Source organism: Leiobunum rupestre, chromosome 7, assembly GCF_980474605.1.
Source record: "Leiobunum rupestre chromosome 7, qqLeiRupe1.1.hap1, whole genome shotgun sequence".
In the NCBI taxonomy this organism is placed as follows: Eukaryota; Metazoa; Arthropoda; class Arachnida; order Opiliones; family Sclerosomatidae; genus Leiobunum; species Leiobunum rupestre.
In genome coordinates, this window is record NC_143390.1 from 23,102,876 (window position 1) to 23,224,771 (window position 121,896).

The 121,896-nt window shown below is 37.1% G+C and overlaps 5 protein-coding genes across 6 annotated transcripts in view; 3 read left to right on the forward strand and 2 right to left on the reverse strand.

The window, feature by feature from the left end:
• Nucleotides 1-1,011, forward strand: part of LOC149935214 (UV-stimulated scaffold protein A-like) — a 3,898-nt gene extending 2,887 nt beyond the window's left edge. The window contains exons 12-13 of the mRNA XM_090154122.1: nt 621-819; nt 883-1,011. Of these exons, the coding sequence (XP_090010248.1) occupies nt 621-819; nt 883-982 (299 nt within the window). The 3' untranslated portion in view covers nt 983-1,011. The remainder of the gene's footprint in view (nt 1-620; nt 820-882) is intronic.
• Nucleotides 1,012-6,910: 5,899 nt separating this feature from the next.
• On the forward strand, nt 6,911-8,597 carry LOC149935215 (protein FRA10AC1 homolog). The gene is made up of 12 exons (XM_090180849.1): nt 6,911-6,950; nt 6,999-7,032; nt 7,104-7,165; nt 7,227-7,316; nt 7,380-7,425; nt 7,500-7,576; nt 7,641-7,721; nt 7,780-7,864; nt 7,922-7,967; nt 8,024-8,137; nt 8,203-8,310; nt 8,363-8,597. The coding sequence occupies exons 2-12, from the start codon at nt 7,003-7,005 to the stop codon at nt 8,515-8,517; spliced, it is 894 nt and encodes a 297-aa protein (XP_090036975.1). The 5' UTR covers nt 6,911-6,950; nt 6,999-7,002; the 3' UTR covers nt 8,518-8,597.
• Nucleotides 8,598-8,609: 12 nt separating this feature from the next.
• On the reverse strand, nt 8,610-100,702 carry LOC149935216 (cGMP-specific 3',5'-cyclic phosphodiesterase-like). Of its 2 annotated transcripts, none has more exons than XM_090180851.1 (22): nt 100,215-100,700; nt 58,436-58,794; nt 56,314-56,996; nt 39,303-39,461; nt 39,150-39,239; nt 36,303-36,449; nt 36,048-36,131; nt 35,463-35,524; nt 18,459-18,528; nt 16,163-16,210; nt 15,163-15,300; nt 14,952-15,095; nt 14,725-14,871; nt 14,446-14,553; nt 14,273-14,382; nt 14,110-14,197; nt 13,936-14,036; nt 13,130-13,346; nt 12,986-13,069; nt 12,825-12,915; nt 12,654-12,739; nt 8,610-9,157 (listed from the first exon to the last, which is right to left on the reverse strand). In XM_090180851.1, exons 2-22 carry the CDS (start codon nt 58,734-58,736, stop codon nt 9,023-9,025), a joined length of 3,093 nt encoding a protein of 1,030 aa, XP_090036977.1. In that variant the 5' UTR covers nt 58,737-58,794; nt 100,215-100,700; the 3' UTR covers nt 8,610-9,022. The 2 variants fall into 2 exon arrangements, with proteins under 2 accessions (XP_090036977.1, XP_090036978.1); XM_090180852.1 differs by having other exon boundaries at nt 9,021-9,157; nt 12,637-12,739; nt 100,215-100,702.
• Atox1 (Antioxidant 1 copper chaperone) lies at nt 100,567-101,515 on the forward strand. Its single transcript, XM_090180854.1, has one exon. The coding sequence runs from the start codon at nt 100,968-100,970 to the stop codon at nt 101,184-101,186; it is 219 nt and encodes a 72-aa protein (XP_090036980.1). The 5' UTR covers nt 100,567-100,967; the 3' UTR covers nt 101,187-101,515.
• Nucleotides 101,516-101,628: 113 nt separating this feature from the next.
• On the reverse strand, nt 101,629-119,257 carry LOC149935218 (uncharacterized). Its single transcript, XM_090180850.1, has 13 exons — nt 118,920-119,257; nt 112,259-112,532; nt 111,941-112,190; nt 110,150-111,588; nt 109,845-110,077; nt 109,532-109,773; nt 108,296-108,382; nt 105,264-105,389; nt 104,771-104,915; nt 103,603-103,723; nt 102,918-103,042; nt 101,999-102,118; nt 101,629-101,925 (listed from the first exon to the last, which is right to left on the reverse strand). Exons 1-13 carry the CDS (start codon nt 118,999-119,001, stop codon nt 101,822-101,824), a joined length of 3,348 nt encoding a protein of 1,115 aa, XP_090036976.1. The 5' UTR covers nt 119,002-119,257; the 3' UTR covers nt 101,629-101,821.
• Between the last annotated feature and the right edge of the window lie 2,639 nt (nt 119,258-121,896).

Genomic DNA, 121,896 nt, shown 5'->3' on the forward strand with positions numbered 1-121,896 from the left:
ATATTTGTAATAATTTGTTATATTGCTAAATTATCAAAATCTGTATCAGTTAAATTACGATATCAGCCAACGCTAGTAAAAATATATAACCAGAAGTATAACACATGTGTAACGATAGAACTATCCATCTCATTATCCTGCTAATGTTATTCTCTTAGAACATGTACCCTCACAGGATACAACCGAATCTATCAAGGCCCCCTAAATTTGAAAGGAACGGGATTTTGAAAATACGTCATTGAAAAAAATAGCGCAAGTCAAAATACATCATATTCTGACTTTATAAAACTATTAAATCGAAAAAATATTGTTTATAAATAAATTATATAGTGTAGTGTAATATACTTGGTTCATTTTTAGATGTGGTGCTTTAGCCACTTGGTTGGGAATGTTTATCCCATTGCAAATGCTTCAATCCTACAAAGATGCGTGTTTCTTTTTTATGAACTAGAGGGATACTTCTTTCGCTTGAGGTGCATTATAAACTTGTGTTGTTCATTTTCCGGAAAAATAAAATGCGGAAAAATTTCCGACTTACAACACCATTAACTTCTGATATTACTGACAATAATGTGATTAGAATGCCAATTGCCTTGTTATATAAAATTAATGTTTTGAAGGTGAACTTGAAGTACCAGATTGGCAAGATCCGGAACTTTTGAGAGATTTAGAGGCTGCAACCGGAATTAATCTTAAGATGCCTGATAAAAGAAAAAAAGGACGAAAAAAATTATCAAACAAGGGAAAGGACAAACTAACCAATATCAAAGTTAGTGAAACATCTTCCAGAAAGCGGCTTGAAAAGAAAGTCTTAAACAAGTAAGCTAAAGGTATTTTCAACAAATAACAGTTTTCAGTAATTTTGATATTTTGAAACATTAGAACTACTTTGAAAAGAGTATCAGAGAAATTGGATTCTCTTGATGAGAAACGTCATAAAGACAAGTTTGGAAATCAATGGAATTATAGTTTCAATACGTAATTTTAATGCCACAAAAAAGCATTTATAATTTATAATAAGAAATGTAAATATGAATAACTAAATAAATAAATAAATTGTTGATTGAAATTATATATATATATACACTTAGTATGTCTAAGGCAGGGTTGGAAAAAAGCCAGACCAGAGGTTTTAATCAGTTATAACCGTTTATTTCAGCTAGGAGCAACAAACACAACACTCCACACAAGGAGAACGCAACCCGTCATAAGTCGTGCATTTTCTTGTGTACGTTTTTCATTGGCTAGACGCTTTAGCGCCTGCTGCCGTCGGAAGGGGAAAATTGGGAAATTGTCTTCCCCCCGCCCGTAAAACGTTCAGCGTAAAGGCTCGTGACGCTCGTCCAATGAAATTCGTACACAACCCTTCGTTAGCGTGTTTAAAGGCTAGCTGCGTTCTCCTTGTGTTTGTTGCTCCTAGATTTCAGGCAGGGCCGCTCTTAGGGCAAGGCGAGCGAGGCGACTGCCTAGGGCCCGCTTTCAGTGTAAAACTATTTTTGGCCCCTATTTCATATCTTGCTGACTAGGGCCCCGCACAGCGAAACGGCGGTCCCTGAAAATCTGGCTTAAATATAAACAGCGTCACTCACTTTCTAAGTCGGAAATTGTCTGCTTTTATTGTTGTTAATGTTGTAATTGATAAACTAAACAAAGTAAGCAAAATAACTATTAAAAAATTAAATTATTTTGATTTCCTCCTAGAAGCGAGGAAGCGAACCTGTCAACATTTAACCTCCTCAATGAGAGGATAATTTGAACTACCCCAATTTGTTTAAATATGAAACAAAAGCTAAACTAAATAAAAGCTATTATTTTAGTAAAATATTGTAAAAGGATTATTTAAAAAACAAAAAAACTCGATTTTTTTAAGTGGATATAAACTGATTTAACCAGGTGGTTATAACCGGTATGGCTGGTAAAATATTAGTTTAACATCGACGCAAAGTATCAAAGGTTAAATAGTTAAGCTACCTTCGATGTCTTACGACGTGCGATAATAATCCAATATAATTAATTTACAACGTCGAAAAATATTCCTATTATAACATTAAGAAATAATTTATCTAATTCAAACATCCCACCAATTATAATCCTATTCTAGCATATCGAAAGAAATTGTCTAATTCAAACTTCCCGCCACCCGCCAATTATAATCCTATTCTAGCATATCGAAAGAAATTGCTTAATACAAACTTCCCGCCACCCGCCAATTATAATCCTATTCTAGTATATATCCTATTCTAGCATATCGAAAGAAATTGTCTAATTCAAACTTAGGAGGAGGCCAGAGGGGCAACCCTTCATGCTGGCCAACGAAGGCTCTGCTTCTTCCTTATAGGGATCCCTCACTCACAACAGGGGAAGGCATAGGCGTCACAAAAAAAAAAGGTTTTGAAGCACACTGCAAGTCTGGATTTTATGATACCCTAGTATGCCTCCCCCTGTTGTGAGTGATGGATCCGCCAAGATGCTAACGATCCCCTTGGGGAACCAGGTGAAACCTCGTTGTAACTAGCCGTCCACCAGGGAGGATGACCGGTTAGGGCTGTGCAAGGTATTTGTCACTATTCGATTCAACCACAGTCAAATCCCATACAGAGAGAGACCCACCGCCACACAGATGAAAACCAAATCCGTGGACCCTCTCCGTTCGCCTAAGCCGTGATATAAGCAGGCAGCTCCCCTAAAATTGTCTGACAGCTAAATAAACCTGGACTTTCAGACGTTTCGATTTAAGCTTATAACAGACGATTTTAGGGGAGTCATCTGCCTATAGCCCTTGTTTCGCGAATCGCCACCTTTTATACAGAAACTTTCCAAATGCTTATTCCGCCCGATTTCCATCTCGATGTTGGGGACCACTGTTTTATGTCAATCTGACCGTGTGATACAACAGAAATTTCATATTGGCCACTTTAAAAATAGCCGTATCAGTCGTTAAAATGAAATGAAATCGATAAATCATCCGCTAACACGCGTTACGACTTATTTTTAAAATCAGTTCTTGCTCCTGAGGAGACAGAAATGTGAAATACGATGATCCAACATAAATGTGACAGTTCATTATCCCTTTAAGATAATATCTTGGCTGTTTTTAAGGCAAGTAAAACTTTCCTCTACGTGTAAGTTCATCCACGGCCGTGTCGGGCTCATAGCGGCCCAGGCGATCGTACGAAAATCGCGTATGGGAAATTAGTTCAAAAACGTCTCATATCATTTTTTGGCGTTAGTGTAGCCCCCCCCTTCAGAAAATTCGTAGCCATGTTATCGAATGGGAGGAACTGCGCGGAACTTTGGAATTTCAATTATTATCGCGTAATGTGTAATTTTTTGTAAAATATTTTTTAGTAATATTTAAGTTAATTAATAATAAAAAAGTTAAACACCTCTTGAGATTTTTTAACGCAAAGTAAAGTTTTCTGTATAAAAATGTAAACATAAACACTTGGTTCTCCTTACAGCTGTATTTTTGTTATGTAGTAACTTCCTTTGTTTTGTATAAATGTTTAAAAATTTAATTAAATTAAATTAGTAAAATAAATTAATTTTAAAAGAAAACAAATGTGACTTCTCTTGAAGAATATGTAAAAGTTTATTATTAAGGTATTGACTTGTTTTTTTAAGAGCCAAAATAAGTTTAATAATACATAATAGTAGGAATATGGGATAATGTATTATAATGATAATTTATACAGGACTAGTTGGAATATTGTTTAACATAGTATGATTATTTATTCAAATATTGACTAGTTGAAATATGGGTTAACGTGTAATAATTTATACAGGTACGTCCATGTACATGTGTTGACTAGGTGGAATATGAGTTAACATATAATGATAATTTATACTGGCATGGATTAATTAACTAACTGTCACTTGGAAGATCACTATGAATGAAAATAGTGATGGAAACTTGGAAGTTATTTAAATCTGATAAATATAATAAACCAAGGTGGATTTCCTACTGAATGATACACAACTAAACAATAGATAGGAAAAAATTTAGAAAACTAGAATTTACAACTTGAGTACTTTTCGAGAAAGAGGCTTATACACAAGTTCTTTCATTTTCTGGAAACCAGATTTAAGGAGGTATGACACGCAAGATATTGTAGACAATGAAGTTATTCTAATAGATTCATGTGTTTCCTTTTCAATATTTTCTTCTCGCAGTCGGTTTGAACTTTTTCTAGATATTGAGGAAAATCATTTTCTAGCCAAGCCAGTCTCTCGTCATTAACAGAGAAGAATGGACACTTTTTCTGATTTCTGGACCTGTATCCAAGACTCATAGTGGCTACATTGTGAATGTCATACCACTTTTGAATAATTTTCATATAAGTGATAGTTGAACCCGCTGTTTTAAACTGTGCGCTTGTGGATGACTTCCTTGGTAGTTCATTAGGTATTCCAAAGCCGCTATGACAGGAGTTGAAAATATATCTATTGCTCGACTTACACTCAACTTTTCTAGATATGTTCTTAGTTCATAATTTGCATAAATTTTCATCAACTGGAAACTGATGAAATGATACATTTTTACATCTTAAAAATTGGCAATATTTTAAAACTAAAGTTTGAGAAATGTGAACTTAATTTAAAGGATAATAAAGCTATTTTTTAAATAATATTGTGCTTGTTTATTTAAAATTCTGATAAAATAAATGCAAATACTGGTTTGAAAACTTAAAAACTTGAATCCTGTGAAAAACTTTGGTTAGGCTTAGCAATGAACTAATAAAACTCAATATAAGCATATTACTTTAATTAAATAAATGTATTAAATGAAAACTTATTAGATAAAGATCAAATCATAAGTTGTACATCCCAAACTTTCCAGAAGTTTTTGAAAAACAATGCAAAAAGGATTAACTAGTTGAATTTACCGCCATAGAAAACTATTAAATATCCCGCTGATTTTTTACATTTAAGGGGGGGGCTCGGACAGCGCTCCTAGTGTTAAAAAAAGGTATTCGCGAAAATACATAGGAGAGGAAATCTTTGCCTGGGCCGCTATGAGCGCGAAGCAGGGACCCTATTCTGTAAGCACTTCTCGATCGAGATCTCTCTCGATCTCGAATCGCTCTCACGAGATGTCGAAAAATGCTACTCGAATTCGATGGACTTCTCGAAGTCGATCTCGTCGTGTCCGAAGCTTACGAGATCGCTTTCGACAGAGGTTTCAACCAATCATCGAGCTAGTAGTTCTTTTTAACTGCCTCCTCCCCCCTTCTCCAGTGTTGCCAAAAAGTGACCACTACCCAAACCCATTAGGGAAAAAAGCAATGGCGCTTACTATAGCTCGGCTTGTATTGTTAAATATAGCATTAGAAATCGATAATAGGCGTAATTTTCAAAGATAAAGAGTTATAAGAGACCAAACAATAAATCCTTTGGACTTAGAGCTCGGCGTTTGGATAAGAAATAATAACTTTATTCATTTTTATCCACAAACAAAAATTATCCAAAAAAAAAACCCGATTATTTGACATGTTAAATTGCTATATAGCCGTGGATAATATCATATGTAACATAATTACTCATAAGTATGCCTCTGTATAACATTTCCATTGAAAAAAATTCAATGAGACCTTGTTTTACGCGGAACATACATTAAGCGGACCCAAAAATGCAAAAATGCTTATAATCCTTGCGCTATTGAAAAGGTTACCATGGATGAAATCATGTGATCGCGAGGCACGAACTAAACTTGACATGGGCAAAGCCAGAAACGCGCGAGGAATTCTCACTAACTTCCGTTTCCCATCAGTAAAGTTGATGACGCGTATTTCGTCACGGAATTGTAAGTGACGTAATTTTCGTCATATTCCGTGAACAAGGTTTCATTAACGAAAATGATTTTATGGCATACTTATGAGTGATTATGTTACATATGATAATATCCATGGATAAACAGTTAATCGTAATTTTTATGGTTAATCAAAACTTTAGCGGTTAATTTAGCTGTTTTGCCGAGCTCTATTTGGACTTTAAATATATACTGCAGTATTACAATGAAAATAAATATCCTTTCTCTAAACATGGGCGTTTGTAATCAGCTGTTTTTGTGATGGTGTATTCTTATTGGTCGGAAAATAGAGAGCCTATGCGCGATTACAACCGGAAATATGTAGAACCCACGTGGTCTACTCGCTTGTCGAGAGTCGAGATGTATCACCATGGAAGAAAGATATCACTTCGAAGTCGATTTCGATGAAGTATAGAATAGCGTTTATCGAGAAATGACTTCTCGATCGAAGTGATCGCCTTCGAGATCGACATCGAGAGTGAGATGGAGATAAATTAGAGAATAGCCTCCCAGGCGAAAAAAAAACCACGTAAGTTAAAATAAACCAGTTACCTTGAACCAAAGATAATTTAAACTCGTACCCTAGATTCGAATACTGAGAGCTTTCCAATTGAAGGTTTTGTTACGAAGCGTTTACCCTTTTCCCGGCACTTGACCTCAGAAAAATCGGGCTCCATCGGTTGCGGTAAGGCGCAAACCATGGAGCGAATTTTTTCTGAGTTCCGGCGGGAAGTGGGTAAACGCTATCGGCAACGCGCGAGAGAATGATTTCGAATCTAGGGTACGAGTTTAAATTACCTTTGCTTGAACTTAGACGACCATCAGCGTATTTGTAGTAACCACTGCTAACCTAACTATTAATTAATGTTAAGCATTTCCTAGTTAAAATTTTGTACAAACATGTGCTGTGATATTACCCACTCTATTCACTTGTTTAATATTTTTAAAATCAAATATATTAACTGATAAAGTACTTTGTTATCTTTTCATAATTACATTGATATTTTAAGGCTTAGGGTGAAACAAAATTTTAACTTTGAAAATTCCCGCTTCTTATTTTCCCCATATTACCGCCATCTGTTGGATTTCAAAAACCACTAATTTATTTCTACCAAATTGATTGGAAATTCCTTGATAGTGGGTACATTTTTTAAATTGTAAGGTTTATAATATAATTTTTGTTATCCAGCGTTATGGAAGATCGTGCGCCTAATTTGAAAGATGTAATACCCACAGAATCTAATTGAAATTTGACTTTCGTTAATAATTTTTTAAAAACTATTCAATTTGGCAGGTTCACTTAGGGGGAGATTACGAATCGGCTTTTGATTCGGAAAGTGAAGCAGAACAAAGCAGGTAAATGAATCCAATATTAACATAATAGAGAAAATAAATTATTCCATTCGTTAATTGACAGAGCAATTGAATCACTTAATGCCAAGCCTAGCAAAATTCCCAATGCTGTATCTAAAGTTAGCAAAGATGTGTTCCATCAAGAATGGAGCAGGTTGATATACCAAAATTAAATTTTTCTTTGAAGAAATGAAAATACTTAACGTAAATTTTTCAGGGAAGAAGGAAGAAATCAAAGATTTCACTTACTTTCATTAGATGCAGTTAGTTTCAGTTTATTGTACTTTGATCCTTTTTTAAGATTTGTTTCAAAATTAAATTTAAAAAATATTTTCAGTACACGAGGCATAAGAAACTCATAAACGAATACATATTATGTTATGCCGGAGCAACATCATTGATGAAAAGAGACACGTCCGTTTACTTATATATACCAGTTAATTTAGTTAATTACTACTTACAAATCTTTAAATTTTAGACAGAATGATAAAAATGAAAATGACATTCTAAAAGCGAATCACAAATTTTTATGGTCTGATGATGACCAAACGGATACTTGGTAAATCCCTGAAATTTCATTTCATTTTACGTTAAAATTAAATGTATTTGTATTAAAGGGAACAAAGATTAGCCAAAAAATACTACGATAAACTATTTAAGGAATATTGCATCGCAGATTTATCTCGCTTTAAGGAAAACAAGGTAATAATTTCTTATTTATAGCTAAAAAATGTAATTTATTGTTAAATGACCAATTAGATAGCGATGAGATGGAGAATTGAAAAGGAAGTTGTTAGTGGAAAAGGTATGTAGAAATATCTCTAAAGAAATTAAGTGTGAAAATAAATGATTATATAATAGGTCAGTTTATGTGTGGAAACAAACATTGTGACGAAGAAGAAGGTTTGAAAAGTTGGGAAGTTAATTTTGCCTACATTGAAAGTGATGAAAAGAAGAACGCTTTGGTTAAGCTTCGTTAGTAGAATTTTACTTGGTTAATTTTGAATAATATTTTCAATTAAATCATGCTCCATATTCAGGACTGTGCCCCGAATGCTCGTACAAATTAAACTATAAAAGGCAAAGGAAAGAAATCAAGAGGAAGAGAACTGAAAATGAATCTGCGCCGGAGAAAAAGAGAAAATCAGGTAATTCTTTACGGTTTCACAATTATAGCAGGGTATTAATTGTTTTTCTCAGTGGAGCCTAGTACGAGTCAAAGTACAGAAAATCCAAATGAAGGTGAAGAACCTTCCAATGGTTCTGAAGAGATTTGGAAAGAACCTCTTAAAAATAATGAAGAAAAATCGAAAGATGAAGAATTTGAAGATTATCTTGCTGATATGTTGTTATAGAGGTTTATTTTGTTGCGGACGAAATGATTTTGTACATATTGTATATATTTTTTATAATTGTTAGTCTGAATAAAAATTGACAAACCTAAAAATGTATTTTGTAACAATTTATTGTAACATTTATACCTGGGCGTACATATATACATTTGTAAGGTAATAATATACAAAGTGCCTTATTATTAGCTTACGATATAATACTGAAATATTGAATAATATTTACACGAAGGAGGGTTAGAGAGACGACGTACTCCCTATTTTGAATACGCATGGTCAACCATTTTTATATACAAGTACAAATATAGATAGAAATTACAGATTTGTTGTGATTTTGGGGAAAGTAAGTATTACTTCTCATTTTTCTACGTCGTCCAACGCTCCTGAATGGAAATGAATATCCTGTCTTTTTTTTTGGTTTACAAATTATTGGAGTCTGTGGGGGGAAAATTCACTTGCAAAAACCACTGCAATATTTCCCACTCTTTGTTAAGGAAGCGAGTCTCGGGGATCAAATTAACTCGCAAAAACGACTGCGATATTTCCCACCCTTATTTCGTTTAGGAAGCGAAGCCTTCCGACCTTCTCTTCCACCGCTGCAGCAGGTGCTCTTTCGGAAAGGGGTGCAATCCACGTTCATTCCGGACTTTTTACAAGATAAAACAATGGAAAATTAATATTTACCACCGTATTTGCAACATTATAAAGATATAATTTTCCCATTCCCTGCCAAAAAAAGATAAAGTACAAGGCAACATAATCATATTCACGTAACTTAAGCCAGGTTAGGTTTACTCGCTTTACATTAAGTTTTAAATGACTTGAAAGGAGACTACCCGAGGTGCTTCTCACTCAAGGGTATAATAGACCTTTTAATGGCCATTAATTTTGTCATGGCAACCTAATATGGGTTTGTCAACTAACATAAAATGAAACAAAAATTAAAACTGTTATTTGAATTTATTATAAACTGATCGAATTTATTTGAATCCGCCAAAAAACAAATTAATTAGTGTTTTTATAAATTAACGTGGCGTTGTTTGAATGTCACAACTTTAACTTTGGTAATATTAGGGCGCGAGAAATCTCGGATGCAAACCGCGTGTGGGATTCCGAAAATGATCGGTGGTCACATGATTTGGTTACTTTCTGTAGTATGGTTAAAGTATTTGAGCGGGCGCTTCTTTTACAATTTTCAACGCGCGTTAAAAATCGAGCGAGCCAAAATCTACTATATTACCAAGACAGCCCCAAAAAATAACTCTTTTGTACATGTATTTGTCGTAATTATATTTCAGAATCACCTATTTTAATAAAACTATGACATCGTGACGTAAGAGCAAGTTTGGCAAGCGTAGCAGATTTTAAAAGAGCTTTTTGAATCCGCCATCATGAAATTTATAAAGAAGACAGACCAAGACATTTTTATATTATGTATAAGTGGTGTATTGATGGGAAGATATAGATAGCTTTATGCAATCTATTTCAAAATAAACAAAATTTATGATAAACTAATCTTCACCATCAGGTAACAACCACAACCCGCCTGATAGGATTGATTATGTTCCATCTAGGAGCAACAAACACAAGGAGAACGCAGCTAGCCTTTAAACACGCTAAAGCTTTGTTGTGTACAAATTTCATTGGACGAGCCTTTACGCTGAACGTTTTACGGGCGTGGGGGAGGAATTTCGGAATTTTCCCCTTCCGACGGCAGCAGGCGCTAAAGCCTCTAACCAATGAAAAATGTACACCAGAAAATGCAAGACTTTTGACGGGTTGCGTTCTCCGTGTTGCGTTCTCCGTGTTGCTCCTAGGTTCCATCACTCCACGATGAGAGAATGGTTTAGTAGTTATAAAACACAACGCTTCACTGTGATATCTCGTAGAAGAATGGGGGCTGAAATAAAGGGGGTAAGCACCGGGTCTCTTTTGGCACGTGAGGATGACAACTGTGTAGATAGGGGCTTTGACGTCATCACAGTAGGCCCCTTTTAATATGTCAGCCCCCATTTTCCCTCTGGCGATAATTATAATCTTACGTTTCATTATCAGTTTCATTAACTTTTTGACGCAATAAATAGGCTAGATTTATACGAATTTCTGTTTATCAAATAGTTGCTTAAAACATTTTGTTTAAAACTTTCCAACCCTTTGATATTTAGCTTACATGTTACTAGAATTTAGTCAAACAATTTGACTCTAACTCATTTAGATAAATTTGCGATTTTAGTTGTCACAAGCATTTTTATGGAAAAACTTAAGGCCATTGTACCTTAGATATTTTAAAAGTTATACTTAGCTTGTGAATTTTTACAAATCAACTAGGGTAGTCTCCATCCGCGTGGACTATATAATATTTCGAAAATTTACCGCTTTCACGACATGAAGCATGCAAAACATTGAAATGCAAACTCTTGGGAAGCTCTAAAAGGTGTTCCGAACAAAATGTAACCATGGCCAACTTTGATCACGCGCGGTATGGTTTGAGCGCCCCTAGCGGAATATCATTTTTAGAATAGTTTTTGCATTGAGTCCATTGACGCCAATAAAACAAGTCGGCCAAGGCCGTAATATTAGTTCCACATGGATGAATTAATTAATTATTCTCTAAGCCTTGGCGCGTGTCAAAAGGTTAAGCATTACGTCAGACGTAAGCTTCTTTATCTGTATTGTAAGTTTGAGCTCCGTATCTCAAATCCCATAGGAACTACGAAGAAAATTCGCATACGCTCACTAACCCTTGGCGCGGGTTAAAAGAGTTAAACATAGGGTCAGACTTCAGCTTCTTAAATGTATTAAAAGTTTGAGCCCCGTATCTCAAATCCAGTCAAGACTGCGTAAAAATGCTAAGCCTTCGTTAATTTAAAATTAAGTCTGGTAAAATATCCGCAATACCTACATCAAGTTTCAAATCGCACGCGAATAGCGTTAAAATTAGGCCAAAACAAGCTAAGCCTTGGTTAAATTAAAATTAAGTCTGGTAAAATATCAGCAATGACCATATCCTAATAACTACATCCAGTTTCAAAGTTATACCTCAAATCGCACGCGAATAGCGTTGGCAATACACGGCTTCGATAAGTGAGTGTCACACTTATTTGTTACTTCTGGTCATACACGGCTTCGATAAGTAAGTGCCAAACTTATTTGTTACTTGAGGCCATACACGGCTTCGATAAGTAAGTGTCACACTTATTTGTTACTTCTGGCCATACGCGGCTTCGATACGTAAAACACGCACTCTAAGTGTCACACTTATTTATTTCTTCTGGCCATACGCGGCTTCGATACGTAAATCACGCACTCTGCGTAAGACAAAAACGAACGTCAGCGGTAATGTGGTTTATGCGGCGCCCAAGGGCCACTAATTTTTCTAGGGCACCGAAACCTGGCAACCCATCAGAGCTAAAGTAAATACGTAATTTAAAAAAGAAATAAAATTTTTAAGTCACTCAGTTGGGTAATAATCAGCGTGCGTAAATCAACGGCTATAATCGGAATTTAAAAGTCAATCGTATCCAAAATTATAAGACTGCGTATTTTTAAAATAAGACTGCGTATTTTTAAAATAAGACTGCGTATTTTTAAAATAAGACTGCGTATTTTTAAAATAAGACTGCGTATTTTTAAAATAAGACTGCGTATTTTTTTTAAAAGTGCCTAAGGGGGGTCGGATAGAAGGGGCTGGCAGAGCGCCGCTAACTAAATTTAACCCGTGAAACTTGGTTGTGCAGATAGTGGCAACCATATTAAGCATTCTTAGAAAAAACGGTGGGGTTATGTCACCCCGTTCAAAAGATATGGAAGATGTTGCAAATGTGGACGACGACGACGACGACGACGCCGACACTTCACAACATTCTAACGAAAACAATAGTCCCACTCTATATATACATATAGATGTGGAACTAAAAAACGAGCGTGGCGCTGAACTCCTACAGTTTATAGCGGGAAAATCCTTGTTCACGGAATTTCGGCGAATGGGTTGGCCGCTATAGCGCGAGAGATCAAAGTTGGCCGTGATGAAACAAGCTTTTCTACTCGAACTCAATCACAACAAATAAAATAAAACGGACGAAGAAGGTAATGTAATCGAAAGACGAGACAAAAAGCTACACGTACTCAAGGTGAGGTGGTACCTGGGACAAGGAAAGCGACTGGCAATCCGAATCGTCCTCCTCACGGTTGTTCTCTCGGCACCCGTTGGATGTACGGCAGCGAGTCTCTGCGAAGGCAAAGATGGTGGGATTAATCATTGTTGGTACACCTCCTTCGACTAGACATAATATTCAATCGGGAAGGGCCGTTACCAGATTCCTCTTGCAACTTCAACCAGTGTTCTCGGTTTGACAGACAACCTTCGTACAATGGTTTGATGGCGGGCCACATTTCGGACAAGATCTGATAAAATGACCAAATAAAACATCGTAACCGAGACTCTAGTTTTCACGTTTATGAATAAATCAAGTACCTTGTATACTGGTAAACAAATACAGTCGATAAACTCGACCTGCATTTTAGGAAGCTCTGATTTTTTCTCGCGGTCCATCATTGCCTAAAATAAAGACATTAAATCTTATCGCGTGCCAGGAAGTTCAAATATACGCTCTCTTACAATCGGTTTTTCATTGAGTTGAACCTTTTCCAAGTCCCCCTGTTCGAAGAATTCACTCGCTACTAATTCGGCTACGTGTTTCTGTACATCCCACGGTTTGCTGATGGCGGAAATGTCGCAAGCGGTCATCATCATGCCGCGCAACAATTCCTTGGACTCAGAGTCTTTCCAATCCGGTTCGCCTTTGGCCACTATGTGCAGGAAATTGTCCTTCTTCCTGAAGAAGTAAATAATAGTAATCAGATAAGCTAATACCCTAAGTAATCTAGCGATTCATGTCGCGCGAACCAACAGCTCCCTAAACTTACTAATTACTATTGCCGTTAACCTCAACAATTTTTTATGGAAGGTCAAAGCGAAGAACTCTGGGGATAGAGTACTCGCAAACTTAACGCGGAAGGAGTTATTTCGAGTTTTCACCCAATGCCACAAGCTGGGATCTAGGAGCAACAAACACAAGGAGAACGCAGCTAGCCTTTAAACACGCTAACGCGGTGTTGTGTACAAATTTCATTGGACGATCCTTTACGCTGAACGTTTTACGGGCGGGGGGAAGACAATTTCCAAATTTCCCCCTTCCGACGGCAGCAGGCGCTAAAGCGTCTAACCAATAAAAAATGTACGCGAGAAAATGCACGACTTTTGACGGGTTGCGTTCTCCTTGTGTGGAGTGCTGTGTTTGTTGCTCTTAGCTGGGATCGAACCCGGCTCTTCTCACTGAGAGGCGAAGGTGCTAACCACAGTGCCACCCAACAACGACCTTTCGTTAGTTACTCTAATTTCGAATCGAGAAAGAAGTTCTTTACTTGAAATAGAGTGCCAAATCGGTGGACAGAATGGCCGCTTCTATGATCTTGACGCAAGATTTGTACTCTTCCAACGAAAGTGACTGCAGTATGTTATTGCCCTAGATTAAATGCGTAAGAATTAGTTTTGAGCAAAATCTTCGAAAAGCTCAAAAATTCAAAGTGATGACGAACTTGGCTGTTGAGAATCATAATACACTGGTCAAAGTGATGGTGCTCCATCGTGGAAGAGCTATACAACGTTGAAAGTGGAGATTCTATTCTGTTCAGTTAAAAAATAAACACTATTTATAGGTTTCCAAGGAATTTGGCCATCTTAATCTATAAGCAACCATACTTGGTTTGAAAAGAGTTATTGGTCCCTCGATGATCGAGGTCGTGACATAAGCAGGCCACCAGGATGGCTAGAATCTCCATGTCGGAAAATAATTGGCCCATTTTACCCGTCTGCCAAAATGACAACTCTTTACAACGCGAATTTCAAATCAAAGAGGAGGGTATTATATTTACAGTAAGCATGGAGAACATGGTTTGCGTCACGTTGAATGCGTGCCTCCAATTGTGATATATGACAGGCCGGTAATTCTTTTTGACGCTCAGAGCCCAACGACAGATGACCTTTAACCCCAAATGACAAAGAAAAGAAAATTACGGGTTCCGTGGAGAAACGTGGGCAGTGGGCGTTCGGTAAAAATACTGTTGAAAACCCAGTACCCCGTCGCGATAAGAGTGACCTTCTTAATCGCGCGCAGATTTCTAGCCAAAAAGGTAAAAAAACGACGCGTTTACCTGGTACTGTATTCGAAACTTGGAGATGAGATCTAGTTCCTTGAACATCCGGATGGTGGCTTGACACGTCTCCTCGTCCGACAAATCCAAATCGGAAAACTGGAAACTATACAATTTGAATTTCTCCGCCGATGGAATGTGAGAATGCTGCATTGTTTCAAAATATCAGATGTCAGCCATTCGCCGATAGAGAGAGAGAGAGAGAGGGAACACTCGAAGTATCTCACCGCCAGCCTCTGCATTTCCTCGAAGGAGGAGGACGCGTGGTAGGACAGGACTTCGAGGGCGACTCGCTGCTTGGCCATCAGTTTGATGGCGCCTTCGTACATCTGCGTGTTATGAATTCCCAGGCCGCAGAAAATGGAGAATGCCTGAAAGCAAATCAGCGAAATTGGTAAATCGAAACTAAGTAAATTGAGTTAGCGTCGGTTTACGTACTTCAAACGTACTGATGTCCACTTCGCTGAAGGCTTCGCCGTTGATTTTATCCACTAATTGCGAGACGCCGATCACTTTACCCTCGCTGTTGAAAATGGGCAAAGATAAAACGTTGCTGCCCGTACTCTGGACGTTGTTCTATTCGTCAATTGAAAAAGATAATTCACTTTTTAGACTACCGTCGGCGGTTAGTTTTTTCTCCCACTACAAACGAGTAGGGACAGTGATAGGGGCTCGCGCTCGAGAAATTTTCGCTATAGACGCTCCAATAAAACATCTTCTATGAAATCACCATTAAGTAATATTTCCGAGAGCCATAGTGCTTGTTGAAATAATGGAAACTTCTCACCTGTAAGGTATTGTTGTGTTTCCATTAAACCAGGTGGCGTTTTTAAACATATTAAGGCTTAGCAAAAACTCGACGTCCTGTTGTAAAGTTTCCATTATTTCCACCATTGAGTTGAGCGGATTTTCTCCATAGGCTTTAAGCTTACCATTAGTGGGAACGCGACTGAAAATCAAGGAACTTGATCAAAGTACGCCTGGCGCCTTCTGTTGACAATATTAAACAGCCTTTGACAGAGCATTAATGTCTCGTGGACTTGCATGCGCGCGCAGTCTGGCGCCAGACGAGAATGCATTGTAGAAGGTGAATGATAAAGTTCCTTGATTTTCAGTCCCGTTGTCACTAATGCTAAGCTGAAAGCCTATGGAGGAAATCCGCTCTGGGGCTCTATATTATTCTCAACTCAATGATTTCAACCAGCACTAAACAGTAACTTGCAGGTCCTGGCTCTCGGAAATATTACTTCTTGGCGATTTCCTTGAAGATGTTTTATTTAAGCGTCTATTATCTCGTCTTTTTTCGCTCATTTTTGAGTGTTAATATTTTCGCTCCTCTCTTTTAAAAATATATTTTACCGCTCAATTTCGCTCAAATTGAGAGGAGCGCGCCCATCACTGGTAGGGAGACGCAAAAAATAATAACGCGTATACTAACCGGCGTGTCGTCTCCGGAAGGATCGGGCTGTCCCAGCCAGTTATAAGTCTGAAAATGGCAGCCCTTAGCTCGCATAAATTGAGAAACAAAACAAAAAGAAAAAGAAGAGAGAGAAGAGAGAGAGAGAGAGAGAAGAGGGGGGGGGGAGAAAAGAAGAAATAACATTTTTTGGGCGACCGACTTTGTATTTTTCATACATAATGTTTTAGTTCATTTCGAAAGAAATGGAAAAAAATTTACAATAAAAATACACAATAATTTTAGAATGGAAAAAAGATTTTCTAGCTACGAATACCATCAAATATTAATAATAACGCAAGCTAAAAATATTATACTTTACTTTTCGCATCAGCGGCATTTTGGTTTATTAAAAATAAGTATGCCTCGACAAAAAAAACTAATGAAAAATATTTAGGGGCAAGCTACGAAAATTGCTAAACCTAAACCCTTGTAGCTCAACTTCGCGTTTTTTCTAAAATTGGCATACTTATTTTAAACGACTATTCGCTACCGAAACGAGTCTAGGTGGCGTAACGGGGCTAGCTTCTCCGAAGAAGCGCCTATGATCTAGCGTCTGCTACTGGAAAATTAAAAAGTCATAAGAACGGTTTTTCTTAAATTAACGATGTAAATATTATATTAAAATGCAAGTCTCATTATTTATAAAGTAAAATTTACCAATATCGACGAGGAAAAACTAATAGCGTCTGATTTAGACCATGGACCAAGAATTTAAGGATATTTTGACACGGTAGGAGTGGCCTAAATCGGAAGGCGTACTGAGGTACATTAGCCGCTTTGAAGCGCCTCAAGAACTCTGTTAAACCACGGTTTATATATTTACACAGGTTAGACTACTTCGGCTCAGAGATAGACGCTTATGAGCTACTCCCGCGTTTAGAGAATTTGAAAAAATTTACTTCGCGCCTACAGCGCCGGCTTGTGTAAAGTTTCTGAACTATAATCAACTATTATTAAAATAATATTTATATTTATAAATTGCGCGCCACCTATATTTTAAATTTAAATGTATCGTAGATAATTAATAAATTTTAAAATACATATTATCAAATTATAAATACGGTAGCTCATTAGTGTATTTATAATTAAAATTTATAAAAAATTAATTTATAATAAATTAATTAGTACTGTTTATATACATTAGAGGGCGTACCAGTAGCATAGTAGAAAACAGGGTTTCCTGTCAGAAGAACGTAAGAGGCTCAAAACGCTAGCACGTATGAAGGTACAAGTAGTCTAACCTGTTTACAGGGGCGTAGGAACCAGGGGGGGCCAGGGGGGCAATGCCCCTCCCTAGATTTTTACTGGGAGGGGCAACTAATGTTATTGCCCCCTCCAACTTTTTGGTCAGTTGAAATCTTCGCAAGGCTCCAATTATCATTTGGAAAGCATATAAAGCTTATAGAACCTCAACTGTGTTTAAATTTCAGTCTTTTCCCGCCAATGTATATAGTAGAAAAATGTAAAAATGCATTCGGGGAAGCTACAGACCATTAAAAATTCAAAACCATTCTCCAGACTTCTTTTGGTTTCACTTTGCCCCCTCCAACTTCTAGAACGTTCCTACGCCCCTGCCTGTGTAAATATATAAACGGTGGTTAAACTATCACTGCGAGTTGGGGCTTAAGAGACAGTACGTGCGAGAAAGTTAGGTTAGGCTTAGTTCATGAAATATTTTAAGTTTAGAAATGAAATGGATTCCAGTAAATTTGATTAAAACTCAGCCATACGCTGCTTACCTATTATTTTTACTTAACACAATGGTTAATTACCTTTTAAAGGCCCAATTTCCAAAATAAAAGGTCTAAAACTTACTAAACCTAATCATTTAACCGACAAAAACGCCGCCATTTTGTCAAAATTGAACGTGAACGCTCCAGCTTCTCTACGAAACTACGCCGGAAATCGACTTCAGCGACGCCAAGTTTGTCCACATTGAACTAAAATTAGCCGTGATTTTCCTATTCCCAGTATTAACGCGTGCTTTTTAGATTCTGGGTCCATACGTTTTGTTAGTCCATGCTTGGTCCATGTTTAGACGCTACCTATCAAGGTTTCAATGGCGAACCAAATGGGGCGTTGCGATAGTTTTCGGTCGCGAATAGAAATCGGATTATTAGGGAAGTTTTGGGAAACTGATTTTGAGTGAGGCGTTTGGCGTCTCCCGCTACCCCTCCCCGCTTTCTGACCAAGGGTTAAAAAAGATGGAGAATAGTAGAAAGTGGAAAGAAAGAGAAAAGAAAATTGTATAGAAAATTGCAGATCATTTTCTGACCTGCCCAGTGACGGCCACGTGTCGAGCGTAGCAGAGATGGGAGGCGCTGAGAGCCGTCAAATCGCTCTTGCTGACAGAGTTCCACCCCGAAGAGAGAATGTTCCGTGGTCGAACCCGAAAGAAGGACGCGGAAAATGAAAAAAGGAAATGTTATAAATATATAATATTACAAATATATATAGAAGAAAAACAAGATCATTTCAAGGATTTTTCGTGGAAAATGGATCCTCTAGAGGTTATCGATCATAAAAACGTCAAACCCATACACCACCCCCCACCCTCCCCTGCCCTCGGTTTATAGGTTACGAGCTTTCCAAAACTTTCGTCTACCAAAAATAGGCTGGCTAGCTCTCCATCCGTGAATTTTTAAAGAAGTGAAGTAGGTCGTCTGCGATTCACAATCATCTCCAAATCGGAAATTCTGACGTATGAAATATTAAATGATAGTGTTGTAAGTCGGAAAATTTTCCGTATTTTTACGAAAAAAATAAAAAAAGTTTTCGTTCCATGATTAGTCTAATATATAATTTGCAAATTTAAATAATGCGTCATTTTCGCCTCAAATTTTCTAATCTAAAACTAAACCTCTAGACTAGTTTAAACTGATTAAAATCATTAAACAATGTAACACTATTAATGTTTTGTAGTATGTTTACTTATATTAGACATTTTATATCGATAAAAAGTTAAAAACATTAAAAACCCTTATGAAGTAATTTATGTTTCAATTTTTTATTTTTCCAATTTGCGGAAAATTTTCTGTAGAATTTTAACGAATTTAAAAGTTAACCCCGAAATGTTATCGCTTATTTTAATTTTTTTGGACTCCCTTGCTAGGATTTGAAATTCAAGGTGGCCATAGCGTATCTTAACTACCCCCTGAAGGCGCCACTGGCATATTAGTCTAAATATAGTTATTGATAGCAGTGTGTGGAGTGATGTAGAATTTACGTCATACCTAAAAGGATAAAGACCTCTAGCGACAAAAGTACGCCACTTAAATACCAATTATTATTATTTCTGAAGTTCACCATAAATGTGTGGTAAATCTAGAAAAGACACTTAAATAAAACCTGTTCAGCGATTTACCAAGAAGTAGTAATACAGAAAGCCAGGACATACTTATAAATTTAAAGCGTTATATTTTCAAGCGCGCGCTTCTTAAAGGCGAACGGTCAAGCTTTAACCAGTTATATAGACCTGTAGCCCATTAAAAACTAAAATTTATGGCGAAAACCGCATCAAAAAATATTGAGTGGTTATTTTTTAGTAAAATAACACCTGGTGAGAAGTCGGTGAGACAGAAAAGCCAAGGAGGATAGGAAGAGAGACGAAGTAGGAGGGATGAACACGCCAGTATCCTTGTAAGAAGTTTAGCTCGCGCTCGGCGGGAAAATTTCGGAAAAATTGCGGCAAGATTGCGGCCACTACGCTACGTGTTGCCGCCATTTTTCCGAAATTTTCCCGCCGAGTTCGCGCTAAACTTCTTACAAGGATACTAGCGCGTTCATCCCTCCTACTTCGCCTCCCTTCCTATCCTCCTTGGAAAAACAACGTAAAAGCGCGTGCTGCTGAAGACGCGAAAAATTAGTTTTGCACGCGCGGCGCTTTCCATTTATAAGAGACCTAAGCCTAAATTGCGCGAATTTAAAAGTTAGGATAGTTCGCAAATCGCTCATACGGGGTTAGGGGCGCTGGCGATACACCTTAAGATGGCGGCGAAAATTCAAACCCAAATACTTGGCGTTATTTTTCGTTTCAACTTTTTGGGCCAAAAGCTATTTTTTCAAGACAAAAAAAGGTACGTGTTAGTATATTGAACGTCTTGTTAATCTTTTGATACGGAAATAAGGCCATATTTGGAAAAGCTTGGCCGTTCCCCTTTAATATTTCAATATCGAATGCGCTATCAACTTTAGCTTTACAAATAACACTAACATAAACACGCCACTATTTTTATTCAGTGACTCGCGCATGCGCGTAGAGGGATGAAAGAAAAAGAGAGCGGCATTTATTGAAGCGTCTATTTTCAAGATTCGTGACGCCTAATTATTTCGAATTTTGAGGGCGAACTAACACATTTATATGTAAAATTATAATAATATTACGTTTTTGGCGCTCTGTCCGTTAAGTATAATTATTTAAAAATTAAAACTAGTGTATTTTGTCAAACCATCGTGTCGGGTCGTTGGAAAGAGCCTCGGAGATTCAATTTAAAATATAAATAGCAATTCTCTCCTTTTAAAATTGCTCCGCTACCGGGAGGGGAAAAACACGAAGAAAATTGATTTTCGGAGGCTGCTGCATCTGCTCGGGGATTCACCACTCACGCGTTCGCAGCACCGAAACGTGTCGCGTCCTCAACAACGCCGTAACGTTAACAAATTCTAGACGTTGCAGAATCGCTCTGACACGGAAAAATATGTTTACTTTAAAGTAGGGAATAAAACGGGTTTCCGAATCTTCCAAAAAACGAAGATGGACGCGGTGTTGGATCTTTCAAATCGAATTCCTCATTTTCTCCTCAAAGGAACACGAATATTGCCTAGACCAGAAATCTCCTACTTTTACCAAATTTCCAGGAATACCAGCCCCTTTCTCAAATCTTCCCCCGCGTACAAATAAAAGTAGGAAAAAAAAAATATCAGGTTGAGATTGAAATTTAGTCCGAAATGTTATTTGAAGATACGGCAACGGAAAGCGATTTCCTACGTTCAATCTATCTTAAATTTATAAAGTTACGTGGACGTAATTTTTTGCGTCAATTCGATCACGTGATATTTCCGGTGGTCCTGAGGGTAGAAAAATCGTTGTTCGCTACAGTGCATGAATTCTACGTCCAATACTTTGACAGAAAAAGAGCCCAACTTTGACACAACAAAATCTATTTCGAAATACCCAACCGTAGAAGAGTGGTTGTTAAACTTTAAATGAGGTTGGACAACGCGAGAATTCGGCCTCCATCGGTTAGTCAAATCTTTCAAAAGGTGGTTTTTTTCGCTAGAACGTCATTTTACTCCAATTCTATCTGGACGAAAAAAACATAGTGAAAGGTTATTTATTTGCCGTATCAGTCGTAGTTTTGTTTTAAGATGGCGACCGGTGGTGAGGTCATCAATATAATAGCGTTTTCCATTTGATTGCTCAAGATTCACTCTGAGTCTGTCTCTGACGTCATAGATCTCGCCCCAATCGACTAGAGAGGTCTAGAGTAAAAAGGCAAATGGAACATTCCACAAACATATTCCCGCGCTTTGTTGTTTTTCGTCTGCTTGTAATTTGAATTTTCGCGTCTCGGTCTGCCATTTTGCCAAAAAAATCTAAAAGGAACACGCGAAAATTTGCTCCGATCTCGATCTCGATCCGTTGATCTGTCGAAATCGGCCGATCGGTTTTGGGCGATCTCGGAGCACCCGAAAGCGCGAAATGGAACACGCGAAAATTGATCGGAGCAGATCCGAGCACGCTAATGGAACATAAAATGTTGATCAGAGCGATCTAGAGTGCTCGAGAGCAGACAAAAGGAAAACGCTATATGACTCATTTTTCTCATTTATTTAATAATAATAATAATCAGCTAGGCTAATACCTTAGGCCTAAGTCATCAAGCGACTTTTAAAGTCATCAAATAGCCTTTAACAATAGGTATTTCTATAAAATAAAAAAAACAAAAATAAAATGTTTTTATATGCGTCACGAGCACCAGTTATTTAAGTGCTTTACTTGCACGCGGACTTCAGATTCCGTAGGGTCTGGCGACTTAAGCGCGTGCTCTCTACCTTCAAGATCTACAGATAAGTGACGTAGACAAAACATTGTCACATGACCTCCCGTATTTTATAGAAACCCCTATTGGATTTTCGTTATTAAAAGCTTGCCACATGTAAAGATGTTCAAAACTCGTCATGTTTTCGTGAATCGAAATTTAAGCAGACGAATTTTCAAGATAAGCTATAGCGTTTTCCATTTGACTGATCTCGAGCGCTCTAGATCGCTCTGATCATTGCCCCCTGGATTAATCTTAATCCAGGGGGACAATGCTCTGATCAACATTTTATGTTCCATTTGCGTGCTTGGATATGCTCCGATCAAGTTTCGCGTGTTCCATTTCCCGCTCTCGGGTGCTCCGAGATCGCCCGAAACCGACCTGCCGATTTCGACAGATCAACGGTTCGAGATCGAGATCGAGATCGGAGAAAGTTTTAGCGTGTTCTTTTTAGATTTTTGGCCAAATGGCAGACTAAGACGCGAAAATTCAAATTACTAGCGGACGAAAAACAACAAAGCACGGGACGGGAATATATTTATGGAATGTTCCATTTGCGGTTTTACTCTAGTCGATTGGGGCGAGATCTATGACGTCAGAGACAGATTCAAATGGAAAACGCTACTAGATTACTCCCACTACACTTCCTTTTGAGGAGGAGTAAAAAGTGTAACCTTTGAGCTTTGGAACAAGCGAACAAAATTCGGGACAGGGTAAATCTTACCCCAAGAACAGGCGAATAAAACGTTTTAGGGAAAAAAGTTTACACTTTTTGTCCTCGGACAGGCGAAAAAAAACCACCTATTGTTATTTCCGAATTCAAGTAGATCAGGCCTACTCTCTTCCGGTTAAAGTTTGTGGCGTAACACGGTAATTTTTTCTGTTGTCTGCTACAACTTCGCATAGATCTAGAGCCCAACAATTTCATTTTTATTGGAAATTATCGATTAATATTATACTTTTAATTTGTTCCAATCGACGATAAATAATTTATCGTTGATTGGAACAAATTAAATGTATAAATATGATGCAATTCAGACAAGAAAATTTAAATAATTTTTTTGCGTCAAACGCTAAGGCCCGAGCTTTAAGATTTAATTAACGTGTTTTCTGTTTAGATTCCTACAACACCATAATAAACAGAACTCTGGAATGTTTGATTAAAGAATCTATTACTTATAAATAATAATAAATATCCAATAAAATTAATGTCAATAATTTCATCAACGTCCCGCGAAATCCTGATTCCCGGCTCAATGATTAAGAAATAATAATTTTAATCAGCCAATAATGAGAGTGCTGAAAGTGAAATTATTTTCGTTTCTCGATCAGCCAATAGAAAGCCGGAACGCAACCGGAAGTAAATGGGCCTACCGCGTAGCTTTGAGGCGTGAAATGCCATGTCGAGGCTACACTTTCCGTTCCTCTCTCTAATTTCTATGGTTATTTGACGCAAGCGCCATCTAGGTAACCCAATCTAGATCAGGAAATAAATAAGAGTAATTGTTGCCGTAATTAATATTTACCTAGAAATTGCTAGTATAATTTATATTTTTATTTAAAAAAGTACATAACTTGATAATTTTATTAATTTTATTTCACGATTAATACGCACCACAAGATTGGAGAGCCTCTTAAGCTCGGGAATATTTTCGCCTCTCGCCATCTCTACGCGGTCAAGGGCTAGTTTTCACTAGGCCTAAAACGCCACGACGGCATGAATGTATTCATTTCAACCATGAATATTGAACTGCATTAGGTAGTCTGACCTCAGTCACTAGGATGGGAGGGTCTTGGCTATCATGACGTCGGTCAACAGCAGGCCGCTCAAAAATTGTATTGAAGGAAATCGTTTTGAAACTTGACTAACTTTCAGTGCCAAGGCTTAGTGCTAAATTTTGGTTCTAAAATTTTAATACACATCTTTTTGATTGAACGAAAATAGGTAAGAATATGAATAACAAATTAATTTATTTATGATTATCAATTGATTTTGTAGTAGTAGAGGTATTTTTCTAAGAATCACTAGTCATTTACCATTGAATTGGGAATAGTAAACGAAAATTTCAATCTGCCTTCCCCGAAACAAATTTTTCAAAATTGAGAACTTTATCATTTGTCGGTGGCGCCATCCGCTGTTAGCGGCGGGAACTATATACTATACAATTGAATTAATAGTACTAATATACTTTGAAATTGATAGATGGCGCCACCCGTATAATGATAGAGTTGACGGCTGAGTGTGCCGACCATAGATATAAGAAATGTATATAAAGGTCTAGATAAATTTCGGGGCGTCTAAGCCTAACATAAAATACGGAATTGACACCTAGCAGACACCGAGGAAGGCACGTGACCAAGAGCGCGAGCTCTCTTAGCATTTTAGTACTAAGTGCTTGACCTTTCCGCAGGCCGTAGTCTTTAGAAACCATCTGTTGGTGACTTTTAGTATAGTTTTTAAGCAGGAGACAATGGCTCTCGCGACGATAGCACGAGCTTTCTTACCGATAGCCCAATTGACGGCTTTTAAAATTCATTTTGCGCGTGAAAATACCTCTACATGTTATGGTCAAAAAAGTACACAAAGAAGGCTATGTGCCCAAGACATGTACCTGTAGTGTCGCGCGCTAAAACGTCATTTCAAAATCCGTCAATTCAATGTAATTTACTTCGCCGGTTAAATCGCGCAATCCCGGAAACTTTGCGGATCGAGTCAATGACAAATGTCTGTCTCCTGATTGGCTCAAGTGATTACGTAAAACGCAGAAAGGAACCGCCCATCTTAGCCCCAGATGGTAGAAAGGGTTATGATATAGTTCGATATTCATGGTTGAAATGAATACTTTCATGATGACGGTTAGCTTCGACGCAAAAAATCCCCGTTAGGCCTAATACAATATTTTTGCGTCTGCCCTCGCCGTCGTTGCGTTTCTGTCCTAGTGAAACCGTTAGGCCTAATACAATATTTTTGCGTCTGCCCTCGCCGTCGTTGCGTTTCGGTCTTAGTGAAACCGTTAGGCCTAATACAATATTTTTGCGTCGTTGCGTTTCTATCCTACTGAAAACCAGCCTATAGGCTACTATATTATTATTTTGCCATAGTTGCCTTCGCATCGCTGTGAGATATCGCGAGGCGAAAATAACTCCAACTTCGACAACTGAGTTTCAGCGGCCCTCCAAGGTAAGATAGGAGTGACTTATGGTCAGACAGGAGCTCTAAAAGTAGAAAAGCCATGTCGTAATTTGCAACAGGTCGATTGCGGCGCGTCTCCAATCGACCCGTATCCCGGAAGAAGCCAAATCATCATTTGATACGATAAATATGGAAAATGCCAAGCCATCGAAATAACAGTCCCCGCCGTTGATGCGCTCCGAACATTCCCTCGGGGATTGGCGAGCCAGAACCGCCCGAAATATTTACCATTAGCGAATAGTTTCGGTAGCGGTTTCCCTTAGTTCAAATGGCCCTTCGCACTGCCGCCGCCGATAGAAGGTAAAAATTAATAAGGGGCAAACCCAGTGAGAACACGATCGCCTAGAGAGACTGGCCGAAGAAGAGTCGCAGGGGGTGCGAAAGCCGGTCTGTGAAATGAAAGATTAACCACGCGGCGTGTTTAATTTAATTCGAAAAGAGAGAGGGGGGAGATGGCTGGAGGGGAAAGCCCAACTCCAGGCGCCTACCAGAAATCTTACGTAGTAAGGCAGAGGTTTAACCTCACGTATACGAAAGATTATATGTTTTTGACAGTTGGAAACGCTTTTCCTCGCCTCCCACTACCTCACCACCCTGACCAGTTTATGGGTTCTGGGAGGTGGTTCCTACCGGGAAAGAGTAGCCCAAAAGATTATCGAAGTGGAAAACTAATTTTCCGCCGGTTTTGCGGGAGAGGTTTTCAAATTCATACCTGACAAAACTCATCCCCCCACGCGAATTTTTATCCGCTAGGCGAACCCATTACGCCAACTTGAACTTTTCCCAGGAAAGGTCTCGAAACTTGGAGCGGTATTCTATTTCGTTATTTCTCGCGGGAATTTCATCGTGGGAGGCTTACATCACTGAAATATTCTCGAGGGCGTTTGAGCTTTACTAGGAAGTCCATTACTATTCGTATATTGAGATGAATTTAGATTAAAAATAAATCCAATTTGCAGAGATTTACAAAATCTGGAAAGTTTCACCCTGGATCCATATGGACTTGGCGCTTTCACCTCATGCTTTTTTTCGTATAGATAATAAATTGTATCAACATGTTAGACATGGCTAAAGCTACGACGTACCATTATCCTATTGATGTGCACTTGGCTGTACATATTTTTCGATTTTAATTCGAACAAGTTGGCAAGCCAAAATTTGAAGCGTAACTGTATCCGTTGTTCTGCGGTAGAACGCTAACCTGTCGCTCGAGAGGGCTCGGGTTCGAATCCCGGCCGATTATAAAATTATACTACACCCAATGACAAAAAGAGGGCGTTTTTGGAAAAATCTTTTCCCTGATTCTAAGAAACTGCGTACGCAGTGATTACCCTTTACCTCGAATATGCGAACGCGTTCGCAGGCCACGGTGGTTGTATAACCCCTCCTATACGCGCTTTCTATATAGTCTTATTATATACTAAACGCGCTTTCTAGTCTTATTATACTAAACGCGTTTTCTAGTCCTATTATACTAAACGCGCTTTCTAGTCCTATTATACTAAACGCGCTTTCTAGTCTTATCATTCGAAACGCGGGTTTCTAGTCTTCTTATTCTATACGCGGTTTCTAGTCTTGTTATTCTATACGCGGTTTCTAGTCTTATCATTCGAAACGCAGGTTTTTAGTCTTATCATTCGAAACGCGGTTTATAACCATTGATATAAATCACCTATTATTGAGGGGTCGAACATTGGCTAAAATCCCGTACACTCTAGAGAAAAATGATTTTAGAAATCTTGAAATAAATCGCGAAATCTGTGCGAAAAACAGGACCCAAAATCTCAAAATCTTTAAGATTCAAAATCCCGTCCGCAAAATTTGCAAGTGTCGGACCCCTGGTTTATTATAATTTAATTTATTTTAGTGTTGTTAATTTACCGGAAAAATAAAAAATTGAAACATAAATTACTTTTTAAGGGTTTTTAATGTTTTTAACTTTTAATTTATATAAAATGTCTAATATCAGTAAACATTCTACAAAACATTAATAGTGTTACATTTTTAATCAGTTTAAACTAGTTTTACTTTTAGATTCGAAAAAATTAGACAAAAATGCCACTTTATTGAAATTTGCAAACAATATATTAGACTAATCATGGAATTAAAACTTTTTTTTCCGGAAAAATACGGAAAAGTTTCCGGAAAAAAGGTCTCGGTCATTTTCCGCGGAAAATTTTCTGACTTACAACACTAATTTATTTATGAAAATGTAAAAAAATAAGCTGAAAATTAAATTTAGTTTTTAAATATTTAAATTTAATTAAGATTAATATTTTAAATTAAGTTTACATTAAAGCGAAACTCGCATTACCAATTAAAACATTAAAAAATACTTCTTAATTATGAAAACTATAATAAAATAAAAAGTCGATTATAATCAATAAAAATACGATTTACATAAAAAAAACCTGATTTTAGCACGATAATTTACTATGGAAGCTGGTACCAATTACCAGGGCCCGTGCAGCTCAGGGGCCCGTGCAGCTCAGGGTAAACGAGGTATACTGAAAAAGTAGAAACGAAACTCTTGAGGCCCAGAACTAATATTTTATCGAGGCCCGGGCACGCGCTCGGTGGCCCTGGCTTTATCATTATTGGGACGATAATTTTATCACAGTCAACTAAATCCAAGTACATTAATGGCTTTAAAAGTCGCTTGATGATTTAAGCTTATATTTTTCTTCCGGAATTTTTAGTTTTTCGTAACAAAAATATTTCGTTTTCGGTTTCGTGACGATTTGGCATTTTCACTGAAATATTTCACGGCCGATATTTTTGGATGTAGTACGGCCGATAATTTGTTTGTAGAAAGGAAAATGGCTCCCAGAGAAATGATTCGATTCGAGCTAATCTCATAATTTGTAATTTAGCTACTATTTTGTTAGCGACCAATATTTTGAAGAAGAAACTAAAATATAAGAAAAGATTATATAATAATAATAATTTAGTCCTCGAAATGCGGTTTGGTGACACATAATATCGGTCTTTTTCTAACAATTTCTATTAGTTTTTCATTATTTACATTTTTCCATCTGTTCGGCTTTGCCGGCCTGGCTGCCTTGGCCGCCATACTGCAGAACGGTAGAGGAAACCGTCTAGAAGTCACGTGAATTTTTTGAGAGCCCTTATTGGCTACGTAAAATTTTACGGGCGAAAAAAAAATAGAAATTGTGTTTCGTCCGCAGAAACTCCGTTTTCGTTGACGGCTGCCGTAAAAATTTCCGCCACGACAGGTTTTCGTCCGTATTTCGGAGGATTTATGCCCAGTGGAAACTAAGCTTAAGGCCTAAGGTGCTGCCTTGGGTATTAGCCTAGCTGATGATGATCATGATTATTATTATTATTCCATTTTATCGTGAATATTAACTGCATATTTAATCAGGTTAAAGAAAACAGAAGTCGGCTTATTTGATAAAACTATCTTTTTTCTACCATTCTATTGTTCTAACTTCACTAAAGTATAAAATATTCAGCAAGACAAAAACGCCCTCGGAATAAAATTAATTTTTAGCTTTGAAGCCTGACCAACCAAGCGTAAAACTTGAAGGTAATACTTTATAATAACGCGAATTAATTAATGAACTCATAAATATTGAACTCTACCAATACATTCTTTAAAGGGGAACGGCGTAGACTATATTCGCGCTAGACGACTGACATATTTTCATAGTTTACCACAACAGACGGTTGTCCATAATAATAAGAACTATACGTGTCTATGAATGTCTAAAGATCCATTGGCGAATGCGCCTGGGGCTTAAACTACGTCGGAAATAAAGCTAGATTTCCAAAGCCGCTTGAGCCGCTTGATGCAAAAATCTCAGCTGTAAAACACGCCCATTTTTATAAAAATCGGCAAAAGCATCATAGTCTTCTTTCGACATTCCGAGTGTATAAATATATAAGTGTTGATAATACTTTTAAAGCCTCGTCCCTTTTATAATATATAATTTAAGCCTTGTCTCAAATGAAGAGACCTTTTTTTCGTGAATTAATGGGTACGTTCAGTAACAGTCAACGAAAAAAAACCCGATGGATTTGATATTTTCCACCGATGAGCTTTATCGTCATAATGACGTCGTAAGTTGCTGAACGCTTTTATTCGGTCGTCGGTGTTTTTTTAAAATGGCGTAGCTTTTATAGTAGTTTTACGTCAGTCATCGGAAAAACCGACTATATCTTTCGGTGACTTCGGTGAGTAACTAGAGGTCGGTAACGGTTAATCATTATCCATGTTTAAATTGATTTTTTTCGGGAAAAAAATGTAAACAAAGAAATTTACCAGTTAATATTTCGGAAAATGATTAAAAAACATGTATTATTCGGAAAATTTTAACTTTTTATCGAAAAAAAACGTCGTTTTTCCGATTAATTTTACAAATTTATCAAAAAAATTAATCGGATAATACAGAAATATAAATGACTTGATCAAAACGTTTTACGAATAATTTTGAGAGCTTTATCTATTGAATAAAAGTTAACCATCCCCGACCTCTATGAGTAACCGATGAGCGCTGCTGAACGTACCCCTGGATTAACTATAGGCAAAATTAGCGAATCTAATTTTAAATTCTCCAACACCTTTTTCGAGAAAATGAATTCATTTTGAAGTTGTGGTATTTCGCCGAGTCTATATCATGTTAATTTTCTCCCGATCTGGGAAAAGGTCCACACGGTTTTAACAGCCAATCAAAATCTAGAGGCTCGGAAGTACGAAGACAGGGGCCTTAAAGTATGCCCATTGAATATTCATGGGTTAAATAAATTCATGGTAATGCGCATCAGCCGCCCGGGCATATAACAAGACTAATCTAAACCAGCGTTAAAGCCCTTTTTTCATTGGACCCCCGGAGCAGACTAGCTAATATCTAAATATATTACCAGAATATAAACATTAATATATACGCTCGTTCCATCTTCTTGTTCCCTGGTGGCTCAACTTTCTTTATTTTTGCATGGCTAAGCATTGGCGTCGTCATGGCAACCGATTATCAGAATTTCGCAGACTCTTCGGAGAGTTCTCCGAGGATTACGCCCCCCTCCCCCCCCCCCGGGTCCCGGTCCCATTTCAATCCAAAAAAAGGAGAGATGACTTCTTGCGAAATGACACAAAGTGGAATGATATACAGGGTGTTTCAAAAGGTGATGCAAAAATGTTAAGGAGTTGGGAAGTATGCCCGTTTTTTACCATTTTCCTACTATGAGTTAAAAGAGCGCCAGAGAGCTTCAAAGTGTGGCCTACTAGCCCCTGAAAGTAGGCTGAAACAAGCGCAAAACCAACCAGCAGGGAAATGCGAACATTAAGGTTCGTGTGATAGGTATAATTTCAATACACTCCTATAATTTCCTAATTTTTCAAAAATTTCTATTTTTAGCTAAAATGTTCCTATAAATTCCTATATTTTCCATGAACTTTCCTATAATTCCTATAATATTAAAAAAAAATCGCTGGGAGCCTTGCGATGAGTGAAAAGAGCGCCAGAGAGCTTCAAAGTGTGGCTTACTAGCCCCTGGAAGTAGGCTGCAACAAGCGCAAAACCAAGCAGCAGGGACTTTAAATACTGTTTAAGCTTACTTTTTTAGGCTGGTTACCTCGATTTGTTGTCCTTTTTTTACCTATCACACGAACCCAAACCACAATGTTCGCGTTTCCCCGCTGCTTGTATTTGCGCTTGTTGCAGCCTACTTACAGGGGCTAGTAGGCCACACTTCGAAGCTCTCTTCTAACTCATCGTAGGAAAATGGGAAAAAAACAGGCATACATCTCAACTCACCCCTACAACTCCTTAACATTTTGCATCACCCTTGAAACACCCTGTATAAACGGGGATAAACTTAAAATGAGGAAAGAGAGAAAAAAAATGCGAGTCTTAAAATAAATTTTGAAAAAGCCTGACAATAAACCCTTAACTCCCCCACCCCCATCCCCATCCTTTTTTCCCTTTTTTATTCTGAATTTTGTCCTAATTAGAGAAACATTTTCGAGAAAACATCGATTTCGGAGTCCCGAGCTTAATTGGGTTTTGGTTCAATTCTACAAAACAGAGGTTTTTATTTTAAACTTTGATTATGCTCTAAATTAGGTGGTTTCTTTTCGCTTGTTCTCGGACTAAAAGTGTACACTGTTTACTCTAAAACAATTTATTCACCCGTTCCGGGGAAGAGAATAGTTCTTTTTATAAAATAATCTTGGCCATCTTGTTGAAATGTTGCCTCCCAGCTTCAGCTGCGGATCCGTTTTCTCTCCCACTAAAGAGTTTATGAACTCATTCTTAGGCATTGGCTGAACTATTCCAGGGCAACATTTCAACAAATTGGGCAAGCGTCAAGTCCTTTTATAAAATCAACTATTCTGGGGTGGCGAATAGTTTGAGTCGGAGTAAAACGTTTTTCCAAAATGGCTGCCTGTGACCTTTTTGGCGGATAAATTCTGGATAAGCAGACGACAAAATCCAATTTAATCCTTTACACGTCCTTTTCAGAAGGAGTAAAAAGAGTAGCCTTAATACTCCGGAACAAGCGAATAGTTTATGGGGCGGTGTAAACCGTGTAATTCTCATCCCCGAAACAGGCGAATAAAACGTTTTAGGGTAAAAAGAGTCCGAGAACAGGCGAAAAGAAACCGCCTAGTGAAAAATCATTCGCTTGATTTAACGTAACCAGCGCCAACGAAATTAGCGGATCCATCAAAAATACGAAACTTCATTCTAAAGAATATCTCCCGCAAATAAAAGCCTATTTAAAATTGTAAAATGAGAAAAACCTCATTACTCAACGCAATTTCTTAAATATAATCCCCTTAAATTTTAAATATTTTGGGTTTGTCGTTGCGCTTTTAAATTCTAAAAGTCCTTCATTAGCCCACAGATAAATTATACGTAGCTCTATTTCGGTTAAATCATACAAAGATTTACGTGTCAAAATTTCCGGGACTAATGAAGATAAATTTCACTAATGAAAATAAATTTCCATTCATAACGAATTACCCGTAGAGTAACAGTGGCGCATTATTCAACAAGAGCACAGGCCAACAGAGGCCCACGCGTCACAAGCGGCTCAAAGCCTAGGCACCCTGTCGCGAGTTAATACGGCACTGGGCGTATTTAAAGGGCCGCAGAATCAAGAACTATATTTCCGATATTTCAACTGTTCTGTGACCCCTTTTAACAAAAGGGTCGTATTCGGGGCCGCTGAGACCGAGTTAGGGCCTCGGTAAAATATAAATTCGGGGCCACTGAGAGCGGGCCCGGGCCCCGGGAAAATATAAATTCGGGGCCGCTGAGAGGGGCCCGGGCCTCGGTAAAATATAAATTCGGGGCCACTGAGAGGAGGCCCGGGCCCCGGGAAAATATAAATTCGGGGCCACTGAGAGCGGGGCCCAGGCCCCGGGAAAATATAAATTCGGGGCAACTGAGAGCGGGCCCGGGTCCCGGTAAAATATAAATTCGGGGCCACTGAGAGCGGGCCCGGGCCCCGGGAAAATATAAATTCGGGGCCGCTGAGAGGGGCCCGGGCCTCGGTAAAATATAAATTCGGGGCCACTGAGAGGAGGCCCGGGCCCCGGGAAAATATAAATTCGGGGCCACTGAGAGCGGGGCCCAGGCCCCGGGAAAATATAAATTCCGGGCCGCAGAGAGCGCGCTAGAGCCCCGGGAAAATATAAATTCCGGGCCTTTGAGAGCGCGCTAGGGCCCCGGGAAAATATAAATTCGGGGCCGCTGAGAGCGGGCTAGGGCCTCGGTAAAATATAAATTACGGGCCCCAAAGAGAGACGTTTCTACTAGAGATAGATATACTTTTTACGGGAGCAGTATACGTCGTTTGTTCAAAAACGGGCCCCTAGGCTGCAAGGGCCCCGGTCATTTGTACTGGTTTACCCCGCCCTCTCTTGTCGGGCCTGGTCGTATTTAACGGCCACATTGGCCTATAAATTTCACTATATGAAGCTGCTATCACGTGGTACGGCAGAGGAGAAGCTACTGAATTTGCATCCGGAAAAGGGTATTTGGTAGGTGTGAATAAGCTCTATCATAACCGTATCCTAAGATCCCCATAAGTGAAGGTCTAGCATAGAGCCCCATGTTTACGGCATTGTCCATGCGAGAAGAAAATTAACGTACGACGATAGGGCAGTAGCGACATCTTCGTTTTCAAAATTTCGACATCTAAAATATTATCTTGTGTGGTAGAGCAGCCACGCTCGGGTTGATAAATGCCACACAAAACGCGTCTAAATCTCTGATTTGAAAAATAAATACCTTCAGAAACGCAACTCTTATTTCTAATAGCCAGTTTTAAGTTCTGATGAATCATTTTGCAAAGACAAATGTTAATTTTAAGTTTTAAGGCGATAAAATTGCGAATAAGCCTTGGATACGGTGCTAAGAGCTAGGAATATGAAAACTCGGTACCCTGGAATAGAAAAGTGTATTACCCCACTACGAGCTTCCCTTTCCCTCTACGGCAACGCAGCGCGAGCCAGAATCGCGGACATACGAGTTTAGCGCCACCTTTTCTACATGTTTTTAAAAAATTCGTCTGCTAGTTTTCGAATATTAAAATTAATAGTCTATTCCTACTAAAAACACGGGACTAGAAATACGCGAATAGAAAAACTAGCAGACGAAAAGCCGATTAAAAGTGTAAAGGTTCTACGGTAGATGGCGATATTTGTTATGCCCGTGAATGATTTACTGCCCCGCCTAAAACGGGAAACGACCACTCCAGGTTTACTTGAAAGAGCTCTCGGCGGAGATATCTCCCGCGTGATTCCAAGTTTAAAAACGAAATTTGAACTGTCTCCCTCAACAGTACACATACAACAAGTGTTTTCCAACGAGGTGGGTTGAGGCTTTAGGTTATGGAATGAGCCGTACTCACGCGAATCTAATTAGGAGAAATCATAGTGAAATTGTGGTTCGCGTCCAGGACAGCTACCGGGTTCCTTTCCTCGTATTAAGTTTTTCGTCTCTTCAACATAATACACCCTACAAAACCGGTGTGAACCGGATTACAGTGTATATCCCAAGTTTTGCTTTTAACGCGGCGTTAGTGTCGGCTGCTACTCTGGATACAACTTGCTATTTGTCGGTGGAAGACAGTTCGATACTGTCGTCATGCCAGCTAGGAGCAATAAACACAGCACCCCACACAAGGAGAACGCAACCAGTCAAAAGTAGTCTATTTTCTTGCGTACATTTTTCATTGGTTAGACGCAATATCGGCTGCTGCCGTCGGAAGGGGAAAATTCGGAAATTGTCTTCCTCCTTTCCGTAAAACGCTCAGCGTAAAGGCTCGTCCAATGAAATTTGTACGGAACACTGCGTAAACGTGTTTAAAGGCTAGCTGCGTTCTACTTGTTTTTGTTACTCCTAAATGCCTGTTTGCGCGTTTTCTGGTTCATTTACCTTTCTAAAGATGGCGCTACGAAACTTATAGTCAAACGAAATTGATTGTCAAATATTCTCGGGGACCAAATACGGTTTAAGCCACTTCTTGGAAAACGTGTACGGAAAACTTGTAATAGTGTAGACGTAGTTTTATTCTGTACGATCTACTCTCTTACAAGTTCATCTACGTTTACATAGATGGCGCCATGAAATATTCTCAGGGACTAAATAGACAGTTTAAGCCACTTCTTGAAAACGGGTACGGGAAACTCGTAATAGCGTAGACGTAGCTTTATTCTGAACGTCATGTACGATCTACGCTCTCACAAGTTCATCTTTGTTTAGGTAGATGGCGCCATGAAATTCGTTGTCAAATATTCTCGGGGACTAAATAGACAGTTTAAGCCACTTCTTGAAAACGTGTACGGGAAACTGGTAATAGTGTAGACGTAGCTTTATTCTGTACGATCTACGCTCTCACAAGTTCCCTCAACATGTGTTTCAAGGGGTGGATTCACCTGTCTAATAGTTTCATCGCGATTGGCTAGCGTAGCCAGGATTTGGGTTCGGGTTAGGGAGTGCCAAATGTAAAAATGGCACGTCAGCTAAATCGTACATGTTTTTTCGGTAAAATAAATTGAATAAATATTCACCTTAATCTCCGAATTTTCTCCTCTTGACGGCCCAGTTCGAATACAGTGCTGAACAAAACGTCCTATTTAGAAAGGAAAATGCAATATTATACCTACAACGATTGAATAAGCTAGAGGTCGGGGATGGTTAACTTTTATTCAATAGATGAAGCTCTCAAAATTATTCGCAAAACGTTTTGATCAAGTCATTTATATTTCTGTATTATCCGATTAATTTTTTGATAAATTTGTTAAATTAATCGGAAAAACGACGTTTTTTTCGATAAAAAGCTCAAATTTTACGAATAATTTGTTTTTTAATCATTTTCCGAATATTATCCGGTAAATTTCTTTGTTTACATTTTTTCCCGAAAAAATCAATTTAAACATGGATAATGATTAACCGTCCCCGACCTCCAGATTAAGCTATTTACACGTATGGGACCCGTGAAATGGGAAAAATATAAAAAATATTGATAAAAAAAGAATCGGGATTTAAAATTTAAATGCGCCAATGAATAATGGAAAAAGAACCCATTAATTCACAAAGATAAGAAGAAAGAAAAGGAAGTAGCCTAGAGGGGGTTGAAGAAAAATGGAACTCACTTCCGGTTTGGAGAATTTCCGGGGTTTGACGACGACTGGACAGGTCACTTTGTTGGCTTTGGGCTGCGTCCACTGATAGGGACACTGTCAAAGAGATTGTAAAGAAGGTGAAGGCTCAGTTCTTTCAAAAACTCGCGTTTCACTAAAAGGGGCGTATTATTAAAGGGACAGTCAATCATATAACCAAAAAAAGGGGGGGGGGATGCTAAAAGGTTAACAGCCTTTTTGACAACAACTAAAAAATATAAAAAGTACTTCGTAGTCTTTCTGCTCCGAATCCACCAGATAGACCCTACAGGAGCGGCACCTCAGCAGGGACTGAAAATCACTCATGATTTTGGTGATCAGCCTTTCCAAAGAATAAGATTCGACGAATATTGACTGCGCCAGAGTCAAGAGTAACTGTAATCGGAGGAACGACGCGTTTAATACACTCGCTGCGGTAAAACATTTTAAAATAATACCAGCTATTTCGTGTAATCACCAATATGCTAAGTGGAGAAGCTAATTTACTAAAAGGACGTCAAAAGATGAACCTTATTCAGGGTTGCCACAAAATTTCAGATTCAAATTCCCTGATTATTTTCTTTTTAAGGCAAAAATTAGCCAAACTTTCAAGGAAATAAATGATAATCACAGAATTTTTCATCGATCTAGAGTAAAATTACCTACAAAAAGTGTCAAGAGAAAATAGAATTCGCTAACTTTTTACAAATTCTTAAAATTCCCTGACCATTTACGCCCATCTTTAAATTCCCGGTTTTCCCGGACGTGTGACAACCCAGTTAACGACAAAAGAGTACGATAACAAGGAAAATTATCTCTAAGAGCTCAACATTTGGAAATTTGCACGACATCCCAATCCTTAACTGACAGTACTCTTTAAGATCGCCAAGAGGGTAAAGTCGAAGTGGAAGCTAGCACGGTTGTTCAAAATGCATTTTGAAAATGAAAAATGAAAAATACCATTTTGCTTTTGAGTTAGATATATTATTTTGTATTTTGAGTTTCTAAGAAAATATTTAGCATTTCACATTTTGGGGGTTTGAAATGTGGAAAAACCTTTACAAAATGTTTTTACTCTGGTACAATCATCGCAGCTCTTGTAGAGAAGGTTCGTCTGCTAATTAATAATTAAATATTAATTAATTACTAATCAAATATTAATTAATTACTAATTAATTAATAATTGAGTATTAGTTAATTACTAATTAATTACTAATTAAGTATTAGCTAATTAATAATTGAGTATTAGTTAATTACTAATTAATTACTAATTAAGTATTAGTTAATTAATAATTGAGTATTAGTTAATTACTAATTAATTACTAATTAAGTATTAGTTAATCAATAATTAATAATTGAGTATTAGTTAATTACTAATTAATTACTAATTAAGTATTAGTTAATCAATAATTAATAATTAAGTATTAGTTAATTACTAATTAATTACTAATTAAGTATTAGTTAATCAATAATTAATAATTAAGTATTAGTTAATTACTAATTAATTACTAATTAATAATTAATTATAATAATTACAATGTAAACACATTCAAAATGCATTTCGTAATTTTATATTGAGCTGCAAAAACCATATTTTATATTTTGTATTTTGTATTTAGAAAAACCAATTTATAAAATGCATTTTGTATTTTGAGTTATGGAGAGAAAGCATTTTGCATTTTGACTTATGGAGAAAGTATTTTGCATTTTAAATTTTGCATTTTGAGTTACGGAGAAAGTATTTCGCATTTTGCATTTTGAAAAAAAAAAAAGCATTTTGAACAACCCTGAAGTGAGGGTAGACGAAACAAAAACATAAGCTATTTGAGAATTTAAGGCCGTAAAAGACGTAAATTTCACTACAAAATAAAAAGGGAAAATTGATGAGCTTAAAGCTTTCATCTTTGGCCGAGACCTTGACGATCACAATTTCATTTTGCGAGTCTAAAAATTTCCCCAATCCCCGTCCCCTCGCCGTCTGTAACAATATAGAAATTGACCGTAATTTCATTCGGGATGAGAGGGGAAGCTGACTATATAGGGGAAGCGTTTCTTCGAAGTACCCCTCCCAAGTCATCGCGAGTAATTCGACTTTCGAAGACGGTAGCTAATAGAAAGAGCTCTACCTTGATTACCGGGTATCGAGGGACGAGCAACAGTGAAATATATTGAAGCTTCGATCACGCGAAATGGGGCAAATTGAAGAGCAAATGAGAACTTAATGGACCCTAGACCGGCCTAAATTGCTTTCTTAAACGAATTGTTCTTCGTTCAATTTTATACCCCGACAAAGAATCTAGTCTTAAGGGGGAAGACTATAGTACAAACCTCTTTTTCGTTCAAGCTGAACGTTTTAGTTTTAACAATTACACAATCGAAGGGAAAAGTTGCGACGGGCTTTCGTTTTGCCATGACAACCAAAAACGTTTTTGACAACATCATTTGGAAATTTTTCCATTGAAAATAACATGGTAATCTGAAGGATTTTAAGGGTCCCCCCATGTGAAACGTTTTAAAAAAATTTAAAATTTTTAAAATTTCAAAAACCGGAAAAATGCATGAAAATACATTTTAAAAATTAAATTTAATCAAGTTTAAATGCAATTTGGTCAATTGGGAGACCCTTAGAAGCGCTCACATTCTCATGTTATTTTCAATGGAAATAATTCCAAATCGTGTTGTCAAAAACGTTTTCGGTTGCCATGGCAAAATGAAAGCCCGTCGCAACTTTTCAATTGCAGGTTTTCAAGTTACATGGAGGTGTACATTATACCCGAGTTTGAACAAAATCGGTGATTATCACCTCGGGTCGTCTCCTTGTAAGTAGCGCTGGTCAAAGTTAGTGTATTTTTTTGATTTTTCGTCGTTCTGTGGAGATGCTAACGCCATCTACCTAAGATATAATACCATAGACTAAAAAAAGATCCAGAAAGACGACAATAAATAGTCTTTTATGTGGTCGATCTCGAGTCGAGCATTCATTAAACCTTTAGAATACGAAAGTGCAGGGATTGTCACACTTTTGGTAATTATGTCACTTTTGTTAAACGTGACATTCTCTATTAGGATGAGCAAAATATCCTGACGACAACGTACTTGATTTCTCTTGTACTCTTGAACGGACATCTCGAATAATTGAGCGTTTTGGATCCCGATCCCGCAGAAAGTTAAATACTTCTTGAACACCTACAACGATTTTCCCGAGAAAGGATTAGTTCAGCGCCAGTAATCGGGTTTTAACGTTCTTACTTTGGCGTCTTGTTCGGTGAACTGATTATCGCCGTTGATTTTATTGATGCATTGGGCCACTCCGATGACGTCGCCGCGACAGTTCAGAATGGGCAAGCACATCAGACTTCCGGTACGATATCCGGTCTGGCAGTCTATCTCTTTATTGAACCTCGGATCCTACGCGCCACGCGTAATGAACGAGACTTTCAGAAGCAATAGAATATTACAAAAATATCAAAACTGACTTATCAACTATCTTAAAAGGCGTGCGCGATTTAATAGGGGAAAGACCCTCCACGAACGAAGGGAAATTTAGTTCTGGGCGTGACGTTTCGCGTTGTTTTTCCACAGCGATAAACGGTAGACGTAATATTGCAGTTCGAAATATAGCCTGTAAAAAAGGCTTGGAAATATTCATCCCTCCCAAGCAACAAATCAAAGAATCTACGCGTCTTCGGGGGGAAAATGTGCGATTTGAAAAGCGAACAGAACGCCGAAGACCTCTACACGGCTGTCCTTGGCTGGAAACGGGTGTTAGGCGTTACGCAACGCGAGGATTCCCCCAAGGTTATCATCTCGAAACAACGCGTTGCGTTACACCGAAATGATTATAATTTCATTAAATTATACAGGGGTATATTTAATGATAAAACAGCGCGATTTAGTTAGCTTAGTACGTCGTAATAAAATGAAAGTATTTTGAAAACAAAAGTTTGTGGCGGGTGACGAAAGCGTACAAACACGCTTATTTGTGGGCTGACGGGCTGACGTGTTTTTTTTTATACACAATCTTGAGTTATTTGTGTGTACTAAAATCACGTACCGCGTTGTCCGCCGCCGCTGGATCTGACATAACGCTTCAACCATAAGGCTTAGAAGGGTCATTGATATGTCAATCGATAGAACAAAATCAGATCCTCAATAGCCCAATATTCATTTTGCCACTAGGGGGCCCACAAGTTGGTAATTTTCCCATTTAATAATTTTAGTAGATTTTCGACTTTTTTAAAGTAAGACCGACTTGTTTCAAAATTATATTTTTAGTTAGTACTGACATAAGCCTATCAACCCTAAGTTTGAAACGCGCATAGCGCCCTTTGTACCACCACTGGACGGGCGAAAAAGAAGAAATCAGGCGATGGTATCGGCACCTGGTAGAGATAAATTGAAGCTTCTTCCTTCCCCCTGTCTCTCTCTCTACGTACCTCTCTCTTACCAAAGCAGCTGGCATCATGCATTGCGGGACGCGTTACGTTTCTCTTTTCCGCCACCGGGTGGATTTAGCGCTGTACTTTCGACAGTCGTTAGCTTGAACCAACACTGCCTTTCGATTCAAACTTAGGGTTCATAGGCTTATGGTACTGATCAATTCTGAACTACTTATTCTGTTGCATTAAGAAATTTTAATTTTAAGTGAGATTTCTGGCCAATTCGCGGGACCCAACATTCAACTTACGCGCTATTGTGATATTTGAATTTCGTACCAAATGATGCAGGCGCCATCTAACTCCAAAAAACATGGCTACCTTATTTCCAAAACCGGGCAACTCGAAAAAATTCGTTTGTCTAAAAATTAATTTAAATTACGGTGTTCTCGTTTCGCTACATTATTTCTAAAACCAGGTAACCCAAAACATTCAATTTCGAAGTACGAGATGGTTGATTTTTTTTTAAATTGAAATTTAACATTTAAAATATATTTAATCAGGAATCCATACCTCTACTTGGAATGCTTATCCTGGCGTATCGCGTATGGTAAGATCACTCTGACGGCCCCGCCTACGAGATAAAAAACCCCCCTTGCTGCTCTCCCCTCTCACGTTGTTGTTTGTTAATATTAATAGAGTGTTGTCGTCTGAAACCCTGCGACGTCACCATTGTAATTTGCCTATTGATAAAAAACGGTAAGTGTCATGGCGGCCACTACTAACACTACAGCTGTGACGTTACAAGTTTTCAAAATCGTATCAGACGACAACACTCTATATAGTGCCGGGAGTAGTGGCGTAGTGGCGTACTCCTGTAATCCCAAGCGTCTGAGAGGCAGAGTTTGTGGATGGCCGTGTGAGGACGACCACCAATCCCCCAACTGGTGGTCGGAATACTTCCACCACGGGTGTCCCCACCCTGGTCCCCACGTATCCCCCCGTTGGCGTGGCCGTTACACATATCTCGCTCTGATTAATCGGGTGGAATATTCCGAATAATAAAAAAAGATAAATATAGTGACGTCAAAAAAAACCGTTAGCCACATCGAGACATCTTGTTATATTTAGAATGTACGGCTCAATTTAGAAGCGCCACACTTGGCAAACAAATGGCTCTTTTTAGAAAGAGGGTGGGCTACGTTCGAGCTAGGAAAGTGGCGCGAAGTCTGCCATACTACGCGGATGTTTTTGTCGGCGATACGAAATGGTACGAACGGGGCTTCGGTGTTTGTTGAAATCCCCCAGTTGGCAAGGTGTGAAATTTCATCCTTTTCATAAACAGATTGAAAGAATTTGCGGTCAGGAATGCAACGCGTCATTGGGACGTCACTGTATTAGGGTTGAAGCGTAAGTGAGGGGTTCAAAAAAGAAAGTAAAGTGACCCGGTAAACGAAATCGAGGTCAAGAGAAAATAAACGAAGTTTTATACGTTCTGTAAAATGACAAATTATATTATTTACACTGTTTCACCTTGGACGAATAATTACTGGACCCGAAACCAAAAGGCGCGCTTGGTGCTTTTACGGCATTGCCGCTTGTAGCGCCGTAGTGTCCAGTATTGGAAAGATTTCTATCCAAATACTAAACACGTGACCAATATTAGCGGATAACGTTAGGTCTAGCGTTCTTAGCTCGTCACTGTCGTCAACATTGAGTTGGGAATATTAATCTAGAGATCCAATCCAATCTGCTCCCCGCGAAACAAGTTTTTAAAAAATTACGAATGTGCCGTCTCCTCTAAAATGACGAGCAAACGTTATCATATGACCCGTGGCGCCATCCATTATTTTTAAGAAAAACGCGTCTTATTTGAACGAACCATTGAGAGATAGACGGCGCCACGGGTAGAATGATAACGTTTTCTCGTCATTTGGGAGCAGACGGCAGTATTCTTATTTTTTTAAAATTTGTTTCGCGAAATACTGAAATCCGAAGTTTTGATTAGACCTCTAGATTAATATTCCCAACTCAATGGTCGTCAAAGCTTACACCTTTATTTCCATTCTGATTAGGCATTTTTAAATTTATTATCTATTTAAAACCTTCACGCAAACTATATATGCAAAAACTTTAAAGCGAACTGCCTATTTAAATTAATTAAATCATTACCCTTTCATTTTTATTCCAATACAATTATTACTGAATAATCTAAACTCTATTTAAATTCCAAAAGCCTCACTTCTATTAAAAACAGCGGAGCAGACGACGGAATGCGGGTCATCTGACATTTTTACGCGCGTGTTTTGTATTTGGATAGAAATATTTCGCGATTCTCTCGGTAGGAGCGCTTACGGGCGATGCAAATTGTGGAAGAGGGTATTTTGCTTAGGTTTCGAGTCCAGTAATTATTCGTCCAACGTTTCACGCGCAAATTTCGCTCGAAATATTGGCAATTTCCAATTTAAATTAGCTTTTCCAAGCAACGTTTCCAAGTAAAGAGGATTATTTTAAACCCTTTCTAAAAGCGGTTGCTAAATAACGAAATGGCGTCTCCAGTGCCATTCTCCGCGATAGTCGGTTTAGCGGAAGAGCGCTCTTATTTGGCTAAATCCCAACGCAATTAGGCGTCTAAACAATGCGAAGCAAAATATAGCGAGCGTCGAATCTAAAGCGAAACGGTTAGCGGGGTGGATATTCGATAAATCATGGCTAATTATCAACGCGGGCCGGTAGCGCCCGAGGAGAAGGGGCGCCAACAAACGCCGCTAAGTACGCAAATAGGATAAAGTCAATCGTCCCTTTCAACCACACAATGGAAATATACGCGCGTACAAAGGAAGTATTTTCTCCGTTTCGGAATAAACCAACCGACGCGACGTGGCATCGCCATCGAAATGTAAAGCGCGGATTTGGAATTCGCGGGAAGCCTTTTGCGAGGGGAAAATTCCTCCTCATCATTCTAAAAAGAGGGACCCTCTCAACAACCAGGGTTGGCAAAAAGTCGAAGTTTTTCGGAAAAAAATAAAAATAAACGATTTATACGATAATTATCCGTTTTTTTTTAATAATTATTCGTTTTTTTAATAATTATCCGATTAATACGATAATTATCCGATTAATACGATAATTATCCGATTAATACGATAATTATCCGATTAATACGATAACTATCCGATTAATACGATAACTATCCGATCTTTTGATAATTATCCGATCTTTTGATAATTATCCGATCTTTTGATAATTATCCGATCTTTTGATAATTATCCGATCTTTTGATAATTATCCGATCTTTTGATAATTATCCGATCTTTTGATAATTATCCGATCTTTTGATAATTATCCGATCTTTTGATAATTATCCGATCTTTTGATAATTATCCGATCTTTTGATAATTATCCGATCTCTTGATAATTATCCGATCTCTTGATAACTATCCGATCTCTTGATAATTATCCGATCTCTTGATAATTATCCGATCTTTTGATAATTATCCGATCTTTTGATAATTATCCGATCTTTTGATAATTATCCGATCTTTTGATAATTATCCGATCTTTTGATAATTATCCGATCTTTTGATAATTATCCGTTTTTTTGATAATTATTCGTTTTTTAATAATTATCCGATTTACACGATAATTATCCGATTAATACGATAATTATCCGATTAATACGATAATTATCCGATTAATACGATAATTATACGATTAATACGATAATTATCCGATTAATACGATAATTATCCGATTAATACGATAATTATCCGATTAATACGATAATTATCCGATTAATACGATAACTATCCGATCTTTTGATAATTATCCGATCTTTTGATAATTATCCGATCTTTTGATAATTATCCGATCTTTTGATAATTATCCGATCTTTTGATAATTATCCGATCTTTTGATAATTATCCGATCTTTTGATAACTATCCGATCTCTTGATAATTATCCGATCTCTTGATAATTATCCGATCTCTTGATAATTATCCGATCTTTTGATAATTATCCGATCTTTTGATAATTATCCGATCTTTTGATAATTATCCGATCTTTTGATAATTATCCGATCTTTTGATAATTATCCGATCTTTTGATAATTATCCGATCTTTTGATAATTATCCGTTTTTTTGATAATTATTCGTTTTTTAATAATTATCCGTTTTTTTTAATAATTATCCGATTTACACGATAATTATCCGATTAATACGATAATTATACGATTAATACGATAATTATACGATTAATACGATAATTATACGATTAATACGATAATTATCCGATTAATACGATAATTATCCGATTAATACGATAACTATCCGATCTTTTGATAATTATCCGATCTTTTGATAATTATCCGATCTTTTGATAATTATCCGATCTTTTGATAATTATCCGATCTTTTGATAATTATCCGATCTTTTGATAACTATCCGATCTCTTGATAATTATCCGATCTCTTGATAATTATCCGATCTTTTGATAATTATCCGATCTTTTGATAATTATCCGATCTTTTGATAATTATCCGATCTTTTGATAATTATCCGATCTTTTGATAATTATCCGATCTTTTGATAATTATCCGATCTTTAGATAACTATCCCATCTTTTGATAACTATCCGATCTTTTGATAACTATCCGATCTTTTGATAACTATCCGATCTTTTGATAACTATCCGATTTTTTTACAATTATCCGATTTTTTCAAAAATAACAAATCGGCGCCTTTTTAATCGCATTTAAGTACGAAATTGTCCGATGTGAGTCACCAAATTTCTACGTGGAGTAAAACGATACTTTTGTTTCTCCCTTTAAATAAAAATGACACTTTGGACTCTGGTCCCTCACTCTGAAATGAGACTAATTACATAGAAAACAACTTAAAATTCGATAAAATTCAATTTCGATAGTGGTAAATATAAATATTGAGCTGTATATACTGCTAACAACCTGTAAGTATTGTTTTGAAATTAAACTCTTAATGCAAAATTCTGCTCAACATGTGTCGTTAACTTCATTTAATTTTAATTTTTTTAAATTTGATAATTACCATGATTTTTTTCCTCGGACAATTATCGATAATTATCAAGCAACCCTGTCAAAAACCCAATCAAACGAAAGACGACGGAGAAGAGACTAAGGAATATCAATAACTGGTTAGAGTCTGAAGCTTCGATTTTTGTCAGCCGAGGCCTTGTCTCCCTCTCCCTCTCTCTCTGGCGGAGGGAACTAAACCGGAAGTGGAAGGGATTCCCGCGATAGATGGCGCCGAAAAGAGCTCCTCTGGAAACGGAATGAGAAGTCGCTCGCGCCGGAATAACATCGCAGTCTAGGATTAGATTAGTGTTTATATAACTGGCCCCAAGACGGCTTTCTCTCTACCTTATTCAAAGCGCCCCATTTCGAGATCCAATAAGATTGACGTCAAACCCCCAATCCAAGAGACTCAATTTAATACGGACGGATGGCCGACCGGGAACTCCCGCTGTTTGTCCAAAGGACTTCGTCTAACGGGAAACTTTTACAATTCAAATATTTTATGGCGGTGTTAGCAGAAGTGCATAATATCTCTCGTAGAAGATAAGTATATATATCTCTTAGGAGATAAGTATATATATCTCTTAGGAGATAAGTATATATATCTCTTAGGAGATAAGTATATATATCTCTTAGGAGATAAGTATATATATCTCTTAGGAGATAAGTATATATATCTCTTAGGAGATAAGTATATATATCTCTTAGGAGATAAGTATATATATCTCTTAGGAGATAAGTATATATATCTCTTAGGAGATAAGTATATATATCTCGTAGAAGATAAGTAAATATATCTCGTAGAAGATAACTATATATATCTCGTAGAAGATAAGTATATATCTCTCGTAGAAGATAAGTATATTCTTCTATTAATCCTGTTATTCCCTTTAATTCGTGGACTTAAACTGTTAGCAAAATTGGAGAAGCTTGTCTTTAGAGGTATATCTCTATCGTGGTTTGGAAGTTATTTGTATATGAGATCATCCCGAGTAAAAATCAATAACACTCTGATTATCGATGAGATAATTAGTTATGGAATACCCCAAGGGACAGTTTTGGGTCCAATTTCATTTTAGCCTCTATGTGAAAAAACCTTGTCTAGTTTAATTAATTCATTTGCCGATAGTATTATTTTTTGCTCGCGACTGGCCGACTGAAAGTTGACTTAATAATGTTAAAACATGGTTAGGTAGAAATCTCTTAAGCTAGAATGTAGGAAAAAATTGCATTTTCTATGTACTCGCGTACTCTCCCGCGTGGTTATTCTATAAAAATTCACTCCTCGTTTTGGAAACAAAATCACAAACGTGATTGTGCAGAATTAGCTAATGTAAAATCACAAAAATATTTAGGTGTTTACATTGATTATAGATTAAAATGGAATGTACAAATTGAATATAGTAATAAAAAACGATATACATCTTATAATTTCTATTTTAGTAGATTCTTATAATAGGAAATTATAGGAACATTTTAGCTAAAAATAGGAATTTATACGAACAATTTTGAAAAAATAGGAAATTATAGGAGTATATTGAAATTAATTGAAATTATAGGAATTTATAGGAACTCTGAGAGCCCAGCCGTTGAGGGTTTCGGGAACACCGGACCTAATAAGCTCTATTTAGAAGGCAAATTTTTCCCAAACGTTAAGGCTGTTTTCTAATACATTATTTTTAAAATTATAGGAATTTCTGGATATAGCTATAAAAAATTTCGAAAAAATAGGAATTTATAGGAACAATTTTGAGAAAATAGGAAATTATAGGAGCATATTGAAATTATAGGAGTTTATAGGAATTATAGGAACTCTGGGAGTCCTGAAATTACCGGACCCTAATTTTTAAAATTGGGTTGATAGCCGTAAGACGAATACACAAGGAGATATTAGCTAAATACCATTTTTGTGCGCCAGAATACATTGGACACACAATCAAATGATGGTGACCTTTGACATTTTATATATGATGACTAAATTAAGGTGCTTGCAAAAATTCAGCCCGGCAGCAATTTTTGCGAAGTGAAACCCTAAGTTACAGGACTAAGAAAGGAAAAGAAGTTATTTCCGTTCGATGCCGTTTCTGGAGATATTTTTTCCTCTCCGCAAAAAAACCTCACTTTTTATAGTATACGAATTTCCGGTAGTTTTCAAAATTTGATGAATTGACGCAAAATGGAGCATTTTTTCATCTCTCTTTAGAAGTATGTTTTGAGAGTATATCTATGGGGATGACGTATCGGGGTTCAATTTTCTTAGACCCACGGTCATCTCCGCCCCCCCCCCGGCCCCCCACCGGATTTTTCGAGTTTCTAGATCGATTTTTGCGAACGGTTCGGGTCGAATGGGAGAGTGTTCAGATAGCGGTGCCAGAAACTGTTTACAAAATTAAATTCATAAGCAAAATCGTAGATTCGATACTGGGTGGTTTCATTTAGCTTGTTCCGGGATTCTGGAGTGGGATAAGAAGATCAAGTTCTCTCCCCACTGGTTTAAGGGGTTTTCCCCGAGTTCTTCGGTTTCCCCTTCCATAAAAACTTGTTCAGGTTAAATAACAGTCAAAAACGCCGCCGATCAGTAAAGTAAAATATTTTCGGCGGCGTAATCATCGGCCATTTTCGGTATGGAGATACAGGCCGGAAGGCAGGCAAGGCTGCCAGATTTCGATAGACCGAAAACGGCCCACTCTCTCAAATGTTTTCGTTTTCAAAACGAAAATTTTGCGGCGTAGCTATCGACTAAGACTATAGTTAGTGTAGGGAGCTGTTGGCTCGCGTGGCATGAAGGGCTTTGCCACCACCATCCTACGCGTTGTAACCCGGCCACCTGAACTAATGGCTTTAAAAGTTGCTCGATCACTTAGGTCTAGGGTGGTGCCAAGGGTATTAGCCTAGCTGATTATTATTATTAACGTTATGACGTCATTTTACTACGATTCTGTGGTGGCGAATAGTTCGAATCGGAGTAAAAACGTTTTTTCCAAAATGACTGCGGATAAATTCTGGCTAGCAGACGACCAAATCCGATTTACTCCTTTACACCTCCTTTCCAGAAGGAATGAAAAGAGTAGCCCTAATCACGGTTTATAGAATCTACACAGGTTGGAGCGCTTGGGATATGGGACGGTCCGCTTACTCGCTACTCCCGCGTTTAAATGTTTGAAATCAGCAGGCTAAGGCGCCGAAAGCGTCATATGGAGAAAACTAGTGATTTAATTTTACTAAATGCTTCGGGAGGTTTTCTGAATTTCATATTTAACTAAGGTAAATATATTGTTTATACTAATTCTTTATTTTTCATATTATTTAATCCTAAAACACCTTATAATTTTCAAATTGTATTTTTGGAATGTGTTTTAAGCTTCCGGTTTAAAAATATGATATTATTATTAGGCCTTAGCGTAGATAGACACGTGGATTTTTTTATCTTTAATCTTGGTTTTAAATTAAAATTTTAAATACATAAATTAAATAAAAAAACAGGTGAAGCTTCTGTTGTATTTATATTTCAAATTAATTTTTAACAAATTGAATATAAAGTACATTAGTACTCTTTATAACATACAGGTGGCGCATAGATAGCTAAGTCTGGAACAGGGGACCTAATCGCTAGCATGTACGAAGGTACAGGGAGATCCAACCTGTGTAGATTCTATAAACCGTGCCCTAATACTCCGGAACAAGCGAATAGTTTATGGGGCGGAGTAGTTCTTATCCCCGGAACAGGCGAATAAAACGTTTTAGGGCACAAAGATTACACTTTTAGTCCGAGAACTGAACAGGCGACAAGAGGCTAGGTCAAGCGAAATACGTTGTAAACGCCCTCTTCTAAACAATTTTTAAAATAGATTAATTTCTAAAAATATTATTTAAATTAGGGACATTCATTTCATATGTTGTTTTGGCAAAATGAAGATTTAACCTTTTTTTATCCAACAATATTTGAAAGGGTTACAGAATAGTTTGAATTTCATTAGTTTGAGGTAATATGGCTGGAAAAATTCCAGAATATGATTGGTCTTATCTGCTACCTCGAAGTACGGAAATGGGAGGGGCTACCTTATTCCAATTGCAATTTTGAAATGTTTATAAGAAATGTTAGTGACTAGGAAAAATTGGCATACAGTAAAGCATTACACCCCTGAAAATCATCTAATAGTCTAACGATTGTTTTACTTTCTTAAAATAATATTATTTTAATAAAAAATTAAAACGTTTAAAATTATCCCTCGTAGAAACGCAGATAGTTCTTTTTAAAGTCGAGTAATGTGACATATTTTATCGGATTTTATAAGCATTAAAGGTGCATTAAAAAGACATTTAGTTAAGAATATTAATAACCTTACGAATTATTATAAATAAGAGCTATGAAAATTTTTCTTAAATTAATATTTAGTTTAAATAAATATTTTACGAATTATTGCTAATTATATTTAAAATGCACATTAAAGGTTTACATTAACGGGCAAATGATGGCGCCAATAAACGTTTCCCGCCGACGTATTGCGACGAATATTTTTAATGTGGCGTTTACAGTTCTATTGGATATATTCGGTCTGAGGTTGAAGCAGTGCCGGATTAAGGACTAGGACTACCAGGCACAGGCCTATGGGCCCCACCACCGATGAAATCAATGGATTTTTCTTCAATCAACTGTAAATTCTTGCCACAGCAAACGACATTTCGTGATTGCACTACCTCCCATCTCTAGATTGGTTGCGGAGACGATAGTTTCAAATAAACAGTTCAGAAAAGGAACTAGAGATGGCGCCAAGTTAGCGGCCGAACGGCGCGTTAGTCGCCATGACAGTGCGGGTACGGCTTACCGCATTTCAGTGTGAGAAATAAGGCACTATCACCGGTCAATCGCCAGTTTAAAAATTAAATGCTTGGGGTGTTAGTGGCGCTGCTGACCACTTAATGAATTTAAAGTTTTTCCCTTCCAGATTTTAGTTCATTAAAAAAATACTTTATTCATCCCTAAAATTGTTTGGTCATTGCTTCTACGCTGTGTGCTTGACCTTGTGTCAATTGCGTGTATGGGTGGGTGACTGGGTGTCGCGAGTCTGTCTACTCTACTCTCTACACAGTATAGAAGAAGCGAATTTAGCAGTTAGCAAAAATAAATATAAACCGTCTCTCTCTCAGTAGGCTTGTTCGGGTTGGGTCTATAGGGGAACGGCAGCTTGCTTTCTTTGACTGTATTAGCGTCTATGGGAAGATAACACGGATAAAAATGGTAAGTGGCCAGTGGCCAGTTTTTTAATTAAACTACCAAGGCTCTACTGGCCACAGGTCCAGTTTAAAAAATTTCCTTATTTCTCAGCCTGTTGCGGAGACGATAGTTTCAAATAAACAGTTCAGAAAACGAACTAGAGGTGGCGCCACGTTCGTTCGCGGCCGAACGGCGCGTTAGTCGCCATGACAGTGCGGATACGGCTTACCGCATTTACACTTTTATAACATAGTTTTAACGCGAATAACTAGAGCATCGCTTTCAACCTTGATTTCGGAGTACACCAGCACAACCTTGGCGGGGCCTGTAAGCGGGGTAGCTGAAAATAGCTGTCAATCTAAGGTTCGATTCCGGAACTCATTTCGACGGAAGTGACGGGAGAAACCGTTTCCGTTTCCGTCGTTTGATTCCTCTTTTAAAGGGCCATTCGTTTCCGATGACGTTCGCGCCTCGATAAAAGTGGAGAAAACGCAATCGGACAGATTTGATAAAAATCAACGGAGTTTTAATAACAAGAAGAGAGCTTTTATCGATTGTTACGAAACAAACATTCGTTCATCGAATAAGCGCGTTTTTAAAGGGCACCGGGGCTTCCACACGACGCAAATTGGGAGCGTTATCAGAAGCCACGTTCACACTTACCAATAAAATCGCTTCGTTTTAGATAACTAGTTTTCGAAACCAGCGTGAGAAATCGCTTCGTGTTGGTTCGGGAAGCAATTCGTCCAAGTCGGTTCGCTTAGAATCGCTTTCAAAACGACAAGGCGGGGTAGTAAAATTGCTCGTGATTTCCCAAAATAACGGTATCAAAATTCTAAATAATGGCAAATATTATTACTGAATGTATTGTAAACATGATTAACTAATTATTTTGGGATACATTTTAGTATTTTCAAAATTCTGGTCATGATTTGAAATGACGTTAAGCCTTGGCTATAAGCGAACCGGGGTGAAGCGATTTCGCGCGTGTGAACCAAGAATTATCGTCGGCGGTCAAAACTGGCATTCAAACCAGAACATAAATTATAGTATTAAAGCCCAAAAATAATCAAATTTACTAGAAATTTATAGTACACAAGTACGGCCAACTTTGATTACTCGCTGTAGCGTGGTAGCACTTGATTATAGTTAGCCGTGACTCACATATTTATTGTGTCAAAAATGCATCACCCACAGTAACTTCAAAGTTCGACAGCCTATTTCGTTCCTTCAACACATTTGATTAGTCGAGTGTAAGAAGGTAGAAATCAAACACACCAGTATAATATTTCTATTCCTAGCCTACTAAAGCCACGGTCACACTCGAGCTTAAAACCCAGTTTAATTCGTTTTGAATTCCCGTTTTGACCGCCGACGATAATTCTTGGTTCACACGTGTGAAATCGCATCACCCCGGTTCGCTTATAGCCAAGGCTTAACGCCATTTCAAATTCTGACTAAAATTTTGAAAATACTAAAATATATCCCAAAATAATTAGTTTATCACGTTTACTAATACAGTAATATTATTTGACATTATTTAGAATTTAATTCCCATTATTTTTGAAAATACGAGCAATTTTACTTCCCCGCCTTGTCGTTTTGAAAGCGATTCTAAGCGAACCGACTTGGACGAGTTGCTTCCCGAACCAACACGAAGCGATTTCTCAGGCTGGTTTTGGAAACTAGTTATCTAAACGAAGCGAATTTAGGGGTAAGTGTGAACGTGGCTTTATAGTACGGTTGGCGACGCTGATTCAAACCGACCTAAACTAGGTTTTAAGCTCTAGTGTGACCGTGGCTAGAGAGACGCTAATTTTGCACCTTGAGACGCGTATGGTAGCAATCAGGGTACACAAATTTCGTTTTAACAAACGCAAAAAGGCTAATCGAGATTTATCTACGGTAAACGTTATTTCCCCAGCGTACGATAACGGAGGCAAATTCTTTCCTGCCATTCGAGCAAAGTCGCCGCTACTGATAACGTTAATTGCTACTTTGGAAACATAGTTCTCTGATGTATTCTACGTGTTTGACTTCCTAGCTAAATTCGAGTACTAAATAGGGGTCAACCAAAGGTTAGTTAGGGGAGGGGGGAGGTAGAAAGCGCGTCATAGTATCTGCTTAGACCAAGAAACACAGGGACGTCTCGCAAATAGCATACCCAACGCTTTATTTTTCGGCGGGGCTTTGTTGCGGCTGCGGTAGGGAGAGGAGGGTTACAGGGTTGCCACAGGTTTTTCTCATCCAAATTCCCTGACTTTTCCAGGTTTTCCCTGACTATCTCCGGAGATTTTCCCTGACTTATTTTGTATTTGTTTACCCTAAATTTTAGTAAAGGTTTCCTATTTGCAACCGAAATTAAATTCCCTGACATTTCCCTGATTTTTAGACTAATTTTTGAAATTCCCTGACTTTTCCCTGATTTTTAGACGCATATTGAAATTCCCTGACTTTTCCAGGAATTCCAGGTTTTCCAGGTACCGTGGCAACCCTGGGTTAGGTGATACAGATAGTCAATAGGCGCCATCCATGAGAGATAAAAATAACGTTTTTTAAAGAACTTGAAAAAAAATAATCAGCTAAGAGTTACTTTATATATTTTTTTAATATTTTAGGGACACAAATATTTAAAAAAATACCAGAAATTTCGTTTTTTGGAGCCACGCTGTTGCAGGCCACGTGCTGACAGATTGTAGGGCTGTGCATGTGACTCAAATAGCCAATAAAAATTGACTCGCCTTCGCTACTAGCGACACAGTGCGAGATAAATAGAAAATAGGCAGCCGCAACGAAGCTTCGGGCGCGAAATATCTACCGCGCGACGTCCCTGTGTTTCTTGGTCTAAGGTATCTGTATCCGTGGGTTATCTCCGCCGTTTACGTCATCCAAATTTAGCTACACGATCGCGCGTATAAGTTGTTATTCTGGGAAAGCAATGGCTTTAATTAGGTAATGGTGCGTCTATTCGTGACCTAAAACTATCGCAACGCCCCCTTTGGTTGGCCATCGAAACCTAGATAGGTAGCGGCTAAAGCGAAGGCTTTATAAATTTTAATATAATTTTTGCATCGTTTGCTTATATTTTGATAAGTTTTGTAATGCGAAATATATTAGTTATTTGAATTTAGCTGAACATTAAAAAATTCAATAGCAGGTAATTTAACTTAATTCCAATTTAGACCAAATTAACTTAATTCCAATTTAGACCAAATTAACTTAACTCAAATTTAGACAAAATTAACTTAACTCAAATTTAGACAAAATTAACTTAATTCAAATTTAGACAAAATTAACTTAATTCAAATTTAGACAAAATTAACTTAATTCAAATTTAGACAAAATTAACTTAATTCAAATTTAGACAAAATTAACTTAATTCAAATTTAGACAAAATTAACTTAATTCAAATTCAGACAAAATTAACTTAATTCAAATTTAGACAAAATTAACTTAATTCAAATTTAGACAAAATTAACTTAATTCAAATTTAGACAAAATTAACTTAATTCAAATTTAGACAAAATTAACTTAATTCAAATTTAGACAAAATTAACTTAATTCAAATTTAGACAAAATTAACTTAATTCAAATTTAGACAAAATTAACTTAATTCAAATTTAGACAAAATTAACTTAATTCAAATTTAGACAAAATTAACTTAATTCAAATTTAGACAAAATTAACTTAATTCAAATTTAGACAAAATTAACTTAATTCAAATTTAGACAAAATTAACTTAATTCAAATTTAGACAAATATTCGCTGGACGAGTATTAGGCCTACAGTATTGTTATGACTTTTTAATTTGTCTGTAGCAGACGCTAGATCATAGGCGCTACCACGGAGAATCCAGCGCTGTTACGCAACCTAGACTCGTTTCGGTCGCCAATAGTAATTACCATAACTAACGTAATAAAAATAAGTATGACAATTAGAAAAAATTATCGCAGATCATTATTTTGATAGTATATTGTTCAGTCGGGGTTTAGTTCAGGGCAGAGCCCCCTAGTGTCTAAATATACGATAACGTACTACTTACAAGGACACGACCCGAGGTGATTTTCACCGATTGGTTTTTAAATTCGGGGGATAAGTAAACTTTAATGTTACTTGAAATTTCCCAAAAAGGAAAAGTTTCGACGGGCTTTAGTTTTGCCATGGCAACCAAAAAGGTTTTTGATAACTTAAAACCTACTTTTCCTTATGGAAATTAACATGGATAAATATCTAATTTTGATTTCAAAAATTTAAAATATTTGGCAATTACCAATTTACTAGCATTTACCTAATTTACACATTTTACTGATATTTACCGAAATGTACATGCATTTACCTATTTTTACCATATTAAATAATATAACCAAATTTACTTGTATTTACCCAATTTATTTATTTCCTTCCAAATTTACACGCATTTACCCAATTTGCTTATTCTCCCAAATTTAACCAAATTACCCTGAATTTACCCAATGTATAATGTTCTTAATATAATTTATTTTTTTTTAATATTTTAAATTTTTCAATTCTGCGATTTCTCCATGTTAATTTCCAAAGGGAAAAGATGGTTTTAAGTTGTACAAAACATTTTTGGTTGCCATGGCAAAACTATAGCCCGTCGAAACTTTTCCTTTTGAAAGTTCTCCTTGTTAGTTAAGATGCAAAACCAAGTCTGAGCTGGGCGTGTGCGTCAGTATTAAAAATTAAATAAGTATTAAAACAATAATAATAATCAGTTTAGTTAATACCAAGACAACAAGGGGTTTTTAATGTCTTTAAATCAAGTAGCCGGGTTACAACGCGCAGGAGGGTGGTGGCAAGCCTTTAAGGCCACGCGAACCAACAGCTCCCTACACTCACTATTACCGTTAACCTCCACAAGGTTTTATGGAAGGGGAAACCGAAGAGCTCGGGGGAAAACGATATTAACAAAGTTATCTATCAGAACAATAGTGCATATGATAAAATCATTATAAAAGACGGTTCAGTACACTGTCATACCATTTGAATATAATTTTTCGTGAAACAAAGTTTGCTAGAGCATATCCGAATAATTGTTTTCATTTTACGTGATACGTATTTTCTATCACAAATCAAATATCGTGGTTTTCATTTGTTTACACTCGTAACCCCCGGTCTAAAAAAGGTGTGATCTAGCTTCCGAAGTCTGGCGTCCGTGGCGCGGCCAATCAAATCAAATATTATCATTAGTTAGTTCATCGGGAATTTTCTTAGTTTTAAAAGTTTTTCCTGAAATTATTTTCCAAATTTCCCAATCATTTTTAAAGCCAAACGCAAGAGCGGCCAGATCCGCAAACCTTGGTGTTCTACACCAAAAACCTGATGTTATATTCCCTTTAAACAGTGGAGGAAAAACTCGCAAACTCAACGGGGGAGGAGCTGTAACTGGTTTAACCAGTGGCGTAGACAAGGGGGGGTTTCCGGGTCCAGACCTACTAAATTCCCACCCCCTTCTCGACCGCCTCTTGACATTCTCATATTTCGACCCACCCCTTGAGTAATTTCTGGCTCCTCTTGCTGCGAGGCGAAAGTGTTAATAAGTAAATGGACTTTCCCGATCTAAACATAAAACGTTAGAAAGAAGTGCTTAACGAACCTCGTAGGCGTCTTTGATGTTGACCGTTTCTTTGGTGAGGGCGACGTGTCCGGCAATGCCCACTCCGAAGGGAATGGGCGGAATGCGTCCCCACTGGCGCTCCCGGCGACTGCACACCGAGTCCTCCAGCACCGAGTCGGGCGTCACGTCGAACAGTTTGGCCACCAGGTAGCGCTGCCCGCGACTGCCTTTGGCCAGGAACAAGGAGCTGCGGTCGCTGTGGGTCAAGAGGCCGACGTTGACCAGGATCTTGTGACATAGCCGATCGATGTCCAGCTCGTTGGCGATGTCTCGGATCAATTCCATCAACAAGTCGTGCTCGTTGAGCTTCTCCAAGTTCTCTTCGCGGCAACAGTCGCCCGTCGCGCCACCCACGCCCCTTTCGAAGCCGCCGCGAAGACACTCGGGACTCTTATCCTTGACCGAGTTCAAGAGTACTTCGCGAGCCAAGTCTCGGATGCAGCCGTTGTCCGACAAGCCGTTGGAGCCCGCACCCGCGACGACGTTGTCGCCTCGTTGATGCCGAGACACCATGTCGCGAAACAGCTCCGTCGTCACCGAATTGCGTCCCGTCCTGGTCACTTCCGCGTAGGAGGCCGTCAACCGCTGCTGATCCTCGGCGGAGGTCTCTTCGACGTCCGTCTTCACTTCCAGCGTCGACTCTTTGCTCACCGGATCCGCCGCTGTCGGAAATTAAGAGAGAACGAAATACGTATAGTTTCTTACAAAGCGACTACACTCGAGTCCACCGTTACCATCCTGCTCCGCGAAGTCGACCAGAGGCGGGACGCGTTTATAGGAAGAACGATTCCCTCTCTGGCCCGAAGCTAGCTTCGCTGGAAAGGATTCAAACTCGGCTAGGTCCGGCGTAAATTTTTAACAACGAGATCGCAAATATACTTCCCATTTTTGGACCTTATTTCTCTAAAAGATCCCTCCTTTAACACGCTCGCTCTCGAAAGGTTAAAGGTCGGCCGTTTCTATCGAGTGCCCAAACGAAGATTCCTCCCGTATACCAGCGGGACTGGAGAAGAAACGGACACACTAAAGGGACTGGCGGGGAGAGAAAAGGACAGAACTAACCCCCCCCGTGGCTGTGACACTTTAATCAGGCCGAAGGAACTGTAGTCAAAGACGAGCGCGGAGAAACCTATAATAATAACTCTTCGCTAAGTTTGTCTATTTCACTCCGCGAAACAAGCCGTTTTCGAAGAACTTTCCTCTTCTATAATTCTAGGCTTTCGTCGGCGTGAATATTTTAAGCTAAAAGGCTCGAATAAACTAGCGTTAACCGTCCCTTCGCGGATTTAGCGCGACCGGCGAAGAAGAAGAAGAAATGTGAAAAACAGCGGGGGACAGATTGAAAAGAGCAATATTGGACAACGGGCTAGTCTCTCCTATTAAGGTGAAGAAAAGAATCTGGAAAAACCTTGTTATAGAAAAAAGAGAGTAGCTCCAATAGAGCGCCGAGTTTAGGTCATCCTAAGCGGAGAGTTTTCGTTTTTTATTTTTCGAGTTTCCTTTTTTTAAGCGAGAGAGAGAGAGAGTCTTAGGGCTCTAAAGCACTTTCGAGACTTCAACGCTTTCCACTTTTAGAGCGTTAACTGGGACGCACTCCGTATCGATATCGATTTGGAGGCCAAATGGAAAAATCCGTACTCGAAACACGTCCGCGACTTAAAGACGGTTAGGTGGCCGTGACGACGACCAACGCCGACGGACGGACGGACGGACGGTCACGCGTTGCTTATCGCTAAGCCTAGCCGTTGACGGAAGAGATGTACAGATGGAACACGATGGTCAGATACAAATGGGATGCCCGCTTACTCTCAAGGACGACGGATGGTAGTCTACGGGCTTACGTTTCTGGTCTAGATGGAGGTTTAAGTACAGCTCGAAATAAAATTACAAAATAAATCCCACTCTTTGGATACTCCGTCTTAACTAAAAGAATATTAGGGTCAATTAGACGTATTCGTTCTAAGAAACCGGAGCCCGTACCATAAATTATTCCACATACAAAAAACAAAAAAAAACCTGGGGAACGTGATAAAAAAACACGGGTTGACTTATGGACGAGAGAGAAGCCGTAAACAAAGTAGAAAAAAGGGGTGGTACTAACCGTTCCAACGAAGATCGGCGGGTTTCATTTCCCGGGACTCGAGCCATTCTCGGATCATCTCCTCGGAGCCGTTTTTTAGAAACCATTCCCGGAGGAAATCGGGCCGGGACGACAAGTAATTGGACACCAGGCCCAAATCCAGGTCTCCAGTAGGGTCGTCGGCCTCCGGAGGGGACGTCAAGGAAACGGTGGGAGTGGTGACGGAAGACGCCGAGGTCTCGGTGTCCGAACGGGATTTCCTCCTCGCGATGGCCACCTTCGACGCTTCGTCTTCGCCCTGGCTCTCTTCCTCCGTGGCCATGTCGCCCGCCGATGAAATTTTGAAGGCCTCTCCGTTTCCACCCGAAATACTCTTAATTCTGATCGGAAGAACAAAAATTTTGCTAAATTGATAGATTTAGGGGTTCTTTTCTTTTACCGAAATCGATTCTTTTTATCTTCTACAACAAGCGCCGGTAGAGTGGGAGGAAATGTAAGAAGTGGATAAGAAACCAACGAAAGGCTTAGAGCTAACCCAGCCCCCCCCCCCTGTGTATCTCCCCCCTAATGGTTTTCTATAATGCGAGGTGGTCCACGCCCCTCCCGCCACCAGCCAACCTATTTCTGTTCGCTGAGTGTTACGTTTCTTCGGTTTTCTTAAACGCGTATCCTTCATCCCCGATAAAGTTGTTGGAATGCTGGAAATATATATTTTTTATCGTCTCGGATGTCTTTCTCCAAGCAGGCTATATACAAAAATAAGATGGCACGGGTCATAATAGTGGCCTCATACCATCGGCCCAAACCTGACCTACAAAATTAATGTCATTTCAGAAACATGTTTTTCTTTCAAATAAATCAAGATTTAGATACCGCGTCAAAGACCTAATGTTTCAACCTCCATAATTGAAAATATTCAATTGGAAAATAAATTCTTCCTAAACATTGTTTAATCGAAAATATCGACGTCAAATTCTCGGAAACTAACTCAGTTCTTTTCTCCATAATAAATAAATTAAGCTAAGCCTAAAATGCTCAGTTCGTTGGTGTTGAGATAAAAAAAATCGAAAAATAGGGACTTGGCAGCATGACGTCACGCCGTACCTTTGGCCATGGCCGCCATTCTGGTATACTTTTTCTCCTCAGGATAAAACTATTGAAAAAAAAACTGTGACGTAGCACTGCCAAGTCCCTATTCGCGAATGAGAGCGAAATTGCACCACGTGGCTACACCAAGGAGAATAAGGTTTCCGCGCGGTATGAAATCCTCCTTGGAAAACCAACTTACGACTTGTAGTAGAAAACATAGTTCCAAACCAAGCGCCCCCTACATGGCCAACGGAATATCGCGTAAAACATTAAGCATTATTTAAGTAGAAGTTACATTAGTTGTAAATCTCAATATTTACTATTGATTTATGTATTTTTGGATAAATAATAGTAGTTCCTACCTGGATATATCACTCTAGCGTTCCGCGTGCATTTGGTAAGTGTTTGTTACGGGTTCTGCCTTGTAGAAGACTACGTGTTACGGGAGTTTCGAAAATTCTCCGTTAACTTCGCCGAAGCGGCGCTGCTGTCGCAAAAGCCATTTGCTTGTCAGGTTTTTTTCCAAGTGATATATCCAGGTAGGAACTACAATTATTAATCCAAGATGTATTGAACAAATGGTTTCGGAGAAACCAAATGTCTAGTTTGGTGGACCCCTATTGCCCCAAATTGATACTGGTAATGCCAATTTGGGTAAAAGGGGTTGGGTAATACAGGGTTGCCACCAAATTTTGAGATTCAAATTCCCCGACTATTCCCTGACCATTTTTAGAAATTTTTCCTCACTTTTTAAGTTAAAAATTTTCCTTTTATAGTTTACTTTTATCAGAAGTTAATAAATTTAAATGGACTTATATTTCACTATAAAGTTATTGCAATCTTTAAAAAATTTGCCAACCTTTAAGGAAATAAATGATAATCATAGAATTTTTCAAAAAGTGTCAAGATAAAATTTAATTTCCTAACTTTTCCCGGAATTTTTACCAATTCTTAAAATTCCCGAACCTTTCCCTGATTATTTAGGCCCATTTTTAAATTCCCTGACATTTCGATGATTTCCCTGACGTGTGGCAACCCTGTAATATCAATTTAGGTAATATTGCGATTGCAAGTTTTCAATATTTACTATCGATTGATAAATCATTAATATATTTTGCTCTAGTGGTTTCAGAGATATCAAATGCCCAATTTTTGGGGTCCCGATTTCCCAAATTGATATTGATCACGAATTACGGCACTAACGTGAATAGAGAAGGGGACCTCAATTACATTTTTATCAACTGTCGTTGAGGATAAATCAGTCTTTCGAGGCGACCAATTTGAATCCTTAGAACAGCGATCGGCTACGACAGCGTCAAAAATAGCAGCCTCATCCCCTTCTCTACCTAGTGGGGACGAGGCTAAAAACAAATGCAGTTCTCCTTCTTTCAAGTTCGAAATTGGGAATTTCATCCTTTCGATATTTGCAAAGATGCGACCGCGGGTTTTTCCCGAATCCATTTGACACAATAGCAGCAAAATAAATCTTCAAAAACGTTCCCCTTATTATAAGAAACGGTTTAGTAGTGAGGGCGCATGGTTACAAAATATACCCGAATTGTTCAAAATTGGTATACAGCTCTGAAAATTGATATACACGTGCCTTGAACTATACTCTCGACTACCTAAATTTTATTTTTCAAAAAAACCGATTGGAAAAATTTTATAAACAAAAAACGCTCTTGTTGCCGAGGCCGCGCTCATCTTAGTTTATATTTGTTTTTAAAATAAGTTGTTCTACGTTGCACCGCATCTCCGCAACTTTAGGAATAAAAAATGGTTAATCGCGTGTAGCTCGCGTGGTAAAGGTGGTAAAGTTATGAATTTTTTTATGGTAATACGTGTCACAGTGCTACGTAAAACCTGATATGGAACCACATCGAGGTATTTTTTTACTTGACGTTTTTTAGCATTTTTCATTTTTCTCCATAGGGAAAAATGGTAAATCGCGTGTATCTCGGGTGGTAAAGGTGGAAAAGTTATGAAATTTTTTATGGTGATACGTGTCACAGTACTACTTAAAACCTGATATGAACCTTGTAACTGATGACGTTGTTTTTGACGACTTCGCGGTCACGTGGGTCAAGCGGCATTACGTCAGACACGTATTTATGAATTTCCCTGACTTTTTCCCGGTTTCCCCTGACCATTTTTGTAGAATAATTTAATGGTTTGAGGTAAAAATCTTGCAAAATATTTAATATTAATTTTTAATACATCGTTCAAAAATTTATTTGCCGGACTTTTTCGGTACATTTCCAAATTATCTCACCAAATTAACTTCGAACGCCTGAAATACATAATAAAGCTTCAGCCACTTTCGTTTTTTTGGGGCAAGCTTATAAATATTTATAAGCGAGCGTTTCTCTCCAGTTAGGGTTTATAAGCGAGCGTTTCCCTCCAGTTAGGGCAATAGGAAAAAGTTGAAAAAGCAAGCAATCAATAGGAGAAAATAAACCAACCACTAGGCGCAAAATCCCATCCACGCAGTTATTAACCCAGCTGGTAATATATATATTTCCCCCCCCCCTTTCCGGAAAAGCGAAACTGTGGGACGTGTAGTTCGCGTCTCAGCGTGGCTGGCTATGAGAGGAAAAAGTTGAGTTTCCGAACACCACATACGTAGCTGAACGTTTTTCTTTTATTTCGGGGGGGGGGGGGGGGTTGAAAAGTCATCATTAATCCTATTTCATCAGAACGTCTAATACGTTATTGACAACTCGAAAAAGCCTTAATCGCTTTGGAGAGGTTATTCTTCAACGATCGAGCCATTATTAGAAGCTTAACTTGTCGGGGAGCCTATTTTTAGCTCCTTCAAAATCATTACTGATGGCTACTATACCCCCTCCCCTTCTATCGACAGACCAAAAATAACAAAGAAACTATCAAAGTTATGACATATTATCTGAACACTATTCGCGTAAAGGTGGGGACGTTTGCCGTATAACCTGACAATACGGATGACTGTCAAACCTTTTTTGGGTGAAGCTTTGACTTAGTGTTGTTAATTTTCCGGAAAAATAAAATGCGGAAAAATTTCCGCAAATCGTAAAAATAAAAAATTGAAACATAAAATTACTTTTTAAGGGTTTTTAATATTTTGAACTTTTTATTGATATAAAATGTCTAATATCAGTAAACATACTACAAAACATTAATAGCGTTACATTGTTAATCAGTTTAAAGCGAGTATAACCCCTCTTGTTTGGTAGGGTGCGCTTAAGACTACACCGACTAGCTCCTACAAGCCTTCCTACTACTTCCTTGCCCCCCCGCTAGGAAGGCTTGTGGAAGCTAGTCGGTATAGTCTAAGCGCACCCTACCAAACAAGAGGGGTTATACTCCCTTTAAACTAGTCTATAGGTTTAGTTTTACTTTTAGATTTGAAATAATGAGGCGAAAATGCCGCTTTATTTCAATTTGCAAACAATATATTAGACTAATCATGGAATGAAAACTTTTTTATTTTTTATCGGAAAAATACGGAACATTTTCCGGAAAAAAGGCCTCGGTCATTTTCCAACTTACAACACTACTTTGACTTAATTTTTGATGCCCAGAAACTATAGATAGTATGAGGAATTTTTTGCTACGCCACTGTTACGAGCTGAAGGTAAAAAGTCAGCTAATGCGCACGATTAAACTTGTCTACATTCTGCAATTAATTTTGGCATTAATTAATAGCATTAAAAGTCGCTAGATGACTTGAATCTTAGTTTAAAGATATGTGGTAACAATATAACGATATATTTAGCTAGGCTAATACCCAAGGCACCACCTTAGGCCTAAGTCATCAAGCGACTTTTAAAGCCATTCACTCAGGGGGCCGGGTTACAATGCGTAGGAGGGTGGTGGCAAGCCCTGCCTGCCACGCGAGCCAACAGCTCCCTACACTAACTATTACCGTTAACCTCTACAAGTTTTTATGGAAGGGGAATCCGAAGAGCTCAAGGGAAAAACCCTTAAACCAGTGGGGAGAGAACTTGCGTAATCAATGACGCTTTTTAACATAAAGTATGACCAGTAGTAAATATCAATTTTTACATTTTACACTGTCAATAATAATATACGAAGTAGCCCACTAGAGCCCACGCCAAACCTTCAAAGGAACGTGTTTCCATTTTACGGCTTAGCTGGGTTAGAGATAGGTATCTAATATGACCAAATTCGAACACGGACAATGAAAACTAAATTGACGGGGCGAATGTCGGGGAAAATACGCCCCCTTGAGTTTCGGGTTAGTTCTCCCGCTAACCTTCCGCGCGAGGCGGTTCGAACACTTCTACAGGGGCCAGTAGATCAAAAATAGACCAAATTAATTTTCTAAACTTCTATAAGATACAAAGAACGAATTAATATTTAAACGGCAAATTACATTCCGAATAAGAATAGGATGGGAAAACGACACGCTGGAGTTACCTTTAATCTTTACAAAAGGTCAAACGCGTATTTGCCCAAATTGTTAAAAGGCTTATTGTCAAACCTAATTCGTAGATTAGGAAGGCCGGGATGAAAATGCGCCAATTAAATATCTATTCAGCGACTTAGTCAGGTAAGAAAATTCGCGTCTAAGCATTTCCCGCTTGATGGTGTAATGTCGCAAATTAAATTTGTTCCGTCGAGAGCGTTTCTTGGCGGGTGCAATAAAAGGCTGGCAGACAGACAAGCGTCTAGGACCTCGGCGCTTAGATCGGAGGGGCCCCCGCAGTCCAAATCTCCTAGCAACGGAGTCCATTCCGGCGAGTGCCCCGGCAGCGTTTTGGGGTATTAAGATGTCACGAAGATTGACTGCAGTCACTACTCGCGGATTATTCGGACGGGGAATCTGGCGAACGAATGGCTCCGGGTCAAGTTGCGAGCTTTACGACGCTCATCGTACGTGCCAGTCAATTACCCGCCCGTAATCTTCATTGCAATGACTTTAGTTAAATTACCAAATCGCAAAAGGTAGGCTTGAAATAATTAAGAGGGGTTAGTTGCTCGGAAAAATTTTGTTCCGTCTTATTAAAGATTGCTCCGTGATGTTCATTGATTTATCGACATTTTTCGGTGATTTCCACTAATCTATCGATAATTATAGAAGATTTATCGCCACTTTTCGGTGATTTCCACTAATTTATCGATAATTATAGAAGATTTGTCGCCATTTCTTGGTGATCTCCACTAACTTATCGATAATTAGATAATATTTATCGCTATTTTCCGGTGATTTCCACTAATTTATCGAACTTTTTCGGTGATTTCCACTAATTAATCGATAATTAAAGAAGATTTATCGCCATTTTTCGATGATTTCCACCAATTTATCGATAATTATAGACGATTTATCGCCATTTTCCGATGATTTGCACTAATTTATCGATAATTATAGACGATTTATCGAACTTTTTCGGTGATTTCCACTAATTAATCGATAATTAAAGAAGATTTATCGCCATTTTTCGATGATTTCCACCAATTTATCGATAATTATAGACGATTTATCGCCATTTTCCGATGATTTGCACTAATTTATCGATAATTATAGACGATTTATCGCCATTTTTCGATGATTTCCACCAATTTATCGATAATTATAGACGATTTATCGCCATTTTCCGATGATTTGCACTAATTTATCGATAATTATAGACGATTTATCGCCATTTTTCGATGATTTCCACCAATTTATCGATAATTATAGACGATTTATCGCCATTTTCCGATGATCTCCACTAATTTCTCGCTAATTTAAGATGATTTTTTATTGATTTCACGAAATGTTGAGCGGTGATTTCCAGTAATTTATCGCTACCTTTCATTGATCTCACGAAATGTTTCGATGGTTTCCAGTAATTTGTCGCTAATTTTCGATAATTTTCATTGATTTCACGATATGTTTCGGTGATTTCCAGTAATTTATCGATAATTTTCATTGATTTACTAATTTTCGACATCTTCTATTGATTGCTTTAAAGGAAGTATATAACCCTAGCAGGGAACGTCAAGCTTCCGTCAATACCCACTCGTGGCGTGGCAGTCAATAAAGTATTAGGAAATTCCAATTTGCGGTTTTTTGGAGGTGTACATAGAAATATCTTTGGGAGCTAAACGGTTGCGTCAGGATTTTCTACAGTCGCGCCTCTAGTGAGTAATGACGGAAGCTTGACCTCCCCTGTTAGGGTTATACTCCCTTTAAGCGAATGGCCACGATTTGTAGAACTGATTACCGAAGATCTGGCCTGATAGAAGCCACGCAACTGTAGAAAACGAAACGGTAAAAACTATGAGCATTTTTCGGTGTAATAATTTGTATGTTAAAATAATTATCTGTAAATGTGTATGTATTTTCAGTATGTTCCTTGTAGGAAATTTACCTTGTTATTGTAAATATTGTTGGATGTTTCAAGTGCGGGTGGTGGAAATTTTCTGGAAAGTTTTGTAGTGTATTGCCTAGTTTTCAAAACCAGCTCGCTTCATGTTGGTTCGGGAAGCAACTCGTCCAAGTCGGTTCGCTTAGAATCGCTTTCAGAACGATAAGGCGGGCAAGTAAAATTGCTCGTAATTTCCAAAATAATGGGAATAAAATTCTAAATAATGTCAAATAATATTACAGTATGCATAGTAAACATGATAAACTAATTGTTTCGGGATACATTTTAGTATTTTCAAAATTCTGGTCATAATTTGAGATGACGTTAAGCCTTGGTTATAAGCGAACCGGGGTGAAGCAATTTCGCACGTGTGAACCAAGAATTATCGTCGGCGGTCAAAACGGGCATACAAACCGACCTAAACTGGGTTTTAAGCTGTGACCCTGGCTTTAGAGTAAAGCCCAGTTCACACTATACAATTAATCGGGCCACTTAACTGAAACCAACTAATTTGTAAGCAAGAAAATTGAATAGTGTGAACAGAAAAATTGTCACCATTGTTCCAACTTTTTCTGTTCACACTGTACAATTTTATCGCTTACAATTAGTTGGTTTCAATTAAGTGGCCCAATTAATTGTATAGTGTGAACTGGGCTTAAGTCAAAAATATAACGGGCACTCTTCTAAGTCTTCTTGTCGTCCTCAACCAAAGAAGATTAAATTTTGAAGCGCCCAAAAGGCGACATTAATATAGTTCAATGTTTGTATAGTAAAGTAGTTCAAGTCCAGTTTCTAAGTCCAAATATATTGTTTTCTTTTTATCGCTGATATCTCATTTTTTTCCAACAAGCTAGCTAACATGTTTCAGTACGTGTTATTAAGTTAAAGGCGAACGGCCAAGCTTTTCCAAATATCGCCTTATTTGATTATAAAAAGATCAACAAGACATTCAATATACTTACACGTACCTTACTTTGTCTTGAAAAATAGTTTTTGGCCCAAAAAGTTGAAACGCAAAATAACGCCAAGTATTTGGGTTTGAATTTTCGCCGCCATCTTAGGGGTGGCCGCCAGCGCCCCTAACCCCGTATGAGCGATTTGCGAACTCTCCTAACTTTTAAAGTCGCGCAATTTAGGCTTAGGTCTCTTATAACTGGAACGCGCCGAGCGTGCAAAACAATTTTTTTGCGTCTTCAGCAGCGCGCGCTTTTACGTTTTTTATCTTTCTCACCAGGTGTCGCGGCGGACTCGCGCTTTTCAATTTCCCGAAATTTCTTTATTTTATTAAAAATTAACCACTTAATATTTTTTGATACGGTTTTCGCCATAAATTTTAGTTTTTAACGGGCTACAGGGCTATCTAACTGGTTAAAGCTTGACGGTTCCCCTTTAATTAAGCTCTCCCAACTAGAACCTATAGATCGATTTACAATTTTTAACGGGTAATTACGACTTTAAAGGGGTAAAATTCATCCGAGGTAGCGTTGTGATGGCGTTATTTGTTAGTAGATGGCGCTCTGATAGCAACATGACGTAATAATTTTGATTTTCAACGATTGGTTGAAAGTTCTCAGTTTTTAGTGGAGAACGGTTTTGTCGAGATTTAAAATACAAAATTATCTTCCCTGATTGAATAGTTTAAAATTGTATTATAGCGCCATCTATGGCGGAGAGTGTTGACTACTGTTAAAATTAATTGTTAATTTAAATTACAAAAATTATATTTTTTTAATAAGAATTTAAAGTAATTAATTAATAACTTTTTAAAAGTTTATTTTTCATAAACTTTATAGTGTCGCCATCTACTTCAAACATTATTAAATAGGAAGGTACCTCGTGTGGATTTCGCCCCTTTTTGCATATTTCCCTGTAGGCAATATGTGAATGCGTCTATTGTACACCATTTTTTCCCATGGCAGTTGACCTTTAGGATCGTTAACAACCGGTTTTTAAGCAGAGCGTCAATTTGACCAAAACCTCATCGTCCAAAAATAGAGAGGAGTTATTTCGGAATCGGAATGACTGGGATGGAGCAATTGATTTTTATGGCAAAGCGCTTTGCAGGGACGTATAGAAATATGAACTCTCTCTTTGGATCTAGATAATCATCGTTTCAAAAATGTAAACGACACGCCAATGTCAGTTGGGGAACTTCGTTGGATACTTCATACATTTTCAAACTAAATTATTAAAATTGAATTACAGCGTAAAAGCCTGGTTTTCACTGGGTTAAAAAACAGCGGAATTGGCTTTCCGCGCCGTTTGCGGAAAAATATTTTCCGCAAAATTTTACGGAAAGCTCGCGATATTCCGCGAACAAGCGCGGAATGGAAGTTCCGAATTTTTAAAACGCAACGCAATGTGTTAACCAATCAGTGAAGATCGTGCGTTGACGTCACTAGCTCACTACTCTCGGTTTGATTCAATTTGTAAAGCCCCATTTTCACGCTCGCTGGTAGCGGGTAAAAATCGTCAAAATCCGCTTCAGCTATACACTTTTTCACTTTCCGCGTCGATCTGTTTCAAACAGATATTTTAGCTTTATTTTCACGCTTGCGAGTGGCGGAAGCGAATTTTGACGATTTTTATCCGCTACCAGCGAGCATGAAAATGGGGCTTTAGGCCTAAAAAGCGACGCGGTTAGTTTATACACATCAGGGTTGGCATAGAACCAGCCATACCGTTTATAGCCACGTGGTTAAATCCGGTTATTTCCACTTGAAAAAAATCCAGATTTGTGTGGCTTTTTTAAAAAAAAATTACAATATGAATATTTTAGTAAATTAATAGTTTTAATTTGGAAATGTAGTTTATTTTTTGTTTCATATTTAGAAACCGGTTTACTTTTACCAGTTTTTCGGTAGGTTTAAAGTTCCAAAGTTCGCTGCCTCGCTTTTGTCATACACAAAACCCAGGGGGAATTTCCCGAGGAAATCAAAAGAATTGAGTTATTTTATATAGTTATTTCGCTTTATTTGTTTAGTTTAACGACAATAACTGCAGACAATTTCTACTTACATTAGTAAAAGGTACTGTTTATATTTTAGCCGGTTATAACCCTCGTTATAACCAAAAAAACCGGTTATAGCCAATTAAAACCACTGGTCTGGATTTTTTCGAACCCTGATAAACATTGTTATTGTAATTTAGTCAGTTTGTCACGATGACTTCTAATCAAAAAAGAATGAATGGTAGTCAACAGGAGTTATTCGTAGAAGAGGTTCGCGCTTATCCTTTTTTATATGACAACCGACTTAACTCATAAAATAAATAAATACTTTGAATTTGATGTTTTAAAAACAATGAAATTAAAGAAAATCGGTGGACTGCTATTGGAGCTATCTATGGCGTCCATTTTAATTCTGTGAGTCAGTAAAGTCTGTAAAGATACAATCTTCAGCGCATGCGCTATCGAAACCGCCAAATTACAAACCGCTCGAAAAAATCCCCAGTGAAAACCAGTTGCGGAAAACAGCTTCCGCCGTTTTTTAGCCCAGTGAAAACAAGGCTTTAGCTTGAAAATTGAACAAGATTTATGGACGGAATATAACTTTGTTGAATGTCATAATTCAATTTGGCCTAAACTTTTAAAATTCCATTAAACTTAAGCTTGAAAGTGAACTTAAATAAGATTTATACGCGGGATGTAACTTAAGTAGAATGTTAAGCCGATTCAATTGCCAAAGGCTTTTCTTAATTTCAACAAAAGTAGGACTCGAAAAGCGAACGTTAAAATATTTATTTATAGCTTTAATAGGGATATAGCTTTAGTAGAATGTTAAATCGATTCAATTGCCGAAACTTATAAAAAATTCTTTAAAAGTAAGCTTCAGGCTTAGTTGTTTGTGGTAAGTCCAATATGATAATGATGATTATCAAAAAAAAATGTATATTTCGTTATATTTGTTTATTTAATTAAAATCAATAATATTTACAAATAGAGTTGTTAATGTTGCGGAAAAATTTCCGGAAAATCGGAAAAATGAAAATTTTTAAACAAATTACTTTTTAAGGGTTTTTAATTTTTTATCGATATAAGATGTCTAATAAAAGTAAGTATACAATATTAATAGTGATACATTGTTAATCAGTTTAAAGCTAGTCTAGAGGTTTAGTTTTACTTTTAGATTCGAAAAAATGAGGCGAAAATGCCGCTTTATTTCAATTTGCAAACAATATATTAGACTAAACATGGAATTAAAACTTTTTTTATTTTTTTCGGAAAAATACGGAACATTTTCCGACTTACAACACTATTTACAAATCACTGTAAATATCATTAATTTTAATTAAATATGCAAATATAAGGAAGTTTACATTTTTCAATAACTAAAAGTTAAAAATTTTATTTGCAGTACTTAATTTCTTTAAAAGAAAGCTGGAAAATCAAACGTTAAAAGCTTTAACAACAGAATATAGCTTTAGTAGAATGTTAGAATTATGTAAAAAATGATAAAATTAGTAGTCCATTGAGAAAAGGTATAATAAAGCTAAACAAATTTGAAGAAATTTAAAAACTTACTAATAGCTCGTACCGATAGGTCTTCGAGCAAACAAAAAGACGCGAAACTCGGACCAAATAGATCTTCGAGTGAAAATTAAATTAAATAAAATAGCCAGAAAATCCAACGGTAGACCGGTTTCGTGCGGGAAATCTGACTCGCGACTATAACACCGAAAAGAGAAACTACACCGATTTTGTTCAAACTCGGGTATAGTGTACACCTCCATGTAAAGGTCTATTCACACGAGCCAACTTTTTGATCCAACTAGATGAGTCAACTTTGAGTTGAGTAAACTAGTTGGTTCGTGTGAATAAAATTTCGATGAGTTGATCCACCAAAAAAGTACGCGAGAAAAAAATGGATCACTGATCCATTTTTGCTGACTCAGCATTTTGATTTGAAAAGTTGGCTCGTGTGAAAAGGTCTTAACTTGAAAAACCTGCAAGGGAAAAGTTGCGACGGGCTTTCGTTTTGCCATGGCAACCGAAAACGTTTTTGACAACATGATTTGGAATTATTTCCATTGAAAATAACATGGGAATCTGAAGGATTTTAAGGGTCCCCCCCCCCCCCCCTGTGAAGCCTTTTAAAAAATGAAAAATTTTGAAAATTTCAAAACCGTTAAAAATACATTTAAATTGATTTTACAAATTAAATTTAATCAAGTTTAAATGCAATTTGGTCAATTGGGGGACCCTTAAAATCCTTCAGATTCCCATGTTATTTTCAATGGAAATAATTCCAAATCATGTTGTCAAAAACTTTTTCGGTTGCCATGGCAAAACGAAAGCCCGTCGCAACTTTTCCCTTGCAGGTTTTTCAAGTTACATGGAGGTGTACATTATACCCGACTTTGAACAAAATCGGTGATTATCACCTCGGGTCGTCTCCTTGTAAGCCTAAACATTAAAAATTTCAAAACGAGTTGCTTAGCAACGGAAAGCCGAATATAAACTTATTTAAACCATTTTAGACAACCCGTTCGCTAATAACGTATTAAAAACGTCACATCCAATATTTTAAAAGCACTCTTACTACAATCGCTGAAAATTAGACGCTTTTAATGAGTTTCGCCGTTAAGTAATTATCTTCGAAAGTTTTAAAAATTTCGCCGGAAAGACAAAACTTAGGAGAAGCAAACCAACTTATCTCTAATGGATCTCTTAATTAGTTTCGCTTCGGCTTCGGATCGAGTAAGGGCGCCACGTCGCGGCAGTCGCTCTAACTGACGAAACATTTTCATTATTGCAAAGTTTACGCAATTAAGAAGTTGAACGACTCGTTTTATTAAAAATATAAATAATAAAGTTTGGAGCCATTTTTAAATTTGCGAATGATGAAACAAAGTCGACGTTATCTAGAAAGATAACCCTCAATTATATTTTCGCGCGAATAATTTTGTCATTGGAAGTTATAAGGACGTTATCATCATCGTTATCAGCTTCGACCGCCAAGAATCTTAACCAAAACATACCGGTTTTCCACACTAAAGCCTGGTTTCCACTGGGCTAAAAAACAGCGGAATTGGCGTTCCGCGCCGTTTGCGGAAAAATATTTTCCGCAAAATTTTACGAAAAGCTCGCGATATTCCGCGAACAAGCGCGGAATGGAAGTTCTATTTTTCCGAATTTTTAAAACGCAACGCAACGTGCTAACCAATCGGTGAAGATCATGCGTTGACGTCACTAGCTCACTACTCTCGGTTTGATTCAATTTGTTAGGCCTAAAAAGCGACGCGTTTAGTTTATAAACATTGTTTCTGTAATTTAGTCAGTTTGTCACGATGACTTCTAAACAAAAAAGAATGAATGGTAGTCAATGGGAGTAATTCATAGAAGAGATTCGCGCTTATCATTTTTTATATGACCAAGCAAATAGATTAATAGATGTTTTAAAAACAATGTAATGAAGGAAAATCGGTGGACTGCTATTGGAGCTATGTATGGCGTCCATTTTAATTCTGTGAGTCAGTAAAGATATAATCTTCAGCGCATGCGCTATCGAAATCGCCAAATTACAAACCGCTTGAAAAAATCTCCAGTGAAAATATATTTGCGTAAAACAATTTTCGCCGTTTTTTAGCCCATTGAAAACCAGGCTTTATACAATAATCAAAAACCCACGCAGACACAAGCGGAAATTTCAAAATAAAGTATTTTAAACAATTAGTTTTTAAATAGTAATTGCCTATGCCAGCGTACCTTTGCTAAGTGTGGATTATTGTTGTCTCTTAAAACAATCGATTTATAAAAATTATTTTCAATTTAATTTGGCGCCATTAAACGAAGTGTGGTGGCGGAGTAGTTAGCACCAGCACTTTGGACTCGCAGCAAGAGGAGCCGGGTTCGATTCCAACTTCCGGCACTGGATGAAAACTCGGAACAACTCCTTCCGTGTAGAGTTTGCAAGTTCTCTCCCCACTGGTTTTAGGGGTTCCCCTTCCAGATAAAAGTTTTTTTTGAGGTAAACGGTAATAGTAAGTATAGAGTGTTGTCGTCTGATATGATTTTGAAAACTTGTGACGTCACAGCTGTAGTGTTAATAGTGGCCGCCATGACAGTTACCGTTTTTTATCAATAGGCAAATTACAATGGTGACGTCGCAGGATTTCAGACGACAACACTCTATAGGTAAATGTTTACTAGCGTGGCATGAAGGGCTTGCATTGTAACCCGGCTACCCGAATTAAAGTCATTAAACGTCGCTAAATGACTAGGTGGTGCCTCGGGTATTAGGCAATTTGATTATTATTAATATTGTTTATTTTGTCATTATTATCTAATTTTTTCAATATAAGGGTGAAAATCCTTTAAAGGAATTATAGGAAATTTATCATTGAAATATTGAAAAATATAGGAAGAAAATTGGGGGGAAAAAGCAAAATATAGGATAAAATTAATTATACAATAAGAGAAAATGGTTGTCAAAATTATTTAAAGGGGGTATAACATTCAAAATAAAGTTGGAAACTATCGGCGAACAGTGTTGGAAATAAGCATCTTTCAAAACTAGGACGTTTTAAAGACTTCTAAGGGTAAAATATCCACTATTTTAATTTCTTCAGACTTTTTAGTTAAAATATTGGGTATTATAGGAAATTTCATGAAATTATAGGACAACAAAGGAAGGACGTTAAAGCAATATTTGACAATAGCTTTGATTTTTTATCTAAGAAGGTATCACGGCCACAGCTAGGTGATGATTGGCGCAAGTTACGTCAAAGTTCTAGTTCGTATTAGCAAACGATATTTATAAGCATAAGTGGATAATAAACATAAGTATGACACTTCCTATTCACCCAATGCAAATGATAGTCTGTTTCGCCAACGACAACGTAAACCATTACGTACCGACGGACTGAAAACTCTGCGAACTGCTACTAGTATTTGGAGGATGCCCGGATAATCGCCGACGGCCCGACGGCAGCCTTGTCGACGGACTAGCCAAGGCCTAAATTGAAATGCCTTCAAAAGTGTAAATAACGCTTACTTTTGGAAAATAATGATGAATTATTGAATCGGAAGATAAAAATAACTATTATAAACACTGACGCCATTTCAGAAGTTAGTTTTTTTTTCGAATTTCAAACCTAAACGCGTGTACGCTCGTATTTCTCGCCATCAAACTAACCAACTATTTTGCCAACGGAAAGAGTAGGAAGGGACGAGTTTCCTGTTTGGAAACTTCCTATTTAGCCATCACTCCACGAATTCGTTCTGTGCCATACTTATGTTTATTATGGTTAAAGTGATAGTTAAAACACTTTCTTTCCAAATTAACAATGGTTTACTAAAACGGTTCCCACGATGGTGACCGGCCTTTGGTTTCCGTTTACGTATTTACAGATGTCTCTCCGAAGAGATTGCCAAAAGAGAAATGGGTCAAGGCGCCAGGGGTGACGCGACTTTCGACTATGGTCGGATAAAAAAGACACCCGTAACAAACCAATATATAAAAGCTAGAAAAGTCAATAAAAGAGACAGCTTACGTACTTTCCAAAACAAACCCTACGTATTACTAGCGCTACTACCACTACAACAACAGCCACAACTACATTTCTAGCGCAACTAAGAGCGGTACGTGTGGGGGGGGGGGGGGGAAACAAGACAACGAAATAAAACGTCGATGGACTCGAGGCGCGTCACGTAGATAGACAGAGATATATTATCTAAGATTCCGCAAACGTAACACCACGGTTGAACATTGTCCCCGTATTTATCATTCATCATGCACCGAGAAAAAGATCCCAATTTCGAGATGGTAGTAGTTTAAATGTTATTTCTTTGGGGCATGATGCCCGATGCCCCATAGAAATAACATGGGGTATTATTTTGAAGGTGGGGCATCAGGCTTCATGCCCCATAGAAATAGAACGCTCTATGGGACATCGGGCATCATGCCCCATAAAAATAACATGGGGTTTTATTTTGAAGGTGGGGCATCGAGCATCATGCCCCATAGAAATAACATGGGGTATTATTTTGAAGGTGGGGCATCAGGCATCATGCCACATAGAAATAGAACGCTCTATGGGACATCGGGCATCATGCCCCATAGAAATAACATGGGGGTATTATTTTGAAGGTGGGGCATCAGGCTTCATTCCCCATAGAAATAGAACGCTCTATGGGGCATCGGGCATCATGCCCCATAGAAATAACATGGGGTATTATTTTGAAGGTGGGGCATCGAGCATCATGCCCCATAGAAATAACATGAGGTATTATTTTAAAGGTGGGGCATCGAGCATCATGCCCCATAGAAATAACATGGGGTATTATTTTAAAGGTGGGGCATCGGGCATCATGCCCCATAGAAATAACACGAGGTATTATTTTAAAGGTGGGGCATCGAGCATCATGCCCCATAGAAATAACATGGGGTATTATTTTGAAGGTGGGGCATCGAGCATCATGCCCTATAGAAATAACATGGGGCATTATTTTAAAGGTGGGGCATCGGGCATCATGCCCCATAGAAATAACATGTGGTATTATTTTGAATGTGGGGCATCAGGCATCATGCCCCATAGAAATAGAACGCTCTATAGGACATCGGGCATCATGCCCCATAGAAATAACATGTGGTATTATTTTGAATGTGGGGCATCGGGCATCATGCCCCATAGAAATAACATGGGGTATTATTTTGAAGGTGGGGCATCGAGCATCATGCCCCATAGAAATAACATGAGGTATTATTTTAAAGGTGGGGCATCGAGCATCATGCCCCATAGAAATAACATGGGGTATTATTTTAAAGGTGGGGCATCGGGCATCATGCCCCATAGAAATAACACGAGGTATTATTTTGAAGGTGGGGCATCGAGCATCATGCCCCATAGAAATAACATGAGGTATTATTTTAAAGGTGGGGCATCGGGCATCATGCCCTATAGAAATAACATGGGGTATTATTTGAAAGGTGGGGCATCGGGCATCATGCCCCATAGAAATAACATGTGGTATTATTTTGAATGTGGGGCATCAGGCATCATGCCCCATAGAAATAGAACGCTCTATAGGACATCGGGCATCATGCCCCATAGAAATAACATGTGGTATTATTTTGAATGTGGGGCATCAGGCATCATGCCCCATAGAAATAGAACGCTCTATAGGACATCGGGCATCATGCCCCATAGAAATAGAACGCTCTATGGGACATCGGGCATCATGCCCCATAGAAATAACATGGGGGTATTATTTTGAAGGTGGGGCATCAGGCTTCATTCCCCATAGAAATAGAACGCTCTATGGGGCATCGGGCATCATGCCCCATAGAAATAACATGGGGTATTATTTTGAAGGTGGGGCATCGAGCATCATGCCCCATAGAAATAACATGAGGTATTATTTTAAAGGTGGGGCATCGAGCATCATGCCCCATAGAAATAACATGGGGTATTATTTTAAAGGTGGGGCATCGGGCATCATGCCCCATAGAAATAACACGAGGTATTATTTTGAAGGTGGGGCATCGAGCATCATGCCCCATAGAAATAACATAGGGTATTATTTTAAAGGTGGGGCATCGGGCATCATGCCCTATAGAAATAACATGGGGTATTATTTTAAAGGTGGGGCATCGGGCATCATGCCCCATAGAAATAACATGTGGTATTATTTTGAATGTGGGGCATCAGGCATCATGCCCCATAGAAATAGAACGCTCTATAGGACATCGGGCATCATGCCCCATAGAAATAGAACGCTCTATGGGACATCGGGCATCATGCCCCATAGAAATAACATGGGGGTATTATTTTGAAGGTGGGGCATCAGGCTTCATGCCCCATAGAAATAACATGAGGTATTATTTTGAAGGTGGGGCATCGAGCATCATGCCCCATAGAAATAACATGGGGTATTATTTTAAAAGTGGGGCATCGGGCATCGTGCCCTATAGAAATAACATGGGGTATTATTTTGAAGGTGGGGCATCAGGCATCATGCCCCATAGAAATAGAACGCTCTATGGGGCATCGGGCATCATGCCCCATAGAAATAACATGAGGTATTATTTTGAAGGTGGGGCATCGAGCATCATGCCCCATAGAAATAACATAGGGTATTATTTTGAATGTGGGGCATCAGGCATCATGCCCCATAGAAATAGAACGCTCTATAGGACATCGGGCATCATGCCCCATAGAAATAGAACGCTCTATGGGACATCGGGCATCATGCCCCATAGAAATAACATGGGGTATTATTTTGACGGTATCTAGAAAAAAAGTACCGGCTCAACATCGATACGTTCGCCGACCGTAAATGAACCGCGAGAGAACTTTGAGCACCGTATCTCATAGTAAATACATGGAGACGGGGATTTGAATATCGACTGTGAGTTGTTTAAACACGTATCGAGCGGATATACCCTTAAATTCCAAAGCCCGCTTAATCTGCTGTTTCGAACGTGGTGGCATAATCGTAATTGTTTAAGACGTGGTACAAAGCGCAACAAAGTTTACCATAAAAACCAGAATATTTCCTTTAAAATATCATTCTGAATTAGAATCCCGGAGTCTCTAGCCCCTCGGAATTCGAATTCTAATACGATGTAAGTATGGATGACATAAATCCAAAGCGGCAACCTTTTACACAAAGGCAGGGCCCCCACTCAAATCTTCAAATTTTTTTATAGGAAAAATAGGATTATATTATTATATATGGCTTTATAGGACTATTTTTACAAAATTATAGGATTTTATAGGACTAAATATGCTATTTAATTTACTAACTTTATGCATTTAAAAACAAAATCTATATTTAAAGAAATAAATCTTTGATTTTCACTTAAATATAACCATTTTATCACAAAAATATACTAGTAGCTAGCTAACCATGTTAACAATAACAAAAGTATAGACTAGAATGACTTGGTATAGGAATTTATCTTATAGCTAAATCTAGCAATTTAACTGAGTGGTTGGATTTGAAATGGGCAAAATATCAAAATTATATTTTATAGGACTTCTGGGGGATTTTGCTAAAAATATAGGATGTTATAGGAAATTTTTGAAAATATAGGATTTTATAGGAATTATAGGACCTCTGGGGGCCCTGCAAAGGGGTTGGAAAAAAATTGTACCTTTCCGTACTTTTTGGAAGAAGACTGGTGAACGTCGAAGATTTTGGGTGTCCTAAGTACCAAGAACTACCCGATCCCTGTCCAATAGTGTGTAAATATCATTCTAATAATTCAAATAGGCGCTAGCATAAATTATTCATGTCTTGTTCAACTTGTTAAAATGTTCCACGCGCTCTTTAATATTTTAGCGTAAAAGGCTCGTGCGTTTTTTTATATTTCGGGGAGCACGCGCGAAATCGCTCGAGCCCGTTTACGCTAAAATATCAAGACGCGCTCGTGGAACTTTTTAACAAGTTGAATAAGACAGAGTTTATGCTAGCGTCTATCGAAACTCCTCTCTTCTATTCAGGAACATATTTTATAATATCACGAGCTTATACTTTCCGCTCTCTCACCAGGTATTGGCTGGCGCCGTATACGTCTAAACTATGCTTAATCGTGGAACGACACCATTATACCTGGGATTGGTATCCGGACCCGTCCCTGGAACGGGAAGTTTATTCGGTGAAGGAGTTGGCCTTTTTTGTGTTATAATAAAATTAATAGAAATGCTTCATTTGAAACTATTTTCGTCTATATTCAGATTCGATTTCTCATAAGGCATTGATGGGGTATACGCGAAACCACTTACTAATAACATATGTAACATAATCACTCGTAAGTATGCCATAAAAGCATTTTCGTTAATGAAACCTTGTTCACGGGATATGACGTAAATTACGTCACTTACAATTCCGTGACAAAATACGCGTCATTAACTTTAATGATGGGAAACGGAAGTTAGTGAGAATTCCTCGCGCGTTTCTGGCTTTGCCCGTGTCAAGTTTCGCTCGTGCCTCGCGATCACGTGATTTCATTTCCACGGTAACCTTTTCATTAGCGCAAGGATTATAAGCATTTTTGTATTTTTGGGTCCGCTCAATGTATGTTCCGCGTGAAACAAGGTCTCATTGAATTTTTTTCAATGGAAATGTTATACAGAGGCATACTTATGAGTTACATACGCTAATAATCATATCAAATTTAACAATTCTTAAAATGAAATGTATAAAAGGTTTTTGCTTATTTCATTTTATCTTTACAAAATATCAGTATTTTATCTCTGAAAGGTTTACGTCGGATTTAAATTGTCTGGGTCTAATAAAATCCTCGCGAAACTCTACAATAATAATAATACGAACTACTCTTTGTATAGAGTGTACAAAGTTTCTCAATGGAAAAATAACGTGTGGTAAACCTTTCAGTGATAAAATACTGATATTTTGTAAAGATAAAATGAAATAAGCAAAAAACTTGAATACAACAAACACACGGAGAACGCAGCTAGCCTTTAAACACGCTAACGCAGTGTTGTGTACAAATTTCATTTAACGAACCTCTACGCTGAACGTTTTACGGAAAGGGGGAAGGCAATTTGCGAATTATCCCCTTCCGGCGGCAGCAGGCGCTAAAGCATCTAACCAATGAAAAATGTACGCGAGAAAATGCACGACTTTTGACTAGTTGCGTTCTCTTTGTGTGGGGTGCTGTGTTCGTTGCTCCTAGGTGGCAGCACCTTCTAGGACTTAAAGCGAAAGGCGAGTTGTCTGCAATCTATTGGCTTCCCAAAACCTCGTGTTCATTAAGTTAATAGTCACGTGATTCCGATAAGCCATCCAACGCGAGAAATTCCTAATTTGCCACACCTTTTAGGCTAGGCTTTGATGCTTACTCAACTTGTTTTGATTATTACGCTATCGACATCTAGTGCGAGTGAATGCAACTAGGCAGAAGCACTTACGTTTAAAGTACCCAAATATACAGTTTCGTTGCTTTCCGCTTCGTAGAAATAATTAGTAGAACGGCCAAACAATTTGAATTTTAGCGTGGTGATTGACGAGGGGCTAACCCAAGTTTCTAACCTCCATTGCGAAGTCCATCGTCGCTGTAATCTACAACCATGGGCCAAATAATGATAAATCCAAGACATGACTCTGGTACCTTCATACGTACTAAATCGGTCGTCCACCAAAAGTAACGGGCGGCCATTTTAGTAGGCGGGGAAACGGTGCAAATAAAAAAAATTGGGAGCAAAATCAAGCAGAAATTTCCGGTTTCCCGAACGCCATCTTGTGTTGACTAAGTCGAAATTCGGAAATAAGTGGCGGTTGTAATTCGAAAATCCTGCCATATTGGCCCCTCATTTTTAGATTAATGTTAACGATGCTAGGAAAGTATATGTTTAATATTATATAATTATATATATTATATTAATTATGAACCTAGTACGTGAAAAAAGTACTTACATTAATAACCACACGTAGATATGATAACCGTGAATAAATATTCCAGGATATTTACTACGACGACCACGTGTATTATTTTTGAAAACTGCCCCTAAAAAATTTGCCCCCAAAATGACGTGGGTCCGCGATCGCGCATTTTTCCCAATAGGGGGCAATAGTGGTCGGGTGTTAGCGCTGTTGGACGGGTTTTTCGCATAGAGTCATGTCCTGGATTTATCATTATTTGGCCCATGCTACAACTATCGGTTCAAATGGTTTCATTTAACCAACTGAAGGTTACTAAAGAAGAAGCTTCTTCTGAATTTAAAAATACCAACAACCAAAAGTCTTTATTCGTTTTAGATTTACCCTGGTTATGGACGGGACTAAATACGAAGTATAGGACTTTCGAGCAACGTTAAAATCATTTTTTTTATTAAAATTTCTTTTGCGTTTCACAATTTAAAAAATGGGGCCCTCCAGAATCTTGGGGCCCTAGGGCAGTACCCTTTTTGCCCCATGGGAAAGATGGCACTGCGCGCGCTAAATTGGCATCGCCATATTATCTAGCAAGAATATAGCAAGAATCATCTTGGTAGGATAGTGGGGACTATATAATCTACCAGATGCAGTGGGAAAAATTCAGACAGAACATAATGAACCATAGTCCATGACGTCACAGACTAGGCGCTATAAAATTATCGTTCAGAATAAAAGCCGCAGCGAAGCACTGCACGTAAATTTAATTTTAATAATAAATAAAATTAACGACGGTATTTCATCAAGTGAGTTACATTTTCGGAAAACCCATCATCAAATGAACGAGAAAAAAATATATAGTTAAGTTTCTATTCCGAAAATCTATTTGCAACTTACTCTTTCTCTAGATTCGTTGCTGAACCACCATTTAATTAATTAATAGTTCAAAAATGTATCTAAGGATGGCGCCACGTTACATTTAATTAATTAATAGTTCAAAAATGTATCTAAGGATGGCGCCGCGTTACATTTAATTAATTAATAGTTCAAAAATGTATCTAAGGATGACGCCACGTTACATTCATTTAATTAATAGTTCAAAAATGTATCTAAGGATGGCACCACGTTACATTTAATTAATTAATAGTTCAAACATATATCTAAGGATGGCGCCACGTTATCGGTTTTCTCGGGGTAATCGTCATGACTGAATTATTTCTTTAAAGTTTTTCTACCATATTTTTTCAACATCAACAGACCATAACTAACGGTTCAAACTGGTTCAAGCCCTTAAACCGGGAGTAATGACCCTTAACCTTTAACTAATTTCCGCAGAAACGAGCAAATATTCCAGTTTCGCAAAACCATTAATAGGGGGTGATTATAGGTCCAAGTTGGATGACCAAAGGGGCTTATATCAGCTCGAGGTCATCTCTCCGCCTGACAGAACTCTTTCTGGTCTTTGCTTTTTTTTGGGGGGTGGCGAATGGGCTTAGCCTTCTCATTGTCACTGGCCCGTGTTATTGTAGACGGCATTGGAAGGAAACGGAAGTTACCGACAGATTACCAGCAGCGCCAGACTAACGAAGCGGCAAAAATAAGAAACGTCGAAAACAACGGACAAGAAAGTTTTGTTTGCTTAAGTTTCCCCGTCGCGGCTTACGACTTTCTCTCTTCTAGCTAGCGTTGCGCGTGTTGCAGAAGCCTATTTATCCCTTTATATTCTTTCTTCGCGCCTTTAAGCTTCTCTTCTAGCGGAAAAACGTCTTTTCATCTTCGCGTGTACCGCTTTTTCTTATTGATTTAAGACACAGTGACAAGAATTTTATATAAATTTAAGTTGCCAAAATATAAATCGCTGGAAAGTCTAACGGTATCTAAGAAAACTACGTACCGATGTCTAGGAGGAAAATATTAAATTTTGACTGTAGTTTTATTGATTTTTTTTATTCCTTTCCAAATCTTAAAGTATATTACCAAAAATAAAACACATTTTCAAAGGGTTGCACTTGCCGCGAAATAGCGTCTCATAAATAGAAATTTTCCAACGGCATCGTAAAAATAAACCGTTTCGAAACGTTTACGAATAATTCAATGGTTAGAAAAAAGATATAGTATACTATACGTCGTCTTTATCTAGATAATATAATAACTTGATAATTTACTTCTTCTGATAATCCACGAGTGGGTAAAAACAATCGTTTAAATTTATTATATTTTGAAGATATGACTTCGTTCGATGACGAAGTACATTTAATAGAGATTGGCGGGATTTGGAAGTCGTTATTTATCGTGACTGGATATAAATTTTACGCTGGCGTGACGTGTCTTTTGTTGATCACGTTTTATTGAAGTCTCGATGTGAGAAGTATAAAAAAAATATTCCAAGTTTATGTAATGTTTTTTTTTAGTAGACTCTAGGAAAGTGCGAATAACTGAATTTTCGAATATTATTCGGTTTTTTTATACGATTAATCGAATATTAAATTTCAAAAAAGTGACTAACCGAATTTTCGAATAATATTCGGGTTTTTTTTACACGATTGATCGATTATTAAATTTCGAAAAAGCGAATAACCGAATTTTCGAATATTATCCGGGTTTTTTTAACGATTAATCCAATTTTAAATTTCGAAAAAGCGAATAACCGAATTTTCGAATATTATTCTTTTTTTAAACGATTAATGGATTGAATTTCAAAAAGCGACTAGCCGAATTTTAAAACTGTTTAAATTAGTCCCACAGATTTGTCCCTCCGTTTTAGAAACGTTTTCAAGCCGTTTTAACGAATTTTCGATTAATTTATTTTGGGAAACGAGTAATAACCGGTTTTTCGAGTAACCGATTCGGATTTCGAGTTGACAATTACTATTCGAATCGGTTTGAAAATTCACTATTCGCACACCCCTAGTAGATTATTTTTGGGTATGAACCAAAATTTTCAAAGACAGGAATTTTCTAAAATGACTTGGAATAACTATTTTCTAAAATATTAGTGATAATGGTAGCTGAAAATTTTACAAAAATTAACATTTAACTCGATTGAAAGTTTATAATTTAATTCGTTTTTATTTAAATAGTTTAAATGGTTTTTATTAAAATTGTTTTTCATTAAATTGATTGATTTTTAAACAATTAGTTTATCTTTTCCGGTCTAATCGAAGGCTACTTTAATTAAACGAAACCAGAATTATTTTCATTATTATTTCATTAATTAATTTGATGCTTAGATTTGCTTTGTTTTAGAACCTATTTTTTATTCCTTCATTAAAATAAATTGTGATTTATATTAAAATAAAACTAATAAATTTTTTATTTAAAGTTTTTTATTCAAATCGATTTTTATTGAAAGTTTTTAATTTAAATCTTTTATTTAAAGTTTATTTAATTAATTAATTTGATGCTTAGATTTGCTTTGTTTTAGAACCTATTTTTTATTCCTTCATTAAAATAAATTGTGATTTATAATCGATTTTTATTGAAATAGTTTTTAATTTAAATCTTTTATTTAAATAGTTTTTTAGTTTTATACAATCATTATCTCTTTTCCGGTTGAATTAACGTTTATTTTAAACGAAACCAAAATTATTTTTAATTATTTTTAAATAAATTTGTTTGCTCAGATTTGTTTGGTTTTGGAAATTATTTTTAAATCGATTTTTATTATTCCTTTATTAAAATAAATTGAGATTTAAATCAATGATTTTATTTAAATCTTGATCTAGAAAATTCTGAATAACGAATGGAATATTGAAGAACACCAATTAAATTAGAAAATTTAGAATTAGTGATAAATAAAAGAAACGAGGATTAATAAAAAGATTTCAGTCGTAGAAAATCCGACAAATTAATTTTTCTTTACAATTTTGCTTCTTGATCCGTGAGAAAAAAGAGAAGGAATAAAAAAGAGAAATGAAGTTATCAGTTTTCTCGGGTTTTTCTTCCCCTTTTTTCCTAAGCCATTAAAAATTGAAAGGAATTTGTTCTCCAAACTCCCGTTGCTTTTTTTCTCCCCTCGAAAACATTGAAAGAATAAATGATTCTCTGGCGATGGAGAATAGCAAGTCTGGTTCACACGGGAAACATTTTATGTTTTTCCGATTCAGCGCGATGGTAAAGCGAAAATTACTGGTACCCATTTCACTGTTTATCTCGTATTTAACACGTTGACCGAGGCTTAACTTTAAATATATCGTAAAATTTAAATGATGAAATTAGCGAATAAGAAGATTAGTCCATTATGAAAAGGGATAATAAAGCTAAACCCTAAACAAATTAGAAGAAATTTAAAAACTTACTAATAAGCTCGTACCGATAGGTCTTCGAGCAAACAAAAAGACGCGAAACTCGGACCAAATTGATCCTTTACAATGCAGTCCATAAGTGGTTCCTTTTAACGTAAAATTTAAATTACAACTTAACTACCACGGTTGGCACTTTTTTGATTTTTTTTAAATAAAAATCAAATCAATCGATTTTTTTTTATTTGAATCGATTTTTTTTATATTATTGATTTGTTTACAATTAATGGCTCTTTTCGTGTATAATTAAAGGTTATTTTACTTTTATCAGTTATCTAATCTTGAATTAAATCTTAATTGAATTTAATTACTACTTAATATTTTAGTGTGCTCAGATGTTCCATGTATTTTAATTTTTTAAGAACTTTTTCAATTTTTTATTCCTACATTAAAATACATTGTATAATTTAAATCAATGAATTTTTCAAAAAAATCAGTTTTGATTTAAATCTTGATTTTAACCATGATTTAAATTAGCCAACCACGTTAACTACGTTTACCAACTTAGATTTAAGTAGATTATGTATTCCAAAGTATCTTAAGTAGTTTTTTGACGAAGAATATAGTCCGATGATAAAGTCAAAGTGTTTCGCGCCGCTGCAACGGTAGATGGCGATACTTTACGGGGTCTTTTTGGTGCAATACGGAAAAAACATTCAACGGGTTTAATTGGAATAAACTATTTTTCTATGCGAAATTCATTATAGAGAGATATTTTAAAACTAATACATTAGGAAAATGATAAATTAATTAGTACATATTCGTATTCAGTGCTTAATTGGATACTTCTCTCATAAACTTCTGATAAAATGCATTGACATTTTGACTCAAAGGAACTTATTTCAATAACTACAGACTAATATCATATATTTTTTAAAGATAATAGGTAATTAAGTAAAAACGATTTCTTATTAAAATTCTACATCCTTTCGTCTGTTACTTCTAAATCCGTCTTAAAAGACGAAATGCTTGATCGTAAAACCTGAAGTAAACGAACAGAAGTTATCTAAATAGGTTTCAGAATCGGAGGGCGTTTTCCTTATGAAAATCGAGTCAAATAAAAGCATATTTCCATCCCGGTCTTTTGACGCGATAATTTTCACTTAGAAATAGCTAAACCCACAATAGTCGTCTCAATAAACGCCGCTCTCCTTTCGCTTCTCCCATGACGTAGTCAGTGATCTGAAATATTTTCGGTCGGGCGGTAACATGGTTGCCAATTCAACCGGTAACCAACCAACAAAGCCAACTTCAATTCGACTTGTATAATAGATGCTTTCCCAAAAGAGACAAGCCTTTGCACACGTGTTCGTAAATGATAAATTTTATGTGATATAAAGGTAAAATTTTACCTTTTTTAAACTTTTATATGATATAAAGGTAAAATTTTACCCTTTTTAAACTTTTATATAACTTTTACCGCCTAAAATGGGGTCTTATTTTCGGCACCGCTTCAAAACCAACAGACAAGGACTAAATAAAACCTAGCTTTCCATTCTACGCTCTCAGTGCTATTACTCCTTCTATAAAAATTAAAAAATAGTTTCATAAAAACCAAACCTTTTTTTTTCGACCTAGGAGCGCGCAAAATTTCAAATTCGTGGTCAAAATGTAACTTTATAGGGAAAACGCCCCCAACATGGCGAGTATAGCAGTCTTATAACTTTGGTTCATTTACTTTTGGTAAAACTAATGGGACCTCAGTGAGAAGTGGAAGAAAATGTACCGACACGTTAAATTGCCTTCGTCCCCATTACGATACGTGATTTGTCAAACTCAGTAGTCAGAATGTGCGATGGTAGAAAGCCCTTAGTATTATTTTTTTCTGTCGACGCTAGTTATCGGAAAGTGATGAAGATTCGGTAGAAGCCGGGAGGGGGGCTATATTCTCATCTCCTTATCGCGAAGAAAAAACGTTTACCGCTTTCCTTTGAAGAATAAAAAAAACCCATTTATTATACCCTTATAACGAGAATCTATTTTCAGAGCGATTTATGTAAGACCTCCAAACCGTTCCGTTAATACTACAAACCCAACATTTCTTTATCATTAGATAAACAGCGTGCATTATCCTACCAACATATTGAAGTTATTTCAAAAGGTGAAAAGAGCTGTCGTAGAAACGTGCATTTGTATCCGAATCACATTTAACCCCAGCAAAGTTTCAACAAGAAATATTTTATTTTACCAACATCCGCGTGACAGATTGAGTTTGGTAAGCGAAAATATTATAAATTTTTCCTTAAACTTTTTCGTTTAAGAGACCAAAACGACTGGGAAGATGACGCCCAGGATGAGAAATGAGATGCACGGAAGAAAACGCGTACGGTGGCACCATCTCGTGACCCATATTGGCGACGAGAATAAACGCGTTTAAACACGCGCTCCTTATTTTAGAAGAAACGTTTAAGGGTTGACCGAGTTTCCTAGAGAGACGCTCGTTATTCCCCCACCTTTTAACGTCAACGGGTGATTTAGTCGTCTCTTCAGCCTCCGGTATCCAGTCTCGCTTCAATCCGCATCCCCATCCTCAGCGTCCCTATCCTAAAAATGCTTAAGAAGCCAAACGGGCGAAGAATAAAAATACCACGGCCCCCACTCAAATCTTCAATTTTTTTATAGGACAAATAGGATTATTTTTCTAAAAATATAGGACTTTATAGGGCTATGTTTACAAAATTATAGGATTTTATAGGACTATATATGCTATTTAATTAACTAACTTAATGCATTTAAAAAAAATCTGTATTTAGATAAATAAATCTTTGATTTTCACTTAAAAAATTGAAACTATTTAACCATTTTATCACAAAAATATACCAGTAGCTAACCATGTTAAAGGGAATATAACCTGCAAAGCCATCTTTATGGAAGACCCCTTCAATATTTCAAATTTCCCTGCACAGTGGCGCCAAACATTTCTAATGCCAAAAGTATAGACTAGAATGACTTGGTATAGGAATTTATCCTATAGCTAAATCTAACAATTTAACTGAGTGGCTGGATTGGAAATTGGCAAAATATCAAAATTATAGGATTTTATAGGACTTTTGGGGGATTTTGCTAAAAATATAGGATGTTATAGGACATTTTTGAAAATACAGGATTTTATAGGAATTATAGGACCTCTGGGGGCCCTGAAATACCACCTCGCTCGAATACCTTCCTTCCATCTCTAAGCTTTCTCTATTTTTCCCATTCTACGACGCCCGGGTGTAATATTATTCCGAGAAAGAATGCAATTTAAACAAAAGAGCGCTTGATTCCGGAAAAGAAAAGAGAATGGGAGAGTCTTATATACCTGGTTTTTGAGACAATAATAGAAAAAGACTTAACAGTGGGAATTAAAAGGTTTTGGTACGCTTAAATCGCGCGGTTTTGTGGGGTAATCGGGGAATTTGATATTCGCTGGAAAGTAACCTCAAAATTCTTTGAAACAATTAAGGTTTCCGTTCTAAAATTATCCCTTATTTTCTAAGAAATAGCGACACTCTCTTTAAGCTTTGAGAAGATTGATAAAACTTGGCCCTATATCTTGTTGATGTTGGAAAGAGTTCTTTTAATACGAAAGCATCACTCAAACGTTTCTTCGGGTCAACATTTTTGGCCAACTTTGTTGGTAAGCATTTCGTCATTCTTGCCAAATACCTCTACTTCTACAACCAAATATGTCAAATTACATAAATTAATTATAATAATTAATAATTTAATTTTGTATTGTTCATTCAAAACGATGCTTACGAAAATTATTCGATTTAAATATTTGCCTTTTTCAAAACGTAGTCAACGACAGCGTTTATGTGACGAATACGGTATGTTCCCGTTTGACCCAAAGCCACTTCACCCAAAATTCATAAAGTTATTTATTTATGGCATGTTTATGTTTAATCTTTAAAAAAACGAGTCAAAAAAGAGATAAAAATTAAACTAAATTTGAATACATTTCTATTGTATGTTTAATCTTTAAAAAAACAAGTTAAAATAGATTAAAAATTAAATTAAATTTGAATACATTTGTATTGCATGTTTAATCTTTTAAAAAACAAGTTCTTTTAAGTTTCATATATTAAGATGTTAAAGTAGTAGGTTTATCGCAGTTGGTGTTCTGGTTAACACGAAATGGGTTAGAAGTTCGAAGAATCGTATGATGTCGTTTTCATATCTTTTTGGGATAAATAGATTTGGGTGAAATGGACTTGGGAGAAATGGGTTTGGGTCAAATGGGATTTGTGAATAATGTTTGAAACATTTACGCGGTTTGCGATTCGTGTCGGTCAACAATATTTGTATAAAATGTTGGCTCGTGTGAAATGGACTTCACTTTTCTCTCAAATTGAAATTGGGTTTTTGGAAATTATTGGAAACGTTAGAGAAAGGAAACAATAATCAAAAGAAAAGTTAGAGAAATTGAAACCAAATTAATCGTAAATGGCTAGAAAAATTATACGAGCCTGCTTAAAGTGTTGGTTGCGTGAAAAGTCGATAGTAATAAAATCGAAGAAATGAGGGCTTGTTTTGAAGCCCTGGAAGTTCTATTCCAAAAATGTCATTGTCGAAACAAATTTCCAAGCCTAAGTGTACTAATTTTTCTCCTCCGTAGCACGAGCAAATCGAAGCTGTAGTTTAATTCCTTAAGTAGAAGGAACTGAATTGGAGGGACTCTGTTTACTTGTAGAAGTTTTCAAACCCGAGATTTTTAATCATAATATTAGGCTTATTATCGAACACGACGTTTTTATCTAGGAGCAACAAACACAAGGAGAACGCAGCTAGACTTTAAACACCGCTAACGCAGTGTACAAATTTCATTGGAAGAACCTTTACGCTGAACGTTTTATGTAGAATAAAATAACAGTTTTACAAGGCTTGCTTCGGTTTCATATCATTTTTCCACTACGTAGCCTTGTGTATGCCTATTTCAATAGTTCTTTCACAAGCCTACTAGCGCGCGCTACAGTCGCGAGGAATATAGGTTTTTTTTAGCACGCGTGCAAATCGCTCGTGCGAAAAATGTACTAATAAAGCTGTGTCTTGTGACGTAAGAGCAACATTTTAACAAGTTGGGTAAGACCACTTTTTATTTTATAAAATCCACTATTACTACTGCGTAGGATGCTTTACTGGGTGTTAAATCAACCTACTTTTAATCCCAGATGTAAAGAAATGTATTACAGACCATTAGCCAATGATTCGCTTCGCATTTTCTGACGTCACGGGTGCCAAAAATAATTTTAGAAGTCTGGAAAAACTCGATTTCCACCATTTCGACTTCTTTTTATAATAATTCAAAGACCGCTTAACCGATTTTGATGAAATTTCCTGTACTTGCTATAAAATGTTTGCTCTTTCTGATGAATCATTAATTATACATAGCTACAATTTCGTGCAACAAACCCTTAAAATAAAAGTGCATTTTACTCAAAAGGTAAATAGTGTTTATTATTCATATGCTAATGGAGCTCGTAAAACGCAACGAATATTAATTTACGGTGTAAACATACAGACAATCGCGTCGAAAACAAACATTAGAAGACTGCTATTTTAGTCTAAATAAAAACACAACATTTATTTACTTAGCGAGTAAATACGGCTGGTAATTCGACATCTTGACAGTATCAAAGGTGCCGGGGGTAAATTCGATAGAATAGAAATTGCAGAGATTCTTATAAGCTTAATATATTTTCTGCATAGTAATAGAAACTGCAGAGATTCTTATAAGCTTAATAGATTTTCTACATAGTAATAGAAACTGCAGATTCTTATTAGCTTAATATATTTTCTACATAGTAATAGAAACTGCAGAGATTCTTATAAGCTTAATAGATTTTCTGCATAGTAATAGAAACTGCAGAGATTCTTATAAGCTTAATAGATTTTCTGCATAGTAATAGAAACTGCAGAGATTCTTATAAGCTTAATATATTTTCTGCATAGTAATAGAAACTGCAGAAATTCTTATAAGCTTAATAGATTTTCTGCATAGTAATAGAAACTGCAGAGATTCTTATAAGCTTAATATATTTTCTGCATAGTAATAGAAACTGCAGAGATTCTTATAAGCTTAATAGATTTTCTGCATAGTAATAGAAACTGCAGAGATTCTTATAAGCTTAATATATTTTCTGCATAGTAATAGAAACTGCAGAAATTCTTATAAGCTTAATAGATTTTCTGCATAGTAATAGAAACTGCAGAGATTCTTATAAGCTTAATATATTTTCTGCATAGTAATAGAAACTGCAGATATTCTTATAAGCTTAATAGATTTTCTGCATAGTAATAGAAACTGCAGATATTCTTATAAGCTTAATAGATTTTCTGCATAGTAATAGAAACTGCAGAGATTCTTATAAGCTTAATATATTTTCTGCATAGTAATAGAAACTGCAGAAATTCTTATAAGCTTAATAGATTTTCTGCATAGTAATAGAAACTGCAGAGATTCTTATAAGCTTAATAGATTTTCTGCATAGTAATAGAAACTGCAGAAATTCTTATAAGCTTAATATATTTTCTGCATAGTAATAGAAACTGCAGAAATTCTTATAAGCTTAATAGATTTTCTACATAGTAATAGAAACTGCAGAGATTCTTATAAGCTTAATAGATTTTCTACATAGTAATAGAAACTGCAGAGATTCTTATAAGCTTAATAGATTTTCTACATAGTAATAGAAACTGCAGATTCTTATTAGCTTAATATATTTTCTACATAGTAATAGAAACTGCAGAGATTCTTATAAGCTTAATATATTTTCTGCATAGCAATAGAAACTGCAGATATTCTTATAAGCTTAATATATTTTCTGCATAGTAATAGAAACTGCAGAGATTCTTATAAGCTTAATAGATTTTCTACATAGTAATAGAAACTGCAGAGATTCTTATTAGCTTAATAGATTTTCTACATAGTAATAGAAACTGCAGAGATTCTTATAAGCTCAATAGATTTTCTACATAGTAATAGAAACTGCAGAGATCTTATTAGCTTAATAGATTTTCTACATAGTAATAGAAACTGCAGAGATTCTTATTAGCTTAATAGATTTTCTACATAGTAATAGAAACTGCAGAGATTCTTATAAGCTCAATAGATTTTCTACATAGTAATAGAAACTGCAGAGATTCTTATAAGCTCAATAGATTTTCTACATAGTAATAGAAACTGCAGAGATCTTATTAGCTTAATAGATTTTCTACATAGTAATAGAAACTGCAGAGATTCTTATAAGCTTAATAGATTTTCTACATAGTAATAGAAACTGCAGAGATTCTTATAAGCTTAATAGATTTTCTACATAGTAATAGAAACTGCAGAGATTCTTATAAGCTTAATAGATTTTCTACATAGTAATAGAAACTGCAGAGATTCTTATAAGCTTAATAGATTTTCTACATAGTAATAGAAACTGCAGAGATTCTTATAAGCTTAATAGATTTTCTACATAATAATAGGAACTGCATAGATTCTTAGCAGCCTAATAGATTTTCTACATACACGTAGTAATAGAAATTTCAGAGATTCTTATAAGCATTTTCTTTTTAATTGTTTGAACTCCTGTGATATATAATCGGCTTGAGAATTGTACTTGAACAAAAAATATTTGATATTTTCGTAAAAGAGCGTTAAAATATTATTATTGGTTTAAATCAATAAATAATAACCAGCTAGGCTAATACCTTAGGCCCAAGTCATCAAGCGACTAATAACTACTTAGAAAATAAGTGAAAATCCACCAAAACCTAAATAAATTACGTTAAAAAAATAATTTTGCCGTGAAATTAAACCGTTTTGTTACGTCTCATGATAATCTTATTTATGTTGAAGACATTTTTAGAATATTTTAGGCAAGGATTATTTAGCGTATTTTAAATTGAACGGCTCCTTCCTGTCATAGCGATGGCAAGTTTCCCGTCAGCGGCACTGACAAAAAGGAGTCATTACAATCGAACGACCTCCAAAAACCGGAGGAATAGCAGCCACCACAAAAATCCCTTCAGTTAGCGGGCCCATCACCATTGATCAGTTTCGGGAGCATGCCCACACACCCCCATCCACGAGCGCTCTCCCTCCCCCACTCTATCCGATACTCTCCGTCCGCATCTACAACATCCCGTCCCACCAACCCTCAGCATCCGCCTTCCAACATCCATCCTTTCACCCCTTTAACAATCCATCCTCTGGCGCTTCCCCCGTTTCCCTCCCCCATCTCCTTCCCGGCAGCCAAACCGACCTCACGGCGCAGCGGCGGATGATCGAGGGTCCAAAAAATACTTTATCGGGTTTAGGAGATAGAAAATTGGATATTTTTTTTATTTTTTTAGTAAACGATTTAGCAGAAGCGAAAGGAGCGTTTCTAAAATGGAAATAAGCTGAAATTGGTGTTTTTTACGAATAATTATGTAATATTTACATGGGCTGCGTTCAACAACTATCAACGGAGAAAAACCGCTGAGTTATCGATGAGTTCTTTTAATCAACGCTACGTCACAAAAATCTAAAAGTTGTTGTACGATTTCATAGTTCGCTGACTTAACGAACAAAATATCGTCTGCTACCCCTCCTTTAACTTTGTCGAATGACGTCACGACACCGATGAGCAACGGAAAAACCTGCTCCTCCGACCGCTGACTTCGTTGAGCAACATGACGTAGAAACCGGAAGTTCAAAAAAGCGTACAGTAAGCTCAACGCTCAGCGCTGAGTCCCGCTGAACGTAGCCATAAATTCCCGAAAATTGCGAAAACGACGCCCGAACAAACTCGATCTGTAGACTTTGCAACATGATAGGATGAATGACCGAGATAAACAAGCAAATGTTTTCGTAAACAGATTTTCACGTTATTTAGATACTAGTACGAGTTAACTCACAATGTGGTGAAGTTATTTCATCACCACTTCACCCAAAAATTGCATTAGAACCTAGTAACAAGGCATTTAAATTATACGTTAAATTATAGAGTAGTGTCAGTGCTACATCACGCAACGTCACCCATGCTTTTTCCTATAGAGAAAAAAACGCGCCTAAAATGGCGGCCATGGCCAAAGCTACGAGGTGCCAGCCGATATATCAGATATTTATAATCAGCTAGATAATACCTAGCGTTTGCTACAGGCAAATTAAAAATTCAAAAGAACGTTTTTCCTTAAATTAACTTATCAAAATATAAACAAACGATGCCAAAATTATATTAAAATGCAAGTATCATTATTTATAAAGTGGAATTTACGAATAAAGATTTTCGTCTGCTTCAGCCGCTACCTATCTAGGTTTCAATAGCGAACCGAAGGAGGTAATAATCAGCTAGGCTAATACCCAAGGCACCACCATAGGCCTAAGTCATCAAACGACTTTTAAAGCCATTAATTCAGATGGCCGGGTTACAATGCGTAGGAGGGTGGTGGCAAGCCCTTCATGCCACACGAGCCAACAGCTCCCTACCCTAACTATTACCTTTAATCTCAACAAGTTTTTATGGAAGGGGAAACCGAAAAGGGTGGGGGGAAAACCCCTTAAACCAGTGGGGGAGAGAACTTGCGTAATCAATGCCGCTTTTTAACATAAAGTATAATCAGAAGTAAATATTAACAAAGTTATCGATCAGAATAAAATCATTATAAAAGACGGTTCAGTACACTGTCTTACCATTTGAATATAATTTTTCGTGAAACAAAGTTTGCAAGAGCATATCCGAATACATTTCTTTTCATTTTACGTGACACAAATTTTATATCACAAAAAGAATATCGTTGTTTTCATTTGTTTACACTCGTTACCCCCTGTCTAAAAAAGGTATGATCTAGCTTCCGAAGTCTGGCGTCCGTGGCGCGGCCAATCAGATTAAATATTATCATTAGTTAATTAATCGATAATTTTCTTAGTTTTAAAAGTTTTTCCTGAAAATATTTTTGAAGCCGATTTTACCCGACACCGATATTAGAAAAATATGCCGATATATCGGTGCATCCCTAATTCAAATTCCTCATTTTACCCTGTTTCGCTGACCACTTTTGTAGATTTACCTTGACCTTTCTTTAAGGCCGAAATTAGACAATTTTTAAATTTATATTTTACTTTGATCAGAAGCTAATTAAATTAATATTTTAGTACTTTAACATTCGGGTTTTAACGCAACGATATCATTACAATGTTTAAAAATGACCACATCATTAAAGGAACTTAATAACAATCCCAGAATTTATCATAGAACTGTAGTAATATTTTCAAGAGCAAACAATTGAGAGTTAAATCCAAATTTTCCGTAACAAACTATAGAGTAGTGTCAGTGCTACATCACGCAACGTCACCCATGCTTTTTCCTATAGAGAAAAAAACGCGCCTAAAATGGCGGCCATGGCCAAAGCTACGAGGTGATACTACTCTATACGCGTTTTCTCGAACGGTGTCACTGAATTTCGTTAGCAAGGACGAAAAACCTACCCCCTCTATCGGGGAAAATACGCGTAACAGCGAAGGTTTGAAATACGTTTGCGTCTGTTTTTTACTAAACATGACCGCTGTTCGGGATACCTCCGCGCGTGCGCGTAGCGATTTACGCATTTTTTAACCGGTAGAGGGATCGGAAGAAGCGTGTTCAAGACACTAGCAAAACCTGGAAGTGAACGTTTTTTTATGTAAAACCGGGTGCCTTGTCGAATTAACCCTTATGTCCCGAGCTTTTCGTAGTAAAACGTCATCGATACGTCACCCGTGACGCAGAAGCAACCTCAAAACAAGAACGCCATTGCTACTTTAAAGAAAGGCCTATTACGTTCTCAGTAACCTCAATACGATATTAGTATTAAAGATTAAACACGTACAAGAACGTTTGGAGCACGCAAATTTCACTAGCCAATTTAATTTCATTATTACCTTTGTTTAACACGTATCAATGAACTAATTTATACAGGGCTACCACAACATTTGTCGATTCAAATTCCCTGACTATTCCCTGTTTTCTCTGACCATTTTAAAGCCAAATTTTTATTTTATATTTTACTTTTATCAGAAGTTAATAAATTTAAATGAACTTATATTTCAGTAAAACGTTTATTGCAATGTAGAAAAAATTAGCCAATTTTTCAAGGAAATAAATTATAATCGCAGAGTTTGTCATAGATCTAGAGTAAAATTACCTTCAAAACGTTTCAAGATAAAATTGAATTCCCTTACTTTTCCATAAATTTTTACCAATTCCCTGATCTTTCCCTGACTTTTCCCTTATTTCCCAGACTCTCGGCAACCCTGTTATATTATAAGAAATATATCTCAAAATATCAATAAATTAGTAGCCACCTGAGCGTAATTTTTGTTACAAGTTCAATCAGTCTAAATCCGTGGTTCCTGGTATCCTCGTTCCGTCAACTCAACGATTGGAATTTGAACTATTTGGCCAACCAGAATGTTTGAAGAAGAAATTCCAAAGTCATTGTTCGGAGGATAATTGGAAACTAAGGGGCGTTTTAGTGCAAACACCACCTAACGTATTGCTCTAAGACCTTTCCGAGTTTTCTCAGGGTTGCCACAGTTTTTTTCACAATCAAATTCCCTGACTTTTCAAAGTTTTCCCTGACGATCTCGGCAGATTTTCCCTGACTTATTTTGTGCCAAGATTTTGTATTTTTTAACCTATATTTTAGGAAAAGTTTCATATTTGCAACCGAAATCAAATTCCCTGACATGTCTCTGATTTTCAGACTAATTTTTAAAATTCCCTGACTATTAGTCCCATTTTCAAATTCCCTGACTTTTCCCTAATTTTTAAAATTCCCTGACATTTCCCCGATTTTTAGACTAACTTTTAAAATTCCCTGACATTTCCCTGATTTTTAGACTAACTTTTAAAATTCCCTGACATTTCCTTGATTTTTAGACTAACTTTTAAAATTCCCTGACATTTCCCTGATTTTTAGACTAACTTTTAAAATTCCCTGACATTTCCTTGATTTTTAGACTAACTTTTAAAATTCCCTGACATTTCCCTGATTTTTAGACTAACTTTTAAAATTCCCTGACTTTTAGACTTATTTTAAAAATTCCCTGAATTTTCCCTGATTTCCAGACCCATATTCAAATTCCCTGACTTTTCCAGGAATTCCAGGTACCGTGGCAACCCTGTTTCTCTATATTTATACTTTATTCGGTTATTTATCACTAAACTAATGAAAAAAACATTTTCTGAAAATGTAAATATATGGCGAACAAGGGATTTACTTCCATAATTCAAAGTTGATGCGGTGAAAAACAAGGTAAAATATGTAAATCTCTTCCGAGAAATTGCCGGGTTTTCAACGTATAAGTTGAAGGGGAAAAATAGGGGGACAGAATACCTTTTACATAAAACAAATTTCGCATCAGAAACTAAATCTCATTATCTAGCTATTCGGGAAAAAGGTGGAACAAAATAAGATCCATTTTGCGTTTCGCATCAAATTTTTACAATCTCCTTATAACCAAGTCCCAAAATAAAACGGGATGGTTTTATTTTTTGGGAGGATGGTGATCCCTGCGTAAATACCGAACCAAGGCTTATCGGTCCATTACATTTGATAGGTCGAGCCGAAATTAAAATAACGGATTCTCGACAAACGGCGAAGCGACAAAAAAACGAAAATTAAAATACATCCTTTTCTAGTTTACCCTTACATCATATAGACTGGCATGGACTAATAGACTGGCAGAAAAAAAGGGTAGGATTAAAGGAGCGGGGGGGGGGGGACATTGGGAGGAAGTTCTGGCGACGGACGCGAACCTGGTGGCCGGCCGCGAGGAAAATTATATTCCCTCTCCAGCGTCCTCTAGGAAAATAACTTGGCGTACTTAATGACGCGTCTTAAACGACTGGGTGGTATAAGTTTTCCAAAACGGCGATATTTAGCCGTTAGGGAGTCAGCTCGAACGTGCCAGGCTAACAGCAAACAGGCGTTACACCCGTACACTCTCTCGCCCTGAAATTTGTTACGCGTACCGCATAATAAAAACGCGTTTTGTTTACGCGCCATTGTAATAAGTTTGCCAAAAGTGTACGATATAAGGTTACTCTAATATCGTATTAATTAAATTCATTCATTAGTAACGGTATTTATTTAGTTTAACCCACCTTTAAAAGCGCCCCCGAAAATTTACTTCAAAAGGATCTTTTAAATTGGCGTATCAACTGGATTTAGCCTCCGTTTGGAAGATGCCGCGGGTTGAGCCTAGATTTCGCCGATTGTCTTTGCTAAAGTGGCCTTTCGCTTACAAGCGTTTCCGATCAATAGGACCAAATGCGAGGCCGAAATGTTGCGGAACGTGGGTAGGCCGAGGCGAGGAGTTCAACAACGAATGGTTATTGTTAGGATTATAAAGTCAGCTCATCAAATGACAAACAGTGCCTGTCAAAACTTTGTGACATTACATAAATTAAATACTTCAGTTTAGCATATGCCACTCGTGTGTTGCGTTTTTTAAATTCACGTACCCATACAGTTTTCTGGTATGAATACGTACTTGTATTTTCCAGATGCGATAGTTTTTGAAAATCATTCCGTATTAATTAATTAATTCGCGCTTTAGAATCGTTTATTTAAATTCCAAATCTGCCAAGCTTTCATATTGTTTCGCCTTTGCAAATTTTAAGATGATTAATATTACAGGAATTAAATTCCCTGACATTTCCAGGTTTTCCCTGACCAAATTGCCAAATTTTCCCTGACCATTTTTGTAGAATAAATGAATGGTTTGAGGAAAAAAAATCTTGAAACATATTTTCTTTCAAAAATTTATTTGCCTGATTTTTTTTTGGGGTCATTTAAAATTCCCTTACTTTTTAAGACTATTTTCAAATACCTTGACTTTTCCCTGACATTTTGGAATAATTTCCGAAACATTTTTAAATTCCCTGACTTTTCGGAGACATTAGAAAATTCCCGGACTTTTCGGAGACATTTTCAAAGATATTAAATGCTTAACGAAAATTATTAAATGAAGCAAATATAACCTCGTACTTCACTCAAAGAAATATATTATATACTTTTGATATGAATGTTGTGATGAAAGAATATTTTAAAATATTTAAACATTACAAAACCGATAATTTCCATTCAATTCAATGAAAACAGCAGAAAAGTTTAAAAAGCCAAACAAATCTTAACGTAATTATACAGTTTAACGCTTAACCGCCGTGTATCATTAAAAATATTAAACATTTAAAATCAAGCTTACGCCTTTACCAGAAAATTCATTAGCATATTTTAGGTTACATTAGAGGTTTGCTTTTCGAAATACACAAACATAAAATCTACACCGACTAATGAAATCGTTCCGAGAAAGCCGGTACACTAAAATATAAATTAAATAATGAAAATAAATATACCCCCGCCCTGTGACGGGGGGGGGGGGAAGAAACCGCAAAAAACTCCGAACTAATTAACAAATTGCAGCAAATACCGCCCTAGAAATTAGTCCGACAAAAAAAAATACGTTTATACTTTTATACTGTGGACAATTTCTTTGATATCGCGAAAGGAAGTGCAGGGGGTTTAGAAATTTCCCTTCCAACCACAATTCCCCCCTTTTAAATTTTTATATAATGTATATTTTGTATGATTTTTTTGTTTTTACGCGGCCCCCTGACAATTTAGGTCCCACCCCCCGATATCGATTATCGTCGGCAATTTTAAAAGGAGGAATAAATTAAATAACAAATTCAACAACGGAGGGAACAATTAAGGTAGAGAAAAAAATCATTAATATTTTATCCCCACGTCTTAAGCAATAATAGGGCAATTAAGCAGTTTAGCTTAGTTTTTTGTTTCCGAAATTCGAAAAATAATAGAACTTATAGAAGGGGCCAAAAAGGGGTCAGCACCTAATCGTCGCGAAAAAGAAATTAGGTCGAAATGTGGTTATATCGCACGGTGATCGCAAATATTAAAGGTTGGGGTATACATTCATTTATATTTTCTAAATTAACGTGGTACATTTACCAAAAATTTACGGGGTTTTTTTTAAATATGAAATAATTTTAATAAAATCGCCGCAAAATGGGTGAACGGAACAAAATCTATGGTCGCCTAAAATGTTTTCGGATAGTTTCGGTTCAAACCCACCGCCACATGTTGGGCTTGGGAGGAGAAACTAGTTTTTTTCTCTTCCCAACCGGGGAAAAGTCACCCCAAATTATCAGACGTTAATCTTTTAAAACCCGCAGAATTAATTTCCACTTTTTTTGTTTTTACCCAGCTACCACTATGTTGGCGAACAAAATCTGAATAATAATAGCATTTCGTATTTTACCCTCGTTTTAAAATGTTATATTTTACAAAGCGATGGTCTGTTTTCGCGTTTTAGTGAAATGGGGAGAAAACGCGTCACGTTAAATGTGCTTCTTTTTAGATGTCTGTTCAATCCTCTTTGGCCTATTGTAAATATTGCGGTATCGAAAGTGTATTATTAATAATCTCGCTTTTATAAGCATCGTCTGAAAAATGTACAAGGGCGGTTGGTATAATAATAATAAAATCATAATCAAATTGTTATCTTGAATAATAGCGGATTTGAGTTTAAAATTAAAAAAGATGCTATCAGATGGAGAAAGGGAGACAAGTAAAAAACACGGTTTTAAAAGGCGCTTGTTGTAGTATGAGAAAATGTTTCAATTATCAATCTTGATATTATTTGGGGATGGTTATTTTCAAAATATAGAAAATTGGGGCATAAATGATAAAAGGCCTACCTCTATATTTAGGGAAGAGGTCCTATTTTCGTAGTTCGTAATCATCTTTGAGAGTAGTTTTTGTCCAGACAGCGTGCGAGTTCGACCAGCGGCAGCGAGATTCCCGCAGTCGTCTGCTATCCCGCGGCTCTCCGTTTCTTGCCATTCGTATTCCAAGATGTTGTGGGAGAAATACCGGCGAAACTGTCCAATCACAGTGGCTCAAATCTCGGCAATGGGCTCTCCGATTGGTCAAACTGGAGCATGTGTTCGAACAAAACACGCGAGAGCCTAGCCCGCAGAAAAATATATTACGAAAAAAATCCGATACTATCTTCCCAGACAGAAAACTGATATTGATCCCTTTCGCGGAAGCCGAAAGAGATTGTCTTCTCGGACGATGTTCCACTAATTAGAGCGGATGAAAGAACGAAACCAAAAGGCTTAGAATTGGCCGCGCGAGTGGCGATACCAGAACAAAATTGCTAATTAGAAAGATACAACGCGAATACGCAACCTATCCGGCGAAAAGTGCTTCCATACACTGACAAGTTTTGCGGGAACGAAGGGAAGGCCCGTTTCGATCGAGAGAAGTAGCGAAACTATCGCCATCTAACGAATAGCGGCGTAAACAGATATTTATAATAAACCACTTGTCAAATAGTGTGCTTCTTGAGTTGTCGCTGACGTGCACGATACCTCAGGAAATCTGCAGTTAAAAATCTAACTCAAAGTTTAAGTAGTTAGATTTAATTACGTTGAATTATTTACGCAATGTCCCAAAAACACGAATTCAAGGTCGAGATGACGTGTGAAGGTTGCTCGGGAGCGGTCAAACGCGTACTTGGCAGATTGGAAGGCCAAGGCGTAAATAATTTTCAAGTTGATTTGGAGAATCAAAAGGTCCTAGTGGATTCAACATTGACTAGCGATGAACTCTTGGAAACGCTGAAGAAAACTGGCAAAGCTACCACTTACGTTGGTACAGTGTGATAACGGACCCAAGTAACTTCTATCAATCGTTCCAGAATTTATATTAATTTTTCAAAATTATGTCTAAAACATTAGTTACCTTAAGTCTAAAATCATGATTGAAATGAATTAAAACCTACCAATATTTTAAGAAATTTTAAGAGAGCAATATTTATTTCACATGTCTATTTACAAATATTGGATTATACAACATAACAATGCCGTGAAGAAAATGTTTTATAATCATTGTTTTATAAAAATATGATTCTATAATGCAAGGCCTTAAATTGTCACTAAATTTAATAAGAAATTCATTCGCTAAAAACATACTAATTTGCAATTCAATTTCTTCTAAAAATATATTTTTACCCGTAACGATTATTTTCTTCCAAAGTTAATATGAGACAATGTATTTACAAATAACAGATAATGGAAACTAATTTTTTTTAGAAAGGCCTCGTTTCTAAAAAGATTAACACTTTGCTCTCAGCTGAGTCACTAACTATACACTAAATTAAAAAATATTTGTACAAACTATCTTTTTTGGCCTTTGATAAATTTGGATATTTTAAAGCTTCGTGTCATTTAATTTTTGAAAGAAATAGAACATTAAATATCTAGAGGGATGAAATAACGGTGATGAATTCTGGAGATAGTTAAACACTCCAGGAGAAGATATGAACAATGACGATTCCCAAAATTAATGTCCAACAACATGTTGAAGTGCTTGATAAATTATTGTACGAGTCTAATTCATTTTCTGTAAAAGTAACATTTAGTACAAAAATATATATTTTCAAATTATTCTTCCATTTTTTTCCGAAACTACTTACGGCTTCTGCATGGTTTATAGTATGTTTCAATCTTCCTAAGACCAAATCTGGTTTGTTTTTTGACACTGCCATGATTGAGCAAATTACTGAATTCAATGTGATGCTTATGCGCTTTGGAACCTTTAAAAAAATTAATTTGTATAAATTAGGTGGATTACAGAGGGTTGTATAAGCACTAAAATCCCAGGTGTGGTTGAACAAATTAAACAGAAGTTAATAAAACATTTGGGTAAAGTATTAAAAGGAATTCCATGGAATGGGGTGGTTAGACAAGGACCATGTAGTATAGAGATAAGAAGCACACTTAAATCTTGTAGAGGGTTGCCACACGTCAGGGAAAGTCATGGAATTTAAAATTGGCCTAAAAGTCAGGGAATTCAATGTAATCTGGACACTTTAAGGTAATTTTACGCTAGATCTAAGACAAATTCTATGATTATTATTTACTTCCTTGAAAGTTTGGCTAATCTTTTTCAATATTGCAATAGCCTTTTTACTGAAATATAAATCCATTTAAATTTATTAACTTCTGATAAAAGTAAAATAGAAAATAAAAATTTTGGACCTAAAAAGTCAGGGAAAATCTCTAAAATTGACAGGAAAAACCGGGAATAGTCAGGCAATTTGAATCTCAAAAATTATAATAGAAAACTTCAGCATCCTCCCTATTAAGATTGTCCAAACAAGGAGATTTGTCCTTGGTGGCGTCTAAAAACGTGAATATAGCGCGCCGCACGGCCCTGCCAAATTGCCGCTACTTATTTATCTCTCGTTTCTCATCCTTTCGTACAAAATCCTTGCTTTAGATACTTCCCCAAGGTGGTTTTTTAAATATAGATAAAAGTCGCGTTTTCTTAACCTTGGAATCGTAGGTCATCCGTATCCTAAGCCGAATAGCGTTATTGAAATCTATAATTACCATAAAAGTGAATCGTCAATTGAACGCAATCACCATTGACTATCTCTTTTTGCTGCTGAGCGTCGTGAACCACCAACCAATCGGTCGTGTTCAATAACTGCCTCATATGGCTCATAAAAGCGTCACTGAAAGGAATTGAAAAATTATAGTCACTTCAAGTTGGGTGTCACCCGAGGGGCAGGTCACTTCCTTGATTAACGACGCTCCCCTCAAAAGATTAAATTTAATTTAATCGTGATTATTTTGATTAAATCACGTTTAATCATGATTAGAATGTTTAAATCTGATTTAATCATGATTAGAATGTTTAAATCTGATTTAATCATGATTAGAATGTTTAAATCTGATTTAATCATGATTAGAATGTTTAAATCTGATTAAAACCTGGTTAAAAATTATATCGTGATTAGTATGATTAAATCGTACTTTAGTTTAATGATAAATTCTCTATTCGACCGATTAACATGATTGAATCCTGATTAAATCCTGATTAAATCCTGATTAACATGATTAAATCCTGATTAAAAATATTAGATCGTGATTAGATTTTCTAATCTTGATTACCCTGATTTAATCCCGATTACCCTGATTTAATTATTTTACTACGATTAAGACGCACCCAAAATGGAAGTGACCTACCCCTCGGTGTCACCTTCATTTAAAACACTCGAGGAATTTGGCGTACCTTGTAAAACCAGGATATTTCCGGACGGTAACGTGACGAACGAGATGCAAATCTGGTTTAATATTGGCGCATCCCAATCTGTGCCCGTTTTTGTCGAACACAATAATGGAACGTCCCATCACTTGAAAAAGATAAAAATACTAAAAGTTTAAGCATGGAAATGAAGACCTAAGAACGCGACGATTAGGCTTATGGCCAAGTAACGAAGTAACTTAACGTTGCACTAGAAGTATGTTATTTCAACTGCATTGTAGGTCTTATTCAGGGTCGTCTTTACCTAATTGGAGGCCCCTGGGCAAAGCTATGGGCGATCCCCCGTAACTCTACCCAAGTTTCTAACCTCCAGTGCGAAGTCCATCGACGCTCTAATCTACAACTATCGGTTCAAATAGTTTCACTTGTCCTACTAAAGGTTACTAAAGAAGAAGCTTATTCTGAATTTAAAAATACCAACAACCAAAAGTCTTTATTCGTTTTAGATTTACCCTGTCTATAGACGCGACTAAATACGAAGTTTAGGACTTTCCAGCAATGTTAAAAACTTTTTTTATTAAAATTTCTTTTGCGTTTCACAATTTAAAAAATGGGGCCAGGGCCGTAACCAGGGGGGGGGGCGGTCGGGCCGTGCCCACCCTGAACCGTATGGTTGTATGTACAATTTTTTATTTTTTTCCATTGCGTGCCCACCCTGAAATCCAATCCTGGTTACGGTGCTGAATGGGGCCCTCCAGAATCTTGGGGTTCTAGGGCAGTGTTTTTTTGCCCAATGGGAAAGACGGCACTGGTCTTATCAGAAATATCTTACGAAAAAAGTATACATCTGCCAATGTTATTCCCTCGACTGAATTCTCAATAGTACTTTTCGCAACAAAAATAGTCCGTGGTGAAATACATTATAGTGACTTAATTATTACAGATGAAAAATTCGGATTTATAAACCAGTAAATGCCTACGGACTTCAATATCAACATTTTAAGTTGTTAATCCGAGTAGTACGTTCGGTAAATTTTAAACCTTGACGCGGTGTATTCTTCCGCTGTTTTTGAGATAAATTCGCTCCCACTGGGAACTGTCTAGGCCTAGGAAGGTACGGGTTTCACTTTTACAGGCTTACACTCTTAAAATGTAATACATTTGTGGTCTAATTTGTAATGGTAGATAATATTACCAGAGTAATTTCCAACCAGAGGTAAATTGACATCGGAGAAGACTTGTCGTCCTCCGCCCACGGTGATGGGTCCGTGTTTTCCAGCCAGATCTCCCATTTCGCATCTCAGGGGATTTCTGGGTCCGCAATCGCTCTTGTAAAATTCCTGCCGGTTAAGAAATAGATTATTTTTAACAATTCCGAAACCAGAAACTCTTTTTGAAATCTAGGAGCAACAAACACAAGGAGAACGCAGCTAGCCTTTAAACACGCTAACGAAGGGTTGCGTACGAATTTCATTGGACGAGCGTCACGAGCCTTTACGCTGAACGTTTTACGGGCGGGGGTAAGACAATTTCCGAATTTTCCCCATCCGACGGCAGCAGGCGCTAAAGCGTCTAGCCAATGAAAAACGTACACAAGAAAATCCACGACTTTAGACGGGTTGCGTTCTCCTTGTGTGGGGTGTTGCGTTTGTTGCTCCTATTTGAAATCCACTTTTCGAGAGACTTACATCGTCGTTTTTGACAATGTACGGATTCCAGGCGTAACCGGCGGCGATGCATCGAACGCTGGCCGTTCTTTCCAAGGCATCGTGAGCGACTTGGTTGACGAAAACTGACCATTTGTGATTTTTAGTCTAAGAAAATACGTTTGCATTAATTAACTAATGCCATAATCTAGGTGTGTATTATACAAAGAAGGCTCATTTCAATGCGAAATACGAATTTCAACACAAGTCAAACAGTGGCAGCGCCAGGAATTTTCGCGAGGGTAGGCAAACCAAATAAATGGGCCCCGACCCGGGACCCCCCTTTTCTCAACGAGATCCTTCAATAAAATAAAGTAGTGATGTACATGACGAACAAAAAAGTTCTAACAACAGTAAAACGAGTCCAAATATAACAGAACTGGTTTTATTTACTAGGAGATACCTAAAAAATTTCTAAATACGTTATCGACATTTGTTTAATTGTTATTTATAAATAATTTTATCTCTTGGGACAATTTTGAGACCCTTTCTAGATAAATTTGGGGCGGTGGGGCCCCTTATAGGATGATTTTGGGGCCCCTAAGAATTTTAAGGTAGGCAGTGGCCTACCTGGCCTACCCCCGCCACTGAAGTCAAATCAAAATGTAAATGGTATTTTCAAATATTTTACTGAAGAAAAAATAGTGCGGCATGAAATATATCTTAAATTAAATGAATAAAAATTAAATGAAACTGTTACATATAGTTAATAATTAGTGAATATCCATCCGAAATGTAATTGTAGTATTTTACATTGTTAGGCAATGCAGTAAATTTTGTGCCGCGATGTCCTCGAAACATGCACCTACGCAAGTTCCCGCCGTTGCTTTTTCAAAAAATAGTGCGTGGGTGATGACCGTCATATATTGATTTTCTAATACTATTTAATCGGAAAATATTAGTTAATCAATAGGTAAATATCCCTAGGCATTGCAATTTTTACATTTTACACCTTTAAGCGAAGTAATCGAGTCGGTAAATTTTGAGCTATGATGCTGTACATGTTGGCAATTTGGCGGGAAATTCGCGTCCAACGAACACTGCGTTGAGCCGGTTAAGGTACGTGTTTCATTTTAATGACCTCTTTAGTAAAATATTATAAACATTTAGTGGAATGTTTGTCGAATTAAAATTTTCGTTTCACTAAGCACAGTTTTTAATTTTCTCGATTAGCATATAAAACATATGGAAATATAAACAAGAGAAACGCTTCGTAATCTTTAAAACACCAAATTAACAGATTTCTTAACGCAACTTAAAGCATACACGGATTTCTTGCAAAACAGCATTTGTAACTTTGTAAAGAGCCAATCAAGTGTTACGTTACGCTTGTCGAAAACTGTGACAAAATGTCAAAACGCATTTCTCGAATAACGCACCTCTTTTCCCAGCCCTCGCGTTTGGGGTATAATTAACGTTTGTGTGTTTTAACAAGCAATTAAAACGAAAAAATGCCACGCTTAAATGACTATTTTTTTGAAAACCGACTAAAATATTTTAGTCTTGAAAAGTAAAAAAAAAAAACCGGAGTTGAGAAAAACAGTTGAAATCGGTGGAAATCGCCTAGTCAAAATATTTAGAAAACCGTCAGAGCGAGAACAAAACTAACAGAGAATCGCATTTAACGGAAAAAACTTCCGTTTCCTCAATATAATAAAACAAATAAAAGGCTTTTCATTCGAAAATAATTCTTATTTCGCTAGAATAGATTTAAATCAATTTTTAGGTTCGACATCGTTGTAAAACATAGCTGTGAATGGAGGCCCTATGCTCTGTTAAATCCAGGGTATCGGACAGGTCAGGGAAAGTACGAGTCTTTTCTGAATAGGGTTAGTGTATCACGTGAAGAAAAAGAGTGGGGACACTGGGCTAAAACGTATAACAAACCCTCGATCTCCAATTCTTTTGAAAAGAAGTCAAGAGATATCTTAGCCCATTTAGATTCATTGAAAGCGTAAAGAATGGGATTGAAAGCCTTTGTTATCCCATTTAAAAAAGAGAAAGTTATTTGAATGTACCATTTAAAGTCTAGAGCTGGATGTAACCGAATACAAATGGGGTACTAGCCAACGACTACTTGTTTAAATCAGTCTTTTTAAATCGTAGACGGAAGCACGGCCAACTTTGATCACACGCTGTTCGCGCTACAGCGGCCAACACATTCGTCGAAATTCCGCGAGCAAGGATTTTCCCCGATTTTCCCCCTATAAACTGTACTATAACGTGTAGGAGTTCAGCGCCACGCTCGGTTGTTAAATTGACTTCAATGTAAAAACTATTCTAAAAATAATAATCCGCTAGGGGCGCTCACGTCATACATTTTTTGCTCATGGGTTAACATAGAAACGTCAACGAATGAGATGGCCGCTGTAGCGCGAGAAATCAAAGTTGGCCGTGACGGAAGTAACGGATTTAGAGACACGAGTACAAATACCAGACAATAAAAACGAGATTCAATCTTATTCAATCTCAATTCTAATTAGATTAGACATTAACTGAATAATTAAAACAAGTAAAGTTAACACCCACAAATAGTGAGGCAGTTGGAAGCGAGCGGTAGGAAGGAAATTTCCAACAATTACGCAATATAGTTATTTGCAAACAATTTAAAAACGCGTCGTTGACTCGGGGACTAGCGCGCTCTGGCGGAGATTTATCCGTTTGTAAAGAGTGGCTCGCCTTGATATACATTTACGGTTTAATTGTTTTTGAGGCGAAATTTATTAAATGGACGGGGGGCATTTTGGCTACGTTTCAGAGATTTATAACCACGTTTTTTTTAGCCAGATTCGTTACGTAAACACTTTTAATTGCTTGTATATCGGAGCTGATTTTTCGTATAAACACGATTCCGTAACGTAGACGGCGGCGTACGAGGTATGGATCGTCTCCGAACGGAATCAAACTTAATTAAGGAAGACCTTGAAACGAAGTTTTGCCATTGAAAGACGATGGTTGAGAGGAGGGAGGGATGGGTGATGGAGGATAGGGGACATTAGTCAAATTACACTTACTATGTTTCTGTCGTATCGTCCTGGGTACCTCAGATCAACTTCCAACCACGTATCGCTAAGCCCTCCGTCAGAATGTTCGAGCTGACGCTAATGGAATTAAAATTAGCTATCTTCATTATGTGTTTTTTTTAAAACTTATGTGAAATTTTATAAAGATTCTGCTTAAGAAACTTGATTTAGTCCTCAAATATTTTTAAGCGAAATTGGAGCCGCTATAAAATTAGTTCTAAATATTTGGAAGCGAAATTAGAGCCGCTATAAAATTAGTTCTAAATACATTGAAGCGAAATTAGAGCCGCTATAAAATCAGTTCTAACTATTTGGAAGCGAAATTAGAGCCGCTATAAAATTAGTTCTAAATACATTGAAGCGAAATTAGAGCCGCTATAAAATTAGTTCTAAATATTTGGAAGCGAAATTAGAACAGATATAAAATTATTTCTAACTATTTGGAAGCGAAATTAGAGCCGCTATAAAATTAGTTCTAAATACATTGAAGCGAAATTAGAGCCGCTATAAAATCAGTTCTAAATATTTGGAAGCGAAATTAGAGCCGCTATAAAATTAATCCTAAATATTTGGAAGCGAAATTAGAACAGATATAAAATTATTTCTAAATACACTGAAGCGAAATTAGAACCAATATAAAATTAGTCCCAAATATTTTCTTAAAATGTAGAGCGAAAGTCCTTAAACCGGATTTTCATTATTTCGGCAATTTCACTGAGTTTACTTTACAATAAAATCCAATTCAACGGTTTATATAAGAAAGATAAAACAGCATTTCTATAAATCTGAAAAGCTCCGATCGACTCGACCCAACCCCGCAATTTTGCAGGTTGCCCGAGGGCCACGCGAAAATTTCCGATCACGTCATGTCATACAAAGCCCCTTATAGCGTACGATAAAAAATCATTCTCGGAATAATAATATACCAAAATTCCCTCCGAAGAGGGGTTCGTATAAAGAGCTCTCTTTGATATGGCTCTGAACTTTTCCCTCCGCGTTCACAGTTTCTCAAATTACGGTTGATAAAATTTGGCGTCAAAATAATAATTATCGAACTCGGTTAAGAAATTTAGTCGGCGTCTACTATTAAGTAATGGCTTTTTAATTATGATCCCACGATGACATAAGTATAGTATGGTTCTAGCGGTGGTTACATCTACCGACAATTGGCAATCCGTCAACGATATGTCATTCGAGGGTCTATAATGGTCTATTATAAAAGCTTACCATTCGAACGTAGCCGTGCAGGTAACCGTCGACATGATCGAAGGAAGCCAGAGCGACTATCTCTCGGGTGTTTTCCTTCTTGAAGACCGGTTCCACGGTGCCGCAGGTCCATCTGAAATTGCGCTCCTTCTTGTGGATAACTACAGAGCGGCCCACGATGCTTCGGGGTCCGTGTAAGGGTAGATTGGAGTCCGACACTTGGCGTCGTTCCAAGTCCTTTTCGTCCAGCGCCCCGTATTTCCCTAAGCGACCATGATTATTAGTTTAGCAACGAATTAGCGAACGGGGGAAGGAGCCAATTGGGAAAACTTACCACTGAGGTCGCCGGCTTCGTATTCTTCGTTGGAGCCGACTCCGGGCGCGGGTCCGAGGGACACGTCGACATTGTAAGGGTTGTAGTGACCGTAGACCGCGTCGTTGGAGCACGGAAACTCTTTTTCCAAGGGGACCGATACTTCGTGGACGTGATAGCCGCTGGCCAGCCCGTTAAGGCCTTCGAACACGACTTCAACTTCCGTTAAATCTCCCTCGGCTGGTTGGTGGAATCTTTAAGGAGAAAATATTGTCTAGTGACTCGAAATAATAGTTTTAGGAAATGTTTGTTTGCTTCTTCCATACCTGACTGATCCGGTAACGTTAGAGTCGATGAACCGTCCAGTATGCCACGTTTTCACCACAACGTCTAAAGAATGGTAAGCTTTGATGGGGGTGCATGCCAAACGATCCCCTCGATGCGGAGGGGCGTGGTCGTCGTGTAATACTAGAGAGTGTCCGATGATGGTGTGAGGTCCGGTTAAGGGGAGATGGGTGTCGGTGTAGAAGAATTTATTCTTCATCGTTCCTTTTCTAGCTGCAATATTGACTCTGCCGTACTTGGAGGTCAAATCGCCCACCTCGCATCGAAGGGGGTTTTCCGCGTTGCATTGTCTCTCGTAAGTTTTTCCTCGACCAGCGTTGTAAGGGTTGTAATTACCGCCAACGCTTTCGCATCGTTTGGTCCAGTTGTAAAAGTCCCTTCCGGGAACGTCGTCGTGTATGTCCCAGCGATGACCTTCGGTGTTGTTGAGAGAACCGTCTCCGTACGATAGCTCTCCGAAGACCGAAGTCTCGCTCTGGAAGTCGTCATATTGTTGTCTAAAGACGACTTGACCCACAACGGGATAGTAGAAGTTGGCGATGGCCGTCCTCGTTTTGGGGTATCCGATCTTGGCGCAGATCCAACGACTGCCGTCTGGTCGATGGATGACCACGGATCTACCGATGATACTGTGAATCCCGAACAGGGGCAAGTTGAAATCGGCGTAGATGCCAAAGTGAATGTCGGCTAAGGGTCCGGTATTCAACAGCCCGTATTTGCCGCTCAAGTCCCCGACTTCGTACTCGTCGCTTGTGCCCTTTCCCGCTTTGGGGCTTTTCTTCGCGTCGACGTCGAAAGGGTTAAAATGACCGCTGACCGCTTCGTCGGAACATTGTTCGTCGGTCGCCAGGATTTTGTTTTGAACGGGGAAAAGGTGGACGTGGTAGGCCGATCCGCGACCTCGCAAGTTCTTCAAGTTGACGGTCACCACCGTCGGGTCCATCCTATAACGTTGACTAAAACGGATGAAGCCCTTGACACCGTCCATGCTGAAGACCGCCTTGGCCTCTTTGGGCTGAACGGTCACCACGGGCGCGCAAGCCATGATCTTGCCATTCTCGTAAATGACTAAATAAATACTGCGACCGCCTTCGAGGGCTGACAACGCGATGTTGCTGTCCACGAAGAATCGCTTGGAGTAACGAGAATTGGTGGCGCCCACTACCACTTGTCCGTGTTTCTTCATTAAATCTCCCAGTTTGCAACTGTCGTGGTTGTCTTCGGAACATTCCGCGTCGTCAATGTTCTCCGGGTCGTACAGAGCGGTCAAGTATTCGCACCGCCTCAAAGCCCGCAACTGACCCTCGCCAGTGTCCAAAACGTCCGTCACCATCAACTTCCAATCGTGACGCGTCGACGGAACGTAATCGGCCGAAATGCGAAACAAGTTGGAGAAGATAGTCGTTTCTCCCAGTTCACCCTGCGGAATCAAATCAGACACTCACTTAACACCGACACTAACACCATCCCCGCCATAGTTAAAAATACGAGCAACAAACGCAGCGCCCCATACAAGAAGAACGCAACCCGTCAAAAGTCGTGCATTTTCTTGCGTACAGTTTTCTCTGGTTAGACACTTTAGCGCCTGCTGACGTCGGAAGGGAAAAATTCGGAAATTGTCTTTCCCCTGCCCGTAAAACGTTCAGCGTAAAGGTTCATCCAATGAAATTTGTACGCAATACTGCGTTAGCGTGTTTAAAGGCTAGCCGCGTTCTCCTTCTGTTTGTTGCTCCTAGGTTCAATACACTCTTAATAAATCAACAATAGCCCACCTGTCTGAAGATGACTTTCCCGGCAATGGGGGCGGTGAAAATAGCTTCGGCGGTTTTCACATCACCACTGTCCAAGATATTTCCGCACGTCCTGGCGTCCTCATTCGTCTTGGAACTCCTGACGAGCAAAGCCCGTCCCCAAATACTCTTTTTACCAGTTAACTTCAAATCTGGATCCGTAAAGACTTGGACGATATCGTTTGGAGGGGGTATTATAATATTACCATGTTTTCGAGACATGTCGTGGATTCTGGAAATATAAACCTTGACATTTGAAACAAAAGACGGGATTCGCCAAAATTCGTTGATCCAACTTACGTTTGACCCAATTCGCTGTTACTACAAGGATTTTTCATGTCGTACAAGACTGGGAAAGTGTGAATAGCCCAAGCGAAGGCTTTCGACTCCGGCTCGGCCGGGGTAACTCCGTCACCTACGACACCGGGAAACGCCGATTCCCTGCGCATCAAATGGACGGAAATGGTCACGTTGTCCTCCGGTGACCTCTGATAGAAGGTCACGTTTCCCAAAATACCCCCGATGTTGAAGGAAGTGTGTAACGTGGTGCCACCGCTATCGGCGAATAAACATACTACGGGAATACCAAAAAAAATCGAACAGATTAAAATTCAAATAACAATAATTATTTGAAAACTAACAACGGTATATGGTATAATTATAACGAGGAAAATACGCTACTTTCCTATTCATAAACAATGTATGAAATTGTACTCCTAATTTAAAAAAAAATGGAGCGCCCTCCCCAAAAACGATCATTTTACAATGAACTTAATCAAAGTACAAGGAAGTAAAGACTATCGAAAAATAGATGTAACTACGGACAATATTATTCAATAATATTATTTTTTTTTTACTTTTTTTTTGGGTCGATCCAGTTATAAAAAAATTACAGTAACTTCAACAGCTACGATGAATTTAAAGTTACGTAAAATGTAGATCGAAACGTACTGTGAAATCGCCTTTAACTCTTTTCCCCCCCCATCATCAAGACGTCCCTAAACTATTCCAGATTGGATAATATTGCTATAAGGAAAAAAGTTTGAAGATTTTTTTCAAGATATCTAATAAATTTGATTTCTTTAGTAATGGAATATCAGTACGAAACTATGGTCGAACTACTTGAAGCCAAATTGAAATCCACGGTACGAAGTCTACTAATTTATCTTGGTCATCATTGTTTGAAGAAAATAGTGGTACCCCAAAAAAAAACCACGAGCAATTTTCTAGTTAGGTCAATAGCAATAAATGAATCTTGATACGAAAGACTGAGCTTCATTAGTTACGGCCATAGATAAACAAAAAGATTCTAGATTCTTGCACGAGAAACTTTCGAAGTAATTAGGAGAGTCGGAACAAAGATCAATCTCACGATATAATGGGGATGATTTTTAGGCTTAAGTTAAGACGTTCCCCGATCTTGTAGATAAGAAATTATCTTCCCTAATTTGCCATTTCAAATTATAGCAAGATGATACGGGATAAATAATTGGTTTGCTTTTGTGGGCCTCTGAAGGAAGGTCCGGTTGGTGGAATTTTTAATTTTTAAACGACCTGGTCAAACTTTTCAATATCTATCTGAGAATTATACAGAAAATAAAAATCAAAATACGAATACTAAAGAAAATGAAAGTTAATTTATGTTAATATATGAAACGGATATGGATCAGTAGGTGAATATTTAAAATAAAAAAAACAGCAACGCGTCAAACTATTGCCCGGTTGACCTATATAGTTATTCACAACATTATTATATACTTTTCCCATCGAATAAATTTATATAAACAAAGAGAAAATTTTGACAAAATTATTAGGACCAAATGTTATGGATTAAACGTATTATAAAAAAATTTGTCTCTTGAGAAATCCTACACATTCAGCGAATAAACAAAACAAAATAAAACTTTGGCGATGTTTATTTAGATGTTCAGCTTCGTCGCTAAACTTAATGACTGAAATTTTGTAAGGAACTTAATAGTTTAGTATAATATTATTTAAGTTTTATCAAGAGTCGCGAAAGATAACTTTTTATACGTAAAAAAATGTTTCAACAGGAAGTAATATTTTATAATAATAAGGTTGCTAAAAACCAGCGTGGTTCCGGAACGTTTTGCCGCGTTTCACGCTATAAATTCAAACTTTGCTACTTTCCTATTGTTGAAATTACGCGAAGTACGTTTTTTTCAAAGTTATTACATTCACGAATGAATAATAATTGTTACAAGAAAAACTAGCATTTTCTTTTCGGAATAGAAAATATTTTTACTCGGGTTTTCATTGTTTTAAACAAATGGGGTTATATTTAGCGTGAAAACTAGAACTACGGGGTTAAATTATTCTAGTTTTCACGCTAAATATAACCAAAAAGTGGGTTTTAACTAAATTAAATTTAAAGTTAACAAGATAAATTCCACTTGACAATCCTTTAGGACCTTTTCCAAAAGGTTCTAAACAAACCTTTTGACCTAGATGTCGAGAGCGCGAGGAAACTGTAAAGCCATCGAAATTAGTTTTTCTAATAATACGAAAGATGTTAGTTCCACTTTTCAAGATCGAAGATAAGTGTATCATTACAACAATCGAGGTTCACGCAACCGCTCGAAGATGCATGGGAAAAGATTTTACATCGAGCTGGTTCCTCGAAATTAGGCCAAGTTGAATCTAATTTGCATAAAGTCGATCACAGTAGCAAAAAAAACCACCCAAGCTAAAAATCCGAAACAAGTTTATTTTTACCACGTCAATTGCTATTAGCCGCCTACACGTCACCGAAATAGCGATTACCACGCCACCAAGCGTAGGCATTAATTATTGGAAAGTATTAATTAAAAAAGTATTTGGGAAAGGGGACATCATCGTGTTAATAGAAGTCTACAAAGAGATACATACCGGAAGCCAGCGCCCTAAGCCTTTGACAATGAGTTTGACTAGCCAACCGGAAGCGCAAACGCAATGAGCAGAATAAAAAATACAAAGGGGGGGGGGGGGGATGAAGAATGCCAATGGCCGAGCTATTGCTTGATCACAATGTTTGGTTCTGTTTTTTTCTTAAACGTAGGCGTGTAACGTTTTCATGCCAATAACCGTAATGCCTACGTGAGGTTTTTATTATAAGTAACCCAAGTGGGTGCCCCGCAAAGTTTTGTCGTGATGGACAAAAACTAGCGCCGAATTTCCAATTATAAGCTACGCGCCACACCATGTAAAGGCCCATTCAGACCAGTCAACATTTTTGCCAAAAACAAATTTTGGCCAACAAGGGTGGCAAAACAGAGTTGCTCCGTGCATAATCAACTAAATTCTGTATAAATTAGTTTGCTATTAAACAACGTAGTCTTAGTCGATAATTCAAAATAACGGTAAAAAACGCCGCCGATCATGTAAGTAAAATATTTTCGGCGGCGTAATCGTCGGCCATTTTCGGTATGGAGATACAGGCCTGAAGGCAGGCAAGGCTGCCAGATTTCGATAGACCGAAAACTGCCAACTCTCTCAAATGTTTTCGTTTTCAAAACGAAAATTTTGCGGCGTAGCTATCGACTAAGACTAATTTGTGACCGAGCCTTAGCGCTAAATATTTGCGTCTAATAATTTGATGAACAAAAACTAAACGATAATACGAATGAAAAATAGGTTTATTAATGCAATTTGACATTTCGTTGTAGTAGAGGTATGTTTTAATGAATTGGGGATAAGTTTATTCGTCGAAAAAGGCAGGAAATTTCGACAACTTTCGTGGAGCGCTTGAACACAAACGCGTTGCGTTTTCCACTCAAGTTTCGCGAACTTGGGCGCAAATTTTGGTTCGTGTGAATAGGGCTTAAGAAACCATAAAAGTCTGCTTCGTTGCGAGTTTTTAATCACGTTTGAGTGGGGCCACGGGTTTTGAAGTTTGAGACAGGAGCGAGAGGCGAAGCGTCTTATTTTCTTACAGTAGCGACTAAATCAACAGCTCCGTAATCTTATTCCTTTTAAAGTCTAGCCGCCTCATAGTCGTAACTAGGGGAGGATACGAACCAGCCAAATTGGGCGGCTACAATGTAGGTTGAGACTTGATCTAGTGGATGACCCTACGTGGATAATTGATCACGTCCCAACAAACCGATACACGAAAATTGATGTTGAATAACAATGTGGTTTGATTGGCCCTATATTTTATACTTTTGTCAATACGGACAAGTACTACTGACTGAAGTCGGTTTATAACGCGTGAAATTGTCGGTTGAAGTTGTCAGAAAGGTTCAAACGTACGCCGCCCGAATTGAAAATAGAGTAGTCGTATAATTTACTACCGATCAGAACGTAATCTACGAAATTGGCAATAAATTTTCCAAAACAGTAACGATAAAAAAAGCCCAAGACAGCTAAAAAACAAACGCTTTTTCGTTTTCCAATTTTTTAAATGGAAAACGTCAGTTTCCCAAATTAAAACGGATACCTGTTTTGCCGCCATATTTTACCCATTTTTTGAAGGTACAATTTGAGAGTCGCAAAAAGTTATGAAAAAAAGATTTTTGTCGAGTTTCTAATTGACATTCCTGAATTAATAATAATATTATACGGCATACAACGAATGGGAGATAATTTTTTAAGAAATCCTTGAAATTCGCCTTTTATTATTAATGAAAAGGATTTAAAGAATTTTATCTCAATGATGATAAAGAAAAGATATTTTACGCTATATAATTTCGGAAACCGGAAAGGTCGACTTTAATTAAATAAAACAATTAAGGGGACTTAAATTGACAAAACACTACGCTATAATAGCGTTCCTAATTGATTTTTAATAAGGAAGAAAAATTGGAACCTATCGATCAGGAATTTTTATACGATTACGAACGTTAGATTCGTAGCAAATCCTATTATTTCAAACCTGCTTTGGCCAGTGTACAATTTACAAACTAGAATGTTATTTGGGTCTAAAAATAATGGGCGTTTTGACTAACGTTTGAGTCTACAGAATAATAAAATTTCTTTAAAGCACCAGTTAATTCAGCAAGTTCAAAAAAGATCCAATTGAAATTATGGCTAACTTTAGAATTTAAATTAATCAATTTATAATTCTTAACCGTCGAGTATTAGAGAAAGTGTTATTAGTAGTTACAACAAAATAATACTAGAGGATATGAAAAACTAAATCGGCAAAAGCTATAAATATATCTCGGATGAACCAGCGAGGCATTATTTGGTTTTATTTCCCAAAGGAAGCCGAGTCATTCACGCTTTTCAAATTATTCAGCGCTTTGTTATTATCCTTTTAAGAAGAGAAAATAGAATTAAGATGGTTAAAAGCGGAGATCGGGTAAAGGCAATGGTGCAAAGAATTCAATTATATTTTATCCTAGGCCACAACCACGGAAAAAAAAATGTTTTCATTATTACACGTGCCAAAACAACCTATTTCCCTAATTTCGAGGATATAAAACCAAACAATAAAAATACACCCGGCCAACATCGGCCTCCGGATAATATAGGAAACTCAACCAACCACTGACCACAGATAATTCTTATAAAAATACTACAATATCTCAATAAAAAAAATATCATTATTTCCCTAAATTCATTCGTGTGAAAAATTGAGATGACGGTTAGTAGATCATCGAAATGAATTTTTTTTCTTCCAATAGAGTAGTATCGCACTGTAGCTTTGGGCTATGGCCGCCATCTTGAGGGCAGTTTTTTATCTATAGGAAAAAGCATGGGTGACGTCGACATACGTCACGCCGATATTACTCTATACGCGAAAAATCATTTTTTCCCCCGTGTCTATTTGAGGTTAAACCAACGCAATCTCCGGAAAAAATGTACCCTTAAATATTCCGATTGAAATTTACTGTCGGTTCGTTCAAAGAAACTTTTTTAAACTAGCCATAAGTTAAATCAATTACAGTTAACGACGGTAAATTAATTTGGATCAAACCAATTTTATTTCCGATTAATATCAGAAACGAGTTAAATAATAAAAACCTTAAAAACGAAAAAAAAAAAGTCATCAATAATAAATTTCGAATGATTCAGCCCATGGTCGTTATTTCCGCCTTGACAAGTCAATCTTACTTTATGTAAAAGTAAAATATTAAAATCAGTCCATATACATTAATAAATTCCGCGTGGTTTAGGGCCAGATAACAATTTCCGCTACTTCGGGGGATTCGAATCAAAGAACGGTTTTTGCTACTTAATATTTAATTTCTTCATCTTTTCACAAGCGTAAAGAGGCAAATAAGGTCCAAAAATAAGCCACGCGAAAATGTATTTTGGTTATTGTATGATATCGAAAGTTTCCAGCGGACCTTTCGCGCGAGTCCTTCGAAGGACGATAATAAATAATTTTCCGAAAAATCCGGTTTCCAATATGACTACCCACGGTCTTAAGTATACCCTAAATAGGTCCCACCTGATTTTTCCAATGGGAAAGTTTTCACCGTTAATATAAAACCTGCCCAAACTTTTTTCTTCTAAATTTAAAATAAAATACACCCTTTTCAAGAAACGGAGATCAAGAAATTTAAACTAGCAGCGTTTGGATGAAATTTTTTTTAAATGAATTGAATACGACCAATAAAAAATAAACTAACAATATATATAATAATGCAATATTCAACCCAGGGGTACGACACTAAACCAAAAAAAGATTAGTTATAGTTTAAATAAATTTAATACGACCAGAGCTACGGCCAAAAAAATAAACCTACAATATTCAACGACTAAATTTACCAATAAATAAACAATAATTAAAAACTATTTAAATTTAATTTAACATAATCAAGGGTACGACCAATAATTTAAACTGACAACATAAAATAATACAATATTTAACTCAGGGGTTCGTCTAAATTTATGAAAAAAAATCAAATAATGATAAATTATAATATACAAAAAACCAAATGATATAAATCAGAATTTATAATAATATAATATTATAAATAAATTAAATATAATGTTAAAATACTCAACTCACCGAAAACAATGTTGAAAACAGTCAACAAGTTGAGAAGTTTCGTTCTAATAGCCATATTAGGAACTGCGGAGTTGATAAACATACTCGAAAACGAAGTTAAAATAGTTATAATAAATTATGGCCGCACACACGATAAATCAACGGTTTAGAATGTCAAGTCGAGACCAATCATCTGTCAGTTTTAAACATCTTCAATTTCCCTAACTATCTCGAAATCGTCTGAAACATCGTCACGATTAATCACCCAAACTTCTTCGTAGCGGGGCTTTTTCGCGTTGGCCAACTCACGATGCGCGGATTCTAAAATTTGAGCGACCGATTTCGACGAACACCTTTTCGCTTTCCAAGACAAGCTTCGAAATGCTCTTTCGTCCTGCCCTCAATAGCGACTACACCCCCCCCCCTTCCTTCCTCCCGCCTCTGTAGATACTTATGAAACCCCCCTTTTTTAGCGGCTAAATAAAAACCGGTTTAATACGTAAGAGCAAGGAGAATTTACAAGTTGAATCACGGTATAAAACAAAAGGGGAAGTAAAGAGGGGGGAATCATTTACACTATTATACGTAAAAAACGCCGCCATGCGAATATTTTTTAATAATAAAAAATCAAAATTAAAGGAAAGATTATCTACCCTTCCTACTCTTCGGTATAAAAAAAAATTATTTCTAGATGAGAATTAACGATGCCTAACCTTTTTTCCGGTAAGGAAATATCTATGAGGAGACTCTATTTGAAATTATTTAACTTAATGGATAAAATGAGAAAATATTTCCGAGTAACTATTTCGTAATTAAAAAGCGTCGACATTGACAATGAATTAGCTTTTTTTTTAAATTAACGCGAAGTTACATCAACGCGCGGGAGAGGATATCCGTTATACAGGAGCGTGCACTTTCAACGTAAAACGTGATGCTATTGATAGACAAGTTGGGAAAGCCAAAAGTACCAATTAGCATAAAAATTCATATTTTGAAGCGTTGCCTACGTTATTATATAGGCCCGTGCATATTCAATTCTTTTCTGACGTTTTAGTTCGACATTTCTGCCCACTAGGTTCTCTCGTATCTAGACCCCGTTGCCTTGGCGACGACAAGGTTTTAATGAATCAACTTTAAAAACAAATATGGCGTTGCAAAGTGTTACATTATAATAAATTTAGGATGCAGTTTATTTTGTTAGCTTCACTAAATAAGTTAATTGTCAGAATTTAGGACAAAGAATGGTTAAGATACATATTTAATTAAATTAATATAAATGGTTGTTTTAGAAAACCCTTTAATAGATCCGGATCGGATAGCCATCTAATTAATCCAGGCATGCTCGAAAAAAAATACATTTACTGGCCTTTAAATATTCGCCACAAATTCTCGCTAGGTGGGCAAATACGTCGAATCTACTGCTCCGGCCTTGTCTATAACATAGGCCATGGTGATTAAATCACAGTCTTCGGTTATCGGTACACGGTTTCAGAGAAGTAACTAAATTGAGAAAGCTAATTATTATTATTCAGTATTACTTGTGCAAGAAGACAAGTTAATTTTAATCGTGACTTAACAACGGAGAAAATCATCCTATAGCTCCAAGAAAATAAATGTTTCAGGCAATAGTAAAAATAACAACAATACCTGTTTACACAAAAACTACGTAAATCAAATTGTCAATGAATTTAACCCATTCTTTCTTAACCGGATATCTGTACAACGACAAATTTCTCATACACCCCCCATTCAATGAAATTTACGAAAAGAATCATTGATATTTAACGGTTAGTGAAAGCTTGTTTGTTTGAGTTAGAGGTCAAATACCAAATTATAATGGAAGACTATTTCAAAGGTTAATATTTTAAAATTCGAATAAACTCGGGCCCAGTGAATCAATTAAACTGCTTGAGCCATGTGTAAAAAAGTTAAATGGATAAAAATGACAATTTAAAGGTCCACAGAATTGTTTGAAAAATTCGAGAACAATTTCTTGTAACTCCTCCTTAAATAAGCGAGTTTCAATAATCGCACCTGCCATCTATCGGATTCAAAAATAACTATTAGGATGGTACTTGTCACGACAAAGGGAAATTAAGGAAGCCTTAGCTAACGTGACTGACGTCACCAAGGTCACGTTAAGGTATGACGTACCACCCTCATCCGTTTTTTCGTCTAACTGCGCTTGTGTCAGATATTATTGAAACTCGCTTATTAGTTCCATTGTATTAATATTGTATAGGTTTTGAGTTAAGGAAATATAGCGCCATCTGCCTTAATATCCGTCAACTAAATATGTGAAGAAATGGCAGATGACTTTTGAATTTTCGGTTGAACTTTCAGCCGTTGCGCAGAGATAATTTTGAACAAGCAGACAGCTTTCATATATTCAATTTGTTGGCGAAGCCTATAACGTATATAGCCTTTTTTAAATTGAATTTCTAATTGTAATCAAGAAGTAAGAACTATGAAAATTTATATGCTGGCAGTTGACAAGTGCCCTCTAGTGTCTAAATTTTCAAATAGTTAATTGTAGAGTCTCTAAATTATAATTTATTATTATTATTTAGATTAATAAATAATATAATTTTTTTAATTATAAATTATAGTATTTCAGGGGGGCTATTCTGTAAACATTCGAACAGGAATTCGATTTCGATACCCTATACCATGTCGAGATCGACTTCGACAATTTGCATTGATTTATGCTAATTCGAAATATTTACCGAATACCATTCGTCGAGATCTCGAAGTTCGAAATCTAGTTTTCGATCGAAAATTGGATTTCGAATATTTACAGAATAGACCCCCTGTCCGTGAATGTAAATTAAAAAATTACCTTACCATTTTTGAATCTTCAATCATAGTGGGGGGGGGGGGGAATATTCCACTTTTGCATTTTCCAGATGGCGCTGTAGGCAGATTTGTAGGGCGTTTCCATTGTGAGATCATGGCAGCAAGGGACAATGATATCGTATATAGTTCTTAGTAGCTTCTA

Coding starts and splice junctions, on each gene's coding strand:
- LOC149935215 (XM_090180849.1), top strand. CDS start 7,003: ATGGAAGATCGTGCGCCTAATTTGAAAGAT. Junction 7,166..7,226: donor AGTGAAGCAGAACAAAGCAG/GTAAATGAATCC, acceptor GTTAATTGACAG/AGCAATTGAATCACTTAATG. Junction 8,311..8,362: donor GGAGAAAAAGAGAAAATCAG/GTAATTCTTTAC, acceptor TGTTTTTCTCAG/TGGAGCCTAGTACGAGTCAA.
- LOC149935216 (XM_090180851.1), bottom strand. CDS start 58,736: ATGGCCACGGAGGAAGAGAGCCAGGGCGAAGACGAAGCGTCGAAGGTG. Junction 35,525..36,047: donor GGAAATTCTCCAAACCGGAA/GTGAGTTCCATT, acceptor CTTTCTAAATAG/GACGTTTTGTTCAGCACTGT. Junction 15,096..15,162: donor TGGACATCAGTACGTTTGAA/GTACGTAAACCG, acceptor ATTTGCTTTCAG/GCATTCTCCATTTTCTGCGG.
- Atox1 (XM_090180854.1), top strand. CDS start 100,968: ATGTCCCAAAAACACGAATTCAAGGTCGAGATGACGTGTGAAGGTTGC.
- LOC149935218 (XM_090180850.1), bottom strand. CDS start 119,001: ATGTTTATCAACTCCGCAGTTCCTAATATGGCTATTAGAACGAAACTT. Junction 104,916..105,263: donor ACATTGTCAAAAACGACGAT/GTAAGTCTCTCG, acceptor CTTAACCGGCAG/GAATTTTACAAGAGCGATTG. Junction 103,043..103,602: donor AAATATCCTGGTTTTACAAG/GTACGCCAAATT, acceptor AATTCCTTTCAG/TGACGCTTTTATGAGCCATA.